Source organism: Globicephala melas, chromosome 15 (assembly GCF_963455315.2).
Source record: "Globicephala melas chromosome 15, mGloMel1.2, whole genome shotgun sequence".
NCBI classification, from domain to species: domain Eukaryota; kingdom Metazoa; phylum Chordata; class Mammalia; order Artiodactyla; family Delphinidae; genus Globicephala; species Globicephala melas.
In genome coordinates, this window is record NC_083328.1 from 15234258 (window position 1) to 15356153 (window position 121896).

Genomic DNA, 121896 nt, shown 5'->3' on the forward strand with positions numbered 1-121896 from the left:
TCTGATTCTCTAGGAATTCCTCCTCCTGTTGCCTGACCCCCAGGTTGGGAACCTGATGTGGGGCTCTGAACCTTCACTCCAGTGGGTGGACTTCTGTTGTATAAGTGTTCTCCAGTCTGTGAGTCACCCACACAGCAGTTATGGGATTTGATTTTACTGTGATTGTGCCCCTCCTACCATCCCATTGTGGCTTCTCCTTTGTCTTTGGATGTGGGGTATATTTTTTGGTGAGTTCCAGTGACTTCCTGTTGATGATTGTCCAGCAGCTAGTTGTGATTCTGGTGTTCTAGGAAGAGGGAGTCCACATCCAGCTTTGTCCACCTGGCACCCCTAGCCTGGAGCAAGAGGTCAAGGGCAGAGGGAGGGTCTGGGGAGATTTGGAGAACAGTCATCCTTTCCCACTGCTGGCATTCCTGGCTCAGTAAGTCTCTACTCTGTCCTTGAGCTCAGAGATGCTGAAGACGATTCCAGAAGGATGGTGGGGCAGGAGGGGCTGCATCTGATCTGCCACATACTGGGGCAGGGTTGGGGTGGTGGAGAAACCAGGACAAAAGCTGTTTTAATTCAGGTCTGGTTTGCCTGAGCTAAGTGGAACTGAATTATTTGGAATCTGTCTCCCAGGTTGTTTCTTTTCCATGGAAAGAAGAGAACAGAAATCTAATGGGCAGAAACCCTCGGGTTTCTCATGTATTTCCACCCCATGCTCACCCACAGGGCCTGAATGGATTTTCCCTAAAGTTTCTGCCCTTCCTCCTGCTACAAGCAACCCGTCTCACTTCTCTGTCTTCGAAGGACAGTTTCCTACCTCGCCCCCACATTTTCTCAAAACAGAATTTATTTGAATTCTATCGTGTAGAAACACACACAGGCATAGGTACTCAGGAAGATGCTTCTCTCCAAAAGCATCTGGTTCTCCCTACACTCCTGGATCCCTGGGCATGGAGTTCTGGTGTGATGGATGATTTGAGGGTGCTGGAGAATTTTAGCCAATGCTTGGGAAGGTCGGGACATGGAAGGGAGAAGCAGGCATAGCATAATAACATCTTACTGGCAGAATAAAGGAGCTGTGATAATCCTAACATTTATGTCACTGTGCACTTTATTTTTTTCCAGTTTTATTGAGATATGATTGACCTACAGCACTGTGTAAGTTTGTCATACAATGTAATGATTTGACTTACATACATCATGAAATGAGGACTGTAATAGGGTTAGTGAACATCTATCATCTCACATAGGTAAAACATTAAAGAAATAGAAAAAAAATATTTTTCCTTGTGATGAGAACTCTTAGGATTTATTCTCTTAACAACTTACATTTATAACATACAGTGGTGTTAATTATATTTATCATGTTGTACATTACCTCCCTATAACTGGAAGTTTGTACCTTTTGACCACCTTCATCTAGGTACCCCTGCCCCCAAACCCTACCTCTAGTAGCCACAAATCTGATCTCTTTTTCCATGAGTTTATCTAATTGTTTTTGAAGTCTAATTGACCTACAATACTATGTTAGATCCTGTCACACAACATAGTGATTTGATATTTCTATACATTTCACCATGATGAGTCTAGTTGTCATCTGTTACTGTACAAAGATATTACAAGGTTATTGATTATATTGCCCATGCTGTACATTTCATACCCATGACTCATTTACTTTGCAAGTGGAAATTTGCACCTCTTAATCTCTCTCACCTATTTCTGTCTTTCCTCCTTCCCCCTCCCCTCTGGTAACCACATGTTTATCCTCTGTATCTATGACTTTGTTTCTGTTGAGTTATATTTGTTCATTTGCTTTGCTTTTTAGATTCCACATATAAGAGAAATCACAAAGTATTTGTCTTTGTCTGACTTATTTCACTTAACATAATACCCTCTAGGTCCACCCATGTTGTCACAAATGGCAAGATTTCATTATTTTTTTTATGGCTGAGTAGTATTCCGGTATGTGTGTGTGTGTGTGTGTGTGTGTGTGTGTGTATGTGTGTGTGTGTATATATATATATATATATATATATATATATATATATATATACCACATCTTTATCCATTTATCTGTTGATGGACACTGAGGTTGCTTCCATATCTTGGCTATTGTAAATAATGCTGCAATGAACATCGGGATGCATGTATTTTTTTGAATTAGTGTTTTTTGTTTTCTTCAGATAAATACCCAGAAGTGAAATTGATGGATCATCTAGTAGTTTTGTTTTAATTTTTTGAGGGACCTCCATACCGTTGTCCATAACAGCTACACCAATTACATTCCCACCAACAGGGTACGAGGGTTCCCTTTTCTCCACATTCTCACCAACACTTGTTATTTGTTGTCTTTTTGGTAATAGCCACTCTGACAGGTGTGAGGTGATATCACATTGTGATTTTGATTTGCATTTTCTGATTATTAATGATGTTGAATATCTTTTCATACGCCAGTAGTCCATCTCTATGTCTTCTTTGGAAAAATGTGTATTTAGGTCCTCTGTGCGATTTTCAACTGGGATTATTTATGTCACTGTGCACTTTACGTCTATTAGCTCATTGAATCCTCACAACAGCCCTAGGGGAAGGAGGCAGCTATTATCCCATTTTACAGATGCATAATTGAGGCACAGAGAAGTTGAGTCATTTGCCTCTGTTTGCCCAGCTAGTACTACGTGAGGATAGGTTTCAAGGTGCTGGAGTCTTAACCACGATGCCGACGATCTTACTTCCCCCCTCTCTACCCCACCCCCCCCCCCGCGCTGCTTGGGTAGCGTTATTTCACTCAACCATTCATCCCATACATAGGAGCTGCTCACCTGACCCAGGGCTGTAGGCCAGCTGCTGGGGAAGCAAGACATGCAGCTAAGGGGGCCAGCCTTCAAGGAGATCATACCCTACAGGAAGAAAATAATCTCATGCGTTCAAATAGAAGTTTTACTGTACAGCACAGTGACCTGCAGGAAGTGATTAGTTCTGCTTTGGTGAGTCTCAGAAGGAGACACTTGGAGAAGGAAAAACAAAAAGGAATGACTTGACGTGACAAGGATTGGGGGGAGGGCTATAGACCTCTTCAATGTAGGGACTGTGTCCTTCTAGCTCCTCTATCCCCAGCACCCAGCACAACACCTGACACATAGGAAGCACCCCATCAATACCCAGTGCATGAACGAAGTTAAAGAAAGGCAGAGATGATCTCGGGCAGGGGAACGGGTCTCTCTGTACAGAAGATGCAGGTTAGTTCCCATCCCAGTCACAGTTGGTCCTAAGTTGGAAGCAGGGCCAAAAATTAGGGGAGCTGTCAGCAATGCACAGGATTCTAATTTCTCCCTATCTTGATCAACACTTATTTTCTGTTTGTTTTTATTTTTATTATTATTTTTTTCGGCTATGCCGTGTGGCATGAGGGATCTTGGTTCCCTGACCAGGGACCGAACTGTGCCCCAGTCTTAACCACTGGACCGCCAGGGAAGCCCCTGTTTGTTTTTAAATAATAGCCATCCTAAGGGGTATGAAGTGGTATCTCATTGTGGTTTTGATCTGCATTTCCCAAATGACTAATGATGTTGAACATCTTGCCATGTGCTACTGGCCATTTGTATATCTTTTTTGGAGAAATGTCAAGTCTGCCACTTACATTCTTTAAAGTATATATTTAGGGCTTCCCTGGTGGTGCAGTGGTTAAGCATCCGCCTGCCAGTGCAGGGGACACAGGTTCGAGCCCTGGTCTGGGAAGATCCCACATGCCGCGGAGCAACTAAGTCCATGGGCCACAGCTACTGAGCCTGCACTCTAGAGCCTGTGAGCCACAACTACTGAGCCTGCGTGCTGCAACTACTGAAGCCCACGTGCCTAGAGCCCATACTCCGCAACAAGAGAAGCCACCGCAATGAGAAGCCCACGCACCGCAACGAAGAGTAGCCCCCCCTTGCCGCAACTAGAGAAAGCCCACACTCAGCAACGAAGACCCAACGCAGCCAAAAATTAATTAATTACTTAATTTTAAAAAAATCTTCCAATAAACAAAAGCCTAGGACCAGATGGCTTCACAGGTGAATTCTATCAAAACTTTAGAGAAGAGCTAATACCTATCCTTCTCAAACTCTTCCAAAATATAGCAGAGGGAGGAACACTTCCAAACTCATTCTACAAGGCCACCATCACCCTTATACCAAAACCAAAGATGTCACAAAGAAAGAAAACTACAGGCCAATATCACTGATGAACATAGATGCAAAAACCCTCAACAAAATACTAGCAAACAGAATCCAACAGCACATTAAGAGGATCATACACCATGATCAAGTGGGGTTTATCCCAGGAATGCAAGGATTCTTCGATATACGCAAATCAAGCAATGTGATACACCATATTACCAAATTGAAGAATAAAAACCATATGATCATCTCAATAGATGCAGAAAAAGCTTTCAACAAAATTCAACACCGATTTATGATAAAAACCCTCCAGAAAGTAGGCATAGAGGGAACTTACCTCAACATAATAAAGGCCATATATGACAAACCCACAGCCAACATTGTCCTCAATGGTGAAAAACTGAAACCAATTCCACTAAGATCAGGAACAAGAAAAGGTTGCCCACTCTCACCACTATTATTCAACATAGTTTGGAAGTTTTAGCTTCAGCAATCAGGGAAGAAAAAGAAATAAAAGGAATCCAAATCAGAAAGGAAGAAGTAAAACTGTCACTGTTTGCAGATGACATGATACTATACATACAGAACCCCAAAGATGTTACCAGAGAAACTACTAGAGCTAATCAATGAATTTGGTAGAGTAGCAGGATACAAAATTAATGCACAGAAATCCCCTTCATTCCTATACACTAACGATGAAAAATCTGAAAGAGAAATTAAGAAAACACTCCCACTTACCATTGCAACAAAAAGAATAAAATACCTAGGAATAAACCTACCTAAGGAGACAAAAGACCTGTATGCAGAAAACTATCAGACACTGATAAATGAAAAATGAAACCATTTCCACTAACTTGCAGGAACAAGACAAGGTTGCCCACTCTCACCACTATTATTCAACATAGTTTTGGAAGTTTTAGCCACAGCAATCAGAGAAGAAAAAGAAATAAAAGGAATACAAATTGGAAAAGAAGAAGTAAAGCTGTCACTGTTTGCAGATGACATGATACTATACATAGAGAGTCCTAAAGAGTCTACCAGAAAACTACTAGAGCTACTCAATGAATTTGGTAAAGTAGCAGGATACAAAATTAATGCACAGAAATCTCTGGCATTCCTATACACTAATGATGAAAAATCTGAAAGAGAAATTAAGGAAACACTCCCATTTACCATTGCAACAAAAAGAATAAAATACCTAGGAATAAACCTACCTAGGGATACAAAAGACCTGTATGCAGAAAACTATAAGACACTGATGAAAGAAATTAAAGATGATACAAACAGTTGGAGAGATATACCATGTTCTTGGATTAGAATAATCAATATTGTGAAAATGACTCTACTACCCAAAGCAATCTACAGATTCAATGCAATCCCTATCAAACTACCACTGGCATTTTTCACAGAACTAGAACCAAAAATTTCACAAGTTGTATGGAAACACAAAAGACCCCGAATAACCAAAGCAATCTTGAGAAAGAAAAATGGAGCTGGAGGAATCAGGCTCCCGGACTTCAGACTATACTACAAAGCTACAGTAATCAAGACAGTACGGTACTGGCACAAAAACAGAAATATAGCTCAATGGAACAGGATAGAAAGCCCAGAGATAAACCCACGCACATATGGTCACCTTATTTTTGATAAAGGAGGCAAGAAATTACAATGGAGAAAAGACAGCCTCTTCAATAAGTGGTGCTGGGAAAACCGGACAGCTACATGTAAAAGAATGAAATTAGAGCACTCCCTAACACCATACACAAAAATAAACTCAAAATGGATTAAAGACCTAAATTTAAGGCCAGACATTATCAAACTCTTAGAGGAAAATATAGGCAGAACACTCTACCACATAAATCACAGCAAGATCCTTTTTGACCCACCTCCTACAGAAATGGAAATAAAAACAAAAATAAACAAATGGGACCTAATGAAACTTAAAAGCTTTTGCACAGCAAAGGAAACCATAAACAAGACGAAAAGACAACCCTTAGAACAGGAGAAAATATTTGCAAATGAAGCAATGGACAAAGGATTAATCTCCAAACTTTACAAGCAGCTCAATATCAAAAAAACAAACAACCCAATCCAAAAATGGGCAGAAGACCTAAATAGACATTTCTCCAAAGAAGATATACAGATTGCCAACAAACACATGAAAGAATGCTCAACATCACTAACCATTAGAGAGATGCAAATCAAAACTACCATGAGATATCACCTCACACCAGTCAGAATGGCCATCATCAAAAAATCTACAAACAATAAATGCTGGAGAGGGTGTGGAGAAAAGGGAACCCTCTTGCACTGTTGGTGGGAATGTAAACTGATACAGCCACTATGGAGAACAATATGGAGGGTCCTTAAAAATCTAAAAATAGAACTACCATATGACCCAGCAATCCCACTACTGGGCATATAACCTGAGAAAACCATAATTCAAAAAGATTCGTGTACCACAATATTCATTGCAGCTCTATTTACAATAGCCAGGACATGGAAGCAACCTAAGTGTCCATCGACAGATGAATGGATAAAGAAGATGTGGCACATATATACAGTGGAATATTACTCAGCCATAAAAAGAAATGAAATTGAGTTATTTGCAGTGAGGTGGATGGATCTAGAGTCTGTCATACAGACTGAAGTAAGTCAGAAAGAGAAAAACAAATACCGTATGCTAACACATATATATGGAATCTAAAAAAAAAAAATTGTCATGAAGAACATAGGGGCAGGATGGGAATAAAGATGCAGACCTACTAGAGAACGGACTTGAGGACATGGGGAGGGGGAAGGGTAAGCTGGGACAAAGTGAGAGAGTGGCATTTACATAGATACACTACCAAATGTAAAACTGATAGCTAGTGGGAAGAAGCCACATAGCACAGGGAGATCAGCTTGGTGCTTTGTGACCACCTAGAGGGGTGGGAAGGAGGGAGACACAAGAGGGAAGAGATATGGGGATATATGTATATGTATAGCTGATTCACTTTGTTATAAAGCAGAAACTAACACACCATTGTAAAGCAATTATACTCCAATAAAGATGTTAAAAAAATAAAATAAAATAAAATTGAAAAAAGAATAAATGGTGCACCAGAACATTCACACTCCAGCTGGTGAAAAGATGGCAAGGAGGAAAGGAGCATACTCCTTCTCTCAAAGGACCTGACTCCAAAGTTGTTCACTCACTCTACTCACATCCCCTTCATCAGAATCTAGCTACATGGCCACACCTAGCCACAAAGGAAAATGGGAAATGTTCTTTCATTGTTTGGCTGTATTAGTTATCCATTGCATCATAACCAGCCACTCCAAAATACAGTGGATTGAAACATCCACAATTTATGATTTCTCACAGTTCTAGGAAGTGACAATCTGGGCAGTTCTTTTGTTGGACTTGCCTGTAGCCACAGCTGTTGGATGGTTGGACTGGACTGGAAGGTCAAATGTGGACTCGTGCATGTGGTTGTGCTGGCTTGTCAGCTGAGGGCCTCAGCTGTCTCATTCTCCAATAGGCTAGCTGGGTCTCAGCACAGTGGTCTCAGGAGTCTGAGAGGGTGAGCACAGAAGCTGCAGTGCTTCTGACGGCCCAGGAACTTGCACAATAGCCCTTCTACCACATTCCATTGGTCAAAGCAAAGCACAAGAGCAGCCCAGATTCCAGAGGCTAGAGAGGAAGACCCCACCACTTGATGGGAGCAGCAGCAATGTCACATTGCAAGGGAGTGGGATGCAGGGAAACACAATTCACTGAGGGTCATAACTATTAATATAACAATATAACAATCTTCCACGGTGTCCCCGATAAGAACCTATTACTAAGTAAGAAAAGAAGGGTGGAGACTGTAGAGATTTGTTTATTCTGAACCCCAAAAAGTAAAAACAAGGACAGACTTTCCTGGGTTTATCTGCTTCTCACCAGAGATTTATGGCCCTGTTTATTAGTAACTTTGTGATCATGCTAGGGTAATTTGTCACTACAAATAATTTACTTTTTAACCTATCATAAAGCTCCTATCTGACTGAATTCAACACAAGTTTCCAGTGCAAAGAGGCCGATGTGGACTCTGAGCCTTGACTGCCCATCCAAGGACAGGTGCCTGCAGGTACAGAGGCCCTCTCCTTTCTGGGTCAGTTAAGGACATCTGGAGATCTTGAGGTCTTTTGTCTTTCAACGTAAGGAAGAAGAAAATGGATTTTTAATGGATTTTGAAGTCAGAAGAAGAAATTGTGTAGAACAATTTCAAGTGACATGTGTTGCAACACCCCCAAAGATACAAAGGGCCATTATCTTATCAGTCATCCTTTGATGACATCTAATTGCGCTTTGAATAAAACTCAAACTCCTCACTCTAGTTTACAGAGCACAGATGCCCAACCAAGCTCCTGCCCACTCTTTTAGCCCCACCTGTGCTGCCCTCTGACTGGAAGACTCTTGCCCCTACTTGAGTCAGGGGTCGCCTCCCCTAGGACACTTCCCTCACCTGCCTTCCTTCCTATCACATCTGGAGCAGATGTCCATCTAAGCCATGATTTTCTTGTATCTCGATGAACTGCATGCAATTGCCATTTTTGTCAACAAACGTGTCAGCGATTTCATATGATTCACCTGATATTATAACAGCTAAACAACAGCCACTCTCTCCCCCCTACCTCCCTCGTGCCTGCTGCAGGCCATTCCTCTGAGGCCATTGGGACAGTTAAAGAGAAAAGCTTTGGAGCCAGACAGAAACAGGTTTGAATCCCAGCTCCATCTCCTCTTTATCTGTATGACCTCAGGCAATTGAGATGATCTCTCTAAGTCTCAGCTTCCTCATAAGTGAAATTCAGACATCAGTAAATAGCAAGAGATGACCACTTAACAGGACTGATGTGAGCATTAGGATGGGTGCTAAGGGCAGAGTCGTGGGTACTGCACTGGCAAAGGTTGGGTGATGGGCAGTGGGAGAACGCCCCAGAGGAGGGAGGGCTACCTAGAAACAGCTATCAAAACTTCATCTGTACACACTCTTCATAGCAAATGCTGTTGGTATCCTGCCTGGATCCCTGTAGGCCTTGCCAGGGGCTGTGCTCACCTGGCAGACTTCCAACTGGCAGCATCTGTAGCCCTTTCTCTGGCCACCAGAGCTGCTCTGCCTACATTCAGGGCCGGCCCAGAGGTGCCAGGGAATTAGCACTTCCTTCCCCACGAAGAGCAACCCTCAGCCAATAACTATGTGGAATTGGTGTATCCACGCGCCAGCTCCTTCTCTGCTCGGGTGGGAAGTGTCAAGGTGCTTGTTCTACTTTGCGTCCCAGACCTCCCCGGTGGGGTTACACTCCAGGAGCTCATAACAGTCCCTCTGTTGATAATATACCCTTTACTGGCTGCCTTTCCCTCCCCAGCTCACGTCCCTCCCCCACTGGTATTTCCTGGAGTCTCTCTTAAATAAGCTTCTTTCACTCAAATTCTTCTCTTGGGGTTGCTTCTGGCAGAATTCAGACTTCCGGGAATGTATCCTATAAATTGTCTTACACATATGCAAAAACGACATATATTCAATTTATTAATTCACCATTGTTTGTCATTGCGAGAAGTTGGAAATAATGTATCAGAGGGAGACTGTTAAGGACGTTAGGATCCACCCACACAGTGGAACGTGGTGCACTATATAAAAGAATGAAAAAGTACTTTATGTCTTCATATAAAACAATGTCTGAGCCATATTAATGAAAAAAGCAAGATGCAGACAGTATAAACAACGCATGCTGCCATTTGTGTAAAAAAGCTTGTGCGTGTGTATGTGTGTGTGTTTGCATACACCTAGAATCTTTGTGAAGGAGACCCCAAGTGCACAGCCTGGACTACCCGTTACAAGAGACCTAAATGGCTGGCAGACCAGGATGGAAGGGGAACTTCATCACACACCCTTGCGTGTCTTTTGATTTTGATACTACAGACCTGTTCATCCATTCAAAAAATAAAAGTAGCATTAAAATAATAAAGTGAATACATAAAGGGAGGTGCACCATTGTGCACTGGACACATCAGCTCTAGTGCGGAATGGGTTGGACAGGTTCCTGCTGGCTTGTCCGGGTAGGCTCAGGCCCAGCTGCATGGGTTCCTGCTGGCCTGCGGGCTCACCCATGAAAGGAGGTCTCACTTCCTATAGCTGGGGGAGGATTTCTTGCACTTCCCTTTGTGTTCACCCACAAGAGCTGCCATCACCTCTGCCCCTGAGGAAGAACCAATGGCACCTTCACCCCCGCACAAGGAAGCCCAAGCAACTCCCTCTGCCTGAGATTTGTGCCAAAGGCACTTGTCCTCATGCAAGAGAGATCTGAGCCACACACACAATTCACACTCATGCATGCACACGCGCGCACACACACACACACACACACACACACTGGAATGGAAACCCAAGCAGGTTGCTCCTGAGTGAGACATCACTGCCCTGGTCTCCCAACAGATGTGTCCGTCCAGCAGCCTGGGGACCCGCTCGCTCTTCGGTCTGACCACATCCTGTTTGCTGCAGGGGAGGCCACTCAGCAAAGAGTGGGGAAGGAGCTGCTGTTACTGCGGGGGAGCAGTTTCAGGGCCAGCTTCAGTTATCATGTCCTTGTACTGTCGTTTGAAGAAGCCAAGCTGTGGAGGCAGAGACAGGGGAGTAAGGGCATCAAGGCCAGGAGGGCGAGTGAAGGCTATGCAGGCCAGGCTGGGAGATGGTGGGACCAAGAGCTGCAAAGAATAATGTGGCGGAGTGCAGAATAGATCTGGGGAAAGTGGGACAGGGAGGGGGATGGCATCACTATTGAGAAAGAAAAGAGGGAAAGAAATCTAAAATATAATAATAAGTACTCTTTATATAGTGTTTACTCTGTACCAGAGACTATTCTAAGTGCTTTAGAGATACGAACCCAAAGAGCTCCACAGAATGGGTATTTATAGTCTCATTTTACAGCTGAAGAAACTGAGGCTCTGTGAGCTGCCCGAGGCACAGCTGGGAGCTGAACCCAGGAAGGCGCTGCTGAGTGAGAAGCCGTGGGGGTGGGGGGAGGGGAGGGGCAGGAAGAGGGCCCCGGGGGACTTACCTTGTACAGGCCGCCCGTGATGAGGGCCAGGAGTAACAGCCCCCCAGCCGAGCTGCCCACGATCAACGGGACAGGGTTATGTACTTCGTAAGGCTCCACCTTGGTCTCTGTCTGGAGCAGGGAGAAGGGGAGGGGGGGGCATCAGGGGAGAAAGACTCTGAATTTCTGGGGGTTCCCCAGTCAGACCTTGTGTGCTCCCCGAACCCCATGACTAAATCCCCTGTGCCGCCCAACCCCAGCCCTCACTCCTCCTTCCCGGCCCCCCCCACCTCTCTCTCTCCCACAAGCCCAGGCCCCTCTCCTGCCTCCAGCGGTTCTTCTGTGTCCGAGACAGATACCTGGGCCCTCACAAACGCGCCCTGTCCTGGGAGCAGGGCAAACTCCGATTCATCAAACAAGATCTCCGCCGTGCTCACAACCTGAAGATGGTTATGCGAAGTCTGTGGGAGAGAGAGGATGGGAGCTGGACCCACTGGCCCTGGAGGATCTCGTCTGTGCCCAGCCAAACCTCAGGCGCCCACATACCTTGATGTACCAGTCAAATGAGAGGTTGCCCTTGAGGGTGACCTTGAATTCTTCCTGGACGCCAAAGGACGGGATGTCACACTGGATTCTCTGGCAGACAGCGATGGAGCAGTGCTGGGGAAGGGAGGAGGGGAGAGAGGTGAGCAGGAAAGCTGGATGCAGGCCACATCCCATGCACTCAGCCGGCAGTTGAGAGCCGGTACTGGGCCCAGGTGAGGGGGCAGTGTGGAGTCTGCGTGCAGCCCCGAGGCTGAGGCTGGGCTTAGTCTCACCAGCAGTGGGGCCTTCTTAAGCTCCCCCAGGAAGTCAGAGCGACGAAGGTCAGTGTTGTTGGTGTGGCATCTACTGGAGAGGTTCTGAGGAAAGAGGGACACTGTGAGGACGGATTGAAGCGAGGGCTCCTGGGTCCACCCTCCAGGAGGTGAGAAAACCGAGGTCCAGGAGAGGCTCAGAAATGGCTCCAAAACCCAACAGAGGAAACAGAAGTGATTTTAGGAAAGACCAGGGCTGTGGAGAAAGGAGTTGGACCCAATCCTCAGGCCCAGCTGCGCTTACCTGGGAGAAGGTGACTTGGAGCTGGTCCCACACGGTCACGTTGTTCAGCTGGATGGGGACCAAGAAGACCACGCTGATGGGGAGCTTCCTCCCGCCCAGGTTGTTGAACTGCGTCGGGTGGGGAGGGGCAGATATCAGGGTTCTGGCCTTTCTGCCCCCACCAGCAACTAGAATCAGGCTCCCCACTCCCGACAGCCCAGTACTGAATCAGGCCTCACAGACCCAAGCATCCTGCCTCTTGATGCTTTCTGAGAGACAGGAGAGCACAGGGGTTAAACACCCATTCCAGAGCCAGACAGGCTGGCGGAAGCAGTGGCTCTTCCACTCTCTAGGGGTGAGACTGTGGGCATGTTCTGTTAGCCTCTCTGAGCCCCAGTTTCTTCGTCTATAAACTGGGGGAGACAACAGTACCTCCGTCACAGGGTCATTACGAGGGTAAAATGAGTTACTTACATACATGTGTGTATACACATACAGATGCACGTGGTGGTGTGTGTGGATTCACAGCAAGCTTAGAACAGAGCCTGGCCCAAAGCAGGCACCTCATGCATGTTTCCCATCATTTTTTTTTTTTTTTTTTTTTTTGTGGTACGCGGGCCTCTCACTGTTGTGGCCTCTCCCGTTGCGGAGCACAGGCTCCGGACGCACAGGCTCAGCGGCCATGGCTCACGGGCCCAGCCACTCCGCAGCATGTGGGATCCTCCCGGACCGGGACACGAACCCGTGTCCCCTGCATCGGCAGGCGGACTCTCAACCACTGAGCCACCAGGGAAGCCCTCCCATCATATTTTTTTTGGCCACGCAGCATGCGGGATCCTAGTTCCCCGACCAAGGATCAAACCCATGCCCACTGCTTTGGAAGGCGAAGTCTTAACCACTGGACTGCCCGGGAAGTCCCTCCTACCATTCTTCCTGTGTTCCCATCATCTCGATTTCCCTCCCCAGGCTCCTTCTCAGCTCCCCACCTGATACTGATGCTCTATAATGTGGCGGGTCTTCTCTGAGGCTGTGAAGTTGAGATATTTGGTCGAGACCTCAAGGCTGATGGGAGAAAGAAGAAGGGGCAGGAGGTGACAGAACATCAGGGGAGTCCTGGGAGGGGGTCTTGGGCTAAGTGTGTAAAGGGGTGAACAGGCACACAGGTAACACAGCCCTGAGAGGGTGCGAGCGGGATGGTGTGCAGGGGCAGTATGGGTGGGACCTCCAGCATGTGCCAGTTTGGGTCCCTCACACACACACATACACATGCACGTACAGACATACATGTGCGCACACATATCCTCAGACTCACTCACAGGCACACGTGCACAGACTCGTGCACACAGGTACTCAATGCGCCATGTCCAGCCCAGTGGTGAAGGCAGAACTAAAAGCCCCAGCAGCCAGTACCTGGTGACCACCATGTAGACAGCGTATTTCACAGGCAGCTGCAGCTGGAATTTGGTTTTGTTGTTCCCAGGTATGTTGTTCTCACTGAAGGGAAACAGAGAACTCTGGTCAGCTCTTGAGAATTGAGAATCAGCCTTTCCTTCTCCTTCTTCCTCTCCCTCACCCTCCGTCACCAACCAACCACCAAGTCCTGTCCTCTCAGCATCCTAAACGCTGTCCTCTAAATCCAACAGAGGAAACAGAGATTATAGGAAAGACCAGGGCTGCCCCTGTGTAGCCCAGGCCCATCCCCACTCACCAGGACGGATACCTGCAGAAGGGTGCCTTCTTCTCACTGGTCCCCTGAATTCAAAATGACTCCCACTCCAATCCCCCCGCTCCTGGAGAGTGATCTTTCTAGCATGCAAAGGTGATCACATCACTCCCAAGTTAAGTTGCAAATTCCCTAAGAGCACTCGTCGATCATTTCCTGACACGGCCCATGTCTAACCAACTCCTTCAATCCTGCCTCCTGTGCTCAGACTCAGCCTGACCTTTGCAGTCTCCGGGCTTTGCTTGGTCCACACTTCCTTCTCTCTGTCTTCATGCCCAGCCTCAATTCATGCCTTTGCTTGGCTAACTCACAGCCTGGATGTAGTCTTCTCTGAACACCAATCTCCCAAGAAGACTGGACATCATTCATTTCATACCGTATCATAATCATCGGCTTTCCTGTCTATCTTTGCCCCTAAATTATAACCTCTGTGAGGGCAAGAATCACAGCTGTCTTGTCCATCACTGTCCCACCAGCACAGGGGGCCACGCCTGGCACGTGGTGGGTGCTCAGTTGGTGTTTCTTGAGTAAAACAATGAGCTGAAGGGAGAACAAGTGGGGAGAGGGCAATGGTCCACCCTGAGCAGGGGGGCCGGGGGCTGGGACCTCAGAATGGAGGAGGCCAGGCATAGCGCACCTGGTCACGTTGGCCTTGAGAAGTAGTTTGTTTCCAAAGAAAGCATCAGGGTTCACGTCAAATGTGATATTGAAGGTGATCTGGAGTTGGAGAAAGAAGAGACGGTGACAAGAGTAAGAGAGAAGGCACAACCCAAACGTCCATCAGCTAAAGAACGGGTAAATAAAATGTGGCACATCCGTACAACAGAATATTATTCAGCAGTCAAAGGAATCTGAATATTAATACATCCTGCAACACGGGTGATCCTTGAGAGCGTGATGCTCAGTCAAAGAAGCAAACCTATTGTATGATTCCATTCATATGAAATATCCAGAGTAGGTGAATCTCAAGACAGCAAATAGATTAGCGGTTGCCTAGGGCTGGGAGAGATGGGACGACACGGGCCCATGGCTGAGGGGAGCAGGGTTTTTTCTTGGGGTAATAAAATACTCTAACATTGATCATGGGGATGGACGCACAACACTGTGAACATTGCAAAAGCCACTGGATTGTATACTTGAAGTGGGTGAATTGTGTGGTAGATGAATTTTATCTCAATAAAGCTGTTTTTCAAAACAAAGAAACATCTACTTAAAAAAAAAAAAAAGAAGGGGGCTTCCCTGGTGGCGCAGTGGTTGAGAGTCCGCCTGCTGATGCAGGGGACATGGGTTCGTGCCCCGGTCCGGGAAGATCCCACATGCCGCGGAGCGGCTGGGCCCGTGAGCCATGGCCGCTGAGCCTGCGCGTCCGGAGCCTGTGCTCCGCAACGGGAGAGGCCACAACAGTGAGAGGCCCACGTATCGCAAAAAAAAGAAGAAGGGAATTCCCTGGCGGTCCATTGGTTAGGACTCCATGCATTTTCACTGCCGAGGGCGCAGGTTCAATATCTGGCCAGGAAACGAAGATCCCACAAGCCATGGAGGAGGGGGGGGGGAGAGGAGGAGGAGGAGGAGGAGGGGGAGGGGGAGGGGAGGGGGAGGGAAGGGGGAGGGGGAGGGGGAGGGAAGGGGAAGGGGAGGGGGAGGGGAAGGGGGAGGGGGAGGGAAGGGGGAGGGGGAGGGGAGGGGGAGGGGAGGGGGAGGGGAGGGGGAGGGGAGGGGGAGGGGAGGGGGAGGGGGAGGGGAGGGGGAGGGGAGGGGGAGGGGAGGGGGAGGCGGAGGAAAGAAGAAGAAGAACTAGGGAAGAATTCAGAGGAAGACAAAGGAAAAAAAGGGAGAAGGAGCCAGCAGCCTGACCTCCGAGTTGTCTGGGAAGATGGGGTGGTTTATGCTGCAGCTGGTGCTCTTCAAGGTCCCAGACCCTTCAGTGGAGACGTCAGACTCACAGATCAGGCGCCAGGACCGCTGTGAGCGCTGGTTCTGGAAGGCAAAGGAGGCAGAGGTGATGATGTCAAACACCACCCATGGGGGCAGGGAATGCAAAGTCAGATGGAGCCTGAGAAGGGTTTGGCTACCTGGGCTCCTGACACCCTCCGATAGGACAAGCCAGATGGGTAGAAGAAGGTGACCTGTGTTCTGTAGGAGTCCTCGCCCTGGTTTCTCACAGTCAGCGTCACGTTTAAGTCCCGAGAACCACCTACCACCAGGGTGTCCAGGCTGTGGTGGGAACAAGCCAGGCCATGAGATGCTGAGGGCTTTCCTGCAGCGAGTCTGCTCCAGCGGGAAGGAGGCGCGGACACTCGGAGACAAAAGACAGTGCACAAGGCAGCCACAGAAACACACCTCTGAGGCAGCTGCTCTGCGCCGGGCTCCCTTGGGGGCCAGGAGAAGAACAGAGCAGCAGGTCATGGTGCAGGTCTGGGGGTAAAAATGAGGACAGGAAACTCACCTCATAAAACTGAAGGTGATGCTGAGGTCATCCTGGCAAATGCTGTCATTGCCACAATTCTTCTCAAAGGGAAACTGCCGAAAACAGAGTATGAGGAAAATGAAAGGAAATCGTGAAAAGACGTGAAACGAAACAGTAAAATGAAATCTTGAAATAAAATTATGTGAAATGAAATAAAATGAGCTTCAACAACCTTGGCCTCTGGTCCCTTCCACACCCCGGCTGGACCCCAACTCCCAGACTCACCGAGGCTGTGAAGAGTGTTGGAGCTTCTACATCCAGCACTGGCCGGAGGTTCCCAAAATGGGACGAGGGCTTCCCCACCAGAGAGAAGTTGAGGCGCAGGGCAATGGGGGTCACTGAGTCCTCTACACAATCCTGAGAGACAGTGGGGGTTTGGTGGTCTGCCCTCCTCAGCATCCCAAGCCCACCCCATGCTTGGAGGACCCAGGAGTGTGGTCACCCTCTGCTCACCAGTAACCGGAGCTTCAGGGTCTCACATTGCTGACTCAGCCCCAACGTCACTATATGTCTGAGAGTGTTGTTCTTAGTCTCATCAAAGATGGCCTGGGAATGTGGGCGACCTGGGTCCAGAGCCAGGTCATATGTGATGGTGCTCTGGGTATCTCCTGAAGGGCCAGGGAAGAATGGTGGTGAGGAGCCTGGGTTTGGAGTCAGACTGGCAGGAGGTGGAGGCCCAGCTATCTGAATTTGGACATGTTAGCTGACCTCTCTCAGGGCCTCAGTTCCTTATTTTTAAATTGAAGATAATAATTGGACCTTCCCAATAGTAAAAACGAAATAGTGCCTACAGAGCATTTAGCATAGTGCCTGCCACACAGTAACTGCTCAATAAATAGTAGCTATTCTGTCACCTACTGGAAAATTAAGTATATTTTTTCTGGCTGCTTTTAACTTCTTTTCTGTCTTTGGTCTTCAGCAGTTTGTGCCTTAGGATGGTACAATGTCTAATGTTATCTTGCTTTGATTTGGTAGAGAATCTTATTATTTTTTATTTTTTTTGGCCGCATGGCATATGGGATTTTAGTTCCCCAACCAGGGATCAAACCCACGCCCCCTGCATTGGAAGCAGGGAGTTTTAACCACCAGACGGCCAGGGAAGTTCCTAATTTGGTAGAGAATCTTGATGTTTTTCATCAATTTTAGAAAATTCTTTACCACCATTTCTTTTTTTTTTAATTTTTATTTTATATTGGAGTATAGCTGATTAACAGTGTTGCATTGGTTTCAGGTGCACAGCAAAGTGATTCAATTGTACATATACTTGTTTCTATTCTTTTTCACATTCTTTTCCCATTTAGGTTTAACTGTTGCTTCTTTCTTATTCTCTCTCTCTCTCTCTCTCTCTCTGCCTTCCTTTTGGAACTCCAATTACATGTTTATTAGATCTTTCACCATGTCCCATATGTCTCCTATGGTTTATTTTTCATCCTTTTTTCTCTCTGTGTGCTCATCTGGATACTTGCAATTTACTTACCTTCCAGTTCACTAATTCTCTGTTCTACTTGTTTAAAATATAAGTATAGATAATTTACAATATTGTGTTAGTTTCAGGTGTACAGCAAAATGATTCAGTAATACATATATTTTTTCAGATTCTCTTCCATTATAGGTTATACAAGATATTGAATATAGCTCCCTGTGCTATACAGTAAATCCTTGCTGTTTATCTATTTTATATATAGTAGTATACATCTGTTTGTTCTGTTTCTAATCCACTATTAAATCTATCTATTGAATTCTCAATATCATTCAGTGTATTTTTCAGTGCTAGTGTTTCCATTTAACTCTATTTCATGAATTCCAGGTTTTATTTGAAGTTCTCCATCATTTCCTGTTTTTTCTTGAAGATATTAATTTTAGTTATTTTTAAAATTCCTATCTGATAATTCTAATTGCTGAATCACCTATGGGTCTATTTCTATTGTCTATTGTTTCTCTTGGTTTGCTGGTTTCAACGGACATTGTCCCAGTAGAAGGACCAAGGTGTATTTTAAGGTCCCTCTCAAATCTCAGCTTCCTAGATTTCTGTTCAACTCTTGAGCTCTCCAGTTGTTGTCTTCCACTGAGTTTCTAAGAGTATTGATCTGGACATGCATGGCTTAGAAGTCAGCCAATGACTTACAGGAAATTTCTATGTAGATTTTGGGACACCTTCTCTGTAATTCTCTAGTCTCCAAGACTTTGCTCTCAATTTCTAGCCATGCTGGCTGCCCAAAACTCTGACTGCTATCTCCTCAGTCCAGTAAGATGACTGCTAGAAACAAATTTTATCCCCTCCCCCTGTTTCCCTCTAGAACCACCATTACTCTTCCTCACCCCAAACACAATGCCACTCTTTGAGAATAGAGACAAGGAAGGAAGTCAAGTTTGTTGTGATAAAATGCATATCTGAATGCTTTGTGAGTTTGTGTTTAGCTTCATCAGCTCAACCTCCCCTTTAAACGAGTCATCTCTCAGTTTAAAAAAAAGACCTGGTTAGTTCACATGGATGGGGCCCTTCATTCTCTGGAGAACTGAGAGTGTAAAGGAGTGCCACATGCTTACTTCTTTAGGGGTGTTTGCCGGGCCTCCCCACCCACCCCCCCAGCAGGGGAACCACCTGCTCACTCCACCCAAGCTTGAAGAAGGCTATCAGAGCCTGTGAGAACTTTACTCTGGGCCACCCGTCCATGTCCCCAGTGATTTAACCTCTTGAGACCTACCCAACCAGCCTCACCTTCTTTCAGCCTGTCCCGTGTGTTCTTGCGGACACGGAGGCAGACTCTGACCTCCCCAGCGATCTTTCCTTTCACCACCCGCTCACGACACTCATACACATCCCTTGCCACTTCCCTGGGTGTGAAATCCATGGTCACCTCAACTTTCAGCACTGGCTGGGACCTGTGGGGGGACACCAGAGGGCCCTCAGGGGTCTTCAGACAGCAAAGCCACTCCTTAAAAAGAAGATACCTGGGGGACTTCCCTGGTGGCGCAGTGGTTGAGAATCCACCTGCCGAGGCAGGGGACACGGGTTCGAGCCCTAGCCCAGGAAGATCCCACATGCCACAGAGCAACTAAGCCTGTGTGCCACAACTACTGAGCCTGCGCTCTAGAGCTTGTGAGCCACAACTACTGAGCTCACGTGCTACAACTACTGAAGCCTGCATGCCTAGAGCCCACAAGCCACTGAGCCCGCGTGCTGCAACTACTGAAACCCGCACACCTAGGGCCCGTGCTCCGCAACAAGAGAAGCCACCGCAATGAGAAGCCCACGCACCGCAACAAAAAGTAACCCCCGCTTGCCGCAATTAGAGGAAGCCCGAGCAGCAACGAAGAACTAATGCAGCCAAAATAAATAAATAAATAATTTTTTTAAAAAATTATTAAAAATAAAAAGAAGTACATATGTTTAAAAAAAAAGAAAAAGAAGATACCTGGTGTGCTCTCACCTGAGCAGCAGCACGTGCCCCTGAGCCCCTACAGCCAGGTCCACCAGTCCATCCCCTGTGAGGTCCTGGCCCCCGCTCAGTGACTGCCCAAAATACTGAAGCCTCGGAGAGAACTGGGAGCCTGTGATCCGCTGAGGGTAGAAAAGAGGAGGAGAGAAAGGGGTGGGAAAGAACAGGAAAGAGTGTAACTCAGTCTCCTGGGATGACCCAAGGAGAGATTGTCTGGGCTCTACTCAGTCATATCTCCCACACCTTCTCAAGGAATTAGGGTAACTATTAAGCTTTAGACCACAACCTTGAGATGATATCCAAAGTGTCCATCAATTACTGGGTTTTCCAGGGAAAACAAAAAATATCACAGGAAAGAAGTGATATAGTACACTATTTGACTCAGTTGAATCTCTTACATGGCCAGGAAAATGCAAACACTGAACATAGATCTAACCAAAATTACCATATAAATTTAAGGAATGGGGGGGTGGGATGGGAGGCGTATGAATATGTGTCAAGAGGGGCCTGAAAGAGAGCTCAATCCTCACCTCCCATAGTGGGAAGTCAATGCGAAAACAAAAATCAAGAAGCAGCAAAATAATTGTGCCCTTGGGAAGTATGGAGAATCATTGAAAGAGCTGAAAGTGGTTTCCTCAGAGGAGGGAAAATGAAGAGGAAATCACAGTGTGGGTGTGGAAATTGTTGCTTTTCATAATAAGCTGTTAAGAACAATTTTGACTCTTTAATCTATGTGCAAAAGTAACACTGAAAGGATAACAGCCAAATATATTAAGAAATTTTAAAAGTGATTTTGTCACGTACTTAATGCCGCTGAAGTGTACATATAAAAATGGTTAAGATGGTGAGTTTTAGGGCTTCCCTGGTGGCGCAGTGGTTGAGAGTCCGCCTGCCGATGCAGGGGACACGGGTTCGTGCCCCGGTCCGGGAGGATCCCACGTGCCGCGGAGCGGCTGGGCCCGTGAGCCATGGCCGCTGGGCCTGCGCGTCCGGAGCCTGTGCTCCGCAACGGGAGAGGCCACGACAGTGAGAGGCCCGCGTACCGCGGAAAAAAAAAAAAAAAAAGATGGTGAGTTTTAGGTCGTGGATATTTTACTGCCATTTTTTTTAAGTGAATTTATCACCTAGAAAGAATGAGGAAGTGCGGGATGTTGGAAATGTGCTATATCTTAACCTGGGTGGTGCTTACTCGAATTCACAGAGAGGAAAATTCATCACTTGAGATTTGTGTGTTTACTGCATGTACATTACACTGCAAATTTTTTTGAGAAAAAGTTAGCGTATTCTGTTGGAAGGATGCTTTGCTTTGAAATTATATAATAATGGTAGTTGGGAGAGCCACAGCAGTTTTGCTCGTTCGCATACTGATCACCCTAGCCCCAGTCACAGGAAAAGAGCAAGTAAAAAACGCAAACAGTAGAGCAATAGTATTGCATGACCCTTTTTGCATTTGTTTTTAATTCCAAAGTCTGTGGGGTGGGAGTGGGTATATGGGGGGTTTGGTTGGTGAGAGCAGGTATGTAGGTGTGGGTGAGGGTGGGTGAGTGTGTGGACCCTCCCCTTACCTTGTTTTCCTTTCCAGGTGCAGATAAGGGGAGGGTGTTAAGACTTTCACTGTTGTTGTTCTTTCTTCTTCTTCTTTTCTTATTATTTTACAAACCCTTGTGTCGAGGGCTGACCTTCAATAGATCGCAGCGACGGAGCTGCTCTGCTTCGTACGAAACCCCGACCCAGAAGCAGGTCGTCTACGAATGGTTTAGCACCAGGTTCCCCACGAACGTGCGGTGCGTGACGGGCGAGGGGGCGGCCGCCTTTCCGGCCTCACCCCGTGTCCCAGGACGAAGGGCTCTCCGCGCCGGACCCCGGTCCCGACGCGCGGCGGGGCGCGCCGGCGGGGACGGCGGGGGACCGGCTACCCGAGGCCAACCGAGGCTTCCGCGGCGCTGCCGCATCGTTCCTCCTGGGCGGGATTCTGACTTAGAGGCGTTCAGTCATAATCCCACAGATGGTAGCTTCGCCCCACTGGCTCCTCAGCCTAGCACATACACCAAATGTCTGAACCTGCGGTACTGTTTACTTTAGATTTTTAAATTTGTACAAGCATGTAAAGCTTTTGTAATAAAAATGAAGTAAAACCAGAGCCTTCAAATCCCATTTACACAGAGAAACAACAGGTGCCAATGAAAAGAGGCATATTATAGTCTTCACACAATTGTGGAAAGAGGCTCCGTGACACAGAGGGAAGAATGTGAGGCAGTAGTGCTTAGCCCGGGCTGCAACTAAAGAGCGTGTGAAAAATACTAGGGCCTATGTAGTGTACTATTCCATACACTAGAATGGGCAAAACTAATCTGTGGTGGAAAATAATTGGAACGGTAGCTTCTTCTGGGAGGGAATGGGGTCAGAAATTGACTGGACGGGGGCGGGAGGGAACTTTCTAAAGTGATAATTATGTTCAGCATCTTGATAGGATTGTGGATTATATTTTTCAAAATTCTTTGACTGGCTAAAGATTTGTGCTTTTCCTGTCTGTACATTTTATCTTAAAAATAACAGTAAGCATATCTGAATATTTTAGATTCTAGTTAATGATATACACGCTGAGGTATTTAGGGGTGAAGTTGGACTGGTGTTGCAAATTACTTTGAATTGCATTAGAAAAAATAATGATGAACTTGATGGACAGGTAGAAAAAGTCTGAATACAAAGGATGGCGATGTGATAAAGTAAATCTAGTAAAATCTTCATCGTAGATTTTAGCTCATAAATATATGGATGGCCACTGGACAATTCTTTCAACTTTGCAGTAACTTTGAAAATTTTCTAAATACAATGTTGAAAAAACTCTACTGATGCCTGGGGCCCTGACCCCAGACCAATTAAATCAGAACCCCTAGTGGCAGGGCCCAGGCATCTGTTTTTTAAGACGTTCAGGTGATTTTGATGTGTGGGTAGGGTTGAACCTCTAGGGTGAGGGATTTGTCAGGAGTGATGAGGAGACAGAGAGAAAGGACAGAAGAAAAACGTGAGGCTGGAAGAAAACCAGAGACCAGAAGCCAGCAGACTGGATGGCCTCGGTGGGCTGTGATGGGAGACTGCCAGACCGTGGGGGTCCCTCCACACAGTGGGCTTCATCCAGCAGGAAACAGGGAGCCAGTTTAGAGAGGAAACCATCTGTGGTGACCCGCATTTCAAGTGACCAACCACCAGGATCAGCTACGTAATTTGCAGGACCCCGTGGGGAGAAAAAAATGCAGGACTCCTTGTTCAAAAGTTATCGAGAGTTTCAAGATGGCCAGAGCAGAGCCTTAATCTGAGCACAGCGCCGTTCTGAGAGGAGCCCCGTGTAACTGCACAAGTCACAAGCCTGTCAAGCACGCAGTCCTGGGAGGGTGACCAACCATAGGGCTTCCTGAGCTGTGAGACTTTCAGTGCTAAAACCGGGACAGACCTGGGCAAACCGGGTCTGCTGGTCATCCTACCAAGACTGAGATTCGGGGCTTCCCTGGTGGCGCAGTGGTTGAGAGTCCGCCTGCCGATGCAGGGGACACGGGTTCGTGCCCCGGTCCGGGAAGATCCCACATGCCGCGGAGCGGCTGGACCCGTGAGCCATGGCCGCTGGGCCTGCGCGTCCGGAGCCTGTGCTCCGCAACGGGGGAGGTCACAATAGTGAGAGGCCCCCGTACCGAAAAAATAAATAAATAAATAAAAGACTGAGATTCGGAGGAAAGGAATGTCTACATCCTAACACTTCCAGCTCACCATTCATCACCTCTGAGCCTTCATCTTCTCATCTGTAAAGTGGGAGTGATGATGGCCCTGTGCACCTCCTCTAGTTGTGGTAAGAATGAATCTTTTCTGTGAAGTATGTGTTATTTTTGAAGCTTCCAAAAAGGACTACTGGGAGAACTGATCTGGCAGCTGTCGGAACATTGAATTAGAAAGGGACAGATTGGCAAAGAGGCTACAGTTGTAACAAAAACAGTGACCGGGCCTCACCTGGCTGTGGGCGGGGTTGATCCCCAGTCCCGAGGTTCCGTGAAACAGGTAGACAGCACCCTGGTTCTCCTGCTCTCCCGGGGCCCCGATGGCCACGTCCGACAGCCTGTCCCCGTTCACATCCCCCAGCACCGTCAGAGCTGCCCCAAAGCGGGCCCAGAGGTGGCCTTGCTCCCCTCGCAGGACAGCACCACACTGCCACTTAGCCCTCTGCAGAACAAAAACAGTGTCAGGTCCCACCCCAGGCGACCCCTCCACACCCAGATCCCACCCAGCCCGGGTCTCATCAGCCACTCACCCCCCGGGGAAAGGGGCACACGGACACCTGCCCGCCCCGGCTCTGCTCATAGTAATGGGGGGCCCCGATGAGGACCAGGTCGGAGCTGCCATCTCTGTCCACATCCACGGAGCTGAGGGAGGCCCCGAAGTAGGAGCCGATCTGAAAGAGATAAGGCCAAGATCACATACTTCTTTCCACCTAAAGCAGAGCACGGGGATTTTTCTCCCTGTGAAGAAAAATCATGCCTGCTGAGGAAAGCCCTTTGGAGCGGATGTGATCCTCTCTCTGTTTCACGATCAATCCTTGTTTGAATGTACTGCCAGTTAGAGGAGTATATGATAGAGTTGACAGGTAGTGGGTGAGGATCTACCCCAAAGGGTGTTCCAGGGAGATGATTAAGGTAGCGAAGAAACTGGATTTGAAAATACAGACAGAAAAGCCTGGAAAACCAGACAGGATATCCTTTCAATATATTGTAAGTCTTTAGGGAGGTAAGTCAAATTTGGCAGTCTGGCTAACAAGGAATCAACTGGCTTAGACGAAAAACAACTATTGCCACAGGAATTTTTTTGCATGATATTGAGAAATAATGTCTACCTTTAAAAAGAATTTTTAAAGTATGTTCAAAAAAACACCAAAATATGTTCAATGTAAATAGGTAGAATTCATCCATAGGAATCATCAATTTAGTCATTCTTTCATTCAATAAACAAGGGTTTGCTATTTGCTAAGCGTGAGGCTGGGTAGTGGAGACAGTGCCTTCCAAGGCTCTGGGTGCAGCAGGGTGAAATGGAGGGGAATAGTAACAGATTTTAATTTTTTTAAAAAAGAAGTAAAATTTGCAAATATTTTCTCCCAGTCCATAGCTTATCTGTTCATTCTCTTAATGAACAGAGCAAAACTTTCCATTTTGTTGAAATCTTAGTTATCAATTTTTTTCTTTATGGACCATATGCTTTTAGTGTTATATCTAAGAATTCTTTGCCTAACACAAAGTCACAAAAATTTTATCCTATGTTTTCTCCCACAAGTATAGTAGTTTTAGATTTTACATTTAGCTCTATGATCGATTTAAATTAATCTTAACATGGTTGAATTGACAAGATATGGGTAAGGATTTTGTTTTGTTTTGTTACCATGGATGTTCAATTGTTCCAGCACCATTGAACTCTCCATTGAATTGTCTTTGTGCCTTTATTGAAAATCAATATATGTCAGACTTATACTTCAGGCCTATTCTGTTCCACTGATCTTCATGTCTATCCTTTTGTCAATGCCACGCTGTCCTGCTTACTGTAACTTTATAGAAAGCCTTAAAATCACATAGTGTATGAATCTTCCACTAAATACCTAATGGTATTTACATAAGATCCTTTTCAAAATTGTTTTGGATACTCTACTTTCTTTGATTTTCCACATAAATCTTAGAATTAGCTTGCCAATTCTACAAAATAAAATAGGATTTTGATTGGCATTGTGTTGAGTCTATGGATCAACTTGAGGAAAAGTGACATCTTAACAATATTGAGTCTTCCAGTCCATGAACACAGTATATTTCTCCATTTATTTAGGGCTTTGATTTCTCTCATTAGTGTTTTGTAGTTTTCAGTATAAAGATGTTGTACACATTTTGTTAGATTTATACCTAAGTATTTCATGGTCTTTGGTGCTATTGTATTAATAAATGGTCCTTTTTCTTTAAATTTAAATTTCCAAATGTTCATTGTTAGTATAGAAATACAACTGATTTTTACATATTGATCTTGTATCCTGAGAACTCATTGAAATAAGTTATATAGCTTTTTTGTAGATTCTTTGGGATTTTCCATGCAAACAATCATGTCATCCCCAAATAGAGACAGCTTTATTTTTTCCTTTCCACTCTGCATGCTCTTTTTTCTTTTCTCTTCTTGTCTTATTGCACCAGCTACGTCTTCCAGTATGATGTTGTATAGGAGTGGTAAGAGTGGATTTTCCTGCCTTGTTTCCAATTTTAGGAGAAAAAAATTCTCTTTTACTTTTAAATATGATGCTAGCTGTAGAGTTTTTGTAAATGTTCTTTCTTAGGTTGAGGAAGTTCCCTTTAATTCCTAGTTTGCTGAGAAGAAAACATCATGAAAGAATGGATTTTGTCAAATTCTTTCTGTGTATCTGTTAAGATTATTACGTTTTTCTTCTCTAGTCTATTGTTATGGTTAATTACATTGATTTTTTTTTTCAGAATGGCTCTTTTAAATTGAGATAAAATTTACATTACATAAAATTCATCATTTTAAAGTATAAAATTTAGTGGGTTCTAGTATATTCACAATGTTATGTAACCATCACCACTAATTCCAAAACATTTCCATCACCCCAGAAAGAAGTGCTGTAACTCTTAGAAGTCACTCTCAATCCCCCCCCCACAATACCCTGGCAACCACTAATCTACTTTCTGACTGTGGGTTTGTCTATTCTAGACATTTCAGATGAATTAAATCATATAACATGTGTCCTTTTGTGACTGGTTATTTTCATGTAGCATAAATTTTTCAAGGTTTATCCATGTTGTAGCATGTATCAACACTTCGCTCTTTTTATGGCTAAATAGTATTCCACTGTATGGATATACCCCATTTTGTTTATCTATTCATAAGTTAATGAACATTTAGGTTCTTTCTACCTTTTGACTATTATGCATAATGCTGCTATGAACATTCACGTATAAGTTTTTGTTTGAACAACTATTTTCATTCTGGAAAAGGATATATACTTAGGAGTGAAATTTCTGAGTCATATGATAAATCTATATTTAACTTTTTGAGGAACTGTCAAATTGTGTGCCATGAGGGCTGTATTATTTTACATTCCCACCAGCAATATATGAGGGTTCTAATTTCTCCACATCCTCACGAACATGTGTTATTTTTCATTTTTTTCTTTAAATAGCCATTCTAGTGGTATCTCTATTGTGGTTTTGACTTGTATTTCCCTAATGATGAATAAAGTTGAATATCTTTTCATGTGCTTATTGGTCATTTTTATATCTTATCTGGAGAAATATCTATTCAAATCCTTTGTCCATTTTTACATGAGGTTGGCTTTTTATTGTTGAACTGTAAAAGTTCTTTATATATTCTAAATACTAGACCTTTATCAGATATATGATTTGTAAATAGTTTCTCCCATTCTTTTCGTTTTCTTGATAGTGTCCTTTGCTGCTCAAAAGTTTTTAATTTAATGAAGTCCAACTAATCTATTTTATCGTTGGTTGCTTGTGCTTGTAGTGTCATATCTAAACAATCGTTGCCAAATCTAAAGTTACAAAAATTCACCTATGAATCCCTCTAAGAGGTTTATAGCTTTAGTTCTTACATTTAGGTCTTTGATCTATTTTGAATTAATTTTTGCACATTGTGAGGTAAGGGTCCAAATTTATTCTTTTGCCTGTGGACATCCAGTTGTCCCAGCACCTTTTTTGAAAATCAATTGACCATAGATGTATGGGTTTATTTCTAGACTCTCAGTTCTATTTCACTGGTCTATCCTTATGCTAGTACCACCCTGTCTTGATTACTGTCACTTTATAGTAAGTTTCAAAATTGGGGTGAGAATCCTCCAACTTAGTTCTTCTTTTTCAAGATTATTTTGGCTATTCTGGGTCTCTTGCATTGTCATATGAACTTTAGAATCAGCTTGTCCATTTCTGCAACATTGTTGAACAAGCCCTGCATCATTATAAACCATAACTGGTCACGATGTACTATCCTTTTTATAGACTGCTGGATTCTGTTTGCTGACTTTTTTGAGGGTTTTAAAAAACAGCTTTTGCAGGGGTGATATTCAAAATATTGAACTCCTGGGACTTCTCAGGCACCAACCATGGGCTTAGCTGGAGTGGGTCCTAGAGGTCCCCCCTAGAGGTCCCCTAGAGGTCCCCACCCCCTGGAGTGGGTCCTAGAGGTCCTAGAGGTGTCTTCTCAGGTACCAACCATGGGCTAAGCTGGAGTGGTCACTGACTTCATAGTTGCTGGATCATGGGGAAGTTCAAAGAGTATTGGGGGGAGGGGTCAGAGTGTATGGCAGGTGCAGGGGGGAAGGATGTCTCAAGGAAACAGCTGTTTATTGACAGATATAGAATTATTTCAATATTTTAATAACTAATATGGCTATACTGGTTATGGACTGGTCAAATGCCAGCTTTGTGTACAGGTAGGCTTGTAGAGAGCTCTGTACAGGTCAAGTGTTGTTATTTACCATTATTAGAAAAGTGAGGACACAACATTCTCAAATGCAAAGTTGGTCCCATGACTCTCCAGCTTAAAGCCCTCTGCTTTACAAGACTCTGCCACACTTGGAATCTGATGATGCCCATCCCAGAAGCCCTCAGCCCCCAGGGTGCCTCTGTTGGCACATCCATGCCCCACACACTCTGCACTCACCTGGCTGCCCTTGATTTCAGCGTTTTTCTCCCAAGCACCTGCGGCCTTTTTGAATATCACCACCAGGCCGATGTGCTGATATCGAGGCGCCCCCAGAAGCAGGCTTTGCGCCCGGTTCCGCAAGATGACTTCAGCAGCATAACCTGAAGATGATGAACTAAGAGGAAAAGCACTGCCCCCTCCAACAGGACTATCCCTTGAACAGGGGCAGTGGGGCAGCCCCATGCTTGGGAACTTGGGGTAATTGGACCTTGCACTATATTCCTCTTCGTTAACACAATTAAAATGAAGCTTTGAAATTTCTGCCTTTAAACCTGTCCCAAGAGCTTATGAAAGATCCAAGGACATCTAAACTAGTTGAGTTATGCCATATCCTGACCCCTTCTTAAAGTAACCCTGCCCTCTCTACTTACCCAGGTAAGCATCATTCATGTCTGAATCTACCCTGGTTGTGTTGATGAAGGAGACTTTATCCTGTGACGTATGCAGAAAGGCTCCACCAGCCCAGTCAAAGCTCCCCACAGCACCCAACAAGGGACCATCCTGGGCAAGAATGTAGAACAGGATTGAGAAATCTAGAGCTTCAGTGTTATCCCTATCAAAAATCCCAATGGCATTTTTTCACTGAAATAGAACAAACAATCTTAAAATTTGTATGGAACCACAAAAGACCCCAAATAATCAAAGCAATTTTGAGAAAGAACAAAGCTGGAGGCATCACACTTCCTGGTTTCAAACTATATTGCAAAACTATAGTTATCAAAACAGTATGGTATTGGCATTAAAAACAGACATGTAGATCAATGGAACAGAACAGAGACCCCTGAAATAAACCCATGCATATATGGTAAATCAATATACAACAAAGGAGAGAATAATATACAGTGACGAAAGGACAGTCTCTTCAATAAATGGTGTTGGGAAAATTAGACAGCCACATGCAAAAGAATGAAACTGGACCACTATCTTACACTAGTCACAAAAATCAATTCAAAATGGATTAAAGACTTGGACATAAGACATGAAACCATAAAACTCCAAGAAGAAAACATAGGTAGTAATCTCCTTGACATTTGTCTTGGTGATGATTTTTTAGATTTAACACCAAAAACAAAATAAGCAGTGGGACTACATCAACTAAAAAGCTTCTACATAGCAAAGGAAATCATCAACAAAATGAAAAGGTAACCTACAGAGCAGGAGGAAATATTTGCAAATCATATATCCAATAAGGGGTTAATATCCAAAATATATAAAGAACTCATACAACTCAAAAGTTTGTTTTAAAACCTGATTTTTAAATGGGTAGAGGATCCAAAAAGACATTTTTCCAAAGAAGACATACAGATGGCCAAGAGGTGCATGAAAAAAGTGCTCAACATCACTAATCATCAAGGAAATGCAAATCAAAACCACAATGAGGTATCACCTCACACCTGTCAGATGCCTGTCATCATAAGAGAAGAAATAAGTGTTGTTAAGGACGTGTAGAAAAGGGAACCCTTGTACACTGTTGGTGGAAATGTAATTGGTGAGGCCACTATGGAAAAGAGTATGGGGGTTCCACAAAACTTTAAAAATAAAACTACAGTATGATCCAGCAATTACACTTCTGGGTAAATATCCAAAAGAAATGAAAACACTAACTTGAAAAGGTATATGCAACCCCATGATCGTTGCAGCATTTTTTACAATAGCCAAGACATGGAGGCAATGTAAGTGTTCATCAACGGATGAACAAATAAAGAAAATGTGGTGTATATGTACACAATGGAATATTATTCAGCAAGTAAAAAGAAGGAAATCCTGCCATTTGTGACAACATGGATGGACCTGGAGGATTATGCTGAGTGAAATAAATCGGAGAAAGTCAAACACTGCATGATCTTACTTATATGTGAAGTTAAAAATAACAAACTTATACATACAGAGAACAGACTGGTGATTGCCAAAGGCAGTGGTGGGTGGTGTGCAAAATGGGTGAAAGTGGTCAAAAAGTACAAACTTCAAACAAAATTGAGTTATTTGTAGTGAGGTGGATGGACCTAGAGTCTGTCATACAGAGTGAAGTAAGTCAGAAAGAGAAAAACAAATACCGCATGCTAACACATATATATGGAATCTAAAAAAAAATTTTTGTTAATAGTTATGAAGAACCTAGGGGTAGGGCAGGAATAAAGATGCAGAAGTAGAGAATGGACCTGAGGACACAGGGAGAGGGAAGGGTAAGCTGGGACGAAGTAAGAGAGTGGCATGGTCATATGTACACTACCAAACATAAAATAGATAGCTAGTGGGAAGCAGCCGCACAGCACAGGGAGATCAGCTCGGTGCTTTGTGACCACCTAGAGGGGTGGGATAGGGAGGGTGGGAGGGAGGGAGCTGCAAGAGGGAAGAGATATGGGGATATATGTATATGTATGACTGATTCACTTTGTTATAAAGCAGAAACTACCACACCATTGTAAAGCAATTATACTCCAATAAAGATGTTAAAAAAAAAAAAAGTACAAACTTCCAGTCATAAAATAAATAAATCCTGGTGGTGTAATGTACAGCATGGTGACTACAGTTAATAATAGTGTATTGGGGCTTCCCTGGTGGCGCAGTGGTTGAGAGTCCGCCTGCCGATGCAGGGGACACAGGTTCGTGCCCCGGTCCGGGAAGGTCCCACATGCCGTGGAGTGGCTGGGCCCGTGAGCCATGGCCGCTGGGCCTGTGAGTCCGGAGCCTGTGCTCCGCAACGGGAGAGGCCACAGCAGTGAGAGGCCCGCGTACCACAAAAAATAATAATAATAATAATAATAGTGTATTGTATACTTGAAAGTTGCTAAGAGAATAAATCTTAAAGTTCTCATCACAAGAAAAAGAAATTGTGTAACTGTGTAAGGTGATGGATGTTAACTAGACTTATTGTGGTGATCATTTTGCAATGCTATACACATATATTAAATCGCTATGTTGTGCACCTGAGGCTATTACCATGTTTATGTCCATTATATCTCAATTTTTTTTAAAAAAAGAACAGGATTGACAAGGAAGAGAGAAGGGACCACTGCTGCCCATCAAAGAGGTGCCTCCCAACAAACACCTGTCACAGAGATGAGCCCCCAAACCTTCGAACCTCTTCTCCCTCTTCGTCTTGCTCCCAACCCCAATTAAACAAAAGACCACTTACGGAGGTGAAGACAGCACTGATGCCTTCCTGAGACATCTCATACTCTAAGGAGCTGGTACTTCCTGTGTGCGTACCTGTGAGGAGAAGAACATTTACATTAAAGAAAGTAGAGGAGCCTAGAACAGGAGTTGGAAACTCAGGGCTGTGGTGGCCAGACAAAAGGAGGCTCAGATGGAAGCCGTGTGCACCCCCCTTTTTCTTACATGTCCTCTGTTATGCTTTCCTTTTTTTATTGAAGCATAGTTAATTTACAATATTAATGTTAGTTTCAGGTGTACAGCAGCGTGATTCAGTATTTTTGCAGATTATACTCCATTATAGGTTGTTACAAGATAGTGCAGGGACTTCCCTGGTGGTCCAGTGGTTAAGACTCCGCACTTCCACTACAGGGGGTACGGGTTCGGTCCCTGGTCGGGGAACTAAGATCCGCATGCCTCATGGCGTGGCCAAAAAAATAAATGAATAAATCAGAAAAAAGAAAAGATAATGGCTACAATTTATATGTTTGTTGCTCATCTAGCCATATGCCCCTTTTAAAGGGATGGTGGCTATTTGGCTCCAGCTACTTTTTGCCAAGCGGGAATATGGTCCTAAAGGTGTCTAATCTTCCAAATTTTCAAGAGAAACCATAAATCCAGACTGTATATGAACCTTCCCTCAACTTTTAAATTCTTTTATTCAACAAACATTTATTGAGCACCCTTTATGTACCAGGCATTATTCTAGGCACTGGGGATACAGCAGTGAACCAAAGAGACAAATGTTGGCAACACATCCAAATTTGGGGGAAAATACTGTGAGGGATTTGACTCCCCTACCCTCTAATTTTTCAGCCTATAGCCAAGATTGCAAAAGTAGAGAGAAAAGTCTAAATTTTTCCATTTCAAAGTAGTTGAGCAAGAGAGGCCAGAGTTGCTGGGAAATGGAAGAAGAAAGGAGTTGATGCTGAGGCTCAGGGTTCCAAGGGCTAGGAGGTTCTTATTTCTACAGGGAAGTACGTGTTTTGGGATAAGGAGCTGCCTTTGCAGCTGCTCCAGGACTACAAAACCTTAGCTCACCCTCAATCGCAAAGATCTTTTCCTGAAGCTGGTTCTGAATGGTCTTCAGAGCTTCAAAGTTATTCACCTGGAACACGTGATCACCACGCGGCTTGGATGCGATGGTATCGAGCTCTTTTAGAGATTTGTCACTGATGAAGGCATCTCCCACCTGTTACAAAAAAACAAAAGCTGAATCAGACACTTTCTGGGGGTAGTACTCTCCTCCAGCAAAGAAAATTCTGCAGGAAAAGAATCTGAAACAATCTCTGTCCAAGGAAGGAATGCACCAGAAGGCCCCTGGGACAGAGCTGCCAGGTACGGTAGAGCAGGTTGTACACTCTACATTCTGTCAAGGGAGAAATTGGGGCTGAAATCCAGCCTTTAGTCCATTTGCAGCCCCTCCTGGTGTGGGGCTGACCTCTCTTCAGAACAAGGGGGCGCTTTCTCCTTCATATGAAGGTGTTTTCTACTTGCCAAGCCAGAGACCCGTGATGATACCTCTTTCTATGTCATGCAAGACATTGTAGTAGTTTGAGGACACTGATGTTCCCAACCCTTTGCCCCTTCCTGTAGCCAAGGCCTTTCCCCAAAGCTGTGCTCTGCCCTCCTCCTCTGGGCAGAGTATTCTGTTCCGCTCATTGTCTCTGGGCTCAACCATGTGTACTGGTTTAGCCCACGCACATTATCATATGTGATAAAAACAGAGGCTGGGGCTCCCCTGGTGGTGCAGTGGTTGAGAGTCCGCCTGCCGATGCAGGGGACACGGGTTCGTGCCCTGGTCCGGGAAGATCCCACATGCTGCGGAGCGGCTGGGCCCATGAGCCATGGCCGCTGGGCCTGCGCGTCCGGAGCCTGTGCTCCGCAACGGGAGAGGCCACAACAGTGAGAGGCCCGCGTACCGCAAAAAAAAAAAAAAAAACCAGAGGCTGGAAAAAGTGCTTGCCACATTTCCACTTGCTCTTTTGTTCCTCTGCCTTCACCACGAGGACACACCCAGGCTAGCCCACTGGAGGATGAGACACAGGGAACAGAAGAGCCAAGTTACCCCGGTCGTTCCAGCCCGGCAAACAGATATTGATGGCAACCCTCAGAAATGGAGAGAGCCCAGCCAAGATCATCAGAGCTGCCAACCAACCTGCAGCTGATTACAGATGCATGAGGGAGTCCAGCTAGGACCAGAAAAATTGCCCAGCTGACGCACAGACTCACTTACTGTTTTAAGCCACTGAATGTTGGGATAGTTTGTTACATAGCATTATTACGACAATAGTTCACTATTGTGAACATATGGGTTAGCAGAGATGAGCCTTGCCCCACTTTGATTTTATTGATGTTTGCAAATTCAAAGGAGGGTGTATCCAAGTAGAATCCTCTACGGAAGCATCAGGCCGGAGAGCCACATTTCCTACCCCAATGACGTAGCGAATGACCCCCTTTCTATCCGCTTCAGGGATGACATCCTTGTAGTCCAAAGGATCGCCAAACTTTTCTCCATCTGTGATGACAACCAGTATCTTAAGGGCATTCTCCCGGGCTCCGTTTCTGCTGTGAAACAGTTCTCTTCTGTCCAGGGTAGAGGAGGGAAAAGTCAAATTCGAGCCGACAGAGATACGCTTGATGCTAGGGAAGGAACGTCAGCAGTGACAGATGCAACTGGGCTCTGTCTAGGAGGTACTTGGGTTCTCCTGGGACAAGCACTGAGATGTAGCTGCCCCAATATCTGGAAGGGCAGCAGGAGAACAGGAAAGAGTGGAGGGAAAGGAAGCCTTCATTGCCGTTATACACTTTGGCATAGATTGATTTTTTTTTAACTGAGTATTATTCCTTCTAAATTAAAAAGAAATTAATAAGCTTAATTGTGCCTTCATCAGACCTCTCCTGATGTGAGGCAATGGTTCTCCAGCATATCATCCTGCACTTTTGTCCCAATCCCCAGCCTTGCCTCTACACAGACACACACACACACAGAGATCAGAGTGAACTTTCTAAAACAAGATATGGGTACGTGTCCCCACTGCTAAAACCTTCAATGGATCCACTGGCTTTTCAGTTGCCTTGATGATCTGGCCTCAACTGATCCTTCTAGCCTCTCTCTAGCCTTCCCTTCCCTCCCCGCCCCCTTAATCCCACCTTTACTCACGACTTGTATGTCATGACCATACCAGGCACAGTCCCTCCTCCACACGTTTACTCACCCCTCCACCGGAAATACCCTCTACCCCAGCCCTGTCTGAACAACTCCCCTCTTCCTGCAAAGCTCAACGAAAAATAAAACCTCCTCCTTCCATCCTAAGCAAAGAGGGAAGAGCTTACACAACTTTGCGGATCCCTGTGGCCGTGTGTGTCCTTCCCAACAGCTGTATTATTGGCCTCACCAGCGATGCCGGGGAAGGGTTTCTCTTGAAATCGTTGAAGGTGAAATGAGTCTGAAATTCTTCAGAGTACTGCATCAAAGAGAACTGGGAACGGGCACCTGGTATTACACTGGAGAAGGTGTCCCTCCTCCCCCTTAACCATCCATAAATCTTGAAACACTCTAGTCTCCAAATTCCTCCCAATTCTGCCCTGCCCCCAGTCCTTCCGCCTCACCAGGACAGAGATCGGCCATCAGCTCCCACTTTCCAGCACTAGAACTCAGCCAGAGATGACATGTGGGTTTCATGTCCCACGCCAACCCCTATCAATGAGTCTGCCTGCTTTACAGGGGGCTGGAGGAAAGCTGAGGCCACATCCAGACAGAGCAAGGAAGCAAATCATGAAAGAAAACGATGATCAGCTGGCAATTGGCAACATCTCTAATAGAAGCAGGACAGCAACGTGGCAGCCTGGTTGCCACGTACTTTCCAGCCTTATGCAAGCTGTTCCCTAACCTACCCACTGACCCTTACCAAGGTTTTGGACTTTTGGAATTGACTCATCACAGTTGAGACAAAGTTCTTCATCCGCTGAAAGTCTGTCGGGTTGATGCTACCAGAGCCATCAATCAAAAAGGCAATGTCACTCTCTTTCTGAGGGCACCCTGGGGAAAAAGGAAAAGGAATTGATTACAAGAGACTCAGGGTTCATTTTTTGCATGTCAGCACTCTGCTGACATGAGAATGAAAGGTAAACACGATGCAACCCATGTGCCTAGCTAAATAAAAACATGGGACAGAGTGGTATGGAAAAATATGGTTCATTCTGCTCAAGGCAGTCAGGGAAAGCAGTGCTATCACAGCTACCTCATGAAGAATAAGAAATAATTTGCCAAAGATACAAAGGGAGAAATAAGTTACAGGGGAAAAAAGGAATAGTGCATATAAACGTATGCTGGACGTCCTCCCTCCAGCCCCCCATTCTGCCCCAGCCCCAAATCCACTTTCTACCATTCCCCACTTTGCCCAGAGCTCAGCCCACATGGGACATGTCAACAGGGCTCTTTCAACCTCTGGCTTGTTTGCCCAGTTAGGAGCCTCAACAGGAGACTGGAGGGAGGGAAGAGGGTGAGATCAGAGTATTTCCCTCAGCTCCCTTCCTGCAAGCCTGCTTTGGGCCAACTGTGTCCCTCAACAGATCAGTGCTCCTCTCAAGGAGGCCCACTCCCCATGACTCCCTGTCCTTCCAGATTCTGGGGACTTCTGCCTCTCTTTGTCCCATCAGCCTAGGGTGGCAACAGCTCCACTGTTGTTCACCCTGGGTTCCTGGACCATCCCTTGTAGCTTCTTTAGACCCTGCCACACCTTTATAACTAGTCCCTTTCTAAATACAGTTGACCCTTGAGCAACGCAAGGATGAGGGGCCCCCACCCTCCATGCAGTTAAAAATGCATGTATAACTTCACAGTCTGCCCTTCGTATCCGCAATTCCATATCCGCAATTCTGCATCTGCGGATTCAACCAACCTCAGATCCGGTAGTACTGTAGCACGAATTTAGTGGGGAAAAAAAATCCACATATAGGTGGACCCACGCAGTTTAAACTGGCCATTTTTCAAGGATCCAGTGTAGAAAAGGGTAGCACAAAGGATTTTTTTTTTTTTTTTTCTGTACGCGGGCCTCTCACTGTTGCGGCCTCTCCCGTTGCGGAGGCTCCAGACGCGCAGGCTCAGCAGCCATGGCTCCTGAGCCCAGCCGCTCCGCGGCATGTGGGATCTTCCCGGACCGGGGCACGAACCCGCGTCCCCTGCATCGGCAGGCGGACTCTCAACCACTGCGCCACCAGGGAAGCCCAGCACAAAGAATTTTTTAGGAGGTAAAAGAATTCTTTCGTATCCTGTTCATGTTGCTGTTTACACAAATCTAAGCATGTCTTAAAATTAATGGAATTGTACACCACAAGGGAAAAAACGGTCAATTTTACTGTATCATTAGTGAAAAAATAAGATAAAATTATCCAGAAAAAGTGTTGGCTTTTTAAAAAATAGACAAGCAGATTCTAACATTTATATAGAAAATAAACAGGGAAGATAAGCCAGAAATTTTCTTGAAAATCTCAAAGGTACACTAAGTGAAAAGAATCAAGGTACAATCCAGTGTGTAGAGCACGCTACCTTTTGTGGCACAAAGTGAAGTATACAGACGCCTATGTCAGTAAATATTGATACGTGGAGTACCTCCAGAAGAAGCCATGAGACACTGGTAACAGTAACTGCCTCTCAGGAAGGAAAGAGGAGCTCCGAGACCCAAGAAGGAGAGGTTTTTATAGGATAACCCTTAGTGCCTTTTGAACTATGAACCGAGTGCATGTTTCATCTATTTTTAAGGAAATGAAAATGTTTTCAAAAAGAAGAGTCTGGAATGCTTAAGAGTGAGGACTGAAGAGAGAAACGTGGGGGTGGGAGCTGAAGCCACAGAATTGGATGCAGTCAGACACGAAGAGCACATGGGCAAGAACAGAAGCTGTAATCAGGTGGGCAGGGGAGGCAGAGGAAGACAGCTTGGAGCTGGAGCTTCGTAGGAGCCCTCAGTAGGGGCACAAGTAGGAGGAAGAGAAGAGAGGAGAGGAGAGATGTCTGAAGCCAAGGTGCTGGGGGAAGGAAGAGGTGATCTGCAGGTCACATTGGAAAAGTCAGAGAACGTGAGGACAGAATAGAGATTTGGCCTTTAGAGGGTCACAGATGCCACTGGCAACAGCAAGGTCTATATGATGGGTGGGCAGGAGCCAGATGTCAAAGGGTGAAGGATCACAGCATGGGGCCAATGGAGGCAAGGAGAGAGATCCCTTCCAAGAAGGTTGGTGATGAAGGGAAGGAGAGAGGGCAGAAGATGGAGAGGAGACCGGGGGAGGGAAGGTTATTTTCATTGCTATCAGTTTGAGTGGTTGATTCTTTTTAAGTTATGGGTAGCATGAGCAGGTTTACATTCAAAGGAGGGGTTGGGATTTAGGTTCCTGGAGAGAGCAAGTGACTAAAGATGTGAACCCCAGAGTTGGTGATGCGAGAGAGCCTCAAAAGCCCAGATGGAAAAATTACTCATGGAAAGGACAGGTCTTCCTCTAAAATCAGTGAAATGCTGCCAAGAGTGGTGCCAGGAAATCTGGACACGGAGAAGGAGGACGTGGAAGGAGTTTACACCTGGCAGTCTTCGTTTATTCTGTGAAGAAGGAGGGAAGGTTATTGTCAAAGTGAAGTTCAAAGGAGCTTGAGAAAAAAGAAAACTGTAAAAGAAAGACATATCTGCCCTTGGTTCCAGAACCAACTTGGAAACAAGCAAAAAGATGGCCAAGGAGTTGAAGAAATCGGTGTCAGAAATCAGCTGGATATGGGACTTCCCTGGTGGCCCAGCGGTTAAGAATTCTCCTGCCAATGCAGGGGACACGGGTTTAAGCCCTGGTCCGGGAAGATCCCACATGCCACAGAGCAACTAAGCTCATGTGCCACAACTACTGAGCCCGCGTGCAACAACTACTGAAGCCCGTGCGCCCTGGAACCCACGTGCCACAGATACTGAGCCTGCGTGCTTCAACAACCACAGCCCATGCTCCGCAACAAAAGAAGCCACGGCACTGAGAAGCCCACGCACTGCAACGAAGAGTAGCCCCCACTCGCCACAACTAGAGAAAGCCCACGTGCAGCAACAAAGACCCAACACAGCCACACAAAAAAAAGAAAAAAAGAAAGAAATCAGCTGGATAAAAACATTCATTCACTTACTCTCTTTCAATCAAGAGATGCTTGGGGAACAAGGGTAAGGAGCCACCAAGATGGTCCCCAAGATTCTCACCTCCTGATAGAGTTAACACCCTTGCATAACCTCCTCATCTTGATTGTGAGCTGGAGTTTTTATTTATTTATTTTTACTGAAGTATAGTTGATTGACAATATTGTGTTAGTTTCAGGTGTACAGTAAAGTTATTCAAGTATATTTTTCAGATTATTTTCCATTTAAGGTTATTACAAGATATTGAATGTTGTCTGCTGTGTTATACAGTGAATCCTTGTTGCTTATCTATTTTATATGTAGTAGTGTGTATCTGTTAATCCCAGACTCCTAATTTATCCCTCCCACTTCCCTTTCCTCTTTGGTAACCATACATTTGTTTTCTATGTCTGTGAGTCTGTTTTTGTTTTGCATGTAGGTTCATTTATATTATTTTTCAGATTCCACATATAAGTAATACCATGTAATATTTGTCTTTCTCTGACTTACTTCACTTAGTGTGATATTCTCTAGGTCCATCCATGTTGCAGCAAATAACATTATTTCATTCTTTTCTGTGGTTGAGTAGTATTCTGTTGTTTCTGTTTATGTGTGTGTGTGTGTATATATACATATATATATATATATATATATCACATCTTCTTTATCCATTCTTCTGTTGGTGGACACTTAGGTTGCTTCCATGTCTTGGCTATTATAAATAGTGCTGCTATGAACCCTGGGGTCCATGTGTCTTTTTGAATTAGGGTTTTTGTCTTTTGCAGATATATGCCCAGGAGTGAGATTGCTGAATCATATGGTAGCTATATTTTTAGTTTTTTAAGGAACCTCCGTACTGTTCTCCATAGTAGCTGTACCAATTTACATTCCCACCAACAGTGTAGGAGGGTTCTCTTTTCTCTACATCCTCCCTGTGAGCTGGACTTTTTGACTCACTCCCAAAGAATACAATATGGCAGAAGTCTTCTGAGATTAGATTATAAAAGACTGTGACGTCCATCTTGGGTTCTTACTCTCTCTTGCTCTCTCACTGCCTTGTTCACTCACCCTGAGGGCAGCCAGCTGCCATGTTGTGAGTTGTTCTGTGGGGAAGCCCATGGGACAAGCAAGTGAGGGAAGCAGGAACCAGCAGCCAGTGTGGACTGAGGCCCTCAGTCCAACCATCTTATAAGTGAGCTTGGATGTGGATCTTCCCCTAGTCAAGCCTTCAGATGAGACCACACCCCTGGTTTGACAACTTCAAGCTCTTGAGAAACCATGAGACAGAGATCCCCAACTAGTCTGTGTCCAGATTCCTGATTCACAGAAACTGTAAGATAATTAATGTTTCTTGTTTTTGGCTGCTAAGTTCAGGAGCAATTTGTCAAGCAGCAAGTGAACAAGCTCGACAAAATCTCTGGCTATCACAGAGCCTACATCCCAGAAGAAAGGACATCTAAGAAATAAGTAAAGGGCTTCCCTGGTGGCGCAGTGGTTGAGAGTCCGCCTGCTGATGCAGGGGACACGGGTTCGTGTCCCGGTCTGGGAAGATCCCACATGCCGCGGAGCGGCTGGGCCCGTGAGCCATGGCCGCTGAGCCTGTGCGTCCAGAGCCTGTGCTCCGCAACGGGAGAGGCCACAACAGTGAGAGGCCCGCGTACCACAAAAAAAAAAAAAAAAAGAAAGAAAGAAGTAAAATATGGATATATAGGTATGAAGAGGGCAAAGCAGGGCAATGTGGTAGGAAGTGATGGTGGAAATTATTAGAAGAGCCACTCAGGGAAGGTCTCTCTGAAGAGTTAACATTTGAGCTGAGATGACAGTAATAGGTTGTCAGCTGAGATCTGGGGAAAGAGCATGGCAGGCTGAAGGAATAGTAAGTGCAAAGCCCCTGAGGCAGGGACAGCTTGGTGTGGTTCTTGGAGAAGAAAGGCAGCTGGAGCACAGTGACTAAGGTAGAACGGTTGGGAAAGAAGTTGGAGAGGTGGACGAGGGCCACACCAGCTAGAGCCTCAAAGGCTATGGTCAGGCACTGTGGCCAGGCTGAGTCCAGGCACTAACTCTAAGGACAATGGTTGAGACATTGTCTCATATAGATGGGTGGCTATATCAGGACTTTCCTCAAAGTGCAAGATCCTAGCACCTCTCCAGAGCCCCTCTCTGCATTGGAACCCAGTTCCCTCATGCTTCTGCACCAAGACTTTTAAATAACCCCCCAGACTATGAGCCCCTCAGCCCAGTCCTGCCAGCTCCCTCCAGTCTCATGCTACTTGTCTGTACTCACCTCTGAGGGCCTCTGGGAGCCTCCTGGGTTGCTGCAGTAGGTTGGGTTCAAACAGGAAGCAGAAGCCGATCGCATAGGTGTTGTCCTTGCAGATATGGTGCCCAGTGGGGCCACAGGCCTAGGGCGCAGGGGACAGGTGGGAGGGGCTGTCCCTGCTTCCTGTCCTTTCACCCCAGCACCTCCACCCAACAAGACCCCAGCCCCAGCAGTCTTAGGCCTCCAACTCCTTCCCTTGGGACACTCCCATGACCCAATGCAACTCACCAGCAGCTGGAAAGGTTTGGGGGTGAACGCCAGAGACAGGCCCAGGGACATGTTCACAGCCTCCGGGGGTACTGAGGGGACAGATATATATATGGTCACCCTCGGGGATGGACGGGACTGTGTAAGAACTGGACAGGGGATGGACAGGAACCTCAACCAGGGAGACATGGAGGTGTGAGGGGTTCAAAGAAGCACGTAGGCCATGGAAAGGGACACAGAGGGGTGTCCAAGGGTGCCTGCATACAGCTCAGAGGCCAGGGAGCTGGCTCCCTGGGCCCCCATCACAGATCCCAAGACAAAGGCAACGTCTGGCAAGTCCAGGTGTGTACAGAAGTGGAACCCTAGCCCTGGGTCCCAGCGAGGGGCAGTGACTCACCCTGCAGGGGGATGGGTTCACACTTGCCCATGCTGCAGTCACACTTGTAGAGGCCGCCCGTTTGATTGGAAGCCTTTATCTCCTGGGGGGCTCCAACCACCAGCCTGGGGGGAGAGGTGGGAAAAGCTCACCACAGGGACAAGAGAACGCTATGATATCTGGGGAGAGAAGGAGACCATGGAAGTTCCGCCACCCAAAATAAAAGTGGGGGAGCCAACCTCACAGGGATTCCCCAACTCCCAGAAATAGGAGGAAGATTCAGCAAAGAAAAACATGGGAATTTTTTTTAACCGCTGATTGTTTATTGTGAATATTCTCGTAATCCAGTCATTTGAATTCCCAGAGGTCATTTCAGTAAATTCAAGAATTTCCAAATCCTGAAGGCCAAACAATGAAGGTAGACAGTCTACCTTCCCAACTTGGAATCACTTCCCCATTCAGGCAGGGATGCAATATTGCATAGAGGACAGGAATAGAGGCCTTGGAGTTTTACTGCCCGAAATTAAAATTTAGTCCCACCCTTACTTCCTGTGTGACCTTGGGCACGTCAACTAATGACCTTATTGTGCTTCAATTTTCTCATCTCTAAAATATGGATAATAGCAGTACCTACCTCAAGGTTATTATCAGGATTAAATGAGTTAATCCGTGTACAATCCAAAAATGGGAAAATGTTTAATCTTGGAGTAAGAAGGAACTCTCTAAGAATGACATAATACTCAGAGGTCATTTTAAAGTGAATACATTCAACTCCACAGTCATTTTAAATAAATTTCTGTATCTGATCAACTACCAAAAGCGAAGTCAGAAAACAAACAGTAAACCGGGGGAGGGAGATGAGCAACTCATACCCCAGACTACTTTCCTCAGTATAGTCAGAGCTCCCACAAACCAGTAAGGAAAAAAACAAACCAAGAGAAAAATGGGCAACAGATAAGAAAAAAGTGTTCACAGAAAAGGAAATAAATCTCTCCTTAAAGAAGAAATGCAGGGCTTCCCTGGTGGCGCAGTGGTTAAGAATCCGCCTGCCAATGCAGGAGACGTGGGTTCGAGCCCTGGTCCGGGAAGATCCCACATGCCGTGGAGCAACTAAGCCCGTGCGCCACAACTACTGAGCCTATGCTCTAGAGGCTTCGAGCCACAGCTACGGAAGCCCACGTGCCTAGAGCCCGTGCTCCACAGCAAGAGAGACCACCACAATGAGAAGACCCCATACGGTCATTAATTAATTAATTAATTAATTTTTTTTAAAAAAGAAATGCAGTTTAAAAGTAAATTGAGATACCGTTTCTCACCTGTTCAATTTACAAAGATCATAAGTTTGCTAACATTTTGGGTTGGCAAGTGGGTGGGGAAGTAGGTGTTTGCATAAACTTCTGGCGTGAGTGCAAATTGTTGCCACCCTCATAGAGGGTAATTTGGAAAAATCTATTAAAATTACATATGCACATGTACCCTTGGATCCAGCAATCCTAGTCCTAGGAATTTACTTCCAAAATATACTTGCACATGTACAAAATGCCAACATTGTTCATATAGCAAAAGTTTGGAAACAATCTAATGTCCATTAAGAAGAGATTTGGGGACTTCCCTGGTGGTCCAGTGGGTAAGACTCTGTGCTCCCAATTCAGGGGGCCCGGGTTCAATCCCTGGTAGGGGAACTAGATCCCACATGCTGCAACTAAGAGCCCACATGGTGCAATTAAAGATCCTGCATGCCGCAACTAAACATGCCGCAACAAAAATCCCGTGTGCCGCAACTAAGACCCAGGCAGCCTAAATAAATAAATAAATAAATAAATTTTAAAAAGAGATTTAAATGTAATATAAATGTAAATTACAGTGCTTCCAAATAATGGAATGGGATGTAAGCATTAAAAAGAACAAGTAAGCTCTTTTTTCATTTATTTGGTAAAATCAGCAAGCTCTATTAATTTTAAAAAAATGCCAAGGACAGTATAGAGCAGAGGCCAGCAAACTTTCTTCTAGAAAAGTAACATTATTTCCATAAATATTATTTCTGTAAAGGTAAATATTTTAGGCTTTGCAGGCCATAGAGTCTCTGTCCCAGACTCTCTGTTCTGCTATTATAGCTCCAAAACTGCCCTAAAAAATAAATGACTAGAGATTATCATACTAAGTGAAGTTAAGTCACACAGAGAAAAATGATGTAAATGGACTTATTTACAAAACAGAAACAGACTCACAGATTTCAAAAACAAACTTATGGTTACCAAAGGGGAAATGTGAGGGGGAGAGATAAATTAGGAGCTTGGGATTAACACACACACACTGCTATATATAAAACAGATAACCAACAAGGACCTACTGTATAGCACAGGGAACTCTACTCGATTTTCTGTAATAACCTATATGGGAAAAGAATCTGAAAAAGAATGAATATATGTATATGTATAACTGAATCACTTTGCTGTACATCCGAAACTAATGCAACATTGTGAATCAACTATACTCCAGTAAAATTTTTATAAGTATTGGAAAATAATAAAAAATAATAAAAATAAATGACAAGTGGGGAGTAGGGGTAGCCAAGTGTCAATAAAATGTATTTACAAAAATAGGCAGCAGGTTGTAGTTTGAGTATAATGTGTGCAACAAATTGTGTGTGGGATGACGCGGAGGTCTGTGCGCTGGAGAATCTCTCTGAAAGAACACACGAGAAACCGTTCAACAGGGACCCTGCTAGGGAGGGAATTGGGGGAACGGAGTGAGGAAGAGACTTTCTTACTATCACACTCTTTTGTATCTTTTGAATTTAGAGCTCTGATAAATTAAGAAAAAAACAAATCAAGGAAATTGTGATTTTTTTTTTCAGGTATGTTAAGCCTTGGAGGGAAAGTGCGTGAGCAGGGAGTCCCCCTGTGGCCCTTACCAGGATCCCTCAAGCTGGACCACGCTCTGCCCGAAGCCCCTTGCATTGTTTTGGAAGATGACTGCTTTTTCCGTGTCCAGGTTGAACCCGTGACATAAGGCCAAGGCTGGAGGGAGAACAAGGCGGGCGGGAGTCAGGAGGACAGAAGGAGACAGTTAAGAAAGCAGCCTGGGGACTTCCCTGGTGGCGCAGTGATTAAGAATCCAGGGGACATGGGTTTGAGCCCTGGTCCAGGAAGATCCCACGTGCCGCAGAGCAGCTAAGCCCGTGCGCCACAACTATGATCTGTTGTTTGTTTTGTTTTGTTTTTAATCTTGAAGGAACATATCCCTGACTTGTTTGATGTTCTTTGTTCTGACAAGATATAAAACTGTGCTGAAAACATGCTTCTCCGGAACAGTTCCTCAGAGTTCTCTGAGAGGCTGTCTCCTGGGCTATAGTCCTCAGTTTGGCTCAAAGAAAACTCTTTTCTTGTTTATTGATCATTTCCATCAACAGGTGCATTCAGCCCCTCTCTGAGCCCCACCCTGGGTTCCCACCCCACTGATTTGCCCAACAATCAAGTTCCTAAAGGCTCAGTTAGGTAATTTCCTTCCTATGCAACTTTCAAGCATTTCTTTCCCTTCTCTGGCTCTTCGTCCACAAAACACAGATACAAAGGGAAAAAAACTTGAGTCATTTTGATCAGTCAGTCATTCAACAAACATTTACACCTGAGTCCTTGGAAAAGAGGAGACCAATAGGAGGAGGTGAGGTGGAATCCAAGAAGAAACACTCCAAGAAGAGAAGCCAAGACCTGCTGTGCACACTTAGACGTGTCATTTCACCTCTCGGGGCCTCAGTTTCCTCCTCTGTGAAGAAGGGACCAGCCAAACCCCCTTGCATAGTCCGTGAATTGAGTCATTTATCCAAAGCTTCTCTGCTCATCGCATCTCGGTCTAGTTCTACTCTGCTGCTTGAATCCCTTAACCTTCCCCCAATCCCCTTTGTCTCTCCCAGCCTAACTCCTAAGTATTCTGTATCCTTTATCTCCACAAACTCACAAACCCAAAAACTCCCCCCCTCCTCACTCTGAGGGCCCCCCAACTCCTGGCTCACCTGTTAGTAGAAGGACTCTGTGAGTCATCGCTGGAGACAGCAGGAGCCGTGAGGCTGCAGGCACCACTGAGCCACTTTAAGGAGGCCACCAAAGCCAGGAAGGACCGAAAAAGGGAAGTAAGAGGCAGAAGTCTGTCAGAGACTCAAAAGAAGAGGACGAAGGCTCAGTGAGCACACAGCCCTGCCAGACCTGCCCCCTCTACCCAGCCTCCCGGCCCAAACCATCAGGGTCGCCAACCCATAGGTGGCTTTGTTTGCCCACCTGCTTCTAGAAACATTATGAACAGCAAAGCATGGACTTATGACCTGCCCCTCAGAACATGTCTCCCTGAAAGCACGCTTTGCAAAATGTCCCTCCCTCCTGCCCAGGGAAGTGAGAACACCTGTCAGCCAGAGCATCCTCCTGTGTGGCCATCAGTAAGGTCAACTCAGGTACAGAGAAACCTGGTGCTTTTTTTTAATATAAATTTATTTATTTATGTATTTATTTTTGGCTGCGTTGGGTCTTCGTTGCGGCACAAAGACTTCTCAGTGAGGTGGCTTCTCTTGTTGCAGAGCACACGCTTTAGGCGCACAGACTTCAGTAGTTGTGGCGCCAGGCTTAGTGGCTCCGCAGTATGTGGGATCTTCCTGGGCCAGGACTCGAACCCGTGTCGCCTGCATTGTCAGGTGGATTCTTAACCACTGCACCACAAGCAAAGTCCTCTACGCGGTGCTTTTTAAATATTATTTTGCTTTAAAAAAAAAAAAACGGCCTCAGGACTTCCCTGCTGCCGTAGTGGTTAAGAAGCCACCTGACAATGCAGGCAACACGGGTTCGAGCCCTGGTCCAGGAAGATCCCTCATGCCGCGGAGCAACTAAGCCCGGCACTACAACTACTGAGCCTGCGCTCTAGAGCCCGTGAGCCACAACTACTGAAGCCCGTGGCCTAGAGCCCATGCTCCGCAGCAAAAGAAGCCACCGCAATGAGAAGCCCACACACCGCAACAAAGAGTAGCCCCCACTTGCTGCAACCAGAGAAAGCCCGCACACAACAACAAAGACCCAACGCAGCCAAAAAAAAAAAAAGCCTCAAACTCTTTTGCCCTGGAATTTTCACTTCCAAGAATTTATCCTAAGAAATATCTGAGAAGTACAGTCAAAGATGTCTGCACAAGCTGTTTTCAAAGACACACCAGCATATCTTCATGAAATTACATAGAACACCAAACCATACTTGTGTGTGTCTGCTAATGTGATTCCCCAAGCCAATCATTTTTCATTCTCTCTCCAACATATTTTCTCTTGCCCTTAGTTCGGCTTTCTTAATAACCAGAGCAAAGAAATGTGTGCGCTCTGAAAAAAATTCCATTAAAATTCTGAACATTTTGTTTTAAAATTACCTGTTTAAAAATACGTATGTGTTGGGCTTCCCTGGTGGCGCAGTGGTTGAGGGTCCCCCTGCCGGTGCGGGGGACGCGGGTTCATGCCCCAGTCCGGGAGGATCCCGCGTGCCGCGGAGCGGCTGGGCCCGTGAGCCATGGCCGCTGAGCCTGCGCGTCCGGAGCCTGGGCTCTGTGGCGGGAGAGGCCACGGCAGTGGGAGGCGCGCGTACTGCAAAAAAATATATATATACGTATGTGTAGGAAAACCAAAATGTTAATAGTAGTTGTCACTGGATCATAGGACAATGGGTCTGTTCTACTCTATTGCTGCAGAGCAAACTACTCCAAATAAAACGGTGACTTCTTTTTTTAAAATTTATTTTATTGAAGTGTAGTTGATTTACAATGTTGTGTTAGTTTCTGGTGTACAACAAAGTAATTCAGTTATACATATACAGAATAGTTTGCATCTGCTAATCTCAGGTTCCCAGTTCATCCCCGCCCCATATCCCCTCTCCCTTGGCAACCACAAGTCGAAAACAGCAGCTTCTCATTGTGTCATGGTGCTGTGGATTGCCTAGCCTCAGCAGTTCTCACTAGGGAATCTCAGATGGCTGCAGTCAGATGGTGACTGGGGCTGGAGTCCTTGAAGGCTCAGCTCGGCTGGACTTTCAAAACAGATCACTCCCATGGCTGGAAGTTGGTACCATCAGCAGGCCCGGAGCTCGGTTGGAGCTGTCAGCTGGAGGACCTCCATGTGGCCTCTCTATGTGGCTTGGGCTGCTCACAGCATAGTGGTTAGACTTCAAGAGCAAGTATTCCAAGAGATAAGAATTGAAAGTTCCCAGTCTCTTAAGGTGTTGACCTGGAAACTGTCACAGAGTCACTTCCACTATATTCTAGTGGTCAAGCAGTCACAGAGCTCGACCACATTCTAAGAGAGGGGAACAAAGATGTCACGTCTCAGTGGGAGGTGTGTCAAAGAATTTGTGATCAGCTTCAATCTGCCACAGGGTGATTTTAATTTTCTTCTATATATATTTGTGTACTTAAAACTTTTTTACAAAAAAAAAGTGACGCTTATAATCAGAAAAAAAAGAAAAACACCAATAAGTAATTTAAACAACAAAGGGCCCATTCTTGTTAGCAGGAAAGGAGGCTGAGGAAAAAGAAATAAGACCATTGGATCAGGATGAGAAGCTACCAACAAGGGTGTGGGGACATATTTTAATAAATAAGCTGGTGGGACTTCCCTGGTGGCACAGTGCTTAAGATTCCACACTCCCAATGGAGGGGGCCTGGGTTCGATCCCTGGTCAGGGAACTAGATCCCACATGCATGCTGCAACTAAGAGTTTGCATGCCACAACTAAGGAACCCACGTGCTGCAACTAAGACCCGGCGCAACCAAATAAATAAATAAATAATTTTTTAAAGAAAAGAATGAATGCAAAAATAAATAAATAAGCTGGGTTTATTTTTGATAAAAAAACTTTCACACTCTGATCACCACAGGAAGTTGCTCGGATATCACGGCCCCTCTGTTCCCTTAGCAGTGACCAAGGGCCCACTTTAAAGGTATAGGCAATATCTCAGAAAGATTGTCCAGCCCCCAGAGCCTTTCTTAATGACCCACCCTATGGTGTGCACCTGACCAGGTAACCACAAGGTGGGCACCTAGCTATAAGCTCCCATCCATCCCCTACCCCTACTCTTGACAAACGCTTAGCTTGGGTTCCCCTGTACATGAACACTGAGACAAGTGGAAGTAATTTATCTGAGAGGTAATCCAGGAAACACTGGTGAGGAAATGAGCCCATAAAAGCTGTGAGATGGCACAAGTTACTGCTGTGGATGATTGGAGCTCAATACACTGAGGAACTCTGAAATCCAAGGGTAGAACATGCCTCAGACTTATCCACCTGAGAGGAGAGGGGGCTAGATTTTTTATCCACAACTCACATCAGCTATCCGTGGAGGGCTGCTTTCCGGGAAAGCCTTACTTCTCTGGTGCATCCTATTTGCCCTGCACCCAGGCAGAGAAGGCTCCAGGAGCCAGAGAGAGCCCTCAGGCAGGCAGGTACTGGCAGCTGGAAACCTGGCCAGCTTGCATGGGAATGATAAACACTGAGGGGACGTGAATGGAGCAATTGCAGTGTCTGCTACAGATACTCAGATATTTTTTCATAGCACTCATTATTACATGAACTTATATTGCATATTTATTTAGTTTATCTATTGTCTGACTCCCCAGCTAGAGTCTATAAGCTCCAGAGAGCAGAGATTCTTGTCTGTCTTGCTCATCACTCTATTTCCAGTGCACAGAAGAGTGCCTGGTTCATAAGAGAGATCCCCCCGCCCCTCCCTCAGAGAGAGAATTCTGGAAAGAGGGCAGGATAGCAAGCACCAAGAATCCTTCCTCCCCAACTAGGTAGCGATTGTACCAGAAGAATCTCTCTGATGTAACTATTTAGGAGCTCTGAGTCTATAATGCACCAAAAAAAAAAAAAAAGACCTGTGGTTAATTTCAGTGTATTTCAGCTCTTAGCACTGCAGCAGCTACCTACACTACCTGCAGCTACCTCACTAACTGCAATCCCATGGCAAGCTTTGCAGGAGCAGGTTGCATGAAGCTTGTAGGAACCAAGGTGTCAAGAACCCATCCGTTTATGATGCCTGTCATGGAATCTTAACTACAAAATCTTCAAAACTTGAAATAATTTGAGTGAACCAGTGTTCCTAACATCAAATCAATCTAAATAGAGCATAAGGCGCTTTGCTGGGTCAGATTAAAAACAACCTCCATGCTCTCTCGTCTCCTCGCTTCCAAGACGACCAGGAAAAGAAGGAATAATGGTCGTGCCAAAAAGGGGCGCGGCCACGTGCAGCCTATTCGCTGCACCAGCTGTGCCCGATGCGTGCCCGAGGATAAGGCCATTAAGAAGTTCGTCATTTGGAACATCGTAGAGGCCGCAGCCGTCAGGGACATTTCCGAAGCGAGTGTTTTCGACGGTGAGTGAGCTCCTGGCGCGAACTGTCCTATGTGCTTCCCAAGCTGTATGTGAAACTACATTACTGCGTGAGTTGTGCCGTTCACAGCAAGGTAGTCAGGAGTCGTTCTCCGGTAGCCCGGAAGGACCAAACACCTCCATCCCGATTTAGGCCTGCGGGTGCTGCGCCACGACCTCCGCCAAAGCCCACGGAAGGAGCTAAGTCCTTAAAGGCTAAAGAAATACGGTCCCCTGGAAAGACAATAAAACGGAAATTATACTTTAAAAAACCCCCACCATTTGCTTAGTGATTTACGGGTCCCTTTCACAGACATAATCTCTTCTGATATTCATGCTCAAACTATGAGTTAGATGCTATTATTAATTCTAATTATCATCTTTCTTGTGCAGAAGTTCTTTTGTTTCATGTGGCCAAATTTATTATTAGGCTTTTCTGTAACTTGTTTAATAAACCTCCAGAGTTAGAAAATTTTTTTCATCTATATATTCTTCTCAACTACTTCTTTTCCTTCCATTATTTAACTTCTTACTTTGTGTACTGTTGAATTTTCTGGGTGCAGTGTGAAACAGGGAATCCAGTTTCATTTTTGTCCATATGAACAAATAATTTTCCAGTTCCATTTACTGAAAAGAGTTTAAAATAAGCTTTTAGAAGGAAATTTTACTTTCCTATATTTGTCAAATTTTTTTTTACTACCCATCTGTTTTCTACCCAAGTCAGTGTAATGCAAGATTCCAGTGTTACGTATCACCCCAGAGCAATTGTCTTCTTTCTGAGTCTGAGTAAATTAGGGTATCCAGAACCCACAGCCCCACTCTGTGGAAAACCACTTCAAAGAGAAGAAACTTTTGTTTCCTCCCCAAGGGCAAAAATGATGGGCAGCAGAAACCTCGAATCATAACCCTATTTCCTACTTGAGGCAGATTCAATGGGCAAAAAAGTCATCATTTGCAGATAGTATGAAAATCCAACACCATTAAGTGATAACTTGTTAGAACTAATCTTATTCAGCAAGATCAACATATAAAAATCTAATCCATTTCTTGTTCAGCTAAGACTAATTTTCTGATTAGAAAATATAATAGGAAAAACACCATTCGTAGCACCAAAAAGCTATAAAACACGTAAGCATAAATCTAACATGAAATATGTGTGAACTATTTATTTTTTAAGCTATTAGTCTTTCCTAAAGGACATAAAAGAATAGAGAGGGCTTCCCTGGTGGCGCAGTGGTTGAGAGTTCGCCTGCCGATGCAGGGGACACGGGTTCGTGCCCCGGTCCGGGAAGATCCCACATGCCGCAGAGCGGCTGGGCCCGTCAGCCATGGCCGCTGAGCCTGCACGTCCGGAGCCTGTGCTCCGCAACGGGAGAGGCCACGACAGTGAGAGGCCCGCGTACCGCAAAAAAAAAAAAAAAAGAATAGAGAGAGATGCCATATTCATGGGTGACAAGGCTCAACATTATAAAGATATCAGTTCTCCGTCAGATTACTCAGTAATTCAGTGTAACCTCACCCAACAGGATTATTATCGAATTTGACAAGCTGATTCTAAAAATCACCTGGAGCAGAAAACACACAAGAATAGCCTAAAAAACTATGAAGCATACCTTATTACATAACTCCATTCCATAGCCAGACATGCCATATCACAGCACTACCTTAAAGTCAGATAAGCAAAGGTAAGGTGTTAGTTCTGGAATAAATACATAAAACCAAATACATAAAACCAATACTGGTGTATATACAAAAATCTGATATTCCCACCAGAATTAATATATTTCTTTTAATGAAAAAGCAAACAAACTTTATCTGATCCCACTTCCTCCACCAACCACTGCCCCATTTTTTTGTGTCACTTTTGCAAAGCAAATTCCAGACCAGTTGTCTGTATTTGCTGTGCCCAGGTCTGCCCTTCCCACTCTCCCTTGAACCCATTCCATTCCAGCCTTTGCCCCACCCCAGCCTCCACTTCCCCAAAACTTTTTTCATCACTGTCACCAAGGATAAGTGGTTAGCTCCAAGAACTGGTTTGCAATCTTCATCTTAAGGGATTCCAGAGCAGCTTTTCACATTTGCCCACTCCTTCCAGGGATTAATTTGTATACTGGCTTCCAAGGACCCTCACTCACCTGCTTCTCCTTCACCTCCATCTCTCCTTCCAGGTTCTTTGGCCAATCCCTCCTTTTCTCCCCAACCTGGTAAGGAGGATTCCAGAGCTCAGTCCTTGGGCCTCTTTTTTTATCTACTCCTGTCTTTGGGTGGGCTCAGGGCTATAAACATCACCCATATGTTGCTAATCCTCGGTTTCTGTCTCCAACCCAGACCTCTCCTGAGCTCCAGACTCGGATAGCCAATGGCTCGCCCCATGTCTGACAAGCTCCGCAAACCAAGATGTCTAGACCTGAACTCCTGATCACTCCCAGTTATGCTCCCCTCATCTGGGCCCATCTCAGCCTCTAGCGCATGAGACAAGGCTAGGCCAAGGCACAACTGATTCCACCGGTAAAGTTACAATGAGCCACTGTTAGGTCCATACAGTTTATTACTTACATAGACAGCAAAACCAATCCTTCCATAGTCGTCCTACACAACAAAAAGGACGATACCAAAAAAGGGAGGCTATATCCTAGACTAAGAGACAAAGCAGTTTTAATCTGGAGCTCTGCTGGGGGGGCAGGGGGCGGTGGGTGAGGCAGAGAGCCTCATGCATAATCAGAACCTGGGACATGAGTCATGACTCCTGAGGCCCTCCTAAGGGACGTAGGAGGTGAGCAGGGGGTGGCCCCCGAGCAGCTCCTCATCCTCTGTTCCAGGAAGATCACAGACGTTCTGCTGAAACTCAGACAAGCTGTGGTTCAAGCCTTTGCCTGTGTGGCCCATGTGGTAGTGCCAGGTGGCTGGGGGCACCATGGCAGCGCTATTCCCCCACTTTCAATCAGTGGCAGTAGTGTCCCTGTGAGACAGGCTGGCGCCTGGGACTCTTTGCTGCAGTGCTGTAATGCTTGCATCCAGACAAATGTCTCCTTGAGCAACAAAATACAAAGAAACTGTAAGGGGCTATAACTGCATGCATGCGCAGTTGGGGCAAATTCTGGACAAAAGATACAAAAAGACCAAAAAAAAAAAAAACAAACGCAACTGCCACTTCTGAAGAAAAGGGAGCTAAAACAGGGTACTGCACATGCCCCCTGCAGTCAACACCACCTAAGGTGTGGGCAAACCACCTAAGCCACGCCTCCAACCCCACCCCCTGGACACACCCCTACCCTCGCCCCATATAAAGAGCTGGCTCATCCCCACCCCCTTCGGGGAGCGAGCAAGGAAACCTGTTACTTGTTTTTACCCCCTCCTACAGCTGCAGGAACCCCAATACAGACTTGCCTGAAGTTCCTCACTGGCCTCTTCTCAATTTCAGTTGATTGGGGAAGGCCAAAAACCCTGGTCAGTAACACTTAGAGTCACTCAGACTGAAAGTCATAAGGAAATCCTACGGCTCTACCTTCAAATATGTCCAAAAATATAACCCCTCCTTACCAACTCCACTGTTACCAAAATTGTGGAAGCCACCATTGTCCCACCTGGAATGGAGCCTTAGACCTTGTCTGTGCCCCACTGCTTCTCTATTTCCCTCCAACAACACAAAGTCAGTTTTCAACATCGTAGCTAGAGGGAGCCTTTCAAAACACAAGGCATATATTATTCCTTTGCTCCAAAGCTTACAAAGTCTCCTCACCTCGCTGAGAGTCCAAGCCAGTCTTTCCATAACCTGCCAGGCCCTGCGTGATCTGTCGTCCCAGCCTCCACCCTTGCCTCTCCTTCTCTTTGAGCCCTTGCTCCCCCCACTCCAGCCACATTGGCCTCCTTGCAGTTCTTCAAGTCCAGCACATCGGCTCTTCCCTCTGATTGGAGTATTTTTGCCCCAGATCTTTGCATGGGTCACTCCCTCACCTCCTTCAAACAAGTGGGTTTGCTATCAAATGATTCTCCATGCTCAGCCTTACAAATCCTCTCTGCCGTGTTTCTTCTCCCAAACTTTCCTGGCTTTGCTCTCAAGAGAAAGAAGGTAGCAGGGTCTCCATCTCCTGTTGCCCCGTGCAGCACCCAGGATCAAGGCTCCTCTATCCCCACCACAATCTCTCAGACCCATCTCTCCAAATCTCTTTTCCCTCACCTAGCCAGACAACTTACCTCTGTCTAAACCCCTCCAATTTGCCTGACATACCACATTCAAAGGCAATTGCCTCACAGGATCAACCCTCCTAAGAAGGTTCTGGGAAGTACCAACAACAAAATATTGTTTTTCCATTACACTGAATTGCCAAGGAAAGTTCCACTTGAATGTTATCCTCAACAATCTGGTTAAGCCTTTGATGCCTGGGGCCAGACTTGGGGGGTTAAAATCCTAGCTCTATAAGCCTGGGACCTTGAGCAAGTTACTCTCTGGACCCCGTTGTCCTCAACTGGGGAATGATGGTAATAATAGTACTCACCCCTTGGGGTTGTTGTGATGATTAAATGAGATAATAGATGTCAGAGTGCACGTAGTGAATATTCAGTCAACATTAGCTATAACTATTTGACCCACTGTGTCTTGGGCTGACCATGATATGGCTGGCATGACCCCAATGACACATAAATGGTATATTGGCATCAGAGTTGCCTGTCACTCAGTTGGAAGCATTCTAGACTTTTCCACCTGCTCCCTCAGTTGTCCAAGCAGGGAGCCAAATGTCAGGCAGATCAGAGAAAAATTCCTACCACAGGCTTGATGGGTGTCTTGGGCGTTTCCACCAAAATCGTACTAAGAACATGGTTGGCCAGAGGTCAGTCACAGGGCAGGGTCAGATGTGCACTGCCACCACCCCTGAAATACTTCCCCTGCTTCCCATCCTTGAAAGCAGAAGTAGCTCAGGATCTGACCTGAGCAGAACAGAGGAGAAAACTACTAATTCCTGGAATAGGACGGGGAGGAAGTTGTGCTTCTGTCAGGGGAGGAGAAGAACCAGAAGCTCTTTTGAGCAGATTATTTTGCTTCTGGGGTGAGGGGGGTAGACGCAAATGTAAAAGGGCAACCGCCTCTCCCCAACCCCACAAGCCAGGTTCTTCTGGAGCGTGAGTCTGATGTGTCCTAAGATATCTGACTGTTCAACCCCTAAGAAGTTGGGGCAGGCCTAGGAAGCCACTGTAATTGTATTTCTTTCTCCCAATTGTATGAGCTATGCAAACAGTATTATGACAATACTAAAGAAAACAAGAAAAAACAACACAGAGTCCCACGACCATAATATATCAGCTTTTCTGCACAGATACTATTTACAAACTTGTCATGATAGGATAGGTTTGATTCTGTACTATGGTTTTGTCATATAACATTTTAGCACAAATATTTCATGTAGCTTTCCAAGACTTTATTTTTAAAAGTTTATTAGGGTATAGTTGATTTACAATGTTGTGTTAGTTTCAGGTGTACAGGAAAGTGATTCAGTTATACATATACATATATTCATTATTTTTTAGATTCTTTTCTCATATAGGTAGGTTATCACAGAATATTGATAGAGTTCCCTGTGCTATACAGTAGGTCCTTGTTGGTTATCTATCTTATATATAATAGTGTGTGTGTGTTCATCGCAAGCTCTACAGGGATATTCTAATGGTATAAAATATTCCATTAAGTTGAGAAATTTTAGTGTTTGACTATTTTAGGCAATACTGCATTAAACAACTTTCTACACACAGCTCTTTGCAATTCTTTTCTTCAGATATAATTTTTTAAAACATTTTATATTTATTTTGGCTGTGCTGGGTCTTAGTTGCGGCACACAGGATCTTCATTGCGGCATACGGGATCTTTGTTGCAGCATGTGGGCTCTTAGTTGCGGCATACGGACTCTTAGTTGCAGCATGCATGTGGGATCTAGTTCCCCCACCAGGGATCGAACCTGGGCCCCCTGCATTGGGAGCACAGAGTCTTACCCACTGGGCCACCAGGGAAGTCCCCAGATAGAACTTTTAAGATGAAATGACTGGGGCTAAGATGATGCACACTTTGGGACCCTTCCTACTCACTGCCAAATGACTCTCCAAATGGGTGGTACTACATGCATTCTATTTTGAAGCCAATGTTTGCAGAAAGCTTTATAGTTTCAAGCCATTTTATAAATTTTTGTCTCAACACCCCCGGGCAGGTTGGTCTGACTTCCACCTCCACTCATTATTCTGTCTGTCTCTCCAATAGGAACTGGAAAAGCTGTTTACAGGTTTTCCCAACCTGTCTCACAGCGAGGAGTGGTCATGTGACCCCATTCTGACCAATGAGATGTAAAGGAAAGCCTTGATGGACAGAGGGCTGACACTGCCCCTCCTTGACCATCGATGTTCCCTTCTCCCCCCTCCCCCTTTCCAGAATGCGGAAGTGATGCTTTGGGCAAACTAAATTTCGAAGGAGTGGAGGTAACAAAAAGGGAATTGGAGTCTATTCACAGAGAGGAGCAGAGATGTGAGGGAGCGGCACAGCCTCTGAGAGAGGGGTGAAGAGCAGCCTGGTTCTGGGGGTGCTTAGTCCCCCAGAACACACGTCCTCACACCTGAGCCCCATGTATCTTCACACCAAGCCCCCATTTTCTTGCAGAAATTCAGGCAGGTCTCTATCCCTTGCAGATAATCAACCCTGCAGGGATTACAGCAGTTCTTCTCACGATTAATATGTGAGAAGTGGGTGGATTTAAAGGATCCAGGCAATTAGGGGTTTGTTCTTCCCAAAGCACAAGAAGAGAGGAAGGTGTTCATACACCAGAGGCCCACTGATCGCTGTCTGAACCACTTGCAACCTGTGGGCGGTGTGGAGGGTGAAGCAGGTTGTAGGAGTGACAACCAGGTGTCCGTGATTTTCCAACAATCCCAACTTCAAGTTTTTTAAACTTGAAGTTAAAGCGTGCCCCCAATTTGTGGCCAAATAGGTCCAAGAATCAACAGAGAAAAGGGATCCCATTAGATCCATCTTTACACTCTCTTCAAAGCAGCATCAGTCAGCAGAAAGCCAACTGGGCACAGAAGTGCTCTGTGGAAAGTGAAACATAAAGGTTGGTCATAAACATAAACATTGGTCAGAGTCAATCACTGGAAGCTACATGGCGTCATGGTTAAGAGTATGGCGGTTGACCTTGGTTCAGTTACTAGCTCTGCTTTCTTCTAGCTGTATGACTTTGGGCAAGTTAACTCACTTCTCTGAGCCTCATTTTCCTTATAATATAATTAGAGATCATGTTACTTAACAATAGTGGACATTGGTTGTTTTTAGGCCACTCAGCATTCATTCCCCCCTTCTTTTACTAATAACAGTCAATTTCCTGTTGGCCAGCTACCTCCCCACCATTGTATACAGTCCTGGTGAGACAATAAATCAAGGTAAGTTAAGGTGCCTTACCTTTTCTTAACTAAATGAGTAGCCTCTTGCCCAAAGCTAGGCAAAGTGGACTCTATATTTAGTTTGAATTTTGAGCACAGTGATGCAAGGGTAGAAAACTAATGTTTGGTTTATTTCTCTCTTGGCAGGACCTCCAAAGCCATGGTTTCTGTCCTCTCTGTGTTTTTCAACCCTCTCTTCCATTCTTTAAGCCACTCTATTTCCTTCCAGTAAATTCCATTTTTTACTTGTTAGCTAGAGTCTGTTTCTGTTATTTTTGCCCAGAATGCCCTAACTGATGCACTACGTAACAACAATCAAAAACTTGTAAGGATTAAGTTAAATAATGTATGTGGAAGAGCTTAGCACAGTGGCTAGCATATAGGATATGCCCAACAAATGGTAATTTGTATTAGTCGAGGGTGAGGTTCAACTGCTGTCATAGGACCCAAAATCTTAGAGGCTTAAGCTAGACTGTCCTGCTGACAGTCCAGGGAGGTAGAGAGGCTCCACAGTGTTGGAAAGCCCGACTCCTTCTAGCAAGTTGCTTTGTCATCCCAAGGTACTGTTCTCATCCAGCCCATCAAAGATGGCCCACCGCCATGTCCACCCTCCAGCTGGCAGGAAAAATAAAGAATGTGGATGTGACTCTTTCCTTTAAGAGTGTGACCCAAAAGTTACACATGTCATTTCCATTCCCATCTCATTGGCCAGAACTTAGTCACATGACCACACACGGCGGCAAAGAAGCCTGGGAAACATAGTCTTTATTCTAAGTAGCCATGTGCATGGTTAAAATTTGGAGTTGAATTAGTAAAGAAAAAAGAGGAAGACAGATACTAGGAGACAACTAGCTCTCTCTGCCACGTTATCATTGCCACGACACTAAACATCCTCTGGATGAAACGTCTCCGGTTTGACAAAGTAACCTTGATCCTTGATCTGATGCTGTATCATTATTGTCACATCCAGCTTCAGGGCCTCCATATTCAGGGCTTTACAGGCCTTGGGGTTCAAAGAAAGGCTGCACGTATAAGAGCTTTCCTCCAGAAAAGTTTTGTGTGGCTTAAATAAGATCAAGAAACAGGGAGAAACGGGGACTTAGTTGTTCTAAATGAAGGAACGAGGGTTAGAGAATGGGTACGCCTGGAGAGGCCAAGGAAGGCAGGCATTACCCCCTCCAAGGGGCTCCTCAGCAGAGAAGGGGGCCATGGTAAAGCCAAATATCACCCCCAGGAACACCTTGAAGCTCAGATCCTGAGGACCACGAGCAGGAGATGAACCCAGCCGCACACGAGTCAGATTAGGGGCACCTCCGACAGCCAATAGGCAGCCAGGCACATGAGGAGCCCTCTGTTCTCTCTCCAGTTCTTTCCTCCCAGTCTCTCACCCTGGAGGAGCTACAATCAGAAGAGGGAAGAGGAAAGCAGGAAGAGTAAGACAGTAGATCACAGCCCCATCCTCTCGAAGTCCCTAGAACCAGAAATGGACCTTATATTGTATGGTGAATTACATATACATCTATCTTTCCCCCAGACTATTCATTCAACAGATATTTACTGCATGCCTATTATGTCCCAGGAGCTGTTCTGGGCTCTAAAGATATACATGTGAACAAGAAAGGAAAAAAAATCCCTACCCTCAGAGAGTTTATGTTCTCAGGGAATAATAGACTCTGCTTCACTAGAGAGCTGGGATTGTGTCAAATTCATGGCTCTATCCCAGGGCCCAATATTATCTTTGACTGGGGCTCAGTGACTGTTGTTTAGATGAACCACATCACAATTTTGATTTTGTGTTAAACACTTGCGGTTTCCTCTCTGCGTCCAATTTCCCTCTTCTCAGCAACTTTCAATTCCCATTTGAAGGACTATGTCTGAGGGTGAAGTATGTGGACTAAACTAAGACAATTTGTATATTCCAGACCCTTGACTTCAGTGATGGGTTTAAGTATGGGCATGTGATCTAAACCAGACGAATCACAGTGGATCTGAGGAAAAAGACGCTTTTGCTCTTTCCAGTGCAATATAAACCTTGGACTCAACTGGAGCCATTTTTGCTATTGTGGAGAAAGTCCACCTGAGGATGAACCAACACATCACAGAAATAGAGCCAGATCCCACTTGAAAATGTGAAACTCTGGATCAAACCACAGCTGAACTCCTCTCTACCTCTGGACTTTCCAGCTGTATGACTCAATGAATTCTTTTCATTGCTTAAGTCATTTTGAGTTGAATTTTTCATTTGCAACCAAAAGCATCCCAACCGATTCAGAGATTTTGTTTTACAGAGTGGAAGAATATCCAAGTAGATATATGACGCAGACAGTTTCTAAAAGGGAGTCCAACACAAAACTGAAAGACAGAGTGTGTGTAAATCTACATGAGGTATCGAACAGCCCAAAGAAGAAGCAGAGAACATCAGGGGGTTTATTTGGAGATATTGGAAAGCTCTTGCCATATAATATGGATAAGAAGAGAGAGTTCAGACTTCTAGGTGCCTTCTTCAAAACCTTTCAATAATTTCTTATCACCAACAGTTAAAAGCCAAACTCATTAGGCCCTGACAATTTAGTCCATAAATACCTTTGATTCATTTCTAATCATTTATAGCCCAAGCACAATATATCAGTTACACTTAGCGTGCCCTGTATGGAAGCCAACATCCAAGATGGCCCCTAACAATCTTCCTATCCTAATATTCATACCCTTGTGTAGCCCCCCTTCCACGCTGAATCATGGCTGACCTGTGTGACCAAGAGAAGAGAGCAGAAGTGAAGGTGTGTGGCTCCCAAGGCATTTCAGCTTCTGTCTTGCTCCCTTGGATGGTTCTGTCTCTGGAGGCTGGAGGAAGCCACCCACCATGCTGTGAGGACACTCAAGCTACCCTGTAGAGAGACCCTGGTGGAAAAGAACTACTGAGGGGAAGGTATGAAGATTTCCCATATACCTCCTACCCCCATATATGCATAGCCTCCCCAATCATCAACATCATCCACCAGTGACATTTTTACTGTCTCCATAGTTTTACCTTTTCCAGAATGTCATATAGTTGGAATGATACAGTATGCAGCCTTTTCAGACTGGCTTCTCTCACTGAATAATATGAATTTAAGGTTTCTTCATGTCTTTTCATGGTTTGGTAGCTCATTTCTTGCTCGTGATGAATAACATTCGGTTGTCTGGATGTACCACAGTTTATTCATCCATTCCTCTCCTGAAAAATATCTTGGTTGCTTCCAAGTTTTGGCAATTATGAATAAAACTGCTGTAAATGTCCACGTGCAGGGTTTTGTGCGGACGTAAGTTTTCAGCTCCTTTGGGTGAACACCAAGGTGCATGGTTGCTGGATTCATGCAGTAAGAGTATGTTTAGTTTTGTAAGAAATTACCAAACTGTCTTACAAAGTGACTGCACCATTTTGCATTTCCACCAACAATGATCATTGTTATTTTAAGCCACTAAGTCTGGGGCCATTTGTTATGAAGCTTTAGATAACTAGTTCAACCTACCATGGAACATGTCTAGAATGCCTTTCTTCTGCTTCTCTTTGTCATCCTCAGAAACTCCTGCCTGCTTTGATTTTCCTACTCAGACCCAGGCTGTCTTCCATACAGCTCTATTAAGAGTCCTCACACTGGGATCTCGTTAAGGGTTTAAGACGTTATTTTTTCCACTATTGTTTATTGAAGGCAATTTTTTAATTTTTATTTTTTATACAGTCTTTAAAGGTTACACTCCATTTACAGTCACTACAAAATGCTGGCTATATTCCCTGTGTTGTACAATTCATCCTTAGAGCCTATCTCACGCCCAGTAGTTTGTACCTCCCACTCCCCTACCCTTATATCGCCCCTCCCCCTTCTCCCCACTGGTAACCACTAGTTTGTTCTCTATACCTGTGAGTCTGTGAAGGCAACAATTTTGAATTACCCAATTTATATTCTCAGGACTGAGCATGGTACATGCCATGTGAAAGGAGCTTAGCAAATACCAATGGAATAAATAAGTAATGGAAAGTTCAGCTCTGGGCAAGACAAAAAATGACTTCCACTGGTCTAGGGAGCAAAGAAGGAAGGAGTGGAGAGACGAACCAAAGATATTATTGCAGGACGGGTCTCGCTCCCAGCTCCTTAGTTCACATTGAAAAACTCCTTTTCCTGGTCATAAATATGCCAACGAAGCCTAGGTAAGCTATAGTAGGTGGTTCCATAGTGGTTTTCACTCTCAAAAAATTACCCTGTGGATAGAAAAGTGTAAGAACCATTGCAACATAAAACTGGAGCAATCATGTGGCCAAAAGCTGAGTGTCATGGCCATGGTCAGGGGAGGGAAGGAGGCTGGATTTGACAGTGTCCAGAAAAGAGGAACATCTGGTTTCAGACACTTCCTGCTCACAGACAGAGCAAGAGGAAGTGGGGTTTAAAAGGGGACCCATCAGTGGGGTTAGAAAAGCCACGGACTGGGTTTATTTTTGCAGAATCTTTATAATGAAGGTTATTTTGAGGGTAGAGAGTAGAAAGGTCTCAGAGTTAAAGCACTGAGTCTAGAAACAAACTGGAATTTGAGAAAAGGCTGGAATCATGTCCAGTTAGAACACAGGAGGGAGAGGTGCATCTTGGAAACATTAGAAAGTAGAAATGGAGAACAAATTCAGATTCAGTTCTAGATATAGGATTTAAGTGATGGATCTGAACAAAACAACTAATAAGGTAGCATTAATAGATATATGTGGAAGATTAACTTTCAGAAATAGGATATAGGGCTTCCCTGGTGGCGCAGTGGTTGAGAGTCCGCCTGCCAATGCAGGGGACACGGGTTCGTGCCCTGTTCCTGGAAGATCCCATATGCCGCGGAGCGGCTGGGCCCGTGAGCCATGGCCGCTGAGCCTGCGCTCCGCAACGGGAGAGGCCACAACAGTGAGAGGCCCAGGTACCGCAAAAAAAAAAAAAAAAAAGAAATAGGATATAGTTTTTTAAGCACTAAAGCACATTTTGCGAAAACCATTCCAATTTTATGCCACACAAGGGCAGAAATAGGGAACTTCCTGGTGGTCCAGTCAGTGGTTAGGACTTGGTGCTTTCACTGCCATGACCCGGGTTCAATCCCTGGTTGGGGAACTAAAATCCCACAAGCCTTGAGGCATGGCAAAAAAAAAAAGAAAGGCAGAAATGATACACGCCATATTCTCTGATCATGTTACATTAAGGTGAAAAATAGAAAATATCAAAAATACAACTAAAAATGCCTAATTTTGAAAATTGAATATTGTAAGAACTTAGAACAAATAGTTAATGCACAGTAATAATAACATATTATATTTTAAAGTAATAATAATAAAACACTAACAACAATTGACATTGTATGAGCATTTGCCCTGTGCCAGGCACAGCTCTAAGTGCTTTGCATGTGTTAACTCATCTAATCTTCACAGAAATACTACGAAGATATTATTATCCCCATCTTGCAGATGAAGAAACTGAGGCACATAAAAGTCATGTAATTATACACCAAGTTTTTACAACAGAGTTTATATCTGTTGGGACGCTTTGGGCTACAAATTAATAGAGATCCCAATTCAAGCAATAGTCAATGTATCATATCACAGAACAAAACAAGAGGGTGTCTCCAAAGCTGGGTATCCAGCTGCTCGGTGGCATTATTAAGGACCCAGTGATTTCGTGTCATTTCATTTGAATTCCATGATTTTGCTGAACTGAATTGTTCTCAAGTTTCTCTTAACTACTATCAGGGTACTTCTCGCTTTCCCTTTTCCATACACAATGAGGCTCGTTTGCCTGAAGCATTTAGCTTCCACAGTACCTACTACTGTAGTTTGCTTAGTCTCTTGCTAGACCCTTGCAATTGAATCCATGAATTCTTCACTCATTCATTTAGTCATCAAAATACTATGTATTAAGCAACTATTATGTGCCAGGCCTTGAAGATCTAGAAATAAGCAAAACACATGAAGCTCTTGCCCTCGTGGACCTTACATTCTATTTGGGGAGTGTAGCAGACACTGTCAGCATCCTGCCCTCAAATCCCTCAGATCCTAACACCCTCATACCCTGCTGGTCAACTTCCAGATGGCTGGTAGGCCCACACCCCATAAGCTAGAAGTGCAGAAAGATCAATACCCACCCCATCTCCAAAGCAGCTTTCAACCAATTACTTTCAGAAGTTGGTATATCAGTATCCCATCTCCCTCACACCTTAGGTGGGATAATTGTGAAGTATGTGTTTTTCATCATTTCCCAGAGTTTTCCCTCTGGATTAAGGTCCAGTCACTCACTAAGGTGACTGGCTTAATAATGTACTGCCCTTTGTAGAAAGTTTCAATTATGCAAGATAACTAAGTGCTGGAGATTTTGTGTACAGTGTGGTAATTGCAGCTAATAAAACGATCTTGTATACTTGAAATTTGCTAAGAGAGTAGATCTTAAACATTCTCACCACAAAAAAAAAAAAGATGACTATATGAGATGATGGATGTGTTAGTTACCTTGAATCTGGTTAATCATTTCACAATGTATACATATATCAAAGCACCACATTGTACCCTGTAAACATATATAATTTTTATTTATCATTATACCTCAATAAAACTGGGGGAAAAAATGAAAAAAAATGCACCTGGAACTTCCCTGGTGGCAGAGTGGTTAAGAATCTGCCTGCCAATTCAGGAGACACAGGTTCAAGCCCTGGTCTGGGAAGATCCCACATGCCGTGGAGCAACTAAGCCCGTGCACCACAACTACAGAGCCTGCACTCTAGAGGCCACGTGCCACAACTACTGAAGCCTGCGCACCTAGAGCCCGTGCTCTGCAACAAAGAGAAGCCACCACAATGAGAAGCCCGCGCACCTCAGCAAAGAGTAGCCCCCGCTCCCCGCAACTAGAGAAAGTTGCGCAGCAACTTTGTGCACAGCAGCAAAGACCCATCGCAGCCAAAAAATTTTCTTCTTAATTTTTTAAAAAACGTACCTTTTCTGGAATCTAAAAAATAAAACAAAGTAGTGGATATAACAGAAAAGAAATAGACTCAGGAATATGGAGAACAAACTAGTGGTTACCATTGTGGAGAGGGAAGGGGTAGGGGCAAAATACAGGGTAGGGGATTAAGAGGTATAAATTATATCAATTACTATGTATAAAATAAACAAGCTACAAGGATATATTGTACAGCACAGGGGAAATAACCAATTATAATGACTATAAATGGAGTATAACCTGTAAAAATTTTGAAGCACTATGTTGTACACCTGTAACGAATATAATATTGTAAATCAACTGTACCTCAATAAAAAAATAAGGTAAAATTAATTAAAATAAAATAGGGAATTCCCTGGTGGTCCAGTGGTTAGGATTCCGTGTTTTCATTGCCAGGACCTGGGTTTGATCCCTGGTCGGGGAACTAGGATCTGGCAATCCAGCATGGCACAGCCAAAAAATAAAATAAAATAAAATAAAAATTCGAAATGCACTCTTTATTGGCTTCCTTCCCTCCCCACCCCTCTGCCAGTGATCCCTGCACCTCCCTCATACTCGGAGTCCTTGTCTCAGGATCTGCTTCTGGGAGAACTAAAACCAAGGCAGAGACAGATGCTAATCAAGAGTGAGGACATTGCTTCAAGGAAGTCAGACGTCCGCCACGTGAAAGGCTGCTGAGGCGTAAAGATGAAAACAGAAGATTGTCCATTGGGTTTAGCAACACAAACACAAAAAGGCCGTTGCAGAAGCGTGGGGCATGTGGAAACCAAGCTGCTGCGGCTTGAAGAGTGAGTTCAAAACAAAAAAACAAAAAATATAGGTGTGGTCTCCATACCAGGAAGAGGGAGGGGTGATGACCTTGGGGACTGTGGCCACAGAAGACAGGGTGACAGGAGGTGAGATGGACAGATAAGGAACTGGATGGAACCCGTGGTGTGTCTGGACGTACCTAGAGCAGACTTAGACACCTGGCAGAGAGGCTGGTGACTGAATTAGGGATAACCACGAAGGGAACCAAGAGAAAGACAAGTATTCATTATACAGAGAACAAAAAGCTATGCAAGAGAGAAAAAGAGGCACTTCCCTGGTCGTCCAGTGGCTGACTCCGTGCTCCCAGCACAGGGGGCCCCGGTTCCATCCCTGGTCAGAGAACTAGATCCCACATGCGCTGTAAGAGTTTGAAGGCCGCAGTGAAGATCCTGTGTGGGAGCAGACAAATAAATAAATAAATATTTTTCTAAAAAGAGAGAGAGGGCTTCCCTGGTGGCCCAGTGGTTGAGAGTCCGCCTGCCGATGCAGGGGACACGGGTTCGTGCCCCAGTCCGGGAAGATCCCACATGCCGCGGAGCGGCTGGGCCCGTGAGCCATGGCTGCTGAGCCTGCGCGTCCGGAGCCTGTGCTCCGCAACGGGAGAGGCCACAATAGTGAGAGGCCCACGTACTGCAAAGAAAAAAAAAAGAGAGAGAGAAAAAGAAATCAAAGTACATTACATGGTTCTGCCATGAATAGCATATACGTAGTCATCATAATATAAAGCCAGAATATTGATTTAATCAAAAATAAAGATTTACCTATATTGGGAGGATGGAGGAAAAAGAGAAGGAGATTAAAAAAAGAATCTTCCATAGTAGGAAGGCCTAATAAATAATGGCTGAAAATTAAGAAGTAGCATTATAAGCAAGTTACTTAGAGTTATGAAGATGAATACCAAAATTAAGGAAAGTGAATGCCAGCAGGGGGGAAGGGGGCAGGGGGAAGGGGAGAAAGACAAAGGAACGGCAGGTTTTTTGTAACAAACATTGTATAACTATTTGACTCTTTAAACCAAGGTTGTTCAAACTTTTCTGAATGTCACCACAGTAAAAATCTGAATTTTACTTTACAACCCAGTACAGACATCCAAGTATTAGAGAGGTCCACGGAATCTCCAATCACTTCTGGTTAGTGTGAAAATTGGAGAACCCATGTTTCCACTTACCCAGAAATTCCACTTTTAGGTATTTTTCAAAACAAATTTAGCACATATATGCCAGGAGACGCATGCTAGAATATTCACACCCATACTAGTCACAATGACTAAAAACTGGAAATGAGCCAACGCCCAACAGTAAGAGAATGGACAGATACAATGGATAACTAGAATATTTTACAGCCAGTGGAACACCCTGGATGAATCCTAGCAAAATAATGTAAAGTCAAATTAGCAGGTCCCTGGTATTACATGGTCATAAGGAATCGTTGTTGATTTTTGTTAGGTGTGATAATAGTAATATAGTTATGTAAGAAAATGTCAACAGTTTTTAGAAACGAGTATTGACATATGTACAAGTGATTAAATGCACAAGTACAATTTTTGACACCCAAATTGTAGTTATTCAAGTTATTTTTACAAATTTATGTCTCCTAATGTGAAAAGGTGGTTTTTTACTTCGTGCTCTGCAAATTTATATCAGCAGTAAGAAGGGCTTCAGTGAAATGATAAGATGTCTAAGATTTGCAGGAAAAGAGAAAGAAAAACATGATAGATGAACAAGTGTGGCAAAACCTTGATAATGGTTGAAGGTGGCTGCTGGGTATATAGAGGTCCATGATATTCTGCTTTTCTCTGTTTTGTGGGTTTGAAATCTCCATAACAAGAACATTTTTAATAAACAAGCCAGTCCCAGAAAACAAAATATTTTCATGCTTCTTTTATACAGTTCAGAAGCAAGTAAAATGAAGCTAAAGACATCTGTGATCATTAAAAGAAGGAAAGGCAGAAAAATGAAAACACAAATCCAGACTAGTGGTCCCTTCTGAGAAGCAGGCTGGGGCTGGGACAGGGCAGAAGCCTGTCTGTGAGGAAGTTCTTAGAAATAATCTATGCGTTGGGTTAGGCACTGGATTCACAGGTGCTCAGATTTTTTAATAAATAGATAACAGAAGACAAGAGGGGTATGCATAGACCATTTGATGATAGTGGACCAATGAAGTGTTATGCATAATCCAATTTTGTGCATCTGAGGTTTAAAAAAAGTATATGGGACTCTCAGACACAGAGAACAAACTAGTGGTTACCAATAGAGAGAGGGAAGTGGGGAAGGGCAAGATAGGGGTACAGGATTAAGAAATATAAACTACTATGTATAAAATAGATAAGCAACAAGGGTATATTGTACAGCACAAGGAAATATAGCCATTATTTTGTAATAACTTTAAATGGAGCATAATCTATAAAAATATGGAATCACTATGTTGTACACCTGAAGCTAATATAATATTGTAAATCAATATACTTCAATTTAAAAAAGTAAAATATAGGGCTTCCCTGGTGGCGCAGTGGTTGAGAGTCCGCCTGCCGATGCGGGGGACACGGGTTCGTGCCCCGGTCCGCATGCGGCGGAGTGGCTGGGCCCGTGAGCCATGGCCGCTGAGCCTGCGCGTCCGGAGCCTGTGCTCCGCAACGGGAGAGGCTACGACAGTGAGAGGCCCGCATACCACACACACACACACACAAAAAAAGTAAAATATATATATTTTTAAATACATGATTTCAGGGAATTCCTTGGCGGTCCAGTGGTTAGGACTCTGCACTTCCATTGCAGGGGGCATGGGTTTGATGCCTGGTCAGAGAACTGAGATCCTGCAACCCACATGGCATGGCCAAAAATAAATAAATAAATTAATTAATTAATTAATTAATTATATGGTTTCTCTACTGGGGATCTTACACTTCCAAAGTGAGAGTGCTGTCTCAAAAAGGTTTCTGAAGTAGGAGTGGGGAAAGAGATCTCCTGTCTTCGTTCTGCTAGTTCCTGTGACTAATTCCTGTGGCTGGCTCAGTTTCCTCACCCGTAAAATTAGCAATATGGCCAAATCATTGCTGAAGCTCCTATTAAGAAAGGAAGGCTGACTGAGTACTGGGCGGAGAGGCAAAACACGACAGGTGTCTCTGGCAACAGGCTTCCAGCGTCCCCGGAACAGCAGAGAAACCTCACCCCATCACAACCTCCCCCAGGGCCCCGCCTCCCTGTTCCCACCCCTCCCTCTTCCAGGACCCCAGGTCTGGCCTCCATTCTTCCCGCTTCCTCAGTCTTAGATAACCAGTGCTGAGCCCATTCCCCACGTCCCCACACCCAGCATCTACCCCTCAGTCTCCCTTCCCCTCCCAGAAATCCAGGCCTAGCCCCTAGTCATTCTTGGGAAATCCATTCTGCCTTCAGTACATGAAGATCCAGTGCCAGATCTAGTGGTGCATGAAGCCACCTCCACACTCCCTTCTCCAGGCCTGGATGTTGCTCCCGGGCCCCGAGGAGCAGGCAGGGCCAGAGAGGATGACTAGGTCCTCACAGCAGGGGTGACTCAGCCCCAAGGAACAGTCAGGGGGCCTGCTTTGCTGCTGTGTCCCTCCCAGGTCTGTTCCACTTGTCCCCCTGCCACTCCCCTTCTCTCTTGCCCACATCCAGGAACTGAGAATTCTCTAGAAGCCCTCCCGCTGCCTCCACATTTATCTCAGGAAGCCATCTGAGATCAGAGACTCTAAGCCAGTCAGAGGGTGTGACTGACACCGGCTGGTGGCTGGTCCCTCGGGCCTCACACCTCTCTGTGCTTCAGGCCTTCCCCCCACTGCAGCTGCTTCTCCCTGTCTGAGGACTTTCTCTGAAGCCTCAGAAAGTGACCTTGCCCTTGTGAAAGCAGGCTAGAAGTGCAGGGGAATGAACCCCCCCCCCCCACCTTGGAGCGACCCTCTACCTGTGGCTGACAAAAGCCAGTCATGTCTAGTGTCCAGATCTTCCCCCACAGGTGGGGTGAGGTGACTGCTTCTCAGGGGAGGAAGCTCCACTCGCCACAGTGCAGACCTGCTTCAGAACCCACCTTCCCTACCTCACTTCCCCACACCCTGGAGGGGGCCGGTTCCTGCACCTCGTAAATAACCCCGCTTTCCCTGGGATCTTTGTCTTAAGGTCTGCTTCTGGGGGAACCCAAACTAAGACCGTGGGATCTCACAGAATTCTTTAGAGTAGTCCCTTCCCACTACAGATGAGGAAACTGAGACCCAGAGAGGAGACACCCTGCCCACCCCACCCCCAGCCTCCTGACGCCTGGTCATCACCACGGACATGGCCTCCTCCACTTGAAAGAGAACTTGCCAAAATACCTCAAATCCTTTAAGGACTGTTTCCCAGTCTTCATTCATTCACGTATCGCCTTTACAATTTTTGCCAAAAGCCACATGACCTTTTCATATTTGTCACGTTGCCACCTGTAGTATTTACTTCACATATTTTAATAGACTCTCTTTTTCACTTAAATTTTCTTTTTCCATTGTTAGTTTCTATTTTAAAAATAAAAATTATATTTTAATAGATAATACATTCATATTGTTCAAAATTCAAAAGGTTCAATAACGTACACAGTGAAGTTTCCCTCCCAGCCCTGCTCCCAACCTCCCAGAGACACAGGACCAGTTTCTTGTATGTCTTTCCTGAGATAATCTAGGACTATATAAGCGTGTGTGTGCACGTGTGTGTGTTTTCTCTAATACATGTATTTTTTCAATTTTTTATTGAGGCATAGTTGATGTACAATCTCATGTAAGTTTCAAGCGTACAACAATTTTTAAAGATTATACTCCATTTATAGTTATTATACAATATTGGCTATATTTCCTATGCTGTACTAATACCTGTATTTCTTTTTTCATTTATTTATTTATTTTTATTTTTGCCTGCGTTGGGTCTTCGTTGCTATGCACGGGCTTTCTCTAGTTGTGGCGAGCAGGGGTTACTCTTCGTTATGGTGTGCGGGCTTCTCATTGCGGTGGCTTCTCTTGTTGTGGAGCACAGGCTCTAGGCACGCGGGCTTCAGTAGTTGTGGCACGTGGGCTCAGTAGTTGTGGCTCACGGGCTTAGTTACTCCGTGGCATGTAGGATCTTCCCAGACCAGGGCTCGAACCCGTGTCCCCTCCATTGGCAGGCAGATTCTCAACCACTGCGCCACCAGGGAAGTCCCAATACATGTATTTTTAAAGTTAACTTTATATATCAAAACCATAGATAGAAGCCAGTATTACTTGCTTATAAATAGAAGGTAATGGTAAAAATAAATATAATGAATACAAAAGAAAATTAAATTCCTGCAAGATTTTGCTTATTATAGGGTCTGAACCTGAGACGAACATCTTTCTCTGTTACAAAGATGAGTAAGTGTCCAAAAGGTCCTAAGAGTCCCAAATGCAGACCTTCTCCTGGACTGAATCAGCAGGATTATAGGTGTATCAAAAAGAGAATAACGTTCTCATGTGTGAGTCACTGATGAATGACTGTTCCAGTAAAACCATCAAGTTATTGTTGGAGAACATCCCTTCCAGAGACAAAATTTACTTCATGGCCTTGAGGTGTAAACTAGCTGTGAGTTAGACCGAACCAGCTTCGCCACTTCCTACTTTTGTTACCTCCTCTAAGCATCAATATCCTCACTGGTTTGAAAAAGAAAATAACACTGATGGTCCCCACCTAACTGCACACTTGAGTGTGGTCCCATGAGACATCTCTCTCTGAGTCCTCATCCCTCCATCCTGTGGACATCTATGATGGTACCCACTCACTGCCAAAAACGGGGAGACGGCAGAGAAATAGAAGAAAATTTAAATCACCGGGAATCCCATGGGTGACGTGTTTCGGCATTGCTTTTGTCTTTGTTTCAGAGAAATTTTTCCTCATAATTACAACCATGGTGGATGTATAGTTTGATATGACACTTGTTTGTTGTCTCTCACTTAAATCATGAGTAAGTCCCATTTCATTAAAAACTCTTTGACATTATATAGTACACTATTTTGTTCACAAAGTTTCATGATGGTTTGAAGGAAAAGAACATGCGTTTACACAGAGGAAGCTGTTTCTATCCATTCAGCCAGGCCTTGGGCAACTGAACAGGGGGTTTCCTGGCTCTCGAGTCCCTTCCTGAAACCCCCAGCTCCGCCCAGCCTTTTGAAATTCTTTGCTCAGGCTCTATTCTCAGGAAAAAGCCTGAAAATCAGTAACAACTTAGGTTGGCTAAGATTACCTTCAATTTCACTAACACAGCATTCCTTCTGAGGATCTCAAGGTACCTGTCATACCCCCCCAGCAACTTCTTCAGATCTCTTTTAAGCTGAGGATTAAATAATGACTGCGTGGAAGACAAAGTCAAGAAAGGTCAAGATTTGGAGAGAAACAGACTTGGGCTCCAAGCCTGGCACCATCAGTCAGTTGTCATGAGAAACACAGTTTTCTCCAATAAGATGGAAACATAATTTCCATTCTCCCCCAACCCTCCAAGAGGATCAGATAAGATTATAGATTCGAAAGCGCTTGGTACAGTCCTAAAGCACTACCTATGGAAGGTGCGGTTGCTTTGAAATTGGGAGGTTCTGAAGAAGTTAGGGTTTAAGGTTCAAACTCCACTTAGGGACAAGAGATTCTCCTACCAGGCAGAGCAGTGGGGGCGTTGATACAAAGAGCACATGCCCAAGAGTTAGAAGCCCTCTCCTGCTGGAAAGAGCTCACAGCTTAAAGAGAAGCGCCTATCCTTGTTCAGGTACCCTGAGGGCACAAAAATACCCATGCAAAAGACACTTGGGCCTGAGCTTTTCAAAAACTTTTTCTCTAAAACCCACAAGGCATAGAATTCCAAAAACAAAAGACAAACTGTCTGATTAGGAGAAAAAACTTGCAACATATGTATGTAGTAGGCAAAAGATATGTACGCAGAATTTATAAAGAACCACTATAACTCATTAGGAAAAAGGAGCAAGTGATATGCACAGGCAATTTTTAGAAGAGGAAAAATAACTGGTCTATAAATACATGTAATGAAAAATATATAAATTAAAATAACAGTGGGACACCTGAAGCTAACGACTTTGTAAATCAAGTCTACTCCAATAAAAATTTAAAAAAAAAGAACAGTAGGATACTATTTATTTATTTCTTACCACATTGGCAAAAAGAAAAAAGAATTTGAGTTTGATAATATTGAGTGCTGGAGAAGCTCTAGGGAAACTATATTCTCGTATTGGCGCTGTTTGGAGTATAAACTGATAGAGACAATTTTTGTTTAAAGTCCCAAAGCTGAGGACAGTACATGATCACGATCAATTCACTGCCCCATATTCTAAAGAGAGCTGCGGACATACCCTTTGGGACTTCCCAGTGAGAGATCAGGTCCAGCCCCACAAATTCCACCCACATCACCCACCTGGATGGACTAGAGAGCTGTGAGGTTTCCCCGCCTGTTCCCCAAAGAGGGTTCCTCACACCCGGAAGCAAGTGACAGGGTTTCCCAAAAGAAGCCTTCATGGAGATTGGAGGTAGCTCTCCCGCCCTGGGCTGCAGGAACTGGAAAGATGAAGGCTGGCCAGAAGTTCTTTTTTTTTTTTTTTACTTTATAACAAAGTGAATCAGTTATACATATACATATGTTCCCATATCTCTTCCCTCTTGCTTCTCCCCCACCTCCCCCCCTCCCTATCCCACCCCTCCAGGCGGTCACAAAGCACCGAGCTGATCTCCCTGTGCTATGCGACTGCTTCCCACTAGCTATCTACCTTACGTTTGGTAGTGTATATATGTCCATGCCTCTCTCTCGCTTTGTCACAGCTTACCCTTCCCCCTCCACATATCCTCAAGTCCATTCTCTAGTAGGTCTGTGTCTTTATTCCTGTCTTACCCCTAGGTTCTTCACGACATTTTTTTTTCTTAAATTCCATATATATGTGTTAGCATACAGTATTTGTCTTTCTCTTTCTGACTTACTTTAGGAGAACCTGACACATGTCACCTGGGCTTGGAGACCTACATGGACTTGGAGACTGACGCTGGTTTCCCATCTGGAGGACTGTAAAGGAGGGACAGAGTATACAGGAGCAGCCCAAGATGGTGAGGCAAGGAGAGAGATAGGATCACGCCCTTATCTTTAGGTGAGAAGCCCTAGGCCAAGTGAATGCGGACAAAAGTAACTGGGCTCAAGGTGTGATAGGTCCCTGCCTGGGGCAGCCGCCCACCTGCCTTGGCAAAGGGACCCAGGAGTAGTGTAACCACTGCAGGTGTGTGGCGCAGGGACGCAGGGCAGGAGCTGAGGGGTTGTCACAGGAGGGCCCGAGATTGTCTGCCTACATCACCTCTGAAGAACCCAACAACGCCTCCCATGAAAGCAGCAGTATTTGGATGCCTGTCATGACAGGGGTCCCAGATTAGAGCCACCACCAATCATATGTCACTCTGCCTCTTTTTCCTCTAAGTAACCTGAACCTTGAAGGAGCCAGCAGAGCAGGGGTGGGGAGGGTTTGGGGGAAGGAAGGGGATTGAGAGGAGAGTGAAAAACTCGATCCCCACCCCCTTTTCCACTGAAGTGGAAAGTTGTGGCTTTAAATTGACAGTGATGTTGAAATTTTGAATTATGCTGGACTGGGCATTCTCATACCCGAAAATGACATCAGAAAGACTGTTCTGATAGCTGAGAATGACCCCAAAGCTATACAGTCCTCCAGAGCATGGCTGAACCCAATGATAAAAGATGGTTTCCTGATGTAATCCTTCAAGTCCAACAGCTTTGAAGTTTTAACCACTTCATGTCCATGTAATCCTTCCACTCCACCACTTTTTCTTCAAGTCCACAATTTTATGGTGACACCATTAAAATTTTTAAGATGCTCATGCTGGGACTCAGAAACTCTACCACTCAGTACCTACCCTAGAGAAGAAACCCTTGCACATGTGCACACAGAGGCACACCCACAGATGTTAACTGCAGCATTGTTTGTAATAACAAAGGTTAGAAACAAATATCAGTCAATCAGGGAATGATAAAGTAAGCTATGACACATTCACACAGTGGAGTACTACACTGCAATGAAAAAGGAGAAGGTACATTCTATATAGTAACATGGACAGATCTCCTGTCTGTATGACTGAATTGAAAAAAAGATGTTGCAGAATATGTAGAATAGTATGTCATACTCATATAGAGTACGACATCACTTATACAGAAAGAAAAACACTGTATTATATATCAATATTATCTGTGGGACACATATATGTACAGAAAATCCTGGAAAACTACTCACCAAACTGACAACGGGGATCATTTCTGATGAGGAAGGAAGAGAAGAAATTAGGATTTGAAAGCATGGGCAGAGAACTTTCCCCTTGTAAAATATTATTAAGTATATTCATGCATTATTTATATTTTTTTTAATTTTTAAAATAATTTTAAGAACTCATATCCTTGAGGGTCTGAAAGTCTAGATCCAAACAGCCAGCACCAGGGCAAAACTTTGTGGACATCTCTTGTTTAATCTCAAAAATTTGCGCAAATTCTGTACTCCATAATGTTTCTTTTGATATAAACATGATGTTTTCAATGTTTACCTATTGGTTGAATAACACAACTTTCCCACCACCGCCGCCATTATCAAGAAAAAGAAGAAGGATCTTGGCGTAAAGGTGAGGCTCCAGGACATACCATGCACCTGTGGTACATCCTTCAGGGTCAGACCATCATGTTCCCAGGGATACTCGAACCCCGGGAAAGAGGCAACCGAGCCTGGCAGCCTAGTGAGATGCTAGTTGTCGTGAGGCCTAGGGTTATGAGGATAAATGAAATATTGAATACAAAGTTATTGACACAAAACAAGCTCTCAATAAATGTTTTTGCCCGCAGTTTAGCATGACCGTTTGTTCTTGGACACACAGAAGTCAGGAGGCACAGCAAACCTCTCTGCAGCCAGTTGCAATGGGTTCCCAGAGTGTCCACAAAGGGGGAAATATTAATACTAAAAGAAGAGATTCTGATCCTTTGCTGGAAGGATCCACGTCTCTGTTCCCATTTCCCCTTCCTCCAGCCCCAGGGAGATTCTGACTGAACCAGGTGACCTCCATCCAACAAGGATCACGCAGAGTTTCCCACACACTCGTCCCATCACAACTGCCTTTGGCTCAGGGACTCCATCTCTCACTCAGTCAGCCATGGGGAAGGTCACCGGGTCATTTCTCTCAATGCACACAGCCAAGCCAGGCTAACTTTACACACAAAGAACCCGTGAAGGCTGTGAAAAGGAAGTTTCCCACTGTAATTCCAACAAAAGAAAATTGCCCGCTGTAACTCCAACTCAGTGGAGCAAATGTCTGAGGGCAGCCGCTGAGAGCCATGAGACCTATCCCCGCAGTCTGCTCCCTCAAGCAAGGCAGGGACACCCATGGCCCCTCACGGGGGCAGCTCTCTGGAGGAGTCCCCACAACAGTCAAGGACACATCCACCCAACCTTCTCTCTCTCCTTCACTCGGGGTCAGACGGACATCACAATCTGACGGCCCCATTTTCTCTCTCACAGGCGCCTTCCCTCAGAAAAAAATCCTTGCACATTTAATCCTGTCTTGGCATCTGTGTCTCAGAGTACCCATTTCCTAGAAAAGGCCCAAGAGCCTCCAGCCCTCCCCAGGCACCCATGATGGGGATTCAGTGCAGTGGTTGCCCATTGTAAAGAGGTGCTGGGATCAAGAGAAGCTAAGAAATGTGTTTCTGGAGAAACTTGTAGGATGAGTGGGGGAAGGAAAAGCCATTCCTTGTGGAAACTTGCATAATATGGGGTGTACAGGGACCCCAAGAGTTCATTAGGGCCAGAGTGTAGGCGTATTTGTACACGAGGCACAAGATGAGGCTGGAGCGGGGATTCCCTGTCCAGCGGTTAGGACTCCACTCTCACTGCCGAGGGCGCGGGTTCAATCCCTGGTCAGGGAACTAAGATCGCACAAGCCGAGCGGCACGCGCGGGCAGCCAGGCCAAAGACTGGGGGCTTCTTCCTGCAGGAAACTAGGAGTCCTTGAAAGTTCTGAGCAACGGAATCACATGACCACAGTTGGGTTTTTAAAAAGATTTGATGGGTCAAGACTGAAGGCTGGGCTGGCCATGAGAGGATACTGCCTAGCAATAGGTCATTCATCTCTTCACACAGATTCAATGAGGAAGGAGTCGGAATATAATCGCGTTTATTCATGCTGCTGGATTCGACAACCAAAGAATCCCTTTATTTTATGGTTTTATTTTCTAGCATGAAAGAGCTTCTCAAATGAATCCTCTCTTCTGTGTCCCAGAGCCAGGGCCCAAGAGGCCCTCCTCTGTGAGACGCAGCCAGGAGTGCACCCCCAGCCAGGTCTTGAGGCCTTTCTTATCCTGCCCACCTTCCTCTCCCCCCACCCCCAGAAAATCCCCACAGTTGCCAGGGGGCCCCAGGCCTTTTCACACAGCAGCAGCAGGCCCACTGGTGACAATGCATGGCTGCAGGCCTTCACCCTCCCTTAGGATGAGAGAGGCAGCAGCCACCTGTCCCACCTGCCTGAGTCCCCAGAAACCTCTCCCTCCAGGAAAGAGGGACTCCCACTCTTGGCTTCAGTGGTTACTCCAAAACCCAAGAAACAGGACTTTGAGTTAAAAAAAAAAAAAAAAAAAAAGTTGGCTTTTGAGGAGGCAACTGGGGGGTGGGGGATGTGATGAGGTGGGAGCTTCTATCCTCCACAAGCAGCAGGGCCCAGGGCAGGGCTTGCTTCAGGCTCTTTCTCTTTGTTGGCAACTTGGGGGATTTCCTCCATGTCCTAGACACTCAGTGAACATATTCCAGAGACAAAGGGCAAAAAATTGGGGGTCAGTTTATTCACCCAGCATAGGCTCTGGCGGTTTTTATTTTTATTTTTTTTAATTAATTAATTTATTTGTTTGTTTTTTACTTTTGGCTGCTTTGGGTCTTCGTTGCTGAGCACAGGTTTTCTCTAGTTGCAGCGAGCAGGGGCTACTCTACTGTGCGTGGGCTTCTCATTGCAGTGGCTTCTCTTGTGGCAGAGCACAGGCTCTAGGCGTGCGGGCTCAGTAGTTGTGGCGCACAGGCTTAGTTGCTCCGTGGCATGTGGGATCTTCCCGGACCAGGGCTCGAACCCGTGTCCCCTGCATTGGCAGGTGGATTCTTAACCACTGTTAAGGGCTTCCACAGGGAAGCCCTGTGGCAGTTTTTAAACAGTTGTTGCATGGAGGAATATGTTTTGGGTTTTCCATGCCTCATAGCTGATAGCTATGTGATAACTGACTCTCTATAACAGAGAGCTGACTGAACAGGAGGGCTAGCTAAGTCAGCAATGCTTCAGGTGTGATCCTGCTTGTGACCTGTAGCATCAGTGCCCCCTGTGGACTTGTTAGAAAGGCACATTTTTGACCTGCCCTGGCGTACTGAACCAGAACTGTGAGGTGCTTTGAAAAGGTGATATTGATGCATGCTCCAGTTGGGGAATCACCAAGTGGAAGGCCTCTTGCTACAATGAGTCTGGACCCTGGCAGTGGAGGCCCCCAAGGGGGAGCGGAGTGTGAGGCTGCAGGGGCTCCTTACTCTACATCAGGGCTCCCCAACCCCCAGGGTCACAGACCAGTGGCAGTCTGTGGCCCGTTAGGAACCGGGGCCGCACAGCAGGAGGTGGGCTGCACGCAAGCCAGCCGCAGCTTCATCTGCGCTCCCCATCGCTGGCATTACCGCCTGAACCATCCCCCACACCCCCGCCCCCAACCCCCATCCGTGGAAAAATTGTCTTCCACGAAACCGGTCCCTGGTGCCAAAAAGGTTGCGGACCACTGCTCTACAGAGTTCTCCAGCTCCTCCCCGCAATTCTCCCCAAGCCCCCTGACCCTTCCCCAATCTGTTTCTTCCCAGAACCCTTGGGCTTTCCTGGTTCCCCAAGTGGAGTTCCCCCACTGACCTGACTTCAGATCTCCCTTTCCCACCACCACCCCAACCCCTGGCTGGCAGTCCCCTGTTCATGCCAACCCCAAAGTTCTCAGAACGCTTGGAGTCCCCAGTCCCCAACCCCCTCCGCCCTGCCTTCAAGCCCGGCAACCCGACCCGTCTCTCCTTCCAGGCCGGCAGGGCCCCGCACCCCTCCCCAAACCCGGCGGGTGGCTCAGGCCTCGCCACTGCCGTCGGGCCCCACGAGCAGCAGCGGCTGAGTGTTCTTGCCCTTGTCGTGCCAGCACACGTCGAAGAAGGGGTACACAGGCCCGGGCAGGCGCTCGTGGAAGGCGAAGAGCAGCTCGAGTGCGTCGGGGTCGCTGGCGTCGTAGAAGGAGAGGACGCCATCGCAGAAGCTCAGGTAGATCCCGATGCGCGTCGGCCGCCTCTCGGGGGTGCGCAGGGCGCGGGGCTCCTTAGCCTCGACGTGAGCCTCCAGGATCTTGCCTTCGCGCAGCCCGAGCAGCCAGAGCCCCTGCGAGGGCACCGCTTGCAGCCGGCCGCGGCGACCGGCCTGGGCCGAGATCACGCCCAGCGCCCAGCGCGGCTTGTCGCCCACCTCCACCTCCCAGTAATGCTCGCCCTCGGAGAGCAGCTGGTGCGCCACTACCGCCACGGCCTTGTCGAACTGGCGCGGGTCCTCTCCGGCCGGCGGCGCCTTCTGCTCCGAGCACTCCACACGGCGGCCCGAGGCACACAGCACCAGGCTTGGGTGGGCCGTGCTCGGGTCAAAGGTCAGCTCCTGCAGCGCTGCCACGGGAGGGAGGAGGGTCAGGCCCTGCGGGTGTGGCTCCCGCGAGCCTTCTGCCCACCAACCTGTGGGCCAGCTTCGTCTCCTCTAATCCTCCCGGCATCTCTGGGAAGTGAGCCCCTCTCTGCTTACTGGTGGGGGCCGAAGACCACACCTCTCAGGGCTTCAGATTGTTCAGCTGTAAAACGAGGCCATAATTGCCTCCTTCCAGGGTTGTGGGCAGGAGTAAGTTGATACAAGGCATGTCACTCGCCGTCTAAGGCCCCAGAGCAGGAGATGGTCAGGAAGCCCGGTCCTAGGCAAGTCCCTACCTCGCCCTACTGTGTGACCTCAGCCTTGATCCAGTCTCTGGGCCTTAGTCTTCTCTTGGATAAAATGGAGGTCCCTCCATTCCCACAAGTGAGGGCTGCACCAGCCTTGTGTACGTGTCCTGGAGCCTGCAGCCTGCAGCATCCCAATGTGCTTTAGCTATTGGGGAGAGGAGGCTGAGCCCTTGGGCCTCCCCAGCCACAGGCCAGAGTCAGTGTCTGACCGCAGGATTCCATCTCTGCAAGTCCTCAGCCCCCAGTTAGCAGGGATCATCATCTCCACTGGTCAACAGGGGCAGGGACGGGCCAAGGATCACGCAGGGCTCAAACCCGGGCCCCAGCCTCCCCTGCTGCCGGCAGCAACATCCTTTCAGTAAGCAGTGTCCTCACCATGTCAGTCACCCACCTGAAAACCCCATGCCCTCTCAGATCCCTCTCTGAGCACAGGTTATGAAGGTGCAGGGAAACCCCAAGGGAAAGGGGCAGTGGGCCCTTCTTGGATGACCTCCCCAGCTGGAATTGGGAGGCCTCTCTGCATGTGGTCGGAGCCTCCCATCAACCACACAGTTACAAACGCAAACCCAGAGCGAGACCCTCCCAGTACCTGGCATCAGAGCTCGGAACATCTTCCTCCACACCTGGAATTTGAAGTCATCTGAGATGACGGGCAGCTGGATGTCCAGACGGGCAGGTGATGGTGACTCTGCCAGGATCTTCTGCAGCCTGGTGGGGGGGGGGGGGTGAGGTGTGTGCAAAGGGACTTCCTGGAGGAGGCACGGGGTTGGGGGAGGGCAAGCGGGAGTACCCAGAAGAGAGGAGGATGCGTGCTACGGTGGAGTTCCAGGGTCCCCCCCACACCAGCCCCACCACATCACATCCTGGCTTAAAACGCCTCTGTTGGTGTTTCAGTTGGGGAAGATGAAAAAGTTGTGGAGATGGATGGCGGTGATGGTTACACAACAACATGAATGTACTTAATGCCACTGAACTTAAAATGTACACTAAAAAAAATGGTTAAAATGGCGAATTCCCTGGTGGTCCAGTGGTTAGGATTCTGTGCTTTCACTGCCGATCCCTGGTCAGGAAACTAAGATCTCACAAGCCGCGCCAAAATAAAAAAAAAGGTTAAAATGGTAAATTTTATGTTATGAATATTTTACTAGAACTTTTTTAAAGCCTTCTGTTAGGATAAGGTCCAGCTCCTCCGCCCTTCACAGTTGGGCCCCTCCTGCCTCACCAGCTTCATCTTCCCTCCCTCTTAGCAGTTTGCACTGCTGTTCCCTCTGCCTGCAATGCTCTTCCACCAACTCTTTAACCTAGCCAACTCCTGTTCACTCCTTCAGCATCCAACTCCACAATGCACACCTCCGGAAAACCTGCCCTGGCCACCCCCTCCCCTCCACGGCAGCACTGAGTGATTCCTGTGTGCTGTGTCCCTGTCTGTCTCCAGGACCAGTCTGGGAGGTCCCTGAGGAGAAGGACGGGTTGGGTTCTTTTCTACATCCACACAAAGTGCAGGGGAATCGCAGTGGACTGAATGCGAGTAGAGGGTGAGCCAGCCAGTGTCCCTGGCAGACAAGGGCAAAGTGGGAAAGGGGGCAGGGCCAGGCTGATCTCACCTGCTGGTCACCAGGCAGTATTTCTGGAAAGAGAGAAAAAGAGAATGGAGCTGAGCAGGCAGTGGGGACACTGGGGAGTCCTGAGGGTGGGGTGGACCACAGAAATGCTAAGTGTGGGACCAGGAAGAATCAGAGAAGACAAAAGAAACCTAGAATTCAAGGTTGCCCTTAGCCTTTTACCTCTGTGTGAATTAGAAAAATGTACCCTCCTGGGACTTCCCTGGTGTCCCAGTGGTTAAGAATCTGCCTGCCAATGCAGGGGACACGGGTTCAAGCCCTGGTCCGGGAAGATCCCACATGCCGCGGAGCACCTAGGCTCGTGCGCCACAACCACTAAGCCTGAGCTCTAGAGCCTGCGAGCCACAACTACTGAGCCCGCATGCCTAGAGCAACAAGAGAAGCCACCGCAATGAGAAGGCCGCGCACCATAACGAACAGTAGCCCCCGCTCGCCACAAGTAGAGAAAGCCTGCGTGCAGCAACGAAGACCCAACCCAGCCAAAAATAAAATAAATACAAATAATTTTTTTTAATTTAAAAAATGAATAAAGTACCCCCTTCCTCAAGAAACTAATTCCACCTGGTAAAAAAATTGTCCTAATAAATATGCAGACCTACAATATCTATGATATGAATGGTGCCCACTTAGATATAGTGTCCTTGTGCAGTGCCCAACTTAAACAACCATAATGGCCATCTTGGGGTGCACCCCTCCTCAGTGTGTGACACTGGCTCTCCCCTGCCCCTCTCTGGACCTCAGGGTCCCTGCCTGACAATGGAATGAGGTCTCTGAGACCTGAACCCTGGCTGAGGGGCAGAGAGGAAAGCCACCCAGTGCTCACCATGAGGAACTCAGTCTGTGGCTTGTCTGCCACCTCCTCCAGCACCTTCTCCATCTGCCGCAGCTGCTCCAGGTAAGAGTTCAGGCTCCCCAGCTCCCGCCGCAAGGCCACCCCTGCCTCACCCCGTACACGTTCAGCTTCGCGGTCCAAGGAGCCCTCCAGTGCAGCCAGGAACAACCGCATCTTGCCCAGCTGCTCTCCCACGGCCCCCCGGAACTGACGCACTGTCTCCTGTGGGGACAGACAGACAAAAACATTTGGCCGGGAACCCCCAGCCTAAACCCCCAGTCCCCGGGCTCTGCTGCGCGGAGCCCCTCACCTCCACCTCCACCAGCTGATGCTCCAGCACAGCCACACTCTTCTCCTTCCGCATACATGCCTCCTGCAGCTGCAGCTTCTGCTGTGGGAGCTGCGTCTGGGGGGTAAGACATAAAGAAGTGATGTTGCTGCCCACCTCCCCCACTTAACCTGCTCCCTCTGGCTCAGCCTCAGCGCCAGCTTCTCTTCCAGCCAGACTGGCATCTTACCATACACGCTCACTGGTCTCAAGCCCTTGCCGGTACTGGTTCTGAGGTCTAGAATGCTTCACCCTCCTGTGGTCTGGCTAGGTAAGTCCTCCCTAGCCTTGCCTTCCTTCCCTGATTCCATCCCCTCCGCAGACAGCCCCCCAGCACAGGTCTCTGTGAGGATGATAATCACAAATGTGGTTTGGTCTCCTCCACTGGAGGGGCAGGGGCTTTGCACACAGCAGGTTTCAGTGGTGAGCAGAGGATGTGAAAAGAAGAAATGCAGCCTCCTCCTATTCCTGGCCTTCACCCTATACTTAAAAGCAGAACCTTAGCAAAACACCCTAATCAGCCTCCCTGCACACCGGTGCGCTCTTGGGGTAGACATTTTAATAAAAATGTCTTCTGCATGAATGAACCAAACATATCTGTGGGTCAGCTCCTACCCTAGGTCTGTCAGTTTGTGATTCCTGAAATGCAGGTGTAGGGGAGTTCCTATACCTCCAGCCAAAGCCACTGTTTGCTGGGAGGTGCACGGCCCTGGAATCAGACCCATGGCCCTGGAATCAGCCATGCCTCCATGGCTTCCAACCTCAGTTTGGTCTTCTGCAGAATGGGAACAGTCATCCCCACCTCACCTCTGATTGTGACAAATTGGCAGCCTCCTTCCCACCTCCCCCTAAAGGAAGCTGGGAGACCCTCTAAGCACTGTTTGCTGATGAATCCCCACTGGAATTGTACCATGGGCTCCCGTGGCCAGCCGCCAGGTCAGTCTCCTGCCCCAGACGTCCTGCAGGGCCACAGCCCTGCCTGCTGCAGGACAGGGTGGGCCTGGTGGCTCTCAGCCATCCGAGGTTCATGGGCAGAAGGGCTGAGCCATGGGGACCAAGCACAATGCCACCCTAGAAGCTGGGGGCTGCACAGAGACTTTCAGAACATCCCGCAGTGAGGAGGTGTGGGGAGCAGTGCTCCACGACGTGGCGTGTGGTGGATCTTACCGACAGGCTTGTCTCCTACTCCGAGGCGTGCAGGAGGAGGCAGCACGGCTTCAGGGGGGTGTGAGTGTCCCCCTCACCTGGCAGATCCCATTCAACCATACTTGGGTCTGGCACATGGTCTCTGGAGCCAGCCCCTCTTCCTCCCCAAGGACCCAGGTGTTCAGTCCCACCCCAGGCTTCCTGCCCCGCTCCTCCTTCAGGCTCCTTCCAGGGATCCCCATTTCAGACCTCCAGCCAGCCCCTCTCTGCGGCTTAGGGTTGGGCTGGTACAGACCCTGGCAGACTGTATCCCACCCCACTTGCCCCCTGGAGGCTCCTGGGCTGCCTGCTGCCCTGTCCCATTTCACAGACTCTGTTCTCTCTTCACAGATAAAGATGGATAAGGATGGGAGTTCTGGGGTTATCAGCAGAGGTGAGCCTGGGCAGGGAGGGCTCCTGGGTGGAGGAGGCTCCTGCACTGGGTTAGGGACCACCAGCCAGCACCGAGCTGGGCTGTGCTAGGCTGAAGCCGGAGGTACGGTGAAGTTGGGCCCCTGGGAGAGAATGGGGCCCTCGAATACCAGCCTCAGGGCGGGATCTACCCCCTCTAGGAGTCTGGAGGCCAAGGAGAAGTGCATTGCAACGCTGATGTTTGTGGGCAAAGATTACCCCCCACCCCCCCAAACAGCAGCGCGAGAAGACGCTGGCAGTTTCTGCACCGCGGAGACGGCGACGGAGCACCGCTCCACGCCTCCAGACCCCGCCTCCTCCCGTCCCTGCACCTGTCGTTTATTGTTCCAACGACCCTATAAATGCTTCATGACAGACCTCCTCGGGCCTGTGTATACCTAAACCCTCCCGTAGCTGCATGCGTGTGATTTGCCATACGTATGACAGCTGAGCCAGCGTGTGCCTGTGTCTCCATTTGCCAATGTCTGGGTGTCTTTGCTGGGCTTCCATGGAGATCGCCAACCTCGGGGCGCACAACTGTGTGTGGGCTCTGGAAGCGTTCGGAACTTCCAGCTCCAATCACAATAACAGCCTGGACTTGGGTCTCGGTGCCAACCTGGGCCTGTGCACAGAGGTGCGTACCCAGGCGTGCCTTGGCCTCCCGGGTCCCCTTGGATTAGGCCACATCTGATGACGGTCAGGCCCGCACAAGCTCTGCTGCTCCAGGGGCGCAGGGGGGGCCACCGCCCAGCAACTGTGTGCCCACCCCGCCCAGCACCACGCCCCCCCAGGCCAGCCCCGCCCCTCTTACCCGGGCCTGTGCCCAGCAGCAGAGCCTGCGCGCCTGGGCCGCGGGCACCGACTCAGTCCTCGCTCAGCCCCCGGCTCCGCAGACTCCGCCCTACGGCTGAGTCCCCCGCATCTCCGGCGCGCTCCAGCTGGCGCGCCTATCCCGCTGAGGCCGGTCTCCGAGCGCCTCTTCAAGGCTGAGGTCTCCGCCAAGCTCCGCCTTGAGCTCATCAGCACCCCCATTCCCTAGCCGACCCGCCCTGCCCGCGTACCTGGCAACTCCATGCGCCCCGGGCCCTGAAGCTCAAGAGGCCCGATCGGCCCGGCCCCGACCCGTCCAACAACCCCATCCGCCCCCGCCCCCCACCGGAGGCCGCCCGGCCCCGCACCTTGAGGCGCGCATGGGCTTCGGCGGCGGGCAGCAGGCGGTGGCCGCGATGCGAACCGAGCGAAGCGCACACGCCGCACACGAGCACGCGGTCCTGCTCGCAGTAGATGCTCAGCGGGTCTAGGTGCTCTTCGCAGTGGCCCTGCGGCACCTGCGCCAGCCCCTCCACCAGGCGCGCCAGCTGCAGGTTGGTGCTGAGCACCTGCGGCCGCGTGGGTGCCTGGCAGCTCGGGCAGAGCACCGTGCCGTCCGCGGCCGGCTCCCCCGCCACGCGGCCCAGGCAGGCGCGGCAGAAGCTGTGGCCGCACTCGGCTGTCACGGGCGCGTCGAACAGCTGCAGGCACAGCGGGCAGGACAGCTCCTGGTGCAGGAGGCCGGGTGCAGCCGACATTGCGGGCCTGGGTAAGGAGGTGTCGGTCAGGGAGGCTCAGCGGAGCCACAATCCCGGGCCAGCCCCAGCCCCAGGCCGGGCTGGCAGCCCCGCAGGGAGGAGCCCCAGCCTATAGAAGCCTCTCATCTCAAACAGGAAGGGACCCTGGTGCCGGCCAAGGGAGGGAAGGGGACTCCCTCTCAGTCCCAAAGGCAGCCTCAACTGCGGTTCTCAGCCCCGGCCCCCCAAATAGCCCCTATCAGGGACCCGATCTCAATCCCAGTTCCTAAACACGAGGCTGGGTTGCAAACACGGTCTTACCCACCGTCCTTCCCCCGACTTAGCCCCAGGCCTCAGCCCCAACCCCAGATTCTCCAGCGCCCCTCCCCCCTCCCCTCCTCTCACCTCTCCAGGGCCCGCAGCCCTCCCCTCCCCCATATCCCCAGGCCGGCAGGACCCGCAGGACTCACAGGTCTGGTTGGAGATCTTGGACAAAGAGAGACTTGCAAGAGGCCCAGTCAAGGTCAGGCCTAACTGTAGGTGGGTCAGATCTGTGTCTGAAGACAGGTGAGAAGGAAGCACCGAGCTCTGACCGAGGACAAGGGACACCACGGGAGATGGGCCCGCATTGAATAGCAGACAGACCCTCCCAGACTGACCTCTGGCCCCAGGACTATATTTAGCTGCCCTGCCCACCCCCTTCCATCACTTCTGGAAACCGTTCTAAAAGTGAGGACTGAGCTGTCAGCGGACAAGCATCACATGTCAAGGCCACCTGTCCTGGCCCATCCCACTGTCCTCTCCCCTGCCCAGCCTGGAGCCAGAGCTCAGAGCCAGCAGAGACAGGGCCTCTCATACCACGGAAAAGACAGAAACATGATTGAAGGGAATCTCCTCTTTCTCCCTCACCCCAGCCTCCGCACTCTCCAGCCTCCCCCGTTCCCTGCCTGTGGCCCCCTCCCCGGCTTGTCACCCACTTATTCCCCAGGCTTAAGGCTCTCCAAAGTCACACCGGCAGTATTATTTCCACATGCGGGAGAATAGAACCTCCCCCAACCCTGAAAGTTTTTATTCCTGCAGGGCTGAGGGGAGAGCCTTTTCCCTGTTGGTGTCTCCAGTGCTCAGCACAAGCTGTGGGGCAAAGTGGGCCTCCCTAAGTGCTTGGAAAATGAGTGATAGAGGGACAGCTGAATAAATGAATGAACTAGATACAGAGCCTGCAGCTGAGAGCCTCAAGGCTTATCCTTCAAATCTCAATTTAAAAACCGAAGTCCTAGGGGCTTCCCTGGTAGCGCAGTGGTTGAGAGTTCGCCTGCCGATGCAGGGGACAGGGGTTTGTGCCCCGGTCCGGGAAGATCCCACATGCCACGGAGCGGCTGGGCCCGTGAGCCATGGCCGCTGAGCCTGCGCGTCCGGATGCTCCGCAACGGGAGAGGCCACAACAGTGAGAGGCCCACGTACCACAAAAAAAAAAAAAAACACCAAAGTCCTCACACCCTAGTCATCACTCACACTCACCTCTCCCTCTGCTCACTCCCGCCTCGGCCTTTGCATTTCTCTCCCCTCTGCCTGGAACACTCTTTCAAACCCCAGTTATGGCTGCCTCCCCCTCCTCCCTCAGATCTTTACCCCATGTCACTTTTTCAGTGGGGCTTTTCCTACCTCCCTGATTTTAAATCTCACATCTTCCTTCCCCTTTTTATTTTTCTCCATAACATTTATCACGATCTGACACATGATATATTTTACTTGTTGGTTTCTTGTCTGTCTCCTCCTACCAGAATATAAATTTTGTTCACTGCTCATCTCCAACTTTGAACAAAGTCTGTGGTACACAGCAGGTGCTCAGTAAATACTTAGTGAATGAATAAATACAGAAACTCACTCTGTCCTCTCAGCCTTTTCCTGGATTTGTTCATTTCTCCCTCGACCACTCTCCGTCTCTGTTAGTCTGAGCTTCGACAAGAGCCAGGTCAATTGTCCCATGAGAGTAGCCAGACACCCCGTACGTGAGAATCAAGGAAGAATTATTTTCCCTGCTTATAAAGGAGAAGGAAGCAGCTGTCCCCCTTCCCTCCTTAAAAGTCTTCTTTTTTTCGGCCATGCCTTGCAACATGAGGAATCTTAGCTCCTGACCAGGAATCGAACCCATGGCCCCTGCAATGGAAGTGTGGAGTCTTAACCACTGGACCACCAGGGAAGCCCCCCTTAAAGATCTTCTTACTCCAACTTTTTGGCAAGTAAACAAATCTCCCCAGGAGTCAGATAGCTCCTAGCACACCTCTGCTTTTATGACTTGTCTCTGAGTTCTGGGGCTCATTCCTTCTTGAACCGTTGAAGTTCTTGCATGTTTCATGCTGGCCCGCTGAGGGAGCTGCTCCAGGCTCCCTGGCACCTTGGGGTCTTAACCTAGGAACTTTGTTCGGGCTGTAATGATTTGGGCCTCTCGGGAAGAGATAAGTGAGGTTTTATCATTCTTTTGGATTAGAGCAATTAATCCTGGTTCTATGAAGGATTCTGGTTATATGAAGAGTCTCAGGAAGATAGGGCTTTTTACCAGAACCCTGAGAAATCCAGAGAAGTTCCACTTCCCCAAACAGGAGGCAGGTGGGGATGAGAGCACATCTGGAGCTGGTCTCTGAAACCACTAGCCACTTCATTTCGGTTCAAAAAGTCAACATCCTGAATATAGATCTCACCTGGAGTTTCCACCCCTACCAGGCTAGGGCTGAAGGTTTTGGTCACTAGGAGTGGGTGCCCAGGAAAGGGAGGTGACACTCAACTCAATCCCTTTCTGTAGATGGGCCAGATCTGACCTCTGACCCATGAAAGGGACATAGATCATCTACAGCAGGGTGGGGGACAAGAAGGGGCCCAAAACCATGTCCGGGGAGGAGGAGGTGAGGACTAGTATTGCTGAGGCCCAGAACTCAGAGGGGGCAGATTTCAGTTTGTCCTAAGGGAGAGCTTCCCAACGGCTGGAGTGATAAGTGCCATGGGAGGTGAGAACTCCTTGTATTAGATAAATGCAAAGAGAAGCCAGAAATCCCCCGATTGGGGCCCCTGCAGATGCAGGATCTGAATGCTGGTGTCACAAACTCATGCTGGGTGTCCCCAGAAAGATCACCTACCCTTTTGGGCTGCAGCATCTTCAGCTACAATATAAGGATAAGTAGGATAATAATACCATCCCTGTAGGGTTGTTATGAGGATGAAACTAGATAATATACTAAATAAACAGCAAGGACAGCATGCTGGCACCCAAGGACTTCGGAAGCAGTGACTGCCACCACTAGGCTCAGATCTTGACTGCTCTTCCCTCATCGTGTGACCTTGATCAACCTGATTTTCTCATCTGGAAAATGGGGATCATGTCAGGATTATTATCGAGACTATTGGATCGTTAGGAAGATTCAACAAGCTAATTCATAGAAAGCTTTTAGAACAATGCCAGGCCCATAGAAAATGTTCAATAAATGTTGATATTGATATTATTACTACTAATTGTTCCAACGAGCCTTCCCTACAGCCCTGTAAGGTCAATAACATCATCCCCACTTCACAGATTTGGAAACTGAAGAATGTTAAGAAACTTTAACAATGACAAAAGCACCTACTCTGTGCCAGGCCTGTTCCAAGCACTTCACAATCCTCAATCCATTTATAGTCTCATAACCTCATTTATAACCTCATAACAACCCCATCATTTTCCCTATCTTAACAGGAAGCCATGAGGCATAAAGAGATTAAATGACTTGCCCAATGTCCTGGCAGTCTATGGTCTTCTGACCCCAGGAGGTGCAATCTGGCTCCAGCAATCAGTTACTTTTGTTGAGGGGTAGAGGTGTCGGATCACACCCAGGAAGCATCTTACCACCAACAACTGGTCTGGCCTAGTCCAGGGGGCAAGAAGGTGGGCCCGAGGGGAGACCCGGAGGTTCTTTCCTGCCAGGAGTCAAAGCTCAGAACTCGGAGTACTTCCCCCAGAAAAGGGGGGCCCAGGGAGAAGGGATTACCACAACTTCCCAGAGAGTTGCCCAGGGCTCCTATTCCCCACCTCTGCAGGGGGAAACCGCCTTGCAGTCTCCAAGAACCAGCTGGCTCTAAGTCTACCTCCCTAGGGTACCCTAGAGAAGCCACTGTCCTTCTCAGAGCATTCATTTCCTATGCGCTGGCGAGTGCAGACCCTGGAAAAGGGCTGTGACCACCCTGAGTCACACAGCTAAGAGGTAGAGGGTCTGGGAATCAAACCTGAGTGGGTCTGATACCCCTCATCTCCTGTTTTTCCCACTATTCCACAGTCTTCTGAATGTGCTTTGTAAGTTTCTTGAGCATTCTGCCAAGAGGAGGAAGTTAACGTTATCATTCCTAGTATTGCAACATGTGCCCTCCTAAGGGTGTATTCGGACAGTCTGGAGGAGGCATACATTTCCATATACATTATCTCTCCAAGCAATTTGTCAATTTCTGAAGCCAGAGAGTGGGACTTTGAGGACGTAGGTTGGAATTTGGGCCCAGGAGTCAGGTGGCTCCGTCTGTATTTCCTCATGTACTACCAGTGCAGTCTTCCAGAGGAATTTTTGAAAACTTCAGTTTCCTCCTCTGTGAGGTAGGATAGACACACTTACCTCATGGGGTTGTTGGGAGAATTAAGTGAGATTATGCATGTTAAGTGCTTAACACAGTGCCTGGAACAGTAAATTTGAAAAATGGAAGCTGTCATTACTATTATTAGTCTCCCACATCACTTATCATGAGGTTGGGCATCTAGTAGGTTCTTAGGACATCTTTTTTCTAATTTGTAAATTTTTACTTTTTATTGAAGTATAGTTGATTTACAATGTTTCAGGTGTACAGCAAAGCGATTCAGTTATACATGTGTGTGTGTATATATATATTCTTTTTCCAATTCTTTTCCATTATAGGTATTACAAGATACTGAATATAGTTCCCTGTGCTATACGGTAGGTCCTTGTTGTTTATCTATTTTATATATAGTTAATACATCTTTTTAGAATCAAATAGATTCTCCTTCTGAGTTGAGAGTCTACAGTGGGCTCAATAGAGCATGTCCACCTGACAAGGTGTCACTTGTGCTCTCTGACCTCCAGCCTGAAATCACTGCAGGAGTGAGGCTTCCACTGCTAGTAGAGGATGCTCCTGCACTTCCAGCCCCTTGTCCCTTGGCTCCCTGTGACATCACACCAAAGTGCTAGCGTGTGCTCTGAGGCATGTCAGGCGAAAAATCACAGCCGGATCTTCTGTGTCTCAGTATGAATGTGTGTGAGCAGGAATGAGACTGAGTCAGGTGCCAGGGGCCAAGCTGGGTCCAACAGGAAGGGCCCTGGGTGGTGATAAGCAGGAACAAGGGAAGGGGCACCGTGCCACACCACGACACACATCCTCAGCTCTCCCGCTTCCAGGAAGCCAGGTGTGGGGAGGAGACCTCCTAGTCATGACACACACTCCCCAGTGTGCAATTTCCTGCAGCCCCAAAAGTTCCATTGAGATGTGTTACATTGGTTTTACGTAAAGCCAAGGCCACCCCATCCAAACAAGAATTCAAGAGATGCAGTAAAATGGCCACATGTATGGCCAAGGGGATCCCTGCTCTTTTGGGGAGGTGCGGTTTGAATCAGGCAATCGCTTTTTAAATTCCATGGATCAAACACCCACAGCTTCTAAGATTCCAACAAATGTGAAAAGAGCAGGTTTCTATGATTCTAGATTCTAGGATTCTTTTGTCATTTCATGAAAGCTTATCAAGGCTGGAGCTGTGCCAAGCCCTGTGCTGGGTGCTGTGGACCTGAAAGGGTCCTCAGTCTGGTGAGGAAAGTAGAGTGACCAGACACTGTGTGGTAAACACTGTGAGAAAGGCATCATAGGGGCATCCAGCCGACATGGCCAAGGAATAATTCATTTTGCACAGAGGACAGTAAAGCCAACTGGGAAGAGTAGACAGCGGCCAGACTCAGAAGCTAACCAGACAACCTGCATGATCCCTCAGCTATATGACCTTGGGCAAGTCCTTCAACCTCTCTGAGTCTCAATCTTCTCACTTGTACAACAGGGCTACTATTCCCTATCCCAAAGGGACTGTTGTAAGGGTTAGAAATAACGCATGTGAAGGATCACAGCCTACACATAGGGGCTCAGTTTTTCTATTTCTTAGAAAAAGTGACTCCTGATGCATGTCGGAGGACAGGCAGGAACTCATCAAGCAGACCAGGAGGGAAGAGAGGCCAAGCAGAGAGCAGGTGCTGCACGTGCAGAGGTCCAGAGGCTCACAGGGTAGAAGGTGCTGCCGAGGAAGCTGGCAAGGGACTTAAAGGCCAAGCCAAGGAGCTTAGACTTGATTCTGGGGGCACTGAGGGGTCATAAGAGGTTTTCAAGCAGGGAAGGGACAGCATCAATGTGTGGGCTAGGAAGATGTAGCCTTCTGGCCACAGTGCACAAAATGACGTGGAGATTCTGCAAGGACAAAGACCAGTGGAGAGGCACAATAATGAACAGCCATGAGCCAGGGAACACTAGCCTCTGGGCCACAAGTGCCACCCATGGTAAGGATGTTGGCACATAGTACTACCCAGCCTGTGTGGGGCAACACGCACACGGATGGGGAGCAGGGCCCTGCCACTCTGCTGGAAGCTTTTGGAACACATGTTGCAGGTAACACAGCCTCAGTCATTCCTTCATCCAGCAAATCTTCACTGAGTACCTACATTGTCCCAGGCACTCTTGATGCTGGAGATTCAGCAATGAACCAGCCAAGGTCCCTGCCCTCATAGAGCTCATGTTTTAGTGGGGAGGTGGGTGCCTAAACATACTCACAGTTACAATTTAGTCACAATTGCTGTAAGAGCTACAAATCAGTAGCAAGTGTTTTGAACTGGAGGGATTCTAAACCTGGTCTCCCAGAGGAAGTAGCATTTAACTTAAGACCTAAAAAGTCTTGAGAGTTTGTCAGGCAAAGAGTGAGGGAAGAGAGCTCCAGGTTGAGCGAATAGCACGTGCAAAGGCTTGGAGAAGCAAAGAAGCCTGGCACATTTGAAGAACTGCGAGGCCAGTGTGGTTGGAACTCAGAGATGGAGTGTGGTCAGGGTGTGGTGCAAGACAAGGCTGGCGAGGTGCACAGGGGCAGACCAGCAGGGCCTTCCCAGCCATGTTAAGGGCAAATTAAGGATTCTGGGCACAGCTTGGCCTCCAACGCCAACCCACGCCATCCCACTCCAACCTACACCAACCCAAGCCACCTTTCATCTGCTCTTCTGGGTCAAGCCCCCTGACCCCAGAATAGCTCTCTTCCCATGACCTTCCCTCCAGTCAAGAATTTTCTCAACCATTCCAAGTGTCTCTTGTCATCACTTCCCAAGAAATTCAGTTCCTGGGGGACCAAATCCTGGCTCTCCCATGAAGCATTTGGCAAGGTTTCAGGCACCATCAGGTAGCCCATGTTATGCTGGAATATTTACTAAGTGAATGAGTGTTATTATCCCCATTTCATGGATAAGGAAACTGAGGCTTGGAGAGAGAAAGCACACACAGTAATCTACCCGTGGAATTTGGGGAGCTACGTGGCTGTTAGGATTCCATGATTCTGATCCTATGACAGGGAGAGAGGATGCTAAGGTTTAAGGAAACATGGAGATTTCAGGGTTCCAAAATTCCACGATCCTAAGCCTTAGCGCTCCAATAAACCAGGTTCCTGATCTGTGCTACCTAGTCCAAGCCTGGAGAGGCAGGCACCATCCACGAGCCCTTTTCCACCGGGTCTCCTGGGTCCCACCTCTTAGACCAGCCAAAGGATGCAATCTGGGCGCCCCCCGGTGGCCAGGAGAGAAAGGGAAGGAACGCGGTAGTCAGGAGCCTAACACCCAAGGGCAAAGCTCTGAGGCAGGGACAGGACTGAAGGCGGGGAATTCCAGGCCCCGCCCCAGAGCAGACTTCCTGCTTGGCAGACTGCCTGAGCGAGCTGAAGCGGCGGCTGCGGCAGGGGACCCCAGGAGCCATGGGGTGCACGCGTGATGCCATCCTGGATGCGCTGGAAAACTTGACCGCTGACGAGTTCAAGAAGTTCAAGATGAAGCTGCTTTCAGTGCCGCTGCGCGAAGGCTACGGACGCATCCCACGGGGGACGCTGCTGCCCATGGACGCTGTGGACCTCACCGACAAGCTCGTCAGCTACTATCTGGAGGCGTACAGTGCCGAGCTCACGGTATTCGTGCTGTGCAACATCGGCATGCAGGAGGTGGCGGAGCAGCTGCAGGAGACCTTGTGCAAGGGTGAGTGCGCCCCCTCCACACAGGGCCAGACCAGTATCCCCTCTACACCCTCCTCCCAACCCAAAAGTTCGCCTCTGCTGGAGCTTCCGCTTCCTGTTTCTCCTACCCTTTAATAAAATCCTCCTGCTGGGGAGGCTTCCCGCGCTTGGTACTGACCTTGGCTTCCGGACCAAGAGACCCCCGAACCCAGAAACACTTGGGAGACACCACTTAACATTTTCTTACAGGCCCCGGAACCACGCCAGCCGGGATCAAGGCCCCTCCCCAGACAGCAGCCAAGCCAGGTAAAGCCTTCAACGCCCAACCTCACCTACCTGGGCACCTCACCAGCCCCGCCCCACCGTACCCCTGCACAGCCTCTTGTCCCAAGGCCAGGAGCACCCAAAGAGCACAAAGCTAGGCCAACCCTTCCCACCCACCTACTCACACACCTCCTGGGGCTGAGCCTGGCTGGGAGGAAAAAGGGAGACAAAGTTAAACTCATCCCACTATAGGTAGAGTCCTGGTGGCATGCCCACCTTGAACCCCACCGCTTAGGGTTGCATTCAGGGCAATTTCTAAAGAAAGCCTAGTGTTCAAGAGGGACAGGCTCCAGCACCCACCCTGGTCCCAGCTCATCCCCTCTCCTCCCTCCCGCCCCAGCACTGCACTTTGTGGAGCAGCATCGGGCGGCCCTCATTGCGCGGGTCACAGACGTGGATGGGGTGCTGGATGCCCTGTACGGGAAGGTCCTGACAGAGGACCAGTACCAGGCAGTGCGGGCGGAGTGCACCAATTCTAACAAGATGAGGAAGCTCTTCAGCTTTGCTCCAGCCTGGAACCTGACCTGCAAGAATCTGCTCCTCCAGGCCCTGAGGGACACCCAGCCCTACCTGGTGGTCGACCTGGAGCAGAGCTGAGGCATCTTTCCCAGCAGCAGTCCCACAGACAACCCCTGGCAGTTCCAGCCATCTTACCTGGAGTCTGATTTTTTAATATACATATGAAAATCCAGCTTGTATTTGGTGTGTCTTCCTACTTCCAGCCTGGAAACTCATGCAGAGCTACATATCCAAGCGCCGCAGTGACTCAGATGAAGCTCTAGCCTCCGCCTGTTCCTGGGGCAGCAGGCTCCCCAAACACTTCATCCTTCCTGCCTCAGTCACCAAGGAATGGTCCCTCACTCACCATTTGGTGGCTCCCTTAATGCCACCCCACAGGGTCTGCCCCTGAGACCTGTGAACACAGGTTAGTCTTGTGGCCAAGGTCTAAAAATTAGAATAGAAATATGTACAAAGGGCCTGGAACTGGGGGGGGCCAGGCTTGACGTGCATTTAGAAGCAGACTCGTCTGCCAAGCTTCTCTTTCGTTTTTTCATAGGAAAAAAAATTGCAAAATGAGAGCAATTTTCAGGGGAAGTGACAAGAGTACCATCTAAGCAGGAAAGAGCACAAGCCACCGAGTGTCCCTAGGGCTCCTTCTGGCACGGACACCAGCAGGCGTCACTCCTCCCTCTGCTCCTTCCCACCCGCTCCAAGAGGTTATAGGTTACACTCTGCCCAGAAAACATGCCAATCACAAAAGCAACTTCAGGAAATGAGTTCTAGTAGCTGTTCCCTCTCTCGATGAAATTGTGCCCACAAAAGAAAATAGGAGTATTTATTTCCACAAAACACTTAGGGAGCCTTTCCAGAGGCTGTTACGGAACCAGATTCTAGGACCACATCCTGAGTACACTTTGCACCCAAATTCTTTCTGGCCTGCAGGGGGTAGATGCAAAGCAACAGGCAGGCCCCAAGGAGGCCAGATATCCTATCCTTAGGAGTCAGATCATCAGACTCGGCGATCCAGATATGAGGGTACAAAGTGTGCCGTTCACAACGACAGACCAGCACAGAATGGAAAAGCTGTATGAAGGCTTCACTTGGAACACCCTCCCTAGACATAAGAATTGACAGATGCAGTGTTTATCCCCCTCCCCCCACCCCACACAGTCAACACTTCCCTATTCTGATGACCAGATCACCAGAGCAACAGGAGAAAACAAGTTGTTTACTGCAGGAGGAAGCTACCAAAAAGCTAAGCTAATGACCACTGTCAAGGCTACAGTGACATGGGACTGCTCCTAATGCCATTTAGGACTCCAGGAGGAAAGCTGAGCTTCCGCAAAAGTGGGAATCAGCCCGAACACTCAGGATCCCGTGGGCTTATCTTCTTTGGCCAAATACCCCATAAAATAAGTGATGCTCCCCATTCTACTCTCAGCCCTTTTCTACCAAGTCTTCTTAAATCTTATAAACCAAGCCTCATTCAATCCCCGAGATGTGTTTGCTCACTTATGTTCTGAAGGACCTTGCCATTTCCCAAACTGAAGTTGTCTTCCTTTTACTATCCCTGTATCTCGACATATGGCAACAGCAGCAGCCTAACCAGAAAACAAGAAACACCAGCGTGTTCCATAAAGTTTAGTCAGTCTTCCAACTTACATCCAAACACCTTCCTTTTCAACTTCACTGCCCCCCTCTGGCGTATGCCTTCATGTCTTACCACAACAGGCCTCCTGATCTCCCTGCTTCTCGTCAACCACCTTAAAGGGCCTGAGTACTGAAAACTGATGATGGAAATGGACTCCCTTCTAACACTAGCACACCTAAGCCCCGCTTCCAACCTGACCCTGAATAACCCCATCCAACCTCTCCTACCTTCCTCTTCACATACCACCAGATCTCAACACTACTTATACACCCTGCCCTATCGCACGCTGATCCAGACTCTGGATACCTTGAAACCCACCTGTCCTAGCATGCCTGGAGAGGGCCTTCCTCTGGGCTCCAGTGGCATTTTCACCTAGGTTCCCTGTGGTAGAGCAAACCATATTGTCACATCTACTTTCACACAGGACTCTCCCATTAGATCCCCACAAAAAGACATCTTTTCAACCTCTGTACAGTGCCTTGCATGTGAAAAATAATAACATCAGTTACTGTGTATGTCTACTGTCCTAACAGAGGATTTTTTTTTTACACTTCATAGGAACCTAATGCTTCTCATGATATGGAGCCATAACACTTCCTTGCACAGCAGATGCTCAAACAGAGCAGCTACAAAAACTAGTGCAAGCCTGAGGCAAAAGACACAGTTCTAAGAAACAGCTCCCCGAAGTTGAAAGACTTCTTGGGGGCTTTCTTTTTCCTTTTTATTTGGTGGGGGAGGCGGGGAGAAGGGTGAGGCTCAGAGTTCTACCAGCCACAGCATATTGGTTAAGGACACACTTCTGCAGCCAAAGGACAGATTCAAATCCCTGCTCTACCTCACTCACCAGTTATGAGACTTAAGGCCAGTTTGTACCTCAGCATCCCATCTATAAAGTAGGGATAACAGGACACAGCTCATCACCTAAAATCAACTGGCCCACAGTGAGCACACACTGGTGTCAACAGTGATCTCCAGGATGTTTCTGTTCCTAGCTGCTCAATGGCTTAGGCTCCTCAGTCTGAAACAATCAACATTTTCTGCTCAAACCTCTAAGCATCACAAGACTGGAAAAAAAAAAAAAGCAGATCAACAAGTAATGTCCGCTGGGCCTGTGCTAATAAGAACAAAAACCCACATCCAGGACCCAGCCTTCCACGAGTGACCTTTTTCTTAGCTCCTGGCTTAAACTGTCTACATGAACAGTTCTGTACAAAACTGAGTTCCCCTTTCCAGACATGACGGGGGGAATTAGCAGAAAAGGAGTCTCTGCAGAACTTCAGAGCATCGCCAGAGGTGGCAGCACCCCACCAGGACCTACACACTGAGTTAGAACCGACGTGCTAACCACATTGCCAAGCGATTCAGGTACGTATTCAACTTACATGCTGCTATAGCGAGAATGTGGCTCTGCCACCTCAGTCAGCCTGTGACAGGTTTGCAGAAGCCTTCTCACAGAGGGATGTGCCTTGTCACTCAGGGAAAGACTATACAGGATGGGCCCATTTCCCCTCAAATTCTGGTTTAAGAGGGGAGGAAAAAAAAAAAACAGCCATCAAGCTAAATCTGACAGGTTCGTACCTCAAGCAGGCTGCAGTGAGGCCCTAAGGATCCTGCACGGAACAGCTACAAGGAATCAGTGCAATTGTGCAACACTGCCACCCTGAGGTGCGCATGCAGAATGCTACCTGGAAAGCCTGGTTCCTGCCTCCCTTCAGTTTCTTCTTCCCATACCCACCCCACCCTCCTTGGCATTCTCTACCGGCAATGGCCTAAAGCTCAGTTCCCCACTACACACAAGGAATCCCCTATCTTCGACCGCGTAGTCCAAGCTCCCTTCCTGTCTCCAATCCCCACACTGGTGGCTCTCAATTATCCTTCATGTTAAAGGAGCCCTTCATGCTAGCACTACAACCCCAAGACAATCCAAGGAGCTGAGAGAGCACAATCCATCCACAGAGCACTATTTCCAGACCCAAACTCCTCTGACATACTTCTGTTCCTCCCTCAAAAATATTTAGGAATTTTAGGGCTTCCCTGGTGGCGCAGTGGTTGAGAGTCCGCCTGCCGATGCAGGGGACGCGGGTTTGTGCCCCGGTCTGGGAAGATCCCACATGCCGCGGAGCGGCTGGGCCCGTGAGCCATGGCCGCTGAGCCTGCGCGTCCGGAGCCTATGCTCCGCAACGGGAGAGGCCACAACAGTGAGAGGCCCACGTACCGCAAAAAAAAAAAAATTAGGAATTTTAAATTCAATGGTCTCTTAAAACTCTAACTGCTAACACCATAGGATTGAGGGCCAAACAATTTCTACAAGCCCAAAAGTCAAACCTGCTGGCAAGATCCACTTGACACTACTTCCTCATTTCTTAATACCCCCAGCACCAGGAAGATTACCGTCTGCATGGGGAGCTGAACAAGATAATTTTTGTGGAAACCTAAGTCTGAATTATTTCAAAATAAAATTTAAAGATGAAAGGAAAGAGACTAAGTATTGAGGGCCCAAAGGCAAAAAAGGGAGTCTGAGTTCTGAAAAGACTGGAGAGGAATGGCTGCAGATGGGACCTCACACTGAGCTGAGCCTCTCACAGACTAGTAGAGGGAGTGAGACCTGGTTACAAAACCCCTGGTGGAAGACTGACAGGAAACTGGAAGTGGGAAGCAACATGCCTAAATAAAGATGTTAATGTGTTGAGTCTCACAGGAGCTGGACCCAGCAATGACTTAACCTCAGCCCTATATCCAAGTTACTGAAATCCAGCATGTGATGGGGAAAAGGTGAAAAGCCTGAGAACTAAACCAGTGGAAACAAACAGACCCGCAGCACACTTCTCCCCACCACAACCTACCCTCCTCACTTCTCCCTAGTCAGCCTGTCCCAATTCAAAAAGCCAGGCGCCTAAGTGCTTCCAGACTGCAGGCCATTTTCCATATTCAGTAATAATGTATTCTTTAGATCTCTAAGGACTAGCCTAAGATCCTCATCAGAGAAATATGACTGGCTATTACTGGCCTAGTGCTTACAAGGGAATGCAGCCAAGAGCAGAGGGCCCAAAGTCCAACCCCCTTGAGGTCTCACTCCTATTTTCTCGCCAATGGATAAGCTGGCACCAGAACCAACAACATTCCCTCTGTTGCTAGTTCTGTCGTCATCCATTCTTTTCTCCTGGAAAAGGACTCCAAACTGGATCTACCCACTAGACACTTGAGACTCTATTTTCTTTTACTTAAGAGCAAAACCAATCACTGAAGCCCTTTAAAGGACAAAAACTAAATACTAACAGTCCCAGTCAGTAACTGGGTCTCACCCAGAGCTTCAACCTCCTTCACCGCTAGCAGTAGGGATGAAGGAACCACAACCAAACCCTAACACCAGAACCCTACCAGGTGAAGCACACACAATAAACTTCTCAGACATGGATAGTGCCATTCAAACCAAGCATCACTGTTAAGAAAGCAGAGGCAGCTGAACACACCAGGGAGAGAAACGATGCCATATCCTCGGCTCTAATTCTGAGGGTTTCTCAAGCGTACGAAGTTCAGTAAGCCAAAGGAAAGCACTGCCTGGAGCAGCTCAGCCATTCTCCACCTACTCTTGGTAGAGCACCTCCACACAGTAGGGAGGATAAAGCAGCTATTCCTTTTGACAAAGCCACAGCTTCCATCTCAAGTCACCAGAGATTGGAAGACGAAACAACTCCTAAGAAGAGAACACTTACAGCATACTTGACAATTTTAAACCAAGAGAAAAAGCACTTCCCACCAGGGGTCCCAGGCACTCTACGAGCTGTGCTTCTGACAGCAAAGAAGCCTGTTGCTGTTGGCTATAATTTTCAGTTCTGTATAACTAAAATTCAACTGCTTGGCAGGGATGGGCAAGTTTTCTAAACTCAGTCTGAGCTGGAAAAAAGGCAGGGGGGAAATTTTTGGGGTCAGGAAAGGCATGTTAAGGTTGACAGGCACTGGAGTCTGAGGTTTCAACTCATCGGCCCCAACCTTTGCCTTTCTCAAAATTATCAATGACCTCAGCCCTCTGGGTATAGGCAGGATGTAAACATGACCCAGCTAGACCACTGTCTCCCTAAAGACACCTACCAAAGCCCCACCTTCAGGAAAACTAATGGAGGGGGTCACCCTGAAATATAAAGAACTGCCTCTACCTTACTTTCCCAGCTAACCTTCCCCCCTTTACCATCTCCTCTCCTTCCCAAGTCTCTTTCCCTAAAATTTAGCATCCTCTTAAGGCCTAGGCAAACAACGTTTGGGATAGGAGTCTGTCCCCTTCAGAACAATGATTTCAGAACGAAATGCCAAGAAATGAAAATGAAGTGATCAGACAGGGACTCCATCCTGGGGTCAACCATTTCCTGAGAAACGAGAGCCACATCACCCATGCACTGGGCATGAAGTGAGCAAGGCCACGGAACACCTGCCATTAAGTAGGTGCTCAGTTACTCTCCTTCCTTCAAAACACCCAACTGGCTAATAACTATGTGCTCCAATCACGATCAAGCTTGAATACCACCCCCAAAGCAACCTAATTTGTTTGAGCCCCACTCAGAAAAGTGCCAGAAGAGCCAAGAGGCCTTAAAAAAAGAACAGAGCTACTATAATAAACTCACTAAAACCAGCATGTGAATAAACATGGTAAAAGAAAAACTTCCAATGGTTGGACAATTCTGGGCCAACACACCACATGTTTCTCATTTACCACTTTCATTCATCTAGTTTTTACCATAACAGAAAAGTTTAATCTCTACTTTCAAGGATACACTTGACCTTTTCTCCCTGAAACAAGTATCAAACACTTTATTCCAGTTCCTGCTAAGCGGGAACAAACAAATTATTCCAGTTCCCACAAGGCAGGTTGATCTGAAAGAGGAACACTCCCCACATTCTTGACCTGGACATCAACGCTCCAGGACAGTGAAGAGGGGGAAGAGGAAGAAAATTTAACTAAAATGATGGTTTTTAATGGGAACCAGAGATATGGTTACAATTACATAGTCCGACACAAAAAACCCGTGGGTGATCAGGAGTTGGAAGGTTACAAAATAATGAGGGTAACACTGGGTACAGGAGAAAGCCGCTCCAGAACTTCAGGAGCCAGGCTAATACGGCCTCTCCCTGCGGTCCTGTCTGTGCTCACCCCTGCAAGAAAGAGTATCCATTAGGTCTGAGTTACCAACCTCTCTACCCACCCCACCCCAGAAATCCTATCTGCCCCTGCTACCCAAGCCCAAGAACTAGCTCATATCTCCCTATAGGTATAGAGAGTACACGGGAGTCTACAGATTAGCTCCCCCAGATAATCTTCCTTCCCTCCTTCCCTACCCACTATGGTTACAGTCTCAGCTTTCCAACCTAGCCCTCAAAATGAAACCACTGTCCCAAAACCTTGCAATCCCATGACCTCTGTTCAACTGCTCTACTTTCATTTCAATTTAGAGTCTTACTTACCTGGAGTCCATCTTGCCAGGGCCAAAGCCACCTCTGTCCCCACCACCCCGGCCCCCTCGGAAGCCCCCACGGTCCCCGCCTCGGCCTCGGTAGCCGCCCCGATCATAGCCTCCTCTGCCACCACGACGATCGTCTCCATAGTTACCCCCTAGGAAAAAAGAAATATGATATATCCCCATATCACATCCCCCAAATTCCTCCTACCTTCCCTCTAGCCTCCTTTTGATCCCAACTCCTTATCACCAGCTCTGCCTCTTCCTTACCCATATGAGAGCCTCCTGGTCCCCCTCCTGGGCCATCTGGTTTAGGGGCCTTACACTGGTTGCATTCATTCCTCCAAGAGAAGTTCATGTTCTCACACGTACTGAGGAAAATAAGACAATTAGTCAGGGCCGGGGGGCGGTAAGACAAGACCTAGAATTACGAACACTCCAGTTACCTTACGGATACGTGAGGAAAATGAGGCCTCGGAAAAGCAAAAAGGCTTGTTTCTCAGGAGCGAGCCAGACAAAAACTGCAGGTTACTGAACCCAGTCCAATACCTTTCCCACTAGAGCTACCTCACCTAGGTGACTCCTGGCCAAGCCTGTCAAAGTGTACCTTTGACATCTATTAGTCGGAAAAACACAAGCTCTACCATAGTACCAAAGGGCACACGTGTAAGAGGGCTGAGAAAAGAATTAAAGTTGTTTCACTCACGGATTAGGACACTTCCAGTCCCCTGCTCGCTGCTGTCCTCCACCGCCACCGCCACCGCTGGGGAATCCTCCTCGGCCCCCACCACCACTGCCACCACCTCCATAGCCTCCACGGCCCATGGGTCCTAGTGTAGACAAAAGAATACGTCTGCTCCGCTTCCAAGTCTGGTTAACCTAACCTTCTCTCCTATGCAAACCCTTACCACCCTCTCTCCCTTCTCTCCCCATCACCTCTTACACCAGCAGAAGTAGATCCTCACCTCCTCGCCCTCGGCCTCCACGACCATTGCCACCACCCCGATTGAAGTCTGCTCGCCGAGTAGCAAATGAGACCTTGATAGGATTCCCAGAGAATTCTTTACCTAAAGAAATAAAGGAGGTATAAAGAGACTTTTTATTAAGACCTGTGGGTCTAAAAACACACTTGGTACAATCAAGAGAAGACTCTGCCTTCTTGTAAATGTTTACAATCTCATGAAACATAAGAAAAAATAAGACCACGCCAAAATAGGAGTGTTGGAAGACTCATAGAAATCCTCAAAACACAGGCCGTTTCCCAAAGCTAGTTACCCTGTCCCCCACCCCTGCCAGCCTCCGCATACATACCATCAAACCAATCAATAGCTGCTTTAGCAGAAGGTGGGTCATCAAATGACACTGTTGCCTCTCCCTTCAGTTTGCCTGTTTCCCTGTCTGTGTACAGATTAATCATGGGCTGTCCTGTTTTCTTATTTGTCTGAAAAAATCAACGTGAGATAACATCAGTCTTAAAGAAGACAGCACTATCACAACCATACCTTTCTATTTCACGTAACTTGAATTAAAGCCATCAACTATAACTTTCTCACTTCAATATTAAAAATGAAAGTAAAGATTATAGACTACAAATTCAAAAGTTTTAGACACTCCCTTTTTTATCAATTGTGCCTTTGTGTTAAAATGTGATTCCCTTTAAAAAATGGCAAAGGCTAATGTTCTTTCTTCAACAAATTAAGCAGGCAACCATTAAGACTTTTTTTTTTCCACTAAGGTATGAAATCCAAAAGCCTGCAGCACTGATAGAAAGCACCCACTCTGCTCCACAAGTACCTTAATGATACCAATCTGCTTGAAGTAATCAGCTACAGACTCAATTGTAACATTCTCGCCCAGGCCTTGCACGAAGATGGTGTTGTTGTCTGAATTATCCTGTTCTGCTTGTCAAACGCAGAAAGAAACATGAATTTGGAGAGGAAACAAGCAAAGGTAAAACAAGTCAGTGACTCTTAATAACCTAACTTTAATACTTGCTATTTCGCTTTCAAAGAAGAAAAATTCTAAAGCAAGCAATATACTTTGGTTTAGGTCAGACAAAAGAAATCCCCATCCCTTCTATTTTATTATCTGAGTACCAATATGCCAGCCACTTCACAAATTTAAATTTAGTTTTACAACTACCCTTTGAAACATGATGATACTCACTAAAGAAACCAGGGCTCAGGAGTTAACTGCCCAACCACACAATAAGTACACCAGTTGTCAACGTTAAGACCCCAAGTTAAGAAACCTATTTTACACTAAAATCCAGTATATAAACATAATTAAAACAAAAAATACACTAAGTGCTTCCCTTTCTGTGTCTTTTTCGTTCAATAATTTGGTTACGATCCCCATTTTTAAAAGCCACTGCTTTAACTGAACCAGCAGTTCAGGATTATGGTCCACACACAGATGCATCAGCATCTCCTGAAACTTGTTAGAAATGCAAATTCTCAGGCTCCTCCCAGACCTACTAAATTGCTGGGAGAGGAAATCACCACATCAGGTATTTCTGATACATGGCTCATTTATAAATCACTGTTAAGTATAGCTACACCTAAACTCCCTTCCCCACATTTTCCTTCTTCTCTACCCCTGTTCTTCACATCCCTTTAAGTTTCAAAGAACATCCAGGAAAAGTCCTGATACCACTTGAGCCATTCCTTCATGCCACCTCTGGACTTACCAGAGTCATGACGTGATCCTTGGTCCCGAGGGCCTTAAGTGACATGAAAAAAAAACAAAAAAACAAGGAAAGAGGAGCCGTTAGTCAACAGGCTGAGAAAGACAAGGAGAAAAATTCACACCAAATCCAAACTTTTGCAAAATATCAGGTAAGTGCTCACAGCCTCACTCCAAACCCTGTCCTGGGTTGCCTGCCCAGAGAAAAATCCTAGGCAGGTCTGGGGAAGACAGAGGCCCCTTTTCTTAAGACCTGTATGTAACCTGAGTCCCCACAGGGACAACGCCACACTTCAGAAAATGCTGCCTCCCCCAGCTCAGGCTGGGAAATGTCCTCAGCACAGACTGGGAGGGCCAGGAGGGAGACCCCTTGAAGTTAACCAACTCATAGCTTGGCCCTGTTCTCTCACCCCAGAGAGAAATGGGCTCACCACCAGCAATGTGATATGCATCCATACAGTTTCTCCAAACTTTAACACCAAAGACACTTATCCCTTGTAGAACAATTTTTAATTTCATCTTTAGAAACCATTCTTAAAACCATGTTTGTTTCCCCCAAAACCACATGAAAATAAAAATCATACATAACAGCTATTGTATTTTTTAAGCATGTCCCAGGGAACAGACCAGAAATCTTATTTCCATAATGCAGCCTCTCTTTTTTTTCCAGAGACCATCTTTGACCAAAGTTTATCTGAATTCATCATAAATATTGTACCCACACTCAATGACACCTAAATCATGAACCCAAGCCTTTGGCTTTAAATGTTGAGACAAATCAAGAAACCTTTTGTTAGTTAACCAAACCAGAAAAGTTCCGGCTTACTGGGAGACTTCTCAAATTTGCCATTTTTCCATGAATTCAGTTTTGTGCTGTTTAAGACCTGGTTATTTCCCATGAGCCACACATACTCCCAACCTTTCTTGGAAGTAGTCCACACCTTCCTTCCCAGAGCTAGTTTCTATTTGCCCATCTGAATTGAGTTTAAATGCGTGTATGTAGAATCGCATCGACACCATTCAGTATTTAATATATAAATATATACCAACTTCACCATCCTCAGGGCAGGGCAAAAGTTCACATCCCTCGTCCAGAATTAAAACATTTGGAGATTGTTACACACACACACACACACACACACACACACACACACACTAACCTCGGACACACTGATCAAAAGGGTCCTAAAGCCAAGTCGGCCCCACGTGTCCCAGCACACTCTCCAGCTTCTCATTACGGTGCTCACTAAGTGCCGGGTGTGGCAACACTCCTCTCAGAGGCCTACTTAAACACCTCTTATTTAACCTGGGTCAAACCGAATTGGTACCAGATGCCTGCTGAGTCTTACCCCTGCCTGCCTCCAGGTTAGCACACATCTGGCAGCAGGTGGCATTCTACCCCACCCCTTTCTGGAGGTGGTTCTGGACACTCCAAAACCTTTGACACTTAAAACACGTTAAGACATCTGCAAATGAACAATCAGACAAAGCATTGCTGGGAGTTGGGAATTTTGGAAACTCTGTTCACTTACCACCAAATTTATTGAAGCCACCACGGTCACTTCCGCTGGAGAAGACAAGTTAGAAGAAAGGACATGAAGCTTCCAACGGCTACAAAAGGGCGGTTTTTGATTTTGTTCAACATTCCCCAAACATGGGTAGGTGTTTTGGGAAAATGATAATACAAATGGCTACTAAAATACATTCCCCTTCCTGACCACCCCTTGTCTGACCTTTGAGCATGTCACACACACGTGTGCAATTTCTCAGACACAATTTTTAAGGATTTTGCTTTAAAAGGTTATATATCTATTTCCTCTGGAAAAAAAAAAAGACCCATTTTCCTTGGTCGTTCTTCCGACGTAGCAGATGTTTTTTCCTCTTGTCGCGAGTGGATGACAACCCAGTAGTTGGTTTAAAAACCCTACCCCCGATTTACCCAGAAGACATTTCACACCAGGCTGGGGTAGCCCTGAACACATTTTTGTGGTTTTTTGCTTTGAAAGCAGCAAGCAGACCCAACCCTGTTCCATAAAAAGTCAAAACCAAAGGCAATTTCCCCTTAAAGCGAGACAAACTTAGCTAAGCCCTACCCTAACTACTGAGCTGTTTTTGATCTCTCCCCACCCCCGGGGTCACCCCTTCTAACACTGTGAGAAGAGCGGAGTATTTTGCAATGTCACCTTTCATACCTGTGGCACATAAAATGCAGAGCAAGTTAACAGTCACATTAACAGTTGTTTTTCTTTTTAAAGTTTTGCATTAAACACACGCACACAACAGAGTTTTCCTTATTTTGTACGGTTTTTGAGATTGCCCCCACCCACCTCTGAATACTTACCATACACAAACTCTTTAAAAAACCTACTTTTTCCCAAAAAGGAATAACACACTGACATTCCTCCCCTCTCAAGGGAGACAGAGTAGGGTCCTTCAAATCATATTTACCAACAGATTTGACAAGTGCTTTAACATCAAATCTAAGGTTTTACTTCAACTTCAGCAGGAAGGGGAGGAAAGAAGGTCCAGTTGGACAAGTAACCAGAGGAAGGGGGACAGTGGAGCAAATAGGTGGGATACCACTGTCAAGCATACTGTATTTTGTCCAAAAGGTCTGCACACTTCAGATAGCCCCATGAACCAAGTCACACACAAAATCATTACTGTCAGTCAAATGAGTGCTCGTGGATTCAAATGACTACAGAATACAGAAAGAGAGAGTAGCCAATTCCTGGAAGCTCAAGTCAGGTTAACCATTTACAACTTCCTCAGAGGACACATGGGAATACAAGTAACAAGTAACAAGTTTCCCTATTACCAGGAGTGGGATCATCGGTTTCCCTTGCAGAGAAAGAAGCCTTTACTTCCATTTTTCTTGCCTAGGATATCAATGACTCCAATCCATATACACCCATGTTTCTTTTTCTTGAGAAATAAAAATGTCAGTACTCAAATCTCTATACAGAGGTGTGGGTAGAAGTTCAGGTTCCCAAGTTCTCACAAAAATAAAATGGGGATGAAGAAGAAACAGTCAATGCTCCTAAATCAAAGCCCCCACAAATCCCTAGAATAAGACTAACCATGCACTAAGGGACTAGGCTTCAAGGGAGATTCATGCAACCCTTCACACTGCTCAGTGATGTTACTCCCTGGCTCACAAGACACCTACCCCATGCCGCCTCTGCCTCCACGGCCGCCTCCACGACCTCTGGGTTCATAGCCACCACTGCTGCGGCTGTAACCACCGCCACCGCCCCGGCCACGGCCCCCACGGTCCTGCTGGCCTCCCCCGTAGCCGCCGCCACCACTCTGGTCCTGATTGCCATAACCGCCGCCACCACTACTACTCATGGAGGGCTGATCTTGGCCATAGTTACCTGTCAGGAAAGAAAGGATGCCTTTAAGAAACACAAAACAGACTGTGAGGTGGCATAAAGCAGTTCAACTGCACAGGTGATAAATGACAATAAAAAATAAAATGAAGCTAGGAAACAAAAGCGCAACATTTTTAAGAACCTTTTAGGGAACGGGTCGAGCGGGATACAATTCCTTACAAAAAGCAGGTATGAGACAAAGCTGAAGACATCTCACCTCCACCACCCCCTCCACCTCCACTGCTGCTGTTGTACTGGTTCTGCTGCCCATAGCCCTGAGGGGGATTATAGCTTTGCTGCTGTCCATAGCTTTGCTGCTGTCCACCATAGCCAGACTGCTGGCCATAGCCCCCACTCTGGGGCTGCCCATAGCTGCTGCTCTGAGAACTGCTACCGTAACTAGGGAAAAGGAAAAAACAGAATCATAATGCCAGCATGTCCAAAACCTTCTTTCACTTTCAGTACACCCCATTCTCTGTACCCAACAGAGGCCACCCCCGTTAGTCCTCATGCTCACTCATGCACCCCTAATCTTTCAGTCCTCTCCCCTCTCCCCAGAACTCCTTACCTTCCCGAGGCGCTGCTAGGAGTTGGCTGCTGGCCATAGCCAGGGTATGAGGACTGCTGCCCGTAAGACGACTGAGAACTTTGGCTACCGCCATAGCCACCAGTTGAGCCATATCCCTGGGGAGTTGACTGTGTGCCATAGCCTGCTAGAAGAAAAAGGAAGTCACAAAAACTATGATGAAAGAGAAAAGGCAGGGAATGGGTTGAAGAAAACATTATATACCACCTAATGCTTCCCATACTTGAAAACTCAACCTCTTAGAAGATGCTTGGAAATCTTGCAACTCACAGTCAGAGATTACCCTTCTTTTACCTTAAAGCTTAATATTCCAACTTCTACCAACTTCAGAGTTCCAATCTCATCCCACCCACACCAAAGCCAGCCTCCAGGACCATCACTAATCACAGCCCAAGAGATCCCTATTAATTAACAGCATTTTAACCTGCCCATTACGTGTGCAGTACCAATAAGACAACCCCATATTATTTACACTTCAGGACCTCAGGGCAAATTCCACCTCCTGGTGTATCATGTGATATACAGCAGTCGGACTTCAAACATCTTCAAGGAAGCCATTTTCTCCCTTTAAGTATCTAAAAGTTTTCTCCCTTTAGGCAATACTCCCCCATACACACACCCCGCCCTCCCATTTCACTTTCACTCTTAGGGGAAATGGGGAAAAGTGCAACATAAATAGAAAAGTAAAAAGTCAAAGAAAATAACAGGAAACAATTACAAACCAATTAAGTATTTTTGTTTGAAAGGACTCAAACGCTTAAGTGCTTTAAGGGTCATAGACTGGTTGAAGCAAACACTTCAGCACTGCTTAGGTTTTAAAAAAAGCAACATTCAGAAACAGCAGGAAGAGGTGGGGTGACCCACTAAAAGAGACTCACTGTTCTGGGTCTGTCCGTAAGAACTACCATAGCTGCTCTGGCCATAGCCTGAAGCATCTGCTGACTGGCCGTAGCCACTGTAACTCTGCTGTCCATAGGGCTGATTGCTCTGCTGGGAATAGCCCTGCCCAGGCTGGGTCGGGTAGGCCCCATAACTGGAGAAAAAGACAAACCGTGCTCTCAGACAAAAACACCTTAGCCACCCTCGCCCTTTACAAACTCTGGAAGCCCAGAAATGACACTCACCTTTGGGTTGCTTGTTGAGTATAGTCTGAAAAACAAAAACACAATTATATTACCTTCAACCATCCCTAAGAGTAGACTAGGGCGAAAAGTCTTAACTCAAGCTAGCTTTGGGGCCCCCAGAGAGGAAAGTCAACGAGGCATAAATTCCCACATGAAACCCTAGTTGAGAGGAGCAATCTGGCAGACCGTAGTCAAGTTTTCTTACAATAAAGAAAAGCAAAGAAACAGCGAATTTCTACAGAGACCAAGAAGCCTTAAGTACTGGAAAAAGCAAGAGCCTTGGTGAACAGCTCCAATTTTCTGCAACTTCAATCGATGTCAGGAACTGCACAAATTTACACACATTTCCTTCTCACACCTGCTCGAAGACAAAGATATCACCGAAAGTCAAGCTAAAGTCACACAGCTGCTTCAGCAGAACAGGTTTTAATTCAAGCCAGAGGCAGAACTGTTCGGAACGTAGCCTCCACTTTCTCAATCCGAAAAACAAGAATGTCTCCAAAGAGGCCGCTCTTCACCCTTTGCCCAATCTTGGAGACTGGAAACGGAAGCTTTTAATGCAAAGCTAGCTAACCAAGAGAAGAGCGCTCTTTGATCCCAAACAACAGAGATCACCATCAAGAGCGGTCGCCTCGGGAGGCAAGTCGACTGGTACTCAAGTCCCCAGCCCTGTGGCTCCCCACGAGTGCGTTTTCTTATCTCCTCCTTGCCTGCCTCGGGACTGTGGGGAGACTCGGCGAACCGAAGAAAGAGAAAGCGCTTTTAAAACGCCACATGTTAGACGCACTGGCCAGATCCACTCGTCTCGCCGGTACAGAAAACGAGGCGCTTCCTCCCGCAGAAAAGAGCAAAAGGACGGGGAGAAGGTGGGGCCTCTGGCGGCCGTTCCTTTCAGTAACCACCTCCGAGAGAGGAAATTTAGGCGGGAAAAGCCTCGGGCCGGGTCCCCAAGTCCGTTGGACCACCCCCAGCCGTTAAGCGGGCCCAAGCCTCCGCCCCCGCCCGCGTGGCAAGCGAGGCGGGAACGAGGCGGTCCCGCCCCTTCCCGAGGGACCCCGGGGGCGAGGCCCAAACCGGACGCGCGCCGCGGAGCCTCCAGCGAAGGGTCTCGCGACAAAAAGCAGGGCCGACACGAGGCGGGAGGGGGGGTTCGCGCCGCCAGAAAGGGGGGAGGGGCCAGCAGAGCGCGTGCGCGCTCCGAATGCCCGGATGCAGCACTGCGACAAAGCGGGCCCGAGCGCGAGGCTCGGAATGAGAAGGAGAAAAGGCTACAGGGACCGGGCATTTCCATCCATGCCTCACGTTTCCAATCTCCAAGAAGTGTCCCTCCCAACCCTCACCTCAAGGAAAGGGGCTGCGAAGGGAAGACCTCCCGCCCCGCGCCAGGCGCCAGAGGAGCGAAACAAGATGGCGACATCGGCCTCCCCCTTCCACCCCTCTCCGCTGCTTCCCGCCAGTGCTGCGAGAAGACCCTACACGCGATCGCCGCTCAGGTCCCACCGAAAAACAAAAGCCCGACTGGAAGGTAACAAGGCCCGGGGCCGGCGCGCCACCGCCGCCTCGCGCCCTTACATACCGTTTGAGGCCATGTCCGCGCACGCGCGCACAGGCCGACAATCAGCAAGATTCCAATACCACAGCACCGACGCCTCGAGGACTGAACAGCCCCGCCTCCTGCGTCGAGGTTTATGTACGCCTCCCCGCCTACGCATGCCGGGGGAACGCACCAACTGCGGAAAGGAAAGGGGGAATCGTGGCCGACTCCTGCAACTCTTCAGGGAGTATAGAGGACCCTAGCAAGCAGAAAGGAAGCGTATTAACTAAGAACCTTGCAAATAATACATATAATCCTCTGTTTTTCTGACAAAGAAGTTATATTTGCTTTTCAGGACTAAGCCCACGTTTCACCCTCACCCCTATGATGGCATAATGGTACAGCCCTATTACCCTCTGGGGGCGGGGCGAGGGGCCCAGGGCGGTTGCGGGCGGAACTGTAGTCAAAGCCGGGAGCCGAGGGGCGGGAACCGAAATTCCTCAGGCTGGCCCCTTTCACTGGGCCTCACTTTCGCTCAGGATGGAGAGCTCCTGCGCTCCATTCCCCTTACACTGCATCAAATGCATCCTCCCTCCGGCGCCAGCCTCCCTCTCTGGCTCTAGTGTTCCTCCACCGACAACACACACCGACCCTCTCCCTGCGTCTAGGTATTCACTCATCGTCTTTCAGGCTTGCGTCTGCTGAAGTCCTTACCAGGGTTTGTAGATTGTGGCACTTGCCATGAAAGAAAGCATGGACCCTTGGGTCCCAGTCTGGTCAAGCACTGATCGCCCACCCACACCCTCACGGCTTGGCCCGCGAGTAGCTTGGCTTGAGTAGCTCTTGGACTGGAAAGCCCAAACCCTCCGGATCTCAAAGAGCACTGAGATTAGATCAGGGATTTCCCAGCCTTTTTACTGATAAAGGGCTACTCTTTATTCTCCTGAAACCCTACCGAGGAACCAATGTGGAGATCCAATAATAACTGATATTTGTATAGAGCTGAAGTGATTTCAAATTGCACAATTAATTGCTTTCCCATTACAGTCTTATGAAGAAGGTAAAGCTATCTCCATTTTACAGGTAAGAAAAATGAGACTCAGGCTGAGTGCAATCCATGATTATAGAACACCTAAGGGTCAGGGGTCCTGATTTGAATCCAGGTCTGTGTGGCTGCAAAACACTCCTTATGCTGGTTATGCGAACACTTTGAAGTGTTCTGAAGCCTTTTCACTCCCTATAAGAGCAAGGACAAAAAGTGAAATTCAAATTAACTTGCAACTTGCACTCTAATCAGCCTTGCCTAGAGAAGGAAATTTGAAAGTATCGAATAAAACAAGACAAAGGAGGTTATTCCTGGTACATGTGCCATGCGGATTTTCCTTCCCAGCTTACCTGTGATGTGGGTTCCAGAACTTCCTTTGTAGGTTAGACACGTTTTCCTAGAGAAATAATTGTGGGCTATGCCCACAAACTTCTACTAAATTCCTGACTTAGGCCCTAATGGCCCTTGAACACCCTGTCACCCACCCCACCCCCACTGGGAGGGCATTGTGACACTTGAGTGAGGGCAAACAGAGGGAAGTCCACCCCTCATTCATTCATTGATTCTACAAATATTTATTAAGTACCTACAGTGTTCCAGGGACTGTCCAGGGTACTGAGGATGCATTAGTGTACAAAATAGATGAAGCAATTTAATAACAAAGCTAACATATAATAATAATAATATTTATATATAACATATTTATAATAACATAACACTTTGATAAGGCTTACTAAGTTTCAGGCAGTGTTCTGAGTGCTGTAAGTATAGCTTGTTTAATCTTATTCTTCACAATAAAATGTTGACATGAGGATTACCTTTTACAGATGAACAAAAAGGCATGGAAAGGTAAAAAGCTGTGCCCAGGGCTACACAGAAAGTGGCAAAGCCAGGTTCCCAACGCAGGCAGCCTGGCTCAGAGTTCCGGCTCTTAACCCCCGTGCTTCAGCAAACGTCGCTTGAGCACTGCATAATATGTACCAAGCCTGGGGCAGACCTAGAGAGAAGAGGATAAAAAAATCCAGTCCCTGAGCCACAAGACCTTATAGCCAGTGGGCAAGATGTGGGTGAGACCCACAAACCCCACAAACCCCAAAGTGTATTTGAATCAAATGTGGTAAGTGCTGTAACATGGAATCAAGGACTGTGGAAACTCTTCTGGGAGAGCAAGTCATCCATCAGGTAGACAACCGCAGAAGAGGAAAAAGAGGTGGTGACATTGAAGCCAGGCCTTACAGGATAAGTAGGAGTTCACCAAGCAGCAGAGGATATGGTGTAACAGGCAGATGGAATGGCAAAGTCAAAGGCGTGGGTGGGGAAGGGCACTCATACAGCAGCATGGCAGGGAGTAACAGGCTCAGACTGTGACTTGTGAAAGGCATCCTCAAGTGACTGTTTCTCCAGGCTTATCTCTCTCAGTGAACCTCTCCTGACTCACGAAACACGGGGGCCTCTCACTCCTTAAAAGTCTCCTTACTTGGCATCCCTGCTCCGGGCCCTCCCCCCTTTCCCACTGTCCATTTAGCTCCTTCCCTGCATTCTCCTCCTCTGCTCGCCCTGCAGATAGCAGTGCTCTCCAGAGTTCTGTCTTCAGCCTCCTTTGCTTCTTCCTCGAGACTCAAAAGCCCCAACTGCAGCCTGGTGTGAAATGCAGCCCACAGACAGGTTGTCTGTAGCCTACATGTTGGTTTTAATTTTTTTAACCATTTGCCAACACTAAAAATAGAGAAAAACCCAAACTTCTGGCTTTTCTTGAAAACTGGAGGCTCTGGCCATCCAGGGCCCACTTTCCCGCAGGGCAAGGGTCAGCTGGGACAAGAAGCTGCTGAGGCATGTGCTTGCAACCGACCAGAGTCTCCATTACTTCCTAGTATTCCTGACATGGAAGCCAGAGTCAATTGCCATTTATATCAGGTGTTTAACGTAGTTGTTCTTAGAGTGGAATTAAAAGCAAGGGAAAATATTTCTTCCCTTCAAACGTAAGAAACCAAAGCAGGTCCTGGTTTTCAGGCCTCTACCTGGCCCTTGGAGGCAATTGAGTTTGTGATTAGTTCCAGATGAGAGCTTCTTAACCTCTTTTTGTGCCAGAGTCTAGTGAATTCTGTGGATCCCTTCTTAGAATATTTTTAAATGCATAAAACAAACATTGTAAGAATACAAAGGAAACCAATTAAATGAAAATAGAGTTATCAAAATATTTCTTAAAAACATCTTCATGATCAAATATACAGACCTGATAGCATTAAATCTGAATTTTGAAGTAGAACGGAATGTAAAAAGTGTTTTAAGTTACCTGCAACAGCTGCAATGTGATATGAAAATTTCTGAGATTTCTGTTGGTGTCAAAGACCCAGACACTGCTGTGGTTTGTTGCCTATAGACAGCCGATTGAGAAAAATGCTAAGTGTCAATTGGAGGTTAGTAAAAATTTAAATGTACTCTTTTCTGTCCAAATCTGTGACCCCCCCGATGCTATTCTCAGACCCCTAGCAAAGACTCCAAGTTAAAAATTGGCTCTGGAGAATCTCATCCACATCATGCCTTCAGCTCCCCGATGTGTAGGTCCAGCCATGATGCTCCTGAGTTCCACGCCTGTCTCTTGATCACCTCCAGCCCAATTTTGTCCAGCAGATGCATCACGCAGGATTGGAGGCAGCAGTCATTTGTGGTACATTCAGCTGTTCTGGCCAGCATAGCAGCCCAAGCCTTTGGTCCTTCAGGGGTAGCTCTTGTGCAGGTTATAACATCCTTAGTATCACTAATGTCAATGGCATGAGGCAACAGCCCTGGAATTTCCACTAGAAATTTTCTGTGGTGTTGTTGGAACCTCAGCCTGGTATCTATTACCGGCTGGGAAGCATCCAAACTTGACTCTTAACCTCCTCAAAAACTTAGTCACCACCTTATAATCCCTTTCTGCTTAAACTAAAATAGATTATATCATCTGCAACTGAGAACTCCAATTTATACCATTGTCAATGCAGCACTGTCTATATATCAAAATATTAGAAACCACCTAAGTGCCTATCAATAGGGGATCTGGTTAACTGAGTTATTATACAGCAAAATTTCTTGGTCTCGGCACTATTGGCATTTTAGGCCAGATAATTCTTTGCTGTGGGGGACTGTTCTGTGTATTATAGGATATTTAGCAGCATTCCTGGCCTCTACCCATATTGGATGTTTGTAACCACCCCCAGTTGTAATAACCAAAGTTGTCTCCTGGCTGGAGGGGGAGGGGGTACAGAGTCACCCAAGATTGAGAACCACTGTGATACAGCTATACCATGAGATTAAGAAAATTAGATAGATCTAAGTGTAGACACTATGAGATTTTTTTTTTAATGAGATGGGTCTGAATGCACAGATATAAAGACTATCTAATCTCTATTACTAATGGGAGGAAGGAGCAAGGTACTGGACAATATGTGTGTAATATGCTATTATCTAGGTTTTAAAGTGAGGGGGGAGAGTTACTTTATATATATATATATATATATACACATATATATATATGTTTGTTTATGCATACAATATCTCTGGAAGAAGAAAAAAACTAGTAACAGTGGTTATTTCTGGGGAAGGAGTCTGAGAAACTTGGGATTGAGTGTATGAAGGAAACTCACTTTTCCCTGGATCCTCCTTTATATTTGAAATTTTTTACCATGAATGTATATTGACCAAAAAGAAATTGACTCTTACAGAGTGCCATAGCAGTAGGTGGTAAGAGGATGTTGTAGGGTGGGACCAAAGAAGCTTGATTAGTTTTGCAGTGAGCAGTGGAATGGATCAGCCTTCCCTATAATAGACGTGAGGACTTTGCAGCTGGGAGTCTACAAGACAAGCAAGGCATCTGTCAGCCCAAGAATGGCGTGAACCGAGGAAGGAGGAGGAGCCAGCTTGACCGAGGGCCTGTCCTCCAGACACTGTGGCTGGGTCCCTGCCTACAGGGCTCATGGGGAAGAGCAGGCAACATCCCTCTTCTCAGGAACTTTGAGAGGGATGGAGTGGGGCTTTGGGCCAGACCTGGGCACTTAGCCTGCAGTGTGTCTTTGTGTGACTTGGGAAGGCATCCCTTCCTCCAGGCCAATACGGCCCAAGCAGGGCCCAAGGCTTAGCGAATAGAGCAGGAGCTGAATTTCACGCAGCCCCAATTTGCCTCTTGGAGACGAGTTTTCTGCAGGACAAAACCCATAGCAACTTAAGCAGAGGCCCTGAGGTGTAAGACAATTCTGCTACTTCCTATAAGTCAAAATAAGAATAAAAGAAAGCAACCTTGTAGGTCTAAGGTGAATATCAAACGATATTTCCATCTGCAAATCACCTGTAACTGGGCCTGGAACATAACTGCATGAATAAATGTCCTTTTCTCTCTCACCCGTCCTTCAAGATGCACAGCTTCAAGTAAGAAATAATTGCTTTATTATTTCCTTGGGCAGCGCCCAGGACAGGAAGTGCCGCTGGCTGTGGGGGCTGGTGGTTAACTCAGTTTCTGTGTCTCTGTGGGAAGTTGTCATGATAAACAGAACTGGGAAAGTAAATACTGGGCAGCTCACTGGGCTGTGCTAAGAGAAAACCTGCTTGGACTGGCTAGAAAAGGGCCACACAGTTCACTGGGTCTGAGCAAAATGGCAGAAAACCTTCTAGGAAGCAGAGCCAGGAGACAGAAAGGACATGGGGCGAGGAATTTGGTGGTCATGGCAACACCAAAGGGCACAACTGTCCTGTCAAAATGGCACATCCATTTCCAAATGGGTTAGAGGTCCCAGGGGAACGAACTGGCCAGCCCCAAATACTGGTACCCGGTTCATGAAAATGAAACATGAAAGGCTCTGGTGGCATTTCCGCATCATTGCCTGTCAGGGAGGGTCTCTCGCTCTACAGACAAAGGAAAAAGGAGGAGGGCTGAGAAAAGGTAGCAATACAGGGGCTTCCTGAGAAATAAATAAAAAATCTGAAAAAACTTTATGCTTGAGTTGTTTATGCAAAGACCTGAACATTCCAAATATATTTTGTTCAATTTCATTTGCATATTTCGACAGGAAGATACAAGTAAGAGAAAAGTTCTCCTTACTTTCTTTGTGGGGGCCTAAAATGAAAACTACACATATAAAAAATTGTTTCTAATGAATGTCCAAAGGAACTATCTAGAACCTTAAGATCCACTTACATAGTTTTAATTTTTCTAGGCCACATTTTAAGAAGTATAAGCGAATCAGTGAGATATTTTACACTATTATTTTTTCAAGCTATGTCTTCAGATCTAGTAGGTCAACAAGATGAGCCTAGCCAAACTGCAATGAATTCTGTTTTCAACGAAACAGGTTTTGACTGGCTTTTTTTCTTTTTAAGAATTTTGCCCTAAGGCTCCTGCCTCTTAGCTGATTAGAAACCAGAGAACTTAGCAGCGCCTCTTTTTTTTTTTTTTTTTTTTTTTCTGGCTGCGTTGGGTCTTTGTTGCTACACGCAGGCTTTCTGTAGTTGCGGCGAGCAGGGGCTACTCTTCTTTGTGGTGCACGGACTTCTCATTGTGGTGGCTTCTCTTGTTGCGGAGCACGGGCTCTAGGCGTGCAGGCTTCAGTAGTTGTGGTGCGTGAGCTCAGTAGTTGTGGCACACGGGCTTAGTTGCTCTGCAGCACGTGAGATCTTCCCAGACCAGGACTCAAGTCCGTGTCACCTGCGTTGTTAGACGGATTCTTAACCACTGCACCACCAGGGAAGTCCCGCAACTCCTTTCTTTAGTGAAAGCTTCATATGAAACAACTTAGGAAAGTGTTGCTTAAAAAAAAAAAAAAAAAGTGTGAAGAATATGGCATAGTAAAACTGAGAGATTTGCTTCTCATTTCAGGGGTTTTCTTTTTTTATTTATTTATTATTTTAATTTATTTATTTTTGGCTGTGTTGGGTCTTCGTTGCTGTGCGTGGGTTTTCTCTAGTTGCGTCGAGTGGGGGCTACTCTTTGTTGCGGTGCGTGGGCTTCTAAATGTGGTGGCTTCTCTTGTTGCGGAGCCCGGGCTCTAGGCACACGGGCTTCAGTAGTTGCAGCAGGCAGGCTCAGTAGTTGTGGCTCGCAGGCTCTAGAGCACAGGCTCAGTCTTTGTGGTGTATGGGCTTAGTTGCTCCACGGCATGTGGGATCTTCCCAGACCAGGGCTCGAACCCATGTCCCCTGCATTGGCAGGCAGATTCTTAACCACTGCACCAGCAGGGAAGTCCTCAGGGGTTTTCTTACCTGATGGTTCTTACTGAAATAAGAAGACATTATGGGTAAATTTGGCTTTAGTAATTTTTAGGTGGAGATGTATTTCTTCTCTGCAGTAGAAGAAACACATCGTTCCATCATCCAGAAACCTAACCACCATTGAGTGTAAAATTGGAGATACAGACATAGTTTATTATTGTCCACAGGGAAAAATAATGTAGCTGTGCTCAACGTAATTGTTATCGGCTACTTTTTCTATGACAATAGGAAAAACCCTCTGAACCAGTACCAAAATTGTGTGGAAATTTGCTGATAATCATATCAAAATGTATCTAATTATAGTGGAGTTATGAGGTTGTAATTCACCAGGGTTTGTCTATTTCAGAACTTCCTTTTACTGCTGCAAGACAGCAAGTAGTATTTGCAATCATGGTTCAAATAAACTCTCTGGGTGAGAGTTTTCCTGTGTCATCTTGAATTCATTTCTAGAACTCTTATTCAGCAGTGTTATCTAAAGAACGTAATAAGCATTTGAATATACTCAAGTACCACAGAGTAATTGGAATTTATCAGGAAAACCTCAGGATGATCTAGGATACCCTTGTTCCAGCTTTAGCCTAAGTTTTTAATTACAGTTGTCCCTTGGACAACACAGGTTTGAACTGCAGGTGCACTTACAAGCAGTTTTTTGGTTTTTGTCTTTTTTCCAATAAATACATACTGTAGTTCTACACGATCTGCGGTTGGTTGAATCGTCAGGTTTTGGAACCATGGATATGGAGAAACCTCATATACAGAGGAACCACGTGTACAGAGCGCCGACCATAAACTACAAGTGGAAGGTCAGCACCCCTAACCCTGCCGTGATGTTCAAGGGTCAGCTGGATTACAAAAAGCAAATAGTTGTGCAGGACCTACTTTAACTAGTAGTTCTCAATAATTCAGACTTTTACTTTAGCCTCTAAAATTTCTAAGGAATAGACCTTTAATTTTTAATCTCTGTTCCCTGGAAACACTATATCTTTCAAAAAGAGGCCGGAGGGGAACCTCCCTGGCGGTCCAGTGGTTAAGACTTCTTGCTTCCACTGCAGGGGGCGTGGGTTTGATCCCTGGTTGGGGAACTAAGATCCCGCAAGCCATGCTGTGTGGCCAAAAAGAAAAAAAAAGCCAGTGGGCAAATGAGCACAGACCTAAAGATAAAACATGTTCTGGGCTTCCCTGGTGGCGCAGTGGTTGAGAGTCCGCCTGCCGATGCAGGGGACACGGGTTCGTGCCCCGGTCCGGGAGGATCCCACATGCCGCGGAGCTGCTGGGCCCGTGAGCCATGGCCACTGAGCCTGCGCGTCCGGAGCCTGTGCTCCGCAATGGGAGAGGCCACAACAGTGAGAGGCCCGCATACCACACACACACACAAAAAAACATGTTCTGAGACATGTTCTGATGTTGAAAAGTGTGGGAAAACTGGAGAATCATTACATAGAAATGGTAAAATAAAACACAATGAGGGGGCTTCCCTGGTGGCACAGTGGTTAAGAATCCGCCTGCCGATGCAGGAGACACGGGTTCGAGCCCTGGTCCAGGAAGATCCCACATGCGGTGGAACAACTAAGCCTGTGCGCCACAACTACTGAGCCTGCGCTCTGGAGCCTTTCAGCCACAGCTACTGAAGCCCACGCACCTGGAGCCCCTGCTCCGCACACCACAATGAAGTGTAGCCCCCTCTCGCCACAACTAGAGAAAGCCCGCGCACAGCAATGAAGACCCAACACAGCCAATAATTAATTAATTAATTTAAAAAAAATTTTTAAATACCCACAATGAGGGACTTCCCTGGTGGTTCAGTGGTTAAGAATCCGGCAACTAAGATCCCACATGCTGTGGGACAACTAAACCCGAGTGCCACAGCTAGAGAGAAGCCGGCAATGAAGACCCAGTGCAGCCAAAAAAACCCCAAAAAACAAAAAAAAAAAACCAATGATGTAAGTACCCCCCAGCAACACAGGGAAAGAAATGACAAGGAACTTCCTGTAACAGGAGAGCCTGTGATTTTATAAATGGGATAATATAAAAATAGATTCCAACAACAGGAACTCCAGTTGGCATGCTGAGGGACCTTATGGTCGTAAGTGTCTGATGAGCTGGCTAGGAGCACCGTTGGAACCTGCAGAAGGAGCCGAAAGGGAACAGCAGAGCAGAACCAGCACACTGCTTTAACAGCCTGCTGGCCATCTCCTCTGAAAATCGTATCAGTACTCTTGAAGATAGATGGGCAAGGATACATCCCTATGAATGAAAGCTAAAGCTCTGCATAGCACTATAACTTAAATGTATACTTTGTGTAATAATACATGTCATAAAACAAATATTTGGGGGAAATGTGTATAAGTATGAAAACAAAGAAAGGGAGAAGAAAGGAACCCCCAAAAGCTTTTCTTTATGTAGGTTATATCTATCTCTATTTACTATACTGAAAATTAAAACTGATAATTTTTTAAAACACAAGAACACATTTCGTTAGCCATCGGAGTGATAACATCATCACGTGTTACGTAGTCTCTGGAAAACTCCAGAGAGTGAAAAAACAAATAACCTTTTAGTATTATCATGAAAATAGTTTTGATCTTGCAGACCCTCCGAAAGGGTTTGGGAGCCCACAGAGGTCCCCAGACCTCACTTTGAGAACTGCTGTGCTAAATTATCATGCTGTGGTAATAACCCCGGTATCTCAGGAGCTTAACACACATAGGTTTATGTCTTGCTTCATGTCCACTGAGGGCTGACTGAGGGCTCTGCTCTACATCATTCTCATTCTGGGGCCAGGCTGAAACATTGCTCATTACTGGGGCAAGGGGAAAAAGCCAGTGCTAGGAGGCCCCAGCACTAAAATTCTGGCCTGGTAGTTGCACATGTGTTGGAGGAGGTCATGGAGAGGAAACGACCACCAGTTGATGTCAGAAAGCTGGACCCAGTCTTTTGGAGGCTCCTCACCCACACCCACCCCCGTCCTTGGAATGTACACTCTGCCCATTGTTCCCACCGTGGGAGCTACTACAAGGAGGTAGCCTTGAGAGAGTATGGTGTTGCTGAGACCATCTGGACAGTATACATGACTAAACCCAGTTAAGGCCGCTATATAAACTTGTAAGCTACTGGCTGGCAGGTGTGGCGATCTACTCATCTGTGGCTGCCCAAGACAAGCCTCGTATGTAAGTTCCCTTGCTTACTGCACCTGCCATCTACCAATCTGGAGTCTGGAGTCGTCTGCTTCTTTCTTCGACCTCTCTTTGCCCTTTGTTTATGGGGCCAGTTGGTGAACCAACACCATGGCATTTCCACTCAGAGCTTATTGGCCACACATGACTCTAGGGGGGCAGGAAGTACAATCCTGCCATGGGAAGAGGATCCTTTCTCCTTGAAGAGATTTTTCTTTTTCTTTCGTTTTTTTTTTTTTTTTGGCCACACAGCAGGGCATGCAGGATCTTAGTTCCCTGATCAGGGATCAAACCCATGCCCCCTACAGTGGAAGAACAGAGTCTTAACCACTGGGCCTCCAGGGAAGTCCCTGGAACTTTTCTTTTAAATAGTGGAAGAAAGTCTTTTACAGAAGCTCCAGCAGAGTTTCCCTGGGTCAGAACTGAACCAATCACTGGTGAAGAGGAGCAGTGTTGCCCCCAGTGGCTGACACCCATCCTCACGCACCCCCTGGGCAGGAGGTGGGGGTCCTACATCCGTGGACATT

At 46.8% G+C, this 121896-nt stretch overlaps 4 protein-coding genes and 1 pseudogene across 6 annotated transcripts; 2 read left to right on the plus strand and 3 right to left on the minus strand.

Moving 5' to 3' along the window:
* Positions 1-9689: 9689 nt before the first annotated feature.
* Positions 9690-46007, minus strand: LOC115861229 (integrin alpha-M). Of its 2 annotated transcripts, XM_030871816.2 has the most exons (30): positions 45867-46007; positions 44769-44874; positions 41876-41979; positions 41500-41570; positions 41236-41353; positions 35724-35854; positions 35149-35294; positions 34245-34398; positions 32854-33004; positions 31796-31869; positions 29031-29160; positions 28618-28760; positions 24215-24355; positions 23917-24126; positions 19909-20039; positions 19197-19360; positions 16931-17085; positions 16703-16834; positions 16457-16530; positions 16083-16224; positions 15865-15987; positions 14648-14727; positions 13698-13781; positions 13274-13349; positions 12309-12416; positions 12026-12109; positions 11754-11867; positions 11567-11668; positions 11229-11339; positions 9690-10782 (listed from the first exon to the last, which is right to left on the minus strand). In XM_030871816.2, exons 1-30 carry the CDS (start codon positions 45892-45894, stop codon positions 10711-10713), a joined length of 3459 nt encoding a protein of 1152 aa, XP_030727676.2. In that variant the 5' UTR covers positions 45895-46007; the 3' UTR covers positions 9690-10710. The 2 variants fall into 2 exon arrangements, with proteins under 2 accessions (XP_030727676.2, XP_030727678.2); XM_030871818.2 differs by lacking the exon at positions 44769-44874 and having other exon boundaries at positions 45867-45992.
* A 4027-nt stretch (positions 46008-50034) lies between these two features.
* On the plus strand, positions 50035-50528 carry LOC115861055 (small ribosomal subunit protein eS26 pseudogene; annotated as a pseudogene).
* Positions 50529-78535: 28007 nt separating this feature from the next.
* On the minus strand, positions 78536-85446 carry TRIM72 (tripartite motif containing 72). Its single transcript, XM_030871837.2, has 6 exons — positions 85057-85446; positions 82265-82360; positions 81946-82176; positions 81105-81127; positions 80090-80208; positions 78536-79176 (listed from the first exon to the last, which is right to left on the minus strand). The coding sequence occupies exons 1-6, from the start codon at positions 85444-85446 to the stop codon at positions 78599-78601; spliced, it is 1437 nt and encodes a 478-aa protein (XP_030727697.2). The 3' UTR covers positions 78536-78598.
* Positions 85447-93388: 7942 nt separating this feature from the next.
* On the plus strand, positions 93389-94734 carry LOC115861242 (apoptosis-associated speck-like protein containing a CARD). The gene is made up of 3 exons (XM_030871845.3): positions 93389-93707; positions 93935-93991; positions 94350-94734. Exons 1-3 carry the CDS (start codon positions 93434-93436, stop codon positions 94604-94606), a joined length of 588 nt encoding a protein of 195 aa, XP_030727705.1. The 5' UTR covers positions 93389-93433; the 3' UTR covers positions 94607-94734.
* A 6372-nt stretch (positions 94735-101106) lies between these two features.
* On the minus strand, positions 101107-110981 carry FUS (FUS RNA binding protein). Of its 2 annotated transcripts, none has more exons than XM_030871835.2 (15): positions 110954-110981; positions 109378-109402; positions 109132-109286; positions 108236-108377; positions 107885-108066; positions 107463-107670; positions 105826-105860; positions 104298-104330; positions 103403-103506; positions 102920-103049; positions 102574-102675; positions 102315-102438; positions 101879-101979; positions 101616-101763; positions 101107-101306 (listed from the first exon to the last, which is right to left on the minus strand). In XM_030871835.2, the coding sequence occupies exons 1-15, from the start codon at positions 110964-110966 to the stop codon at positions 101267-101269; spliced, it is 1542 nt and encodes a 513-aa protein (XP_030727695.1). In that variant the 5' UTR covers positions 110967-110981; the 3' UTR covers positions 101107-101266. The 2 variants fall into 2 exon arrangements, with proteins under 2 accessions (XP_030727695.1, XP_030727694.1); XM_030871834.2 differs by having other exon boundaries at positions 108236-108380.
* Positions 110982-121896: the final 10915 nt, after the last annotated feature.

Excerpts from the sequence above, each read along its gene's own strand:
- LOC115861229 (XM_030871816.2), bottom strand. The coding sequence starts at position 45,894 with ATGACTCACAGAGTCCTTCTACTAACAG. Across the intron at positions 44,875-45,866 it reads CAGAGTCCTTCTACTAACAG|CCTTGGCCTTATGTCACGGG; the intron begins GTGAGCCAGGAG and ends TTCTCCCTCCAG. Across the intron at positions 10,783-11,228 it reads TCACGGGCGGCCTGTACAAG|CTTGGCTTCTTCAAACGACA; the intron begins GTAAGTCCCCCG and ends CTGCCTCCACAG.
- TRIM72 (XM_030871837.2), bottom strand. The coding sequence starts at position 85,446 with ATGTCGGCTGCACCCGGCCTCCTGCACCAGGAGCTGTCCTGCCCGCTG. Across the intron at positions 82,361-85,056 it reads AAGCCCATGCGCGCCTCAAG|ACGCAGCTCCCACAGCAGAA; the intron begins GTGCGGGGCCGG and ends CTTACCCCCCAG. Across the intron at positions 80,209-81,104 it reads TACTGCCTGGTGACCAGCAG|GCTGCAGAAGATCCTGGCAG; the intron begins GTGAGATCAGCC and ends CCCCCCCACCAG.
- LOC115861242 (XM_030871845.3), top strand. The coding sequence starts at position 93,434 with ATGGGGTGCACGCGTGATGCCATCCTGGATGCGCTGGAAAACTTGACC. Across the intron at positions 93,708-93,934 it reads GCAGGAGACCTTGTGCAAGG|GCCCCGGAACCACGCCAGCC; the intron begins GTGAGTGCGCCC and ends ATTTTCTTACAG. Across the intron at positions 93,992-94,349 it reads CCAGACAGCAGCCAAGCCAG|CACTGCACTTTGTGGAGCAG; the intron begins GTAAAGCCTTCA and ends CTCCCGCCCCAG.
- FUS (XM_030871834.2), bottom strand. Across the intron at positions 107,671-107,884 it reads AGGTGGAGGGGGTGGTGGAG|GTAACTATGGCCAAGATCAG; the intron begins GTGAGATGTCTT and ends CTTTCCTGACAG. Across the intron at positions 102,676-102,919 it reads AGCTATTGATTGGTTTGATG|GTAAAGAATTCTCTGGGAAT; the intron begins GTATGTATGCGG and ends TTATTTCTTTAG.